General features: G+C 41.9%; 1 protein-coding gene across 1 annotated transcript; it reads left to right on the top strand.

Moving 5' to 3' along the window:
- Positions 1-56,842: 56,842 nt before the first annotated feature.
- Positions 56,843-96,561, top strand: Cand1 (cullin associated and neddylation dissociated 1). The gene is made up of 15 exons (XM_051170875.1): positions 56,843-57,039; positions 69,222-69,365; positions 75,180-75,334; positions 76,820-76,943; positions 77,953-78,209; positions 78,489-78,594; positions 79,902-80,047; positions 82,878-83,170; positions 85,174-85,315; positions 85,812-87,305; positions 88,171-88,266; positions 90,215-90,384; positions 90,469-90,633; positions 91,808-91,915; positions 95,086-96,561. Exons 1-15 carry the CDS (start codon positions 56,972-56,974, stop codon positions 95,308-95,310), a joined length of 3,693 nt encoding a protein of 1,230 aa, XP_051026832.1. The 5' UTR covers positions 56,843-56,971; the 3' UTR covers positions 95,311-96,561.
- The last annotated feature ends 47,618 nt before the right edge of the window (positions 96,562-144,179 follow it).

Below are 144,179 nucleotides of genomic sequence, written 5' to 3'. Positions count from 1 at the left end.
ACCTACAACACTGGGAAGCAAGGGAGCTCAGTGTTCATTTTCAGCTGTGTCTTAGTCCCTGGCATAGAACCTTCCAGATGGAGCAGCATGAAATGTCTGTCATGGTCTCAGTTCTCTGAAGCCACATGAGGAGAATTAATAGCAGATTCTCCTCTCAATGGTCAAATCCTTCAAGCAAGGACTTCTCGGCTCGTTCAGAGTCTCTTGGGCGCTTGGGAGTTTCAAGTGATGTATAGCCTAATTCAACTGGCTTCCAAACAAGGAAGGAAATGGATAGCGCGCGCGCGCACGCACACACACACACACACCAGAAGTTTCTAGCTCACCAGAATGAAAACAAGCTCATAGAATCATATTAGCTTCAACATGGACCAGCAGGATGTTTTCAGGACACTGCCTCAGTCTGTCTCTCAACGCTGTACATGCCATGTTGTGTTATCTCTTATACTCTCACAGCTGCAGGGTACCTATTGGCAGCTTCAAGTTTCATATACGTAAGCTCAGAGAGAGTGAGCACGTGGCTCATCTCGATGTGACAGCCAAACCTCGTTTTGGGGAGTGAAGGGCTGATGGGATGTTTGACTCCCAATTCTGCATACAATACTCCTCCATGGAGCTTTGTGCTGTTAGTGATGCTCGAAGCCATGCCAGCTTAACAGAAGAATGCATACTGGGTGGAGAGGGGAGTGGCACCCAACTACAATGTTAACATAAAAGATGCTTACCTCTTAGTGATGCATCCCACCATTGTCCCTGTCTTCTTCAGCTTCCAAGAATTCCTATCATGGTATTTGTAGGAAGAAAATACATATGGCTCCTAATATCCACTGGCAGATGTGGGACCATCACTCTCAGCTGTTTGGGGAGGATTATGAATAGTTAGACTTCTTCATGGAGGAGCTGTTCCCTGCTGAGGAATTTAATATAACTTTTAGTAGTTCATGCTCATGACAGCCCCTGGAAACATAAGGCATATTCTTATTTGTAGATAAAGAAACTTCAAAAATGTTAGATGTCTCACAGAGCGTCACATAGCATATCACCTCTGCATGGTGACTCGAACTCCCAGCCTTGATCTTTTTTTCCCCCAGCCTTGATCTTTAGCTTGTTCCATGATAACATAAGGGCTACGGGAAAAGGACATTATTTAACACTTTAACCCTGAAGTCTAAACATGACTAAAATGGAAAGCAAATCACAGTTCATGTGTTTACTTTCTTAGCAATAGGTAAAAACAGTGTCACATTCCATAATTTCTATCCCATGAAAGAAGGTGGTAGAGCCTGGTGTCTGGCCGGCACAGGGATGTCATGAAATAATGCAAGAATATCATCTCAACAAAAGCCTGGAGTGTGATAATTACAGAATGATTATTACTTGTTATGGTAGAGAGGGTGTTTTACAGACAGGTATATGTGACAGCGTGGCCTATAGGTTTGTTTGTTTGTTTTTTGTTTTTGTTTTTTTTGTGTTTTTTTGTTGTTGTTGTTTTTCCTAGGAGACAAAGGTTGCCTGCACTTCAGTGCTGCTTCTGGTCTATCAGCGCACAACGGCTTTCTCTATTCTCCCATTTCTGACTGCAAGAACATCTTCCTCAGTCCTATGTGACCAAAATCATCCACATTGGCCTTTCCTTCCTTTTAAGCACAAGGCAAAGTTGCAGGTGACCACTTTGTGTTACACAGACACTGCACACAGCGCATACTGGCCTTTCTCATTCTTCACAGTCAATTGATAAAAATGGTTTTTACAAATAGATCCACTCAACACCCTCAGCATTATCTCTTTATGACAAAAATGCATCACTGTGGGTAACATGACATCTTAAAGGTTTCAGAGTAGAAATTTATCTTTGCTTAGTGGTTTCCTCTATGAAGGAACCAAGTCGGCTTGAATTCAGATGTAGGCTTAAATTGGCACGCCATCAAACTAAGCCAGGTTTTATTGATTTCTGAGACAATTTTCTGTTTTCTTGTTCCTGTTTCAAAGCATAACTTTGAAAGGCACAGTATACTACAGAAGGCAAGGTATTCATGAAATGGCATTGTCTTTATTTCCAAGACATCCCAAAATATCTGTCTATAGATCTGAAATCAAAATAGGTGATATCTTCACTGGGTTTTATTACTGAAGATTCACAGCTCTTCACATTATTCTTCTATTCATCATCTTCCCCTCATCTTTCAGAATGTCTATAAAATGATCGGTTATTATTTCCGCCACTTCAGTTAGTGTTTATGCCAGCAGGAAGAAAATTATTTTATTATTTTTAGAAAATCGGAGCTATTTCTTGAACCAGGAAATTGAACCTGCTATTAAAAAAAAAATAAAGCAAAGACCTTGTTCTCATCAATCGCTACTCGATTTCCTCTGGAGTGCCTTCCCACTTCCTAAGACTATCCCTACTGCATAAAGACACACGCATATGCACCATAAACACACACAGAGAAGGCTTTTCATCACACACCATGGAAATCTCATGTGCGCCCTTATGTTACTCTGTGATGCCTGCCTCATGCCAAAGTGTGCGTGCACACACACACACACACACACACACACACACACACATACACACACACACACACACACACACACACACACACACACACACAAAGAGAGAAACCTCATGTGCATCCTGTGTTAACTCTGTGATGCCTGCCTCTCTTCCTATTGGACCAGGTGCTCTTTGGGGATAGGGAATGAGCCATTTTGCTGTTACATGGACATCGTCTACAGCACCAAATAGAAAAAGTATCTTATATATAAAAATGCTGCCTAACTTGGATGCGCTCCAAAGGCTCCTGGGAAAACTATGCATTCCATTTCATGATAACCCTTAGGCCCTGAGTGGGAAGGAGAATCACTGAAGTAGCTTTTAGTTCCTTGGAGCTGCACCTGCAAAGTTGCACACACCACTTTGGGTAATAATCTGCGCAAGACACTTAGGGGCACATATTTACTTAATACTAAGCTGGGCTAGAGGAGAAACCAATCTGAAATTGCTTCCTCAGCTGAAAGCTCTGTGCTAACAATACAGTTTAATTTCTGCAGCTGTAGTTCTCAAATCAATAGGCTGCAGAGTGGGTGGCAGAACTTCAGTTTTGGGTTTTGAATACTAAGCAGGTCAGAGGGTGCATTATTTAAGATTCAATTTACTGGGGTTTTTTTTAATGCTTTAGGAAAATCGGCCACATGGTTTATAATACTGTAATAATAATGTAAATCTTCAGAATAAAAAATAATGTCTGATTGTGGACCGTCATATTTATTACATGAATATCAGAGATTTTTGAAAATGTGTTACTTTGAAAGAAAGACTTACAAACCAAGTGTGGTGTTTCATGTCTGTTATCCCAGCACTAAGGAGGTAGAGGCAAGATGATCAGGAATTCAAAGTTACCCTCAGGTACTGATTTTGGGAAAACACAGATGGAGAGAGAAGGAATGAGAAAGAAAGGATGAATGCCTCAGAGAAGCAGACTTTTGTTTGAAGATGAATTTTATCATGAAAACTAATTTTAAGTTAAAAATTAGTTTAATTAATTGTTTCTAAGTTAGCCTCAGCTACATAATGAGTTCGAGGTCCCCATGGGCTATGTTAAATTCTGTCTCAAATAAATAAATAAGTAAAATTTATAAATGATATATATTAATATCCCTACAATAATTGGATTCTTCTATGTGACAGGGTATTGTTTTATGTTTTCTCTGCGTTTTGTTTTGAAAATAAAGCACTGTAGCAAGACCTGTGGGTAGTCAGAATAAATTACGCTAATGCTCAATGGTGTTTGTCCTTAGGCAAGTTTTTCAGGATTTATTATATATTCAATGTATATGTGTGATAAGCATTGCCCATGCTATAGCCATAAAAGCCTTTTTACATAAATGCTGTTTCTACATGGTGCCTTGCCTCATAACAACCACTCATGATGAAAGTATGTCGCTCAACACTGATAAATCATGAATGTTTTTTTATAAGCAAGAAGCTGATTTTGTCAAATAAGTTTAAGATGGAGGAAAAGGGAGTTATATTAAGTTTCTCAAGGCTCCCTATCCTGGATGGTGACAGGCTGAAAGAGAAAACTGTACCTACAAAGATGTCCCACAGTTGTGTTGTTTATGAGAGTATTTAGATAGTTGAAACAGCAGTCAAGCATTCTCAGCATTTCTGAGGGATGCTAAAATGAAGATGATTGCTATTTAGAAGGGAAATGTGGAGAAGACAACCGAGGGTCAAAAGTGCAAAAGGGGTCAGACCATGGACAGCTCCAGTGCCTGGGTCTCTCCGCTGTCTGCTCCTTTGCTAACTTAGGGCAGTGGGGAGCCATCTCAGCCACAAGCTTTCCTTCTTATCGAGTTCTGAAGTTTAAGAGGAATGGGCCTGGTGTTTTATGTTTCTTTCCTTTATTGAAGAGCAGGTAATGTGGAAATAATTTCACCTTTCATATTCATTATGCCCACACTAGAAGTTATGGATTTGGTTTACTGCAGCCTCAGTACTATGAAGAAAATATAGCGTGCGCTCAAGGTGGGGAGACTGAAGACCAGTGGTTCTCAGTCTTCCTAATGTTGTGATGCTTTAAGACAATTCTCCACGTTGTGGTGACTCCAAACCATAAAATTATTTTAGCTACTACTTCATAGCTGGAATTTTGCTACTGTTACAAATTGCAGTCTAAATGTGTGTTTTCCAATGGTCTTAGGAGACCTGTGTGAAAGGGTCGTTTGACCTCCAAGTGAGTCGTGATCCACAAGCTAAGAACCATCACGGTAGACCATCTTCATGCTTGTATTTTCCTGTCATGTATTTTCTCGACACAAAAGTAGAAACTGGTGCCTTTGTACCGAGTGCACCAAGAAAAGGCCGTCTCTAGTTCATTTTGTGGATGGTCCTGAAGCAATCCAACCAACCACTTATATTTCCTCTTCCACTGGCACAAAGTAAAACCTCAAGTTGTCTCTTTGTAATAATTTTGTGTAATTAAGCTCCGGGTTTTCAGATGCAATGAATACTAATAAATTTGTGGAATCTTCTAGGAGTAAGCCACAGCTGTTCAAGTCATGAATTTACTTTCCAGTATTTTAATACAATGCTCCTTTCAAAATTAAATTTATTCTGTAGATGGTCCAAATGAACTTCTGGATTTTATCTTCATATCTATCTATCTCTCTCTCTCTCTCTCTCTCTCTCTCTCTCTCTCTCTCTCTTTCTCTCTCTCTCTCTCAAAAATTCTTGTGAGCTTTAACCAGTTATGCTCCTTTTGCAGGTCACTTGTTCTCATGCCTGAATTACATATTCACCATATAATTTGATCTCCACATTCTGTGCTAAATCAGTGACGCTAATTGGTGTTTTAGTCAATTATATAAACTCCTGTCCTTTTCCTGAGTTTATTAATTAAGCTATAAGCTTGGCTCACAAAATAGTCAATAAGTTAATGTCTAGTTTGAAATAAGGCTGAAAACTGAGAAAAGGTCATTTAACATGAATCCCTAAAAACATTTCTTGCCCCTCACTCAATGAAATAGGCCATATTTACAGTAAGGTGATCAACTCAAAGTGGTTATACACTGTTCTCCTTTAAAATGTACCAAAATGACAATGGAGTAAGTTGAAATGTACTAATTTTTGCATTCTCACATTCCACTTTTTCTTTTCAAGACAGGGTTTCTCTGTGCAGCCTTGGCTGTCCTGGACTCACTTTGTAGACCGGGCTGGCCTCGAACTCACAGCGATCCTCTTGCCTCTGCCTCCCGAGTGCTGGGATTAAAGATGTCTGACATTCCATGTAAATGACTTTAAGCCATTTACTTTTTTCACCATCCAAGGTTAGTAACTAATACCAATTAATAAAATATTAATCTAGGCCACGCGTGGTGGCAGATTGCTGTGAGTTCAAGGCCAGCCTGGTCTACAAAGTGAGTCCAAGACAGCCAAGGCTACAGAGAAAAACCCTGTGTCGAAAAAAAAAATTTAATCTAAAGTTATCAATGTTGGGGCATGGTCTAATGTGTTTGGATGCTAATTACTGCTTGTGGTCTCTGTGACCCACCTTTTAATTAATAAAAAGCCATCCCACCTGGGCAAGCCAGAGGAAATAGAGGTGTGGCCAAGGGTCCAGAGAAGATAAGAAGGGAATCCTGGGAGGAAGAAAAGACCACCACGAGGAGGAAGGAGAAAGACCTGAGGATTAGGAGGCCGCCATGGGTTAGATGGAAGAGAAGCACATGGCCGGTGTGGATGGAGAATCCGGCCAAGATGAAGAACATTAGCGAGTATTTGGGATTATGGATGGGAGGTAGCTTGATAGAATTAATTGGAAGCTGATGGCATGGGATTGAGGCAGGGAGCCCATGCCTGCCCCACTATAGGAGGTAATTTAGAGGATTAATGTCTGCCCTGCCCTAAGTTAACTAAGGCTATTTTAAAATATGATGAGTGTCAGTGTCTTAATTGATTGCTACCCGGGTCTACTGAAAATACAGATAATTTTAAAACAATATACCAATCTGAAAAAAAGTAGAATAAATGAAAGAGAAATGAGAAAGTAAATATAGGTGGGTTTTCCAGGATGCTTCAAATCAAGGTCACCGCGCAGCTCTCGTCACAGTTGAGACAGCCGATGTGAGCTTTCCTTGCAAGCCCTATTCAGGACCACGCGCTTCCTTGTGCATTAACAAATCTGTCGCAACAAAGAGGCTCTGATAACATTAGCATCTTGCTTCATCACTCTCATTAAACCTCTTCCCTTCTGATGTGGCCACGTCGGTAGCTGAGTTCCTCTGAGCACGTCTGACAGGTACAACTCCAATAGTTCACCAGAAATGGAAGCACGTCCTCCCGTCAAGGTGTCGCTAGGCTTCTGAGGTCGTAGAGATGCTGTGTTAGCTCTTTCTGCTCTGCATTACTTCTTGTGCTACTCAGGTGACTTTCATTCAGGGAAATTCCAAATGAAAAATAATAATAATTATAATTGAATTGATTACCAGGAAAGAGAATGCCAAAAGAATAAACAGAACTGTTCATTCTTCAGACAAAAATGTCAGCACCAAAGTGTCTAGGGAAGGAAAAACTCCAGATAGACAAAGTCCATCCGTACCTCGTTAGCTCAAGAGATTAAAATAATTTCTAAAATCCTGTATCTCCCTACTCAGAAGGAATCTGGGTCATGAAACTTGTCTAAACCATCTGGGATCTTGCATAGCCTCTTTCTCCTACTTTCCCTCGTTTTCTTTTTGTGGGCAGCCTTCTTATTCCAAGGAGATTTAAATGACGGCATTACATCTCAGCCTTTGAGAGGAAATGAACAGGCAAACACTCCTAATTTTCACAGCCCACATCAGATGAATGATGTTTATTATTTGTTTAGAAGATATGTACCAGTTGCATTCTGCTATAGTAAGCAAGGTATTTAGATCTTGGCCTCGGGGCATTTATAATTTAAAACCATTAATAAAGATAAACACGCTGAACCACATGTCAACAAGTGAGCTGCCTAATAAATCCAGAGCTAGACGCTGGAGACGAGCATCTAAAGAAAGGCTTATCTATCATCTCAGAGTTAAGGAAAATGATGCCCTTCTCCTTTTTAGGAGGTTGGGGAGACGGGTTATAAGTACAGGGAGCCTTTTAAGGGATGCTTTTAAAGCACAGGCGTGAAGCTGCACGCTGTGGCTGCCTCTGCTTCTTATCTTCCCTCCATACTTTGTGGGGTCTTTTATCTGCTAATTCTTCAGACATCAGTTGACTTCCTCTCTCTCTCTCTCTCTCTCTCTCTCTCTCTCTCTCTCTCTCTCTCTCTCCCCCCCCCTTTTTTTCTATCCTAGTTGGATCAGGACAGCAATTTATATCTAGGGGTTCATTTTATTCATCCAAAAATTTCCCTTTAAAAACATATGTATCTTTTCATTTTCAGCTCTCCGGTAGCATGGAAGACCTCACTTGGCGCTCATTGACTGTTGAATGCCAGTAAATACACATGGGATGCAAACATGTCTGAGGAATAAATGCGTGCCTTCCCGGACCATGGAGACTGCGGCCCATAGACGTGCTTTTGCTTGTAAGGTCATTTTATTTGGTGAGGACTTTTCTCAATGTCTTATGAGTGTCTGAGTAAACATGACAGTGTGATATTACCAGTCATAATGGTGGTGACAGCAATAATAATTATCCTAATTGCTTAGAGAATCTGCAGGTTAAAAAAACAACAAACTCTGAAGTCTACTTTATTTCAGGAAAGTCACCAGTTAGAAGGAATTGGCTTTTATTAAACCTCTGATTCTTCCTATGCAGAATGGGAGCAGTAAAGCTTAGCACACAAGGGTTTGGAGGGACGAAGCTACTGACCTCTGTGAGCAGGGGAGCAGTGCTTCTCAGCCTTCCGAACACTGCCAGCCTTTAATACACCTCCTCATAGAACTGTATGAAACCGTATTGAATGTAGAACCATGTTGTGGTGACCCTCCCCCAACCATAAAATTCTTTCCGTAGCTACTTCATAACTGTAATTTTGCTACTGTTATGAATCATAATGTAAGTATCTGAGATTCAAGATATCTGGTAATGTGGCTCCCCACGAAAGAATTTCTCAATCTCAGAGAGGTTGTGACCCACAGGTTGAGAACCACTTCTGTAACTCGTCTTTCCCTGTTCTTATATGAAAAACAAGTTATAGAATCACTCTAGTCCTAATGTGACATACAAAATGAAAGCGACAGTGGCTATTGGGAGACAACCCATGCATATTACATGCCAATGGATTTGGACTACCTCAGACATGAAAGCCTGTAAAAAAAAAAGAAAGCTGTGTTTTGAAACATACCTTAAACACAAGGTCTCTGAGAAGAGAATTCACAAAAGCCCCTCAAAGCATCACAGATGCAGCACCCAGCTTCCAGACTGCCCTGTGGGTGCATATTCTACCAAGTTAGGTTTTCCTAGTTTCCAATAAAATCTTTTAACAATTTTTATCGTTAAGGTTTTCCACAATGATTACACAGAATGGGACCCGGACCTCTTTAATTCTTACCTATACACCTGTTTACAAAATAATTTACACCCTCATGTACTCCTTTGTGCAGTCATCACTCCCAGTTCCCTGTTGTGATGCCTGATCTGGGTTGTCAATTTGATTTGGTTCTGGGATCAGCTCAGAAGCGTGTTTCTGTTCTGGTCTGTGAGGGTGTTTCCAGGCAAGGTTAATGAAATGGGAAGACCACGCCCCGTGTAGACAGCACCTTTCTTTATGTGGCAGCCCAGATACAGAGAGGCTCCACTAAAAATCAGTGATGTTTTAGCTTGCTTGCCTTTGCATCTTGATGGTGAGTGCATCTGCTGATTGTTGTTGTTGCCGCCGCCGCCGCCACTGCCCTGAAATCTGTGACACCATCCTTCTTGGGCCTTCCAATGTAGAGTGAAGATCAGTGACTGCAGAAATTGTACAGGCCTTCACTGAGAATAGTGAGGCAATCAGCCTTCTAAACCTGGCAGCTACGATGTCCCCAGCCTGTGGACAGCTGTTAGTGGATTGCTCACCCCATATTGTAAGCCAATTTAATGATTTAATAGTTCTTTTTTGTTGTTAATGTATACTCATTCTGTTGGTTTTATTCCTCTAGAGTGCCTTGGCTAAGACATCTGCTGATCTCATGTAAATTGTAACTTGAAGGCTCAGCCACTACTTTAGATTTTTTTTCAATAGGTTTTTTTTTTTTTTTTTTTTTTTTTTTTTTTTTTGCTTTTTAAATTTTAAATATATTTTTAAATTAAAAATATAGTTCCAAGCCGGGTGTGGTGGTACATGCCTTTAATCCTGGCATTCAGGAGGCAGAGGCAGGTGGATTGCTGTGAGTTTGAAGCCAGCCCGGTCTACAAAGAAACCTAACCTAACACAGAGAGACCCTGTGTCAAAAAAAAATCATATATATATCCATAATTTCTTCACTTCCCTTGCTTCCTTCAAATCCTTTTTATGTCTTCTCTGTCCAGCCTTTCCCATGCTCTGTCTGCCTGTCTCTCTCAAGTAGAAAAATGTTAAGTGGAACAATTCTTTATGGACTAATAAGAAATTAAAAATAACTAAAGTAAATATCTCTCAAGAAAAAATTCTCCAGGTCTAGAAACATGCCATGTAGCTCAGCATCTTCTAACGGAAGCCTAGCGGCATTGGCATGCATTTGATGTGACAAGTTGCCTAGCAAGAGGCGCTCAGACTCAGGGTTTCCCACATACGAGAAAAGTGGAAGGTTTTCTGTTTGGTACACCCTGCTCTTGTGATGACTCTCTTTGGCGTTCTCGTTTTATTTCCATGGGTTACCAAATGAATGTGACACTGCACCCATAAGATCTGGAGCCATATCAGAAAGGCTAACTGAGATGTTGCCTTGACTGCTACCAGAACCCCAGTCAGTATTACCTGAAGGCGTTTGGTCATGAAGCAATTACCCATCTGTAATCTGCGTTTGGGTTTTCATGGTCTTGCTCTTCTGTTCCTAGCCTCTTACGTTATTGCGCATTTTCTCCTTGAATACTTAATACTGCAAATTCTTGGGAGAGATGCTAAGGGACAGAACACTCTATAAAAGTTAAATGAGGCATACAAGTGACGGAGAACACTAGCTGGAAACATTTATTTTGTGAATATTTGCTCTTTGTTGATTCCCATGGCTTATGACTGCTGTAAGGAAGAATTCAATCTCCCACTTCCCCCTACCTCCCCACCCCCTGCCCCAGCCATGGCTACCATAATTCCAGTGTTTCCACTGGCATTTGCAGTACTGTGCCTTTGGGTCACATTGAACTTTTTGGTCTATAAACCCTGGTACCTCCCACCCCATACATAGTGGTTAAATCAATTCTCCCACAGCCTCTATGCCTGTACTTTCATGCTATAGATTTCCCCAAATTCATTTGTCATAATACTTTGGGGGGGGGATTGGATTTCTTTGTTTGTTTGTTTGGTCTGTTGAGACAGGGTCTCTCTGTGTAGCCTTGGCTAGCCTGGGCTCGCTTTGTAGACCAGGCTAGCCTCAAACTCACGGCAATCTGCCTCCCAAGTGCTGGGATTAAAGGCAGGCGCTACCACGCCCAGCTTGTCATAATAGTTTTAAGCACTTTTCTCAGCTCACTTGTGCTTGATGGCTCCATGAGGCAGAACTGCTACCCATTGATTGAGTCCTCTTCAGAATATTTTACCTCAGGACATTGGCATCAGGCTAAATTAGGACATTTCTGAAGCCCCGGTGACACAAATATGCCTTAACTGCCTTGCAATCAATGCTTAGGAATGAGGTATGAAAAGGAAGAGAGATGAAGGATGAGAGCTAAGAATCCAGCCCCAGCAAAGGAGTGGTTTCTTAGCGCTAGAATCAAGAAATGCCTCATAAATATGGAAGACACAGCTGTAGCTGGCATCAGGAGTGACTCAGCCCTTCACCCCACCAGGCTTCTTACGCAGGCTCCTTACGCTGTCAGCGTAAATTGAATCTGAAAGCGTTGGGTTCTGATTCTCGTCTCGTCCCCGCCAGTAAGGAAAAATCAGCCTGGAGCAACCAGCGTGTTGATTTTGTTAATTCCCTCAAATGTGGCCCTAGTTTAAATCAACGCTGATTAAACATTCTTGACGTCTTTCCTTTCTCGAGGTGCCCTGACTCATCAGGTGACCACGGTGGGACCCAGAATGAAATCCGTCCCTTTAAAATGTTTACTGAAGAAAACAACAGCAAATACAAAACAAAACACCAGCAGCTATAATGGTGGATGTTTCTGGTGTAATGTGAGCTATTTCTAAACCTATTGGTGCTCTCCAAGCAATAATCTCAGCCATAAGAGAACATCGACAGGGGACCATCTGACGTCAAGCTTGACCTACCGCGAACCTGCGCATCTCTTGCCAAACAAGCATCACTCATATGGGTGGGTTGGGGTGGGGGTTGCTATTATACAAGGCCAGGTGGAGGCAGTCATTTGGGCTGTGATTATGGATTTTTTTTTCACTTAACTTTGTCAGAAATAATGTTTGTAGTCCCTCCCACACTTGATCCCTTGTTTTATTAACTGTATATATCATGTATGACCATGAAATCACTGTCGTCCACAAGGCACCTAGGCATGCACACTTGTGTTAACCAAAGCTCACTTTTGTATAGTGTATGTATGTGTGTGTGTATGTATGCATGTGTTTATATGTGTGTGAACATGTGTGTGCAGGTGCCTGTGGACATCAGCAAGTGTATATGTGAGTGCCAGAGATTGGTCCACGAGGTCTTCCTCAATCATTTTTCACTTTAGGTGTTGTTTGTTTGTTTTTCTTTTTTACACAAAATCTCACTGAATCTACAGTGCCCCAATTCTTCTACACTGCCTGGTCAGCAAGCCCCCAAGGAACCTCTGTCTCTGCCTCCTGCATAGCAGGATGACAAGTGTGTAACACTGTGACTGGCTTTTACATGGGTGTTAGGGAGCAAAGCCAGGTTCTTATGCTGAACAACTAATATTTTACCCTGGCCACCAACCCACCACCTGAAGTTCATTTGTTACTGTGCTGCTTTCAAAGCAATGAAACTTTGACACTCCTCTGTTCTACATGGGGCCTTAACAGGAAGAAAATATCAGTCACAGCAAATTGTTCACCTCCAGCAACCTGTCAACCCACCAAGCTCTGCCCACTGCAATGGGATGGGAAGTGGTCATATTATCTAGGAATATACAGAAGCAAGAAAGGCTTGCTGTGAATTGAACGACCTTAGAAAGGTCATAGGAGAGGATCTTGGGTTTTACACTTCATTCCATGTCTCTCCCTGTTCTATTAAGGATTATCTTCCAGGGACACATTACTGTGACTTTGAATGGGTTACTCAAAGCAGTCTAAGACAGTGATTTAATTCAGGCATCACTTGGAAAACTAATGTGAATAAAAATCAAGTAGCAAGTCATGTCTTTTTTTCATCTGCTAAGAATGATTCTCTCTTTAAGGGTTTGATTTTTGCTGACTACAGGGAAAAATACGTTTAACTAGGGCCGGAAGTGTAACTCTCTGGTGGAGAACTTGGCTGACGTGTGTAAGCATGGCTATGGGCTCAAATTCAACACTGTTAAAAATTAACAAAGACACCGGGCATGGTGCCACATGCCTTTAATCCCAGTACTCACGAAGCAGAGGCAGGCAGATCTCTGTGAGTTTGAAGGCAGCCTGGTCCACAAAATGAGTCCAGGATAGGCAGGGCTGTTACCCAGAGAAACCCTGTCTCCAAAAACCAAGCAAACAAACAAAAAACCTAAAACAACATACCAGTCTTTAAATAAACAAAAGACATTTTTATTTCTGTGTCTGTGTGTCTGTCTGACACATGTGTCTGTAGTTGACACTTGCCATAAGCTCTGGAAGCTGAGCAGCCAGTGTTCTTAACCTCTGAGCCATCTCGCCATGCCCACCCATCACCCCCAAGTCAGTCTTATGTATAGAGCTAGTATTCATTCTAGAATCATAATTAGAAAAGTCTAAGTGTTACAAGCTTCATGTCAGGTTTGCCACTGACTGCCTCCCTGTGTCAAGTCAGTCACAACTCCTTCCTAGGGATGGGGAAAGGAGGGAAGGAAGGAAGGAAGATGTGAGAGAGAGAGAGTATAAGAGAGAGAGAGAAGAGGGAAGGAAGCAGAGAGGGTGGGAAAGAAACAGAAGTATAGGAAGACATGGAGAACACTGGTGCATCTGATTTCTGTATGTACTTTGCTCTGGTTGCCCCTCTCAGTTTCCATTTTCTACTCATGCCCTCCTTCCCAGAAGCCTCCCTGTTTTCACTTTTATGCCACATGTATCCTATTTGAAGTTTGTTATCCCTCCATCCCTTCTGTAAGATCCTTTCCCTCTTCCATGGATGGATTTCCTAACTGCTTTCTATATGAGTTTTTACAAATATGTATCTTGGAATTAATCAGCTATTTAAGACTCAATAAATCAAAGCAAACACAAATAAAAGTCATCTGGGAAACAACACCCAAGAAAAGATATCAGAAACTGTTGTTTTTGAAAATAACTAATAATGAAAGTTGCTTTGCTATTGATAATGTAAATACCTCCCGATGTAGAGAACTCTAACATCAGCCATAGGTTTCCGTGGCAACAGCCACCACTATTACCAGTCTACTTGAAAGGATCCAAAAGTAAGGTAATAATTCTTTCTCCAGTCATGACTTCTGAAATGGCAAATATTTATTCTTCAGACTTTCTACTTTCTCCTCCTATTTCTCTTGTTGTTCTCCATGGAAGGACACTGTTTCTTTGCATTTCCCATCTTTAGAGCTACGTGGCTCGGTTGGTCCAACATGTAGGATCCTGCAATTCTTCTACCTTACCACACCTAAGAAAGAATACAAATGGGGCTAAGTCACTGGAAGTATTTTTGTTTTAGAGAATTAGAAGGGGTTCTCTTTTCCTTAAACAAAGGAAGCCCCGGGTAGACCCACAGATAAAATTTGGTTTTCTCATTTTAAGATAAAAAAGAAAGACTATGGACTCAGATCACATATTATGTCAATTTAGCACATTTATGTTTCTAATTATGCTATTTCTGTCGTTTTCTTTTGTCTCTCTAATAATTACTGGTGAGTTCCAAGTCAAAGCAGGGAGCCGCGCCAAAGACAAGCTCCTGTTTTTTTTTATTCAATATGTGCATAAAAATTGAAAATCACCCGGGTGGTGGTGGCGCATGCCTTTAATCTCAGCACTTGGGAGGTAGAGGCAGGCGGATCGCTGTGAGTTCAAGGCCAGCCTGGTCTACAAAGTGAGGCCAGGACAGCTAAAGCTATACAGAGAAACCCTGAAAAGAAGAAGAAGAAGAAGAAGAAGAAGAAGAAGAAGAAGAAGAAGAAGAAGAAACAAAGAATGAAAGAAAGAAAAGAACAAATATTCCAACAAACAAGGTGGCACCCCAAAACTTGCAAAACAAAGCAAAATCAGATAGAAGTATCTGACCTGCCAACCTATGAAGTCTGGGGTCAAGAAAACATCAACAGGAGCTTCCCACAGAGAAGAAGAAAATGAAAGCAAAGCAATTCCACCAGAGGCAATGCTTGGGGGTCTCGGTTGTGATTCCAAATGCCCATTCTAACTGTGTGGAAATTGGCTGAGGTGTGTAGACTTTAGGTCTGGTTAACTTTGGTGTGTGATGCTTTAAGTGCTTGCAAGTTTGTTTGATAATATGGTTTATAAAAATTTTAAAGACAGATGAAATGATAAAATCATACCAAAGAAAAAGTTCTCAGACCAAATGAATTCTACTAATAAATGTGCATTTAAAATCCATGTGTGGTTAGTGATATTGCAATAAAACTGTGATAAAGAGAGACCCCTCCAAACATAAGCTAAAATCAGATTGTAGACTTTTATCAGCAATAAACATATGCCTAAGGAAATAGACTCACACCTGCAAGGTTCTGAAGAGAGGACAAATATGCACTAGTCTCAGAGTCAGCCGTGCTGCAATTGTGAGTCACACATACACATCTAAGGGAAGGTCACAGGCCAGGAATGTAGGTCAGTGGGAGAAAGGTCACAGGCCAGGAATGTAGGTCAGTGGGAGAAAGGTTACAGGCCAGGAATGTAGGTCCAGTCATAGAGCACTTGCCTAACATGTGCCCAATCCTGGTTTCAGCCTTTAACACACACACACACAAATAAAATAAAATAAAATAAACAGGGGCAAACAACATTGGAAGAATTTTGAAAGTCCAGTTTTAGCTAAGTAATTTATCTAAGAACATTTCTTGTATAAAACTAAATAAGTTTAAAAAAAAAAAGTAAGGAGGCATAAACTTTAAAATTGAGCAAATACCCAAGAAACTTTTACGAAAAATGAAAATGGGGGGCTGGAGAGATGGCTCAGAGGTTAAGAGCACTGCCTGCTCTTCCAAAGGTCCTGAGTTCAATTCCCAGCAACTACATGGTGGCTTACAACCATCTGTAATGAGATCTGGTGCCCTCTTCTGTCCTGCGAGCATACATGCAGGCAGAGCACTGTAACCATGAAAGAAAGAAAGAAAGAAAGAAAGAAAGAAAGAAAGAAAGAAAGAAAGAAAGAAAGAAAATGTCATTTGTAAACAAAAACAAAATTATATGTTCATTCTTTTTTATTTTATTTTATTAATTTATTCTTATTACATCTCAATGGTTATCCCATCCCTTGTATCCTCCTATTCCTCCCTCCCTCCCGTTTTCCCCTTACTCCCCTCCCCTATGACTGTGACTGAGGAGGACCTCCTCCCCCTTTATATGCTCATAGGGTATCAAGTCTCTTCTTGGTAGCCTGCTATCCTTCCTCTGAGTGCCACCAGGTCTCCCCATCCATGGGACGGGGTCAAATATGAAGCACCAGAGCACGTGTGAAAGTCAGACCCGACTCTCCACTCAACTGTGGAGAATGTCCTGTCCATTGGCTAGATCTGGGTAGGGGTTTGAAGTTTACGGCCTGTATTGCCCTTGGCTGGTGCCGTAGTTTGAGCGGGACCCCTGGGAAACACCACCAAACCATATATGTTCATTCTTGATAACATGATAAATCTACAACTCTAGGCAAAAGGAAAAACCATGAAAATTGGGGAAATTTTTAAAGAAAGTTAAAGTCAATCAAATTACACTCTTTATCAGAAGGAAATAGAGAGATGCTGATTGATTTTAGACTGATGAGGGACTACACAAGTTTGCTGACCTGAGTTTGATCCTCAAGACCTTTATGGTAGAAAGAGAAAAGCCAGCCCTGGGAAGTTGTCCTCTGCCTTGCACGTCAGAGCACGCACAAACATACAGACACCCACACACAAATAAATAGATGAAATAAAAATTGAGACCCAAGAAAAATAAAAGTACATGTGACATGCAAGAGGAATTATTGAGCTGGGGCATCTTATTAAATCACTTCTATGTTATATGTGTCCTGTAGTTGAGAGTGTGTATGTTCCTTAGTTGGGAGTGAATGCAAAAACCGTGTTTCCCTTTAGGGATTATCTGAAGAAAGAAGTTAGTGTGTTATTTAAAGTCTAAGGTCTCGGATCAAATATGTGTTTTATGTGTAGTTGGTAACTAGGCCAGAGGCTAGTTTTCTCTTGATTGTCTGTCCTCCTTTATTAATCAAGGCATCCCACCTCTCGAGAATAAAGTTGAGCAGAAATTTCCTCTATAGCTTAACACAAAGCAGGAGAATGTTAATTTAATGCCATTCCCATAACCCCTCAGGAAGAGGAAACACAAGACCTTTTAACATCAAATGTGCTTCCCCAGTGCCCATTTCTTGTTGACAGACACAGTTTAATCTTTGAGAGGCAGATGCAAATGTCTTTTGGCTGCAAGCACAGACAGCAATTTTGTACCAAGAACATCAAGAGAGAAACTGGGAAGAGTCGCCACCCTCTTACTCGATTTGGAAATGCTTTTACAAGGCTGTACAAAAAAAATCTGGCCTCATGCCGGCTCTCCAGACTCTGCACACAGGGTGTAATCTCCTGAGAGGATCTTCATTATTGTCTTTACTGCTTAGATCAACACCAGTAGGCTGCATGAAAATAGCCCTTCAGATCCATTTTTAATCTTTCAAACAGGCAAATTAGTTGTGAATTATGTATCAAGAACATCCAGGTGGATGCTAATAGTTGAATCAGCTCTCTGGGTGTTTTTGCTTTTGTTTTTGTTTTCGTCTCTTGAAAAATACTGTCCTCATTCCTATTTCTTTTGTCAATTTTCGATTTGTTTTCTAAAAATAATCTGCAGTGCTACTAGAAAACTGAAATATGTTTGCTTTTTATCCTGCCCTGATATAATTAAGAAGAATTTACATGGTACCAGAGCCAACAAATGTTTAGGCTTTGGTGTTGGGAAAGGAAAATTTGAGGAAGAAATTTTTAAATATTAATAAATAAGATTATAATAAATCTTTTGCGCTAGGACTGTGGAGTACACAATGAACTAATTCTATTACACCAAAGAGTAGATTTGTTTGAAGGAAATAACATGCCAATTAAAATGCTTCGACTGGCAACATGGCGAAATTGATATGAATTTCCGCTGTCCATTGCTTACCTAAATTTGAGCCAACAGCATTGCTCTGCAGCACACGGATCCTGTGGGAATCCTGACTTCCATTTGGTCTTAGTGCACTAGCTAATGTATCAGATGCTTTATAGCTTGAAGGTCATAGAGTCCTGAACAAAACTGTAGAATTAAGCCAAGCTGAGGCATGTTTGAAAAAAAGCAAACAAGGAACACTCCAGTAACTGTGAGAGTAAAACTGTCACATTATCAATATTATGACCCTGCTAGGCCGTGTGTCTGCTGACACTTTATAATTGTACAGATGAAGGGGTACAATTTGATGCTTCAACTCTTATATACCTTCTTTAATAAATCAAAATAGTTACTATGCCTGATACAGCATGCATTCAACAATTCTTCAGGACATAAAACTTGTCCGAAAACCTCTTTTACAATTACTTTGAAATACAAAGTATGTTACTGTTAACTAAAGTCATGACTTGCAAGAGAACATCAGAACAATCTCTTTTTTCAGTTGTTGTTTGGTGTAGGATGGAATCTCACGTAGCCCAGGCTGGCCTCAGACTCCCTATGCAGCCAAGGGTGTCCTAGAACTTCTGCTTCTTGTGCCTGCACCTCTGGATTTCAGGGTTACACATGTGCCAGGGTTAATACCATACTAGACATTGGTCCCTGGGCCTTCCTGCCTGCTAGGCAAGTACACCTGGGACACAAGTTTGCTTCTATCCCAGCCCACCAGAACATGTCCCCAAACTAACTTTTAGTATGCACCCATATACTACAATTAATTCTTACAACTCAAAGGGCAGATCCAGTAGTGTCGTCGTCTTTTTCTTCTTCTTCTTCTTCTTCTTCTTCTTCTTCTTCTTCTTCTTCTTCTTCTTCTTCTTCTTCTTCTCCTCCTCCTCCTCCTCCTCCTCCTCCTCCTCCTCCTCCTCCTCCTCCTCCTCCTTCTTCTTCTTCCTCCTCCTTTTTGGCTTTTCACGACAGGGTTTCTCTGTGTTATCTTGGCTGTCCTGAACTCTTTTGTAAACCGAGCTGGCCTTGAACTCACAATGATACATCTGCCTCTGCCTCCCAAGTGCTGGGATTAAAGACATGCACCACCATGCCCCGTGTGTCTTCACTTTCTTTTTTTTTCTCTTTTAAAATATTTTTTATATTTTACATATACATTTATAATATTACACAGTCAGGAATTATATAAATGTTACATTCATAGTGTTTTAGCTATTTGAAGAAAATATCTTTCCTATCCTGGTGCACCTAAAATTCTGAATATAAATCAATATCATATCCCATCATTATCAACTAAAATATCCTCCAGTTAAGATAAAAAATATCTTAACCCCTAAACAACTAAGCTTAATTATAAAACTAAACTCTCTGGTCTTCAACACCATCAGAGACTTGAGAAGGAATAAAAGTAATTACCTGAATATACAGGGGTTGCAGGTTAGCAGCTTCACAAATGAGATGACAGCGACAGTTTGCTACCTGGACACTCACCCAAAACTCTCTATAACATTGGAGCATCATCTTCAACCCTCTGGCTCAATATACCTGACAGACATATTTGTGAGGCAAACACTATTGAGGACTTGCTTACCCTGTCTTGGCAGAGTTTGGCCGTCAACTCTGCCTGCATCCAAGCTTGCCCATTTTTCGGCAGAAAAGAACCAGACACTGACGCTGGATCAGACATGACAGGATGCATTCCCCTCAGCATGCTGGACACTGACATCCTGCATGTTCCAGCACCAAGTGCACCAGTTCATCAGAACAGGACAGCTCCTAGGACAGCTTAAGAGAAAGTTTCCAATCTTAATTGGTCCAGCATTTCAGACTGTCCTTCACAGGACTCTAATTAAGCCTGGAATCTCTCAACATTTAGAAACTGAACAACAAATGTTATTCCTAGCTTGTTTAACCATTTCCCCCAATTTTATTTGGGCCCCAGAAAGGTATTTGTCCCAAATCAGCTGGAAGAAACCTCAAGAGAATGATGCCCCATTTCTCTTAGGTGGGGTTGGGTAGTTTTGTTTTTGTTGCTTTCTTGGGTAATAGATGCTTATTTTCAGTAGGAGTTGGTAATATGTTATTATTGGTCTTATTTAGAGTGAAAACAAGTTTGGACTCAGGGATGCCTCTCTTTCCCTTTATCTTTCATTCTTAGGTTTGGAGATAGGGGATGTCTTCAATTCTTAATGAAGAAACTAAAGCAGAGAAAGAGAGGACACCTCCAAAGTAAGGGGAGCAGGGGGTGGATTTGTACAAAGGCACTCTGCTTCCATCTTAAGCCCATGACATTTGGCGTCTCTTTTATTCACTCTAGCTAGTATTACTAAAAATAGTCTTCTTAAGTGTTTCCATGACCCTTTGTCCAAATAATAAAATTGCTCTGAAAGTGCCTTGTACAAAATGTCAACAGAACGCTTGCATTCCTTTGCAACTCTGATGGACGTGGCAAACGTGCTGACTGCGCTCTCTGGCTGTTCCTTTCTGCTGCGTGTGTTTTCTGCTCAAACTGGTGTTAAGTAACATTACTTCATGTGGGGACAATGCCAAAAAGTTGAAGACGAGGAAGAACGGGGGGGGGGGGGGGGGAGATAAGAGAATTGCAAGGATATGAATAAGAAATGTTGTGCATTTTAATCAACTGGAGGAAAACTCCATTCATCTTTAAATAGCCAAAATAGACTGTGAGTGAGGAGGGAGTGGGAAGGGGAAAGGGGGAGCTTGGGACTTGTGGCATGCTGCATACTCTGCTGTGTTAGAAGTCTGTAGGGGACTTTGTACACCCAGTGTTGAGGCAGAGTCCAACCCCAGTTCCTCTCCGGTACGCTCATCCCTGTCTGCACCGCTCTGCAGCTGCGGATGCCACAGTACCCTTCAGTTCTGAAGTCAGCTCCGCATCCTCCACGTACAAACCACGACACCTCAGTGGACTCCCTACACAACCGGAAGCGAATTAGTTTCTTTGCAGCCTCGGCTCTTTTATTTGTAAGACAGATGATGACACAGAGAGGAAAATGGAGACTGACGGACTAATCCTTCTTTGCGTGCTGTAAAGGTTTGATAAAATGAGAGCAGAGAGTGTTGCTCCCTGATAATTGTTATAAATCCTTGCTCCAGTACGACCTGCAAACAAGGCAAAGCGGCCATTGTCACCCCTTTAGGGAATACAGAAAAAGGAAAAGAACCAGAATAGAAAGGAAGAAGTAAAATCGTTCTCAGATTCCAGCCATGGGTGTTGGAAAGCCTATGGAACAGGGAGAAAACCAGCCGGAAACAGCTGCTTACTTCGACGCACAAATTTGAGGACTGTTGAGATCTTCCGCATTTTGGCAAAGCCAACCGACTTTTCATCTTGTCACAGCAAACAGTTGATTTTAAGTGAGTAACAGAAGAAAATAAAAGATAGTTTGTGCTAATGGAGCAGATAATTTCTTTGATGGGAATAAAATCAAACGCTTTTTTTAAATCGTTGAGTGGAAAGAGCAAGATAGATGGCTCAGAGGTTAAGAGCACTGGCTGCTCTGGCAGAGAGTTGGTTGCCACCACCCACACCGTCGCCCTTAATGCAGTCCCTGAGGGAACCAACGCCATCTCCCGGCAGCCCAAGGCACTTCCATACACACAAGTGAAAAACTTTTAAAGAAGCTGACTAATTGGACCTCGTGAAAATTGAAAACTGATATTAGAAGGGACAGGATTCGGTCAAAAATAATACAAAAGTGGATAGCAAAAAAATTATATACAGCCGGGCAGTGGTGGCGCACACCTTTAATCCCAGCACTTGGGAGGCAGAGGCAGGCGGATCTCTGTGAGTTCAAGGCCAGCCTGGTCTAGAGAGAGAGTCCAGGAAAGCCACAGCTACACAGAGAAACCCTGTCTCGAAACCTCCCCCCCAAAAGAAAAAAATTATATACATGATTATTGAATTCAAGATGTTTCTGTAACCAGACTTTTTACTACTTTGTGGGTTCCTTACTCTTGTCTACTCTTCTCCACCCTTGTTCCAACTCTAAAAATGATATAATAATTAGTAATAATATAAATAATTTTATTGAAAAATATATTCTCACGCAATTAATTTTATATATTTTATTTTTATTCAAGTAATTTACTCAGATTATATCTCATTTGTTATCCCCTCACTTGTATCTTCTTGTTCCCCTCCCTTTTTCATCCTATTCCCCTCCCCTAGGTCTGTGACAGAAGGGGACCTTGTCCCCCACTATAAGATCACAGCCTATCAGGTCTCATCCTGATAGCCTGCTTACTCTTCCTCTGAGTGTCACCAGGCCTCCCCACCAAGGGGAAGTGGTTTAATAAGGGGCACCAGAGTTCATGTCTGAGTCAGGCCCTGCTCTCCGCACAACTGTGGAGAGTGTGCTGTCCATTGGATAGATCTGGATAGAGGGTCTAGGTTTACTGCATGCATTGTCGTTTGTTGGTATAGTAGTCATGCAATTAATTTTTAATTAAGAAAAAAATCAATAGCTGCCTAGGATGCATACAAGTGATCGCAGAGGGGGCAAGAGAGAAAATTTTAGGATGAGAGATGTTTATGATGGTTGAGGTTATTTGATTCCCTAGATATATGCATTTGTCAAAAATTATAACCAGTACATTTTAAAAGGGTATATTATATTATATGCAAATTATATGCAAATATATAGTCAAATCAATTAAAAAATAAAATACATGCTCAGCACTTTATCAATTCTGCCGTCATAGGTCTGGTAGATTTTAAGATGTTACAAGTATGTGTATAAATTAATTATAGAGTAGGTAACATCAATTATCAGAAAGGAAAAGATGATTTAACACAAATGTAATATATAATTGGTTGTCGATTTTAAAGAATATTAAAGTTTAGCCTGGACAATTCCACACACTCCAGAATAAATTCACAGAATAACAAAATGATATGTACATATATATCTTTTTAAAGCTTTAACGGTATATGAGGGACAGTGCATGTGTGCGTGTGTGTGTGTGTGTGTGTGTGTGTGTGTGTATGTGCACATGTGTGCTCATGATACATGAGGGTGCGTGTTCCAAGTGAAGGACAGAGGACAATGGTCAGCAATCAGTCTCTCGTTCCCTAGTGACCTTTGGAAATTGATCTCAGGTCATTAGGATTGCACAGCGAGTAGCTTTACCCACTGAGCCACCTCACTGGTCCCATAGTGTGGCATCACTTTGTGCTTGTTGTGTATGTTTTCAATATGTTTTTAAATAAAACAGAATGACATCAACCCCCCTCACTGTCCTCCTTCCGTTCTTTCTCAGCAATTGTTGATGGGGCATCTAACAAAACTTTCTACACAAATACAAAGTGTTGATGAATATTTCCTTTTTTTTTTTTTTTCTTTTTTCCGAGACAGGGTCCCTCTATGTAGCCTTAGCTGTCCTGGACTCGCTTTGTAGACCAAGCTGGCCTCGAACTCACGACGATCCACCTGCCTCTGCCTCCCAAGTGCTGGGATTAAAAGCATGCGCCACTACGCCTAGCGATGAATATTTTCTTAATCTTCTTCTGAATGTTGACTTTTAAGCTTGAAGTCAATGGAATAAGTCATAAACAAGAAGGTCGTAACATTTTCAGCTTAAAACTGAAATCTGTATTTTAAAAAGACCATAAATTAAGTTCGGGTTAAGTAATAAATTTGCAAAAGGATATCTAGTATGTGATCTATGTGCTTATTAATAACATAAAGAATTTAAACTGTAAACTATTCCTTGAAATAGATGAAACACAAAGATTCTTTTTGCATAAGTGAGCAAACAATATTAGCATGCAGAGCAAATAAATGTATTTTTAAAAGGTTGATTTCCTTGGCAAAACCAAACATGAACCGAAGCAAAGTTTTTTGTCCATTAAATTATCAAACACTTTAACTAGTATAATAACACTAGCAAAATTGTATGAAAATGTAAAATTGGCTAGGCATGGTGGCATATGCCTTTGTTTTTCTCTATTTAGTGCTGCTGTCCTGGAATTCAATACAGGCTGGCCTCAAATTCACAGAGATCCTCCTGACTCTGCTTCCTGGGGCATAGGCCACCTTTAATCTCTCAAAAATATAGGAGCAAACTCTACCCTGAAAACTTCAGGCAACTAAGGAATGCTGAGAGCAGAGGAACTGTGCTCCCGGAGAGAGCACTGCAGCTGGCCAGTCAATAACAACTGGGCAGATTATATGAACTGGGCAGGTAATAGTTAAGAATATGTATATATGTGTGTGGACATATTATATATCACATATTAGTATATGATATGACATATAATTTATTATATTATGTTATATGTATATTATACATATGGTGTGATTGTGTATTATGTATACATACTATATAATATATGCAGAAATATACGAGTGTAACAACAATTCATGAAAAATGAATTTGGACAAGAGTAAGGGGAGTATATGAGAGGGTTTGGAGTAAGAGCCAAGAAGGAGAACATGATATAATTGTGTCATAATTTCACAAATTAAATAAATAAATAAATAAAACGCTCTCTCTCTCTCTCTCTCTCTCTCTCTCTCTCTCTCTCTCTCTCTCTCTCTCACCACACACACACACACACACGTAGGAGCAATATAATCAGTTTACAGAGTTGTGTGTGGTGTGAGGTATCCACCAGAGAAGATCATGGGCTTAATCTAATAGAAAGTCTTTATTAGCTGGCTGGTGACTACACTGTGCAATCACAAGCCTTTCTCAGGGTGAGCTTTTTAAACACACACACACACACACACACACACACACACACACACACACACACCCTCGGTTGACATAATCAATTAACAAGAACAGTTACCCAGAAGTGGAACCACAGAAGCCACTAGTACACTCAGGAATTTTCCCACATTCGTGGACTTTGATGGATTGGGTCTTCCTTCTCCTTTCGCCAGGTGATGTTGCCAACATTCCGGGTTCCGAGTCCTGAATGGTACTTCCATCATGGCTTCGGGTGTGCTAAGGTCTTGGGGCCTGTTACATGCGGCAGGTGTTTTGAGAGTACAGAGAAAAAAAAATGCCTGTCTTGGAAGGTAGAAGGTGATTTCTATGAGTTCAAGGCCAGCCTGTCTTCAGATCAGATTCCAGGCCAGCCAGAGACAGGCAATGAGAGCTTGTCTTGAGTAAATGAATAGATAAACAAACAAATAAATAACACAAAACTTTATAGGCCACATGTAGTACAGTAAAATAATTTAGTACAAACTAAGGAATTGGCATGGCCAAACGTGCTATTGAAGAGATTAGTGCTGGGCATGGTGGCGCACACCTTTAATCCCAGCACTTGGAAGGCAGAGGCAGGCGAGTCTCTGAGTTCGAGACCAGCCTGGTCTACAAAGTGAGTCCAGGACAGCCAAGGTTCCCCTGTCTCGAAAAACGAGTGAGAGAGAGAGAGAGAGAGAGAGAGAGAGAGAGAGAGAGAGAGAGAGAGAGAGAGAGATTAGTTATCATGATAGTGGCTTAATCACATTAGAAAACATTATCTAGTCTTTCAAATAATTTATGCAAGTATTTCCTATTAAAGTAGAGTAGTGTGGAACAGAAGCATACAACAGTAAATGCATAAAATATTACCTATTCTAAGGAAACAGGGAAATGAGCAAAACAGGCTAGAAGAAATGTGCCAATACGTTAGAAAATATGGCGACCCCGGTAGGGAATCAGATAAGAGCATGGATTTTTTTTCCTTTTGTTTCATAATTTAAATTTACTCCAAATCCCTATTAAACGGATCCAGTTAAGTCAATAAAGATAGTTGCCACGCTGAGAGAGAAGTGCTACGCCACCTAGTGTCCAGAGGCTGCTACTGCTGCGTGCTTCTTGTATCTATAAGGCACAAGACAAGGAGGTAGGGTTGAGAATTCTTGAGACAGGCAATTTCTCTATGCGCTTTCGGATGCCCCCTCCACACACCAGTGTAAACTAACTGTATTGCGCCTAGTTTTTCAGATAAAATCCTGCCGTGTACTCCAGGCTACCTTTGTATCTGTGTCTCTCCCGCCTCTGCCTCCGTAGAGCTGGGGTTATAGGCTTGTGTTGTTACAGCAGCTTCGTTTTCTGTTTCTAAGATTGTCTAAGCTACAGGACTTGGAGCCAATTGAGAGTGATTCGCTGGGTGATGACTCGCTCGCGAGAGCAGCTGGTCTATCCTGTTGCTCCGCTGCCACGAATCTGCCTACTGCTTTCTAAGACCCTTCCACGGACTCACCGGAGGCTCGAGTTCTCTAAGATAAATAAGATGTCTTTTTATTTTCCCCAAATCTCATATAATTCCACTGTTGCCAAGAAGGCTGATGCTAAAGAAATAAAAAACATAAAACAAAACAAAACAAGAAAAACACGGGATTACTATAAACTGTGATAAATCTTTAAATTGAAATAAAGTCGGTGGGAATAAAAGAGCAATCTGGGGAGGCCACTTTAGTTTGAATGCCATGAACGATATTTCTAAACAGGTAAAGGATGAGAATGAATTATCTTTAAGACATTAGAGAGGAGTTTTCTAGCTCCAAGACAACCTAGTATTGTAGGTGAGTGGATTTACAGTAGCATTGATTAGCAATCTTTCAGCAACGTTTTGTAATCTGCAAAGCAACTTTTTAAAAATATTCCCCATTCAGACATTTTAATTTCGTTTACCAAACATGCGAGACTATAAAATTCTCAACACATCTTCCTCTTTTAAGTAATTACATTATGTATCTGTCATTTGTGCATATAAATTCATGACCAGTCAAGCATTGTTTGGCAGATCTATTAAATTGTATACACATGAGTTATGAATAAGTTTGTTTACAGGGTGTCCTCGGGGGTAAGAAATTCTAATGGAATCTCTGTTGCAAAATTGTTCTCTTGTGTGAAATTTCCCAAGAGGAAAGAAGGAATTATTTTAGCACCTGGGAGTATGCACTTGCTGCAGTGGCTACCAGTTCTAGAGAAGAAAACGGATGTAAGTAGCACTCACTTTCACAAATGTTTACTCTATTTGAATACTAAAAAATAAAAAGATATTCATGTAAAATGCTGACGTTACTTGGACAAATAATTGAAGAACTTGAAAAGGAGATAGAAACTAAGCCACAGCATGTCTCCATCTGCAATTAGTTACATGGAAATAAAACAATTTGGCATGGCCACCTGGCCTACATACCAGCTTCCTGGGGTATGTTCCAAATGTTTCTCAGTTTACCACTATGTCTAGAACACCCATCATAAGTAGAAGACGTCACATCAAATGCATTTAATACATCTAACCTATCAAGTATCATGGCTTGGCAACACACTGCACTGTAGCGTTTCTGTTTAATGCCATGATCACATGGTTCATCAAGAAGGTACAAGTAGCCAATTCTCTGTGTCCCGAGAGAGCATCTTCCAGGTTAACACAGCGTTAAGCAGGCAAAAGTTCTAGCTTAAAACCTGAAAGGTAGTTTGGGCTGTTGGTTGGTTGGTTGGTTGGTTGGTTTTTGAGACAGGGTTTCTCTGTGTAGCCCTGGCTGTCCTGCACTCACTTTGTAGACCAGACTGGCCTCAAACTCACAATGATCTGCCTGTCTCTGCCTCCCGAGTGCTGGGATTAAAGGTGTGCGCTACCACACCCAGCTGAAAGGTAGTTTTCATTAGATGAGCTGTGCTTTTGACAAATCGACATACTGTAAGTTAGGAACCATCTGTGGTGGGAAAGAGTTAAACTTGGTCATGATATATGCCCAAATTGCATATTATGAGAGAGAAGCTTAATGGGAAACCAGAAGTAAGTAATGAGCTTTCACTAGACATTACTTTCTGGTCCTGAATTCAAGATGAAGACAGGTCGATGAGCCATCTATTTGCATATTGCCTGTCGAACGCACACATTAAAAATTATTCAATTAACAGGAGCCAGCCCTATACAATCAGAATTTCAAAAGGACCTTAAACGCTTCATATCTTATTAAGATAAACTGAACTAATGCATGCAAAGTACTTGATGCATAGTGTAATACATTTCATGCTACCCTCAACAGAAGAGTCTACGTTGAGCAAAACAACCATAGCAGCCCTCATTGTCATGACCAGATCTTGTATTTTAGTGAATACAGAATGGAAGGAAGAGACGAGTAAGCTTTGCACCTTGCTTATGTCACTTCCTGAAACTAAGCAGTGTAGAACGGAGAAAGAAAATACATATACATCATTCTTTTTGTTTGTTTGGTTTGGTTTGGTATTTTTTGTTTGGTCAAGACAGGGTTTCTCTGTGTGTATCCCTGGCTGTCTTGGACTCTTTTTATAGAATAGGCTGGCCTCGAACTCACAGAGACCCGCTTGCCTCTGCCTTGCCAGGTGCTGGGATTAAAGGAGTGTGCCATCACGTCTGGCTCATGTACATCATTCTTGAAGGGCTTCCAGCTCAGTCACAGAGATAGATACTTAGGCAAATTATAATGTGATACAAAAAGGTTGGCACTAGAAATAGCATTGAGAAGGGAGTGATTAAAAATCTGACACAGCCCAAGAATTATTGTTCAAACCTATAATTTGCCAAATTTAGAATAAAGAGTACATCTTAGTTTCCCTACCTTTTCCAAAGTCCATGAACAGTAAATACAGAAAGAGAAGGGAGAGAGAGAGAGAGAGAGAGAGAGAGAGAGAGAGAGAGAGAGAGAGAGAGAGAGAGAGAGAGAGAGAGGAAGATTGGGAAATTCCTAAGAATTAATTGGACTTTTTTTGTTTTGATTTTTGTTTGTTTGTTTTTTCCCTGTTTTGGGTTTTTGAGACAGGGTTTCTCTGTGTAGCCCTAGCTGTCCTGGACCTTGATCTGTAGACCAGGCTGGCCTTGAATTTAGAGATCCACCTGCCTCTGACTCCCAAGTTATGGGATTAAAGGCATGCACCACCACTGCCCAGCTTCTAAAATTAATTTTTAATTAAGAATACTATGAATTAATATAAACTACTAAAAAGTGGCTTAATTATTTCTTCAGAATTTGATAATCATGAAAGGAAATCCTGACCCCAAGTGGAAACCCCTGCCTGTTGTTCTATTTAGCATTAAGCTTTAAAACTCAAGGTAGGAAATACACAACGTGCAACAATGATATCTGGCCAACTCTATTGTTATATTTAGCACCTCACTATAAACCAAGAAATTATTTTCTTTCAGTTCCACTTTGCTTCATACAAATTACTTTCTAAATATACACATTTTAAGGTACCTGTTTTAGGCAGGAAGACGAACCTTTAATCCAGACCTTTTGAGCTGGGACAACTCTGAAAGACACTGGTAAAGGGAATTCTTCACAGTGGGCCGAACTTCAGGCAGGACTCATGGTCATACATTTTGTTTGGAAGGAGAAGTGGCCAGATGTGTGACTGATCACTGATTCATGGGCTGTAGCCAATGGGTTGGCTGGATGGTCAGGGACTAAGAAAGAACATAATTGGAAAATCGGGGAGAAAGACATCTGAGGAAGAAGTGTGTGGATAGGTCTCTTCAAATGGTCAAAGGATATGAAGATACTTGTAAGCCCTGTGTAAATTCTCATCAAAATGTGATTTAGGCTGAGGAGGAGTTCAGTAATCAAGTGCATAGGATGACCCATTCTGTGGACAATCAGCCTCTTTCCCCAGTCACTCCTGGCATTGCTCAACTGGCCCATGAACAAAAAAGCCATGGTGGCTGAGTTGGGAGCTCAAGAACATCAACTGCTACTCACCAATGTTGACCTGGCTATAGCTGCTGCTGAGGGCCATATCTCCAAACAGTAGAGCCCAACACTGAGCCCCACATACGGCACCACTCTCGGGGTGACCATCCAGAGACCCAGTGACAGTTTAACTACATTGGACCACTTCCTCTATGGAAAGGACAACACTTTGTCCTGACTGAAAGAGATACTTATTCTAGTTATGGAATTTACCTTTCCTGTACATAATATTTCAGCCAAAGCCACTATCCACAGACTCATGTACCATCATGGTATTCTAGATAGTATTGCTTCTCACTAAGGAACTCACTTCACAGACAGAGAAGTGTGGCAGTGGGCCCACAGTTATATCCCCCACCATCCTGAGGCAACTGGCCTGATAAAAAAGATGAAATGACCTTTTGACAAAACAGTTACAGTGTCAATTAAGGGGCAGCAGCATAGAGGGCTGGGGCAGGGTATTCTAGAAGGCAGTATATGTTTTGAATCGGCATCCAATACATAGTATGGTTTCTCCCATGGGCAGGATGCATGGGTCCAGGGATCAAAGGTGGAAAAGGAAATTGTTCCACTCTCCATCACCCCTAGTGACCCACTAGGAAGTTTTTTACTTCCTCTTCCTGTGACCTTAAGTTTTGCTGACCTACGAGTTTTGGTTCCAGAGCCAGGAACACTCCTGTCAGGAGCCTCCGTAAACATTTCATTAAACTGAAAGCTGAGACTTCTCCCTGACCACTTTCTGCTTCGGATGCCCTTAAGTCAACAGGCTGAGAAATTAGTAGCAGTGTTAGGAGGGTGATTGGTGCAGATCACTATGGGGAAATTGGATTGCCTCTCCACAGTGGAGCTAAGAAAGATGGTACCTGCAGTGAAGGAGATCCTTTCATACTCCATGACCTGTGGTTAAGGTCAATGGGAAAGTACAACAGCCTAATCCACGCGGGGTGATAAAGGGCACAGACCCACCAAGAATGAAGGCATGGGACACTCTTCCAGGGAGTGAGCCAAGACTGGCTGAGATGCTTCCTGAGGGTAGAGGAAACATAGGATAGGTAATAAAGAAAGGTAGTTATAATTACCAGCTAGGGCCATTTAACTAGTTGTGGACATGAGGATTATAATTGACATGAGTTTTTCTGTCATATTTTGTTTTGTTTTGCTTTTGGGGGTTTTTTGTTTGTTTGTTTGGTTGGTTTTTGTTTGTTTTTTCTTGGTTTTTTGAGACAGGGTTTCTCTGTGTAGTCCTGGCTGTCCTGGGCTCACTTTGTAGACAAGGCTGGCCTCGAACTCACAGCGATCCACCTGCCTCTGCCTCCTAAATGCTAGGATTAAAGGCTTGTGCCACCTCAGCTGGCAATATTTTGTTAAGAATGCATTTGTGCAGATATTTGTTTTTTCTTCTCTGTTTCTTTATCTTATCATGTAACATTAAGAGAACATCAATGATTATGACATTTAAGTATAAGATGCTAATGACATTGCTATCTATTCTAAATTTATAATGTGTTTGTGATTGTACAAGGGACATGTATATCATGTTTAGGTGTTAGTATGACCTGGTTATTTATTCCACTTGGAAATTAATCACAACATAAGAAGGTATGATTGTGTGTCAAGTTGACAAGGAGGGGACTTGCGATGGCTATTCTTTGGTTGTCAACTTGACTGCTTCTGGATTAAGTAAAACCCAAAATTTGAGGACACACGTGTGAGGAAGTTTTACTTAATTTGAAGTAGGTAGATCTACTTCTAATCTGGAGGTAAAAAAAAAAAAAAAAAAAAAAAAGACACACCTTTTTAAAAAATTATTTTTATGTTTCTTTTTAACATATACATTTATATTATTACACACGAGTAAGATAAAGTACATACAGCAGGAAGAACCATGACACAATCATGAGTTTTATGACTGTTACATTCATAGTGATTTGGCTATTTGTATTTGTTAAGATTGAAATAAACATCTTTCCTACCTTGTTGGCTCTACATTTCTGAATGAAAGTCAATATCTGTCATATCTCATCTCTATTAACTTAAATCACCTATCTTGATCTAAAAAGATATTATCCCCTAACCAACTAAACTTGAGTGTAAAACTAAACTATCTGGTCTTCAACCCCATCAGAGACTTGAGAAGGAATAAAACTTAAGTGCCTGAGTGAACCGGAAGTGCAGGTTAGCAGCTTCCAAAACAAAAAAATGACTGAGACAGGTTACTGCCTGAACAGTCACCCAACACTCTCTATAACATTGGAGCATCAACTTCAGCCTTCTAGCCCAATATCTCTGCCAGGCATATTTGATAGGCAGGAACTATTGAGGACTTGCTTACCCTGTCTTGGCAGAGTTAGGATCAAGAAGACACACCTTTAACCTAGCTGTTTTGAGCTGGGACAACCCACCTCCACTCTAGGCTGCATCTTCTGCTGGAATCCTACATTAGGACTTGAAGACGGAAATGTTTGCCCTTTTCCTGCTCGCTTTCTCCTTGATGGCAAGTCCATCTCTTCACTGGCATTAGAGCCTCCTTCTTCAGGATCCCAGCACATACTTAACGCCAGCTGAGACATGCAGCTTCATCGACTGAACAACCTAACTACCGGATCCTTGGATTTTCTGTTCATGCCAAGTATCATTGGGTTCGCTTGACCACAGCCTGTAAGACATTCTAATAAATCTTTTCTATTTACTCAGAGAGGTGCATTCTATAAGTTTTGTTACCATAGAGAACCCTGACTAATACACACTTCCTTCAATAAGTATCATCTAAGACTCCAATAGGTCCAAGAGGAGTAAGATTCTTAAAGACAGGCGGGCATGGTGGCACACGCCTTTAATCCCAGGACTCGGGAGGCAGAGGCAGGTGGATCTCCGTGAGTTCAAGGCAAGCCTGGTCTACAAAGCTAGTCCAGGACAGTCAGGGCTAACACAGAGAAACCTTGTCTTGAAAAACAAGAAAGAAAGAAAGAAAGAAAGAAAGAAAGAAAGAAAGAAAGAGAGAAAGAAAGAAAGAAAAGAACTCCTAAAGACAGTGAATTTCCCACTATGGGAAGGTGCTTTTTAAGGAAAAAGCAAGCTGGGCAACCCTTGGACTGCAAGCCAGTAATCAGCAATCCTCCATGGTCTTTGCTTCAGCTTCTGCCTCCAGGGGCCTCCCCTGCTTGAATTCTGCTCTTGGCTCCCCTCAATGATGGACTGTAGACTGTAGGACTAAGTAGTCCTTTTTCCTTCCCAAGTAGCTTTTGGCTACAGTGTTTATCAAAACAATAGAGAGCAAATGAAGACACATAAAATAATAGTAAACAGAGGCAGGTATCTAGAATAAAGCATGGTCACATGGCATAGATTCACGGAAGGAAAACACGAGACTGGACAGAAAATACAGGGAACAGAGTAAAAATATCTAACACACATGGAATTGATGCCCTAGAAGAAATGAAGATAGAAAATGACACAAGAACATTGTGTAGAAAAAATTAGTTCAGTTTTTCCCAACCTTCCAAAATACATCAGCCTAAATGTTGTAAGAAGCCCAGTGAATCAACAAAAAAGTAATAAATTCAAACCTGATACATCACAGTGAGGCTCATGGTAGGAAAAATCTTAGAAGCAGTGGTGGAGAAAAGAATACAAATTACCTTCAAAGGGCTTCTGTTGTGTTGACGGTTGGTTTCCCAGCAGACATGATAGAGGTCAGGAGACAGTTAGACAGGATCATCAAAGGGATAAGAGAAGATGACTGATGAGCTAAAATTCCACACCAGGAAGCAACACCCTTCATGGGTGTAGATAACATCAAATTGCTTGAAGGCAAGTAAAAGCTGAGTAATCAGTCACCAATGTAGCTGCAGGAATAGAAATACAGTGGACGTTTTCCAGGCTACTGTTAAAGCCAAGCAACCAAGGAAGGGAACAGAACCCCAGAAGGTCAGGAGTATAGAAAAGTTAGAACCAGGAAAGTGAAAATTCATAGGAAAATAGAAATAACTATTGACTACATAAAAATAGTAATAATGAAGTCTTGGTATAAGAAATTAAAATACGCTGGGAGGTAGTGGCACACGCCTTTAATCCCAGCACTCGGGAGGCAGAGGCAGGTGGATCCCTATGAATTCGAGGCCAGCCTGGCCTACAATGCGAGTCCAGGATAGCCAAGGCTACACAGAGAAACCCTGTCTCGAAAAACTAAAAGAAGAAGAAGAAGAAGAAGAAGAAGAAGAAGAAGAAGAAGAAGAAGAAGAAGAAGAAGAAGAAGAAGAAGAAGAAGAAGAAGAAGAAGAAAAAGAAATTAAAATACTTAGCAACCATGTTAGAGGAAATTAAGTCCTGTGTCTTCCACAGGAAGGCAAAAGTATCGAGTTACATAAGGCAGAGATATGCATGTGCAATCCATATCACTGTAGGGTTCATCTGAGAATGCATCCTTATTAAGCTAATGAGTGGAGAAATGGGGCAACAAAAACTCCATGTGACAAGGGGCAAACTGAAAATAGAGTGAAATTGAGGATTGCGTTCTTTATGTATTCAGGAAAAGCAATCCACATAATATTTTGATGAGGAAGGTAGGGGACTCGAAGGATGATTCCGCGGTTAAGAGCACATTCACAGCTCTTTCAGAGGCCCTAGTTTCAATTCCCAGCACCGACAGAACTGCTCACAGCCATCTGTAATTCCGATTCCAAGGGATCTGATGCCCCCTTTGGCCTCCATGGGCACTGCCTGCATGTGATGCACTTGCAAATATCCAAGCAAGCATTCATACACATAAAATAAGCCCATCACTTTAAAGAAATGAATGTTTAAATATGTAACAACTAAATATCAGTAAAGTAAGTAAAACTATACAGCCTGTAGAAAAAGCTGATGAGTAGAGTACCCTCCTCTGCCCCTTGCAGTGAGATCAGTCATCCAAAGCTGAATGAGTCGGAAAGCTCTGGTTTGCCCTAGGGATGGTCTATGCTCTATGGTGTTTATCTCTGCATCCATTTTCTTTCTCCTTCCAGTAGTTTCTACAAATGAAGGGTTTTTTTTTTTTTTTTAGATTTATTTATTTGTTTTTCATACAGTATTCTGCCTGCATGTGTGCCAGCAGGCCAAAAGAGGACACCAGACCTCTATATATGGTTATGAGCCACCACATGGTTGCTAGAAATTAAACTCAGGAGCTTTGGGAGAGCAGCCAGTGCTCTTAACCTCTGAGACATCTCTCCAGCCCCTTCAGATAAAGTTTTACATTGTTCTGGCTATCAAGAAAGGAGTGGCCCAGTACCACAAAAAAAATTGCTGACCAAAGTTAAAAAAAAAAAAAATAGCCTCTTTTTTAAAAAAGTGTTGCCATTGAAGAGAGTTAGTGGAAATTTCTGGGTGATAAAGTTGTCTAAAGCCTCACCCATGCCCTTGTGAGTAACCCCAGCTAAACTCAGTGATTTACCAAGCCAGACTTGGATGGGCTCAGATCTTAGAGCAGCCATCTACACTGTCTCTGGGAATGAATCAGGTGCTATTTTTTTTTCATGTCTTCTCTGTACAGCAGGATGGGGTGTTTATATTTCACTTATATTTGTATTTTAGATATATAGAGTTTTACCAAAATATACGGTCTAAATTTGGCACTAAGCCTTGCATTTAGCAGTAACCCAATACTTTAGATATTGAGCTGGGCATGTGGAAAATTAAATGAGTTTGTTTTTTGGTTTTGTTGTTGTTGTTGTTGTTAAAGCACAGAAGTAGGACTTGCAAGCCCGGGTTTTCTTAATCTATGCTTCATTGGGCATAACACATCTGTCTCTGCATTTCTTCTGGGACAGACAGAAGCTCTCTGCAATTTTGGTCACCAAGAATATAACCAGCTAAATAAAAACCCTATTTCCAGTCACAGGCTGGAACTAGATTTCAAGTTAAAAAAAAAAAAAAAAAAAAAAAAAAAAAAAAAAAACCAACAACTATAAAGCTGTTTTTAAAATGTCTTGACGACAGTTTGTAGACAGTAGGACAAGGTGGGGCTTGGCTGCCTTTCACAGCTGTTGTATACTGACTTCATCAAGAGCTCAGTGAGATAGTGATCTGGAAGCTTAAAGTAAAAAATGCATTTCTATCTTTAAGTATTTTGAATTTCTTCCGTTCTTTCCTCTCCCACAGCATGTTTAACTAGCCAGTCAGAATGTCTCAGGGAAGTAATGATGTAAATATTATTTGAATGTTATTACCTGGGCCACGAGCCTACTCTCTGGACCCATTTGTCTACTTCGAGTGTGATAGGCCGGGTCTGGAATATGATCGAAATGCCCACATGTTAGTTAGCCTACAGGCTCAGCCCTTAGCTTTGTGCTAATTGGGAGGAGGTAGAAAGTTTAAGAGGTTGGGTCTGGAGCCGTGGTTCTCCATCTTCCTGTTGCTTGGACCCTTTAACACAGCTCCTCATGTTGTAGCGCCATCCAGACATTAAAAAGTATTTTGTTGCTACTTCGCAACTGTAGTGATGATACTGTTATAACGTGCAAATATCTGACATGCAGGATGTCTGACCCCCGTGAAAAGGTCGTTGGATCCAGAAAGAGGTCGCAGCCCACAGGTCTAGCGAGATATCTTCAAGTTATCAGAAACATGTACTGAAGGGGAGCATATCAGCTTGTTCTCATCTTTGGATTTCCAGGAATAAGGTGAAGGGTCTTGTTCCAGCATGCACTTCTACCATGATCACTAGGATATATTGCCTCATGCCTATGCTGAAAGCAACTGGCAGACCAGCCACAGACTGGTTCTTCCCAAACTGTGAGCCAAGATAAACCTCCTCCGCTTATCACTTATGACAGGCATCCGGCAGGTTCTGACAGACACATGGTGGTAACAAATGTCCATCTTCTCTTGATTCCTCATGAGCACACAGCATTTGAGCCTGTTGGTAACAGTGACAAACCCAATGGATGCTTAAAAAGAGAAGCAAGTCCTCCTATGCACTTTCCAGAGGAAAAGTTCCCAGACCTGAGGTCACACAATGCTGACCCATTGTCACCCTCTAGGAAAGCATGACATAAAATAAAAAGTGTGCATTGTCCATAAGTACTGTGCCACTGACTCACACGCACCCATGTGTATATACATATGACACAATGTGAGTGTATATATGTGAGGTGCATTGTAGAGTAATTTTATTATCTGGGACAGGGTAAAACATGTCAGAAAAATGCTGGTCTAGATGACTACTTTTAATATTCTGTAAGACTCACATTAACGCCCTGTGTTTGTGTGCTCTCTTTTGTGGTAATCTAAGCTGAAGGCAAATAAATTCTGCCATAACTGGAGTGACACTTGCCCCACCCCACACCCACCTGTATGGCTTAGTCCATCTGAGTCAGTAACTTAAGAGGGGTCCAGCACAAAAGGAGAGGCAGCTGACGAGCAGGTGCTGGCACACTGTGATGTCATTAGGCACAGAGTCAAGTGACAAATGCTCTACACTGGGCTTTTGATCTGCTCCAAAGGCCACAGGATGTGAAAGCCCATCATGCCTTTCATACCAGTTCTTAGTCATCACAACCCCTGTTGCCTTGATGTTTCATGTTTCTATAGCTCTGATAAGACAGAAGTAAGTTTAATTTCCTTTATGAAAGGGACTGTAAGGGTGCATCAATGCAGAGGGTTTCTCTTTAGGGTTTAATGACTTTTATAGACACCGAACTCTTGGGTGTATGGGAAAGAACTCTTTAGCAGTCTTAAAACAAATCAACCAAGAGGCCCCAGTCCACCCAGCAACAAATCTGCCCTCACAGATTGTATGGTAAACCGACTCTTCTACTCCACATGCACGCACAGGAGTACATTATGAAGGAAGCTCTGAGAAGTGCTAAGGCAGAGCTGGACAGGAATGAAGTGTCCCCTTGTGAATACAAATTGGCTAGGTACCTTTGTCATTTCACTAAGTCATGTCAGAACAAATGCATAGTCAAATAGCAGACCGAGGCACGTTGAAAGAAAAGCAGTGAAACAACAACAACAAAAAAAGGCCACGAATTTGAAGGAGGGTGGGTTGGGCTACAAGGGAGGTTTTGAAGCAAGAAATGCTCTGATTAAATTCTAGTCTCAAACAGAAGAACTTTAAAAAGTAACTTAAAGCTGGGCATGGTGGCACATGCCTTTAATCCCAGCACTCCGAAGGCAGAGGCAGGTAGACCGCTGTGAGCTCGAGGCCAGCCTGGTCTACAAAGTGAGTCCAGGACAGCCAAGGCTACACATAGAAACCCTGCCTCAAAAAAAAAAAAAAAAAAAGTACTTAAAGCAAGACAGTCTGTCTTAAACCCATGAAGTTCTGACATGTGGCTATTCACATCTGATATACATAGCTATTACTTGCAAGCTATGCAAAATACACACAAAATTTTAAGGTTCAAAATCTTATGGAGCACCTTATATTCTTGTGTCATCATACTTGTGGCCATTCTTGAAAAAAAAAATACTATTGGGCAGGGTGTAGTGGCACACACCTTTAATCTCAGCACTCGGGAAGCAGAGGCAGGCAAATTGCTGTGAGTTCAAGGCCAGCCTGGTCTACAAAGTGACTCCAGGACAGCCAAGGCTACCCAGAGAAACCCTGTCTCAAAAACCCTAACCAAAAAAAAAAAAAAAAAAAAAAAAAGAAAGAAAGAAAGAAAAGAAAAAATACTATTAAGTAATCTATTTAGGCTGTGTTTTGGATTGCTCTTCAAAAAACATAACTAGCAGGGACAGCATGATGGCTCAGTGTACAAAGCACTCAGCTTGCAAGTGTGAGTTGTATCCCAAGAAGTCACATAAAGCCGGTACAGTAGCATGCATGTAACCTCAATGTGCACTGGGAAACAGAGACAGAAAAATCCCAAGAAGAAACCAAGGGGATGTTAACTTGTCATATGCCATAGTGGACAACAGAAGACCTTGTCTCAAAGAATTTACAAGATGAAGACCAACAGCCAAAGTGGTCCTCTAAGCTTAACACATATGTGAACACTCACCCACACAACACACACATCTGCACATCCACACATGCTATAAAACCAAGTAACTTTAGGAATGAGTACTCGCAGTCCACTCCCAGCCATGCCATGACCAGTGACATTACAACCCCACGATCTACCTTCAAAGGTCCAAACACTTCTTTCTGAAAAAAAAAAAAAAAAATTGTCAGCTGGTGTCATGGAAACTACTACCAAGAACAAACATCATCAGCAGGTGCTGTGTGAGTACTGTGTGGGTGGGTGGGGCCATAAGCCCTTTCATCATCATCATTTTTGAGATTCTGTGTTCTTGAGCAGTAGGCTCACCACAGAGCTGACAGTGTTTATAGAAATTGGAAACCAGGCAGAAAATGAGTTTCCTTTGTACCCTGGGTTTCCAAGCACTTAGGGCTTTAAGATCTAATTTCTATACCATGGAAGTCCTATAGTCTTTCCTGATGGAAAGAACCCAAGAAATGGCATCAGTGTCCTTGGTGTTACACTTCCAAAGAAAACATCTGAGGACAGGATGGCAGAAAGCATCAAACGTTCCATTAGGCAAGATGACTGACTCTCCTGGGATTTATTGGTCACTCAGAAAAGTACTTCAAGTTAAACCAAAACTGATAGGTCCCCTCTCCCCAGTTGACTAGAACCCCCCGCCCCCCGTTTAATCACAGCGGTGTGACAGTGCTCCGTTTTCAGAGAGAGGAAGATGATGAGAATATGAAATCAACTTGAATATCTTATGAAACTGATCTCTAAGTGCGCTTTCTGGCAGTCAGGAGAGATGTTCGATCTCCTACTTTATTTACTGTACTTCTAGCAGCTGGAGGTTCAGCGTAGTGAACTCTGCTGGCTGCTCTGGTGCTTGTGCTATCTTTTGGATGTCTTTTATTACCACAAAATTCATGTGCAGGAAGCATGGTCTCCAGCGTGGTGAGGAGGAGATCAGGGCAAGCAGAGAGGTGGGACCCAGTGGGAGGTGCTGAGGTAATGTGGGCATCATTTTTACGAAGAATTGGCAGCAGTTTCCCATCACAGAAGCGCAAGCCAGATGCTGGTGACTGGCTGAGTTCTCTCCTGACCAGTGCTATGAAGCACTCCTGCATGGGGTCATTTTTCTTTCTGCTTCTCTATTCCCCAGAACCCTTACCGCATGTGGACACTGTGCCATTTGAACTTTATAGCCACCAGCATTGTGAATAAACTTAATTTCTTACCAGTTCCCAGGTTTTTTTTTTAATTATCTGTGCCTTTCCTGTATATGTCTGTCTGTCTCGTCTGTCTGTCTGTCTCGTCTGTCGCTCTCTCTCTCTCTCTCTCTCTCTCTCTCTCTCTCTCTCTCTCTCTCTCTGTGTGTGTGTGTGTGTGTGTGTGTGTGTGCAGGTGAATATGTTTGGGGGTGTATCTGCACATCTGTGCAGGGGTGTACCTACACATGTGTTCAGGTGCATGCAGAGGTCAAAGACACCTCCTTGGTAATGATCCACCTTGCTTTCTGACAGTGTCTGTTTCCAAGACCTGGAACTTGGTGAGCTGCTGTCTCTGCAACCATGACCAGATTGAGGCTGCCACAGATACAGCCTGTGGCCAGCACCATCAAGGCACACACACACACTTAGATTTTTCTCCGTGTCCTAACACTATCACCACACACCCCCAACCCTGTGACAGAATACCTTCCCCGAGCTTAGCCCACTGACCCCCTTTCCCCCAGTCCTTAAGCCCACAGTGCCTAACACTATCACCACGCCAAGAGCTATGTGGCCCTTAAGCAGCGGGCCACTAAAATTTAAAGTGGCTCACTGTCAGTCCTCCTCCCCTCCTCAGGGCAGTCACCCCCTCCTTCCCACCCTGGGACTGTGGAGACCAGGAAAGAAGATGGAGCTGCTCTGTCACTGCCTCAGCAGGAGCTGTCCATGGTGACTATTCGGTCGTCAGCCAACTGATCAAATAAAACTGGACACCTTCCTGCCTCAGAAAGCCTTTAGTGTCCACCATGGGAGCTGTCCACCATGGCGACAACCTTTCCTGCTTCAGCCCACTGCCATCACAGTGGACTCTTTGTAACTCTTTGACACATTGTAAACCTTTCTACCCCTCAAGGCAGGAAACTGGCCAGACCTCTGCCTGAGAAAGCTGGAGCTGCCCAGCTCCCTCACCCCCACCTCTGTAACTGCCATCTCTAGCCCCTCAGTAGGACTCTTCCCAGATTATGCTAATTTGGGATGAGAAATCCGGACAAAAACCCAGCAATCCCTGAGCTTCCCCCAGCTCAAGCTTGAAATCCCACCAATCCACACTCTGGAATCCCTGCCCCAGAAAGCTCCGCCCTTAGAAACCCATATAAAGGCTGCATCTGCCCAGGTCTCCGCAGCAGAGGCAGCCACTCCTGAATTCGTCCATCCTCTCCTGGATTTTTAAGAGATTTACTGCCTGCTGTGACTCTATCATCATCGTCAGAGGAGGAGGAGGAGGAGGAAGGGGGAGTGGGCTCAGGCTCCAAGGCTCCTCAGTTCCTCAGGGATTGGGGGCAGGCAACCCTTCCCTGGGAGCTACACTGTCTCTGTTGAGGAAGCCTCCTCTAAGAGCTGTGAGGTTCCTAGGCTCCCCTCACTCAAGGCACCCTTGAGACACTGTCCTATCTCAGGCCTGGAATACCTTCCCACCTCTCAGAGTTGTAGACAACCTTCCACCCAAGTACCAGAAGGCAGGGCACACCACCCACATAACACACACAACAGTACCCTCTTTACTGACTGAACTCTTCCCCCCAATTTTAAGTGTTCTGTTTTTTAATAGCAACACAAAAGTGACTAATACAGAATAGTAACCCCAGATCCATATAAAATTCCTTATCAGGATAAAAATAAGACAGTTTAGTGAACTATGTTTAATGAAGTCCACAACAACATCCAAAGTCTTTTTTTTTTTACATAAGCAAGTGCCAGTTTGAACAGTTTTTAGATTAATTAAATTTTATTTAGAAAAAAAAAAATCAAGCAAAGCATCCCCTTAGCAAGGGTTTCCTGTTATGAGGCTCCCCTCCTTTTTCTCTTCTGGAGCTACAGCAGGCAAAATAAATATTGTTACCCTCACTCATTATTTTTTCTATGAGATCCCAAATTACTCATACATGACAGCAGGGCTTCTACTTTGATTACAAGGCTGCTATTAATTATTTGCATTGTTAGCTTCAAGCTGATGAATCAAAACAGTTCAATGATGCCTTCTAGAACCAGGACTAAGAGACATGTTTTGTGTTTTTGTTTTTGTTTGTTTTTTGAGACAGGGTTTCTCTGTGTAGCATTGGCTGTCCTAGACTTATTTTGTAGGCCAGGCTGGCCTCGAACTCACAGCGATCCGCCTGCCTCTGCCTCCTTAGTGCTGGGATTAAAGACATGCACCACCACGCCCGGCTTATGTGGGTCATTTTTTTTTTTAAATATCTACAATGAGGAAGCAAACATAAAATTCCAAATTTGCTTCATATCTGTACCTGACCTCTGATAGGAGATCAAACAGTGTTGTGATGTTAAAACAGCACTGAGCTTGATCCCACTTTGGAAGTTCCCCTGACAGGGTGTTCAGAGTACAAGGTCTGGTGAGTACTGACACTCCTTGTGCAAATGTCAGGAACAAGGCAAGTTTCTGATAAATAGCCCTTGGTACTTGAGACCCATGGAATGAGAAAAGTCTGGCTCTGTTCCTGACCCGCTAGGAAGAAGAAAGAACTGGAATGCCACTCTTGATGTCAATTCAGACCAATGGCTTCAAATAGTATCGCTTACGTAGCCATATTGGTTCAGATAATTTAGCACATCTATTCATATATAGTAAATTTACTTACGTGGTAATTGCATATTTGTTATACTAAGAATGTGTAAGTGTATATAGAAAACAGAGTTTTCAAAATGAAAAAGCAAAGCTTCTTGCATTTTCTTGCTGAATATAAATGGATTTTCTTGAGCAGTCCCTGAAAGGTCCCATTGCACAGTTCAATTCACTGCCTGTCTAAGTCTGACAGGCGCAGGCTGAGATGCCTTTGCTTTTCAGTTCACAGGTCTCATGATGGGCAGTTGTCTTAGCATTGCATTAGTCTAATGAGACACAGAACATAAGCTGTTTATGAACTACAGAGGTAGTTGTTTAGCTAATGACTCTGGAAGTTCTGTCTAAGATTAAAAAAAAAAAAAAAAAAAAAAAACAACCTGGGCTTCTAATGAGGGCAGAAAATCATGGCAGGAACACATTCTGGAGGTAGTGGACATGTCTCATGTCAGACACTAAGACTAGGAGAGGGAAAGAGGGAGAGATGGAGGAAGGAAAAACAAGGAAACAAGAAAAGAGGAAAAGCCGGGTGTGGTGGCACATGCCTTTAATCCCAGCACTTGGGAGGCAGAAACAGGTGGATTGATGTGAGTTCAAGGCCAGCCTGGTCTACAAAGTGAATCCAGGACAGCCAAGACAACACAGAGAGAGACCCTGTCTTGAAAAACAAAACAAAACCCAAACCAAAAAAAAACCAAACAAACAAACAAAAAACAAACAAACAAACAAAAAAACCCAAAAAACAAAAAAAGAGGAAAAGAGAAATGGGGAGAGATGGAAGGCCTCCAGTGTCCCTGAAAAAACACATCCCCCAAAGACTCACTCGTAAAAGGTTCTAGCCCTTCCCAGTACTGCCTTTGAGGGGACCAAGGCTTCTCATGGTTTTCTGTAGAGAACCCTCTCCAAAGCAGGCAGCAAGTATCCTAACGTATTTCATTTTAGAAGCCAGATCAAGAAACACTTGAGAAACAATTGCTATGATTATTCTGCATCTGGAGACACTGTACTCAATTGTCAACAAGAATTCTCCAGGTATCTAAGCCATTTGTCAAACTGTAAAATGAAACTAAACACCAGTCTGAGAGAAAGCAATAAGACAGATTTAGGTTCTGTAATATAATTTTAAATGTATATTTAGCAAAACAAAAAAAAAAAAGTGAAATTGTATTACCCTTGTTAACTACAAAGAGCGATGGGTGAAAGTTGCATACACTCTGGACAATACTCCATCATTCCATTTCCACGGTGCATTCGCCTTCCCTTGGGCGTGTCACAAGACGGAAGCAGCAAAGGCACACTTATATACTAAGCCATAAGAACAGCAGCTGTGTTAACTGAATGTTTGAGGATAGACACTTCTAAATTTTACATGATTTTTTTTGTTTTGTTTTGTATTTTTGAGACAGGGTTTCTCCATGTAACCTTGGCTGTTCTAGACTCACTTTGTAGACCAGGCTGGCTTCAAACTCACAGTGATCTACCTGCCTCTGCCTCCCAAGTGCTGGGATTAAAGGTGTGTGCCACCATGCCCGGTTAATTTTATATGTTTTACTTAAAAATCATGTAGTGATTGTCTTAAATATTAATTAAAATTTATTCAGAAAAAAATCATCCAAAGTCTCTTCCATTTCCCTTGTTGGGGGATTTTTCTTTCCTTTCTGGGGGAGCTGGAGAGGTCTGAGTTTCTTCATTTTGTCTTCTCTAGACCCTGCCTAAGCTCCACCTTCTGTGGCTCCACACAGCTTTTAAAGTCCCCAGTCAACTCCATTTCTTTATCAAGGGTATTTAAGTAGGCCTTTAATCCCAGCACTTGGGAGGCAGAGGCAGGCAGATCTCTGTGAGTTCAAGACCAGCCTGGTCCACAAAGTGAGTCCAGGACAGTCAAGGCTAACACAGAGAAACCCTGTCTTGAAAAAGTACTCCTAAGTAATCCTAAGAACCAGTCCTTCCCACTAGCATTGGAGCATTTTATCACTCCATATAAAAATAATAATGTATAGTATTGAAGTCCCACACCCCTCTTCCATCCTAGAAATTATACTGAATAAGGTAGGGTCCCCGAAAGGCATAAACAGTCTCATAAGACTTAGCCCAGTATCAGTGAGAACTGGGTGACCCCAAATGTTTGAAAATGTGAATTTACGTATACAAAAGTTAGTCTAAATATGTTTGTGTGACTATACACTTCAACAGGTTACTTGTATTAGCTGTTAAAATTCACTGTGACCAGTCATAGGGGAGGGGAATAGGATGAAAGCAGGAGGAGGGAGGGAGGAATGGGAGGATACATAGGATGGGATAACAATTTAGATGTAATATGAATGAATTAATAAAAAAAATTATAATGCAAAAAAAAAAATAAAGAGATTTGAAGTTTTCAAAAAAAATTCACGGTGACATTTAAATACAATTTTGGGGTTTTTGTTTTGTTTTGTTTTTTGTTTTTGTTTGTTTGTTTGTTTTTCAAGACAGGGTTTCTCTATGTTATTTTGACTGTCCTGGGCTTGCTTTGCAGACCAGGATGGCCTTGAACTCACAGCGATCTGCCTGCCTCTGCTTCCTGAGTGCTGGGATTAAAGGTGTGCGCCACCACGCCTGGAGAGATTTTTGTTTTGTTTTCGATTTTGAGACATGGTTTCTCTGTGTAGCCCTGGCTATCCTGGAATTCTTTCTGTAGCCCAGGCTGACCTTGAACCCTGAGATCCACCTGCCTCTGCCTCCCTGGTGCTGGGATTAAAGGCATTTTTAGTTTGCAGTTTTGTAAGGAAGTGAATTTGGGAAGTATTACAAGGAGAAAATGAGTGAGCTGCAGTATTCTATTCCAATGGAAAACATAATAAGGCAAGAGGATGCCAGCAGCGGTAGCACACACCATTAATTCAAGCACTTGGAAGGCAGAAGCAAGTGGATCTCTGTGAGTTCAAGGCCAGCCTGGTCTTCAGAGCAAGCTCCAGGATATCCAGGGCTACACAGAGAAACGCTGTCTCAAAAAAAAAGAAAGAAAGAAAGAAAGAAAGGCAAGAGAATAACGCTGAAGTGAAAATATTCCTTGGAGGAAATGCAGGGCTGCTTCCGATGAAGCCTAAGATGCCAAAGCAAGCCACGGGACAGCCCGCTGGACCGCTGCCTTCTAGGAAAAGACTTCCCAATTCCACTATGCACAGGCTTGGGAAGGCTGCTGCAGGGAATGAGACACTCACAGGTGCTTCTGCTAACAGGGGAGCCAGTCACTTGGGGAGGATGACTTTGGCCTGGAGGCCAGCCTGGAAAAAAGAAGGGCCCTGAGACAGCAGGACTTACTGTGAGCTCTCCAGGGCAACTCTCTGGAACGTTCTACATCCCCTGTAGGAAGGCAACTCTGAAACTCACCCCGTTGTTTAAAATTATCTCAACGTTTCCTAAGGAAGGAAAAATAGTATTTTCCCTTCATTGATTATGGTATAGATTGTCTGTTTTCTCTCCTGTACAGGACTGTTAGTGACTGATAACCTGCACAGGAATTAAACCCAGCCAGCTGCTTTTATGAAGCCCCCTAGCCAAGAATGCCTTTATATTTTATTTACTTACTTCTTTCTTTATTTTTGGTTTTTTAGAGACAGGGTTTCTCTGTGTAGCCCTGGCTGTCCTGGACTCTCTTTGTAGACCAGGCTGGCCTCTAACTCACAGCAATCTACCTGCCTTTGCCTCCCGAGTGCTGGGATTAAAGGCATGGGCCACCTTTATATTTTAAATTTGGGATTTTTTTTCCCCCTTTGAGGCAAGGTTTCTCTGTGTAGCCTTGGCTGTAGCCACTCACTGTAGACCAGGCTTGTCACAGAACTCAGAGGTTTCCCTGCCTCTGCCTTGCAAGTACTGGAGTTGAAGGTGTGTGCCACCACCGCCCAGCAGTGATCTTTGTGGCTGTTTTTGTGCTGCCACAGGTGCCATCTTTAATACAGCTCCTCATGTGTCATAGCCGGCGATACTAAGAGCACACACTATATAAAAATATATAGTTTTGCTACTTCCTAACTGTGATTCTGCTACTGTTATGAATCATGAATATATGATATACAACTTCTGTGGGGGTCGCGACCCACAGATTGAGAATCGCTTAGCAACAAAGCCCTTACACCTTTCAATGCCTGAAATATTTACGCTGTTCGCAAAAAGCATTTGATCACCTTAAATCAGTAATGTCATGGAAGGCAGCATGAATAAGAAAGCCGTGGATATGAACCCATGGGGAATTCTCCATTGAGTTCGTATCTTAAGTCTTGGTGCGGGTGATGGGGGAAGGAGGGGAGGGATGCGGACGTGCAGGAAAATCTAAGTACTACTAACACTGATCATGGAAACACACCGGAAAGATAGGAAGGGACGATGTGAAGCTATGCTAGCCGGCGATACTAAGAGCACACACCTTGAGGAAAATGCCCACAGGAAGGAAAGGAGCTCAGGAGGGTGGATAGATGGCTCAGGGCTTAAGAGAGTCACTTGTTCTCACAGAGGCCCTGAGTTCACATCCCAGCACTCAAGTCTGGCAACTCACAACCACTGTAACCCAGTTCAAGGGCATTTGGAGCCCCCTTCTGGCCTTGGCAGGCACTACACACATTTGCACATACATTTCAAAATTTATTATTTTCTTTTTTTCCCCCCATTTTGGGAGTGGGGATGGGGTGGTGGGGTTTACAAGACAGGGTTTCTCTGTGTAACACTGGCTGCCCTGCACTCTTTGTAGATCAAGCTCAAACTCACAGAGATCTGACTACTTCTGCCTCCTGAGCTCTGGGATTAAAGGCATGGGCCACCATGCCCAACATCAATATTTTTTTTTTCATCTTTAAAACATTTGGGGGGGGGGGTGGTTCCGAGACAGAGTTTCTCTGTGTAGCACTGGATGTCCTGGACTCACTCTGTAGACCAGGCTGGCCTCGAACTCACATCGATCCTCCTGCCTCTGCCTTCGGAGTGCTGGGATTAAAGACCTGCACTACCACGCCCAGCTGTTAAAACATTTTTTTTAAAAAGCAACACTTTCATCTTGGGCAATAGTATTGGGAAGACTAGTATTGGACAGAAACAAGTAAATTGACTCACCTTTTTAAACTCAACCAGCTTTTTAAGCAAATCACTTCCATCTTTTCGGTGAAAGTTAATGGTCACTCAGAAAGAAGAAAATATCAAGAAAAAGAAATGAGAGATCAGGGACAAAAATAGTCAAGTATGTCCACTTCTGCCTCCCAAGGTCTGTATAAACAGTATCTCAAATACCAAAAGATGCCAGCTATTTGATCTATCAATAGATACTGGTTATGACTAATGGCTATTGATAATCTTTGAGAAACTGGAGAAAGCTGAAAAGATGCTTAAAATCTAAAGCTAGAAACATAAATCTTCCAGTTAGGAAAAAGCAAGGTGCTACCCACTGTAAGACTGAGAGCTCTGACATAATTTAAGATTCTAAGATGGGCTGGGCGTGGTGGTGCACACCTTTAATCCCAGCACTCAGGAGGCAGAGGCAGGCAGATTGATGTGAGTTCGAGACCAGCCTGGTCTACAAAGTGAGTCCAGGACAGCCAGGGCTACACAGAGAAACCCTGTCTCAAAAAAAATTAAACAACAACAACAAAGATTCTAGGATGAGCTGTTGAGATTACACTAAGCACAGAAGAGGGAAATGAAACCAGGAGGAAACAGAACACATTTACTAAAAAAAAAAAAAATCCTTCCCAATAAACCTAATTTTAGACAGGAGCACAATATATATCTTGATTTTAGAAAGTGCTCTGATGTGTCCTTTTTCTTTGTAGAAGATTTATGAGGGATGATGTTGCAGGCGAAGAAGCATCATCAAGTGCAATTATGTGGATTTGTAATTAGAGTGCTTGATTAATGACATTTCCCAATGTGTTGATTAATGAATTAACGATAAGGTATAGTGAATTCTCCAGGATGCCACCGTCTTATTCTGCTTTTTTAATAAATTAGGTAATGGTGTTGCTGACCTGATGCCTCAGTCTGGCACAAACACACTAGCTGCAAGAAGCTAGCACACTGGGTTAAACTGGATGTTCAGCAAGATCATCAGAAACAAAATTCTATTATTAGATGCAGAAAAGAGGTAATATAAGAACCCAAAGGGAAGCCAGGTGGTGGTGGCGCACGCCTTTAATCCCAGCACTCGGGAGGTAGAGGCAGGTGAATCTTTGTGAGTTTGAGGCCAGCCTGGTCTACAAAGTGAGTCCAGGACAGCCAAGGCTACACAGAGAAACCCTGTCTCGAAAAACCAAATAAATAAATAAAGAGCCCAAAGTGAGCACACAAATTAGCAAAAAGTAAGATTGCAATTCTCAGTGGCTGTTTTTTCTTTTCCCCTCATTACAAATACCTAAGGAGATTTCATCTCACTCTCAACTCACATATTAGAGAGCAAGCCCAGGGCTTTGTTCATGTCACACAAACACTCTGTCAACTGTGCTGTATATCCAGCCCCAAGCTTGTAGAGCCAACCTGAGCACGCATATTTCACTGCCCTTGAGGACCATCTAAATATGCACATTTTTAAATTATCCTGGAGTGTCCTGGCTTAAATGGAAATGGGATTTTGTAGGCTCATGTGTTCCAGGCTTGATTGACACATAGTAGGGCTTGAAGAAATGCTTGGGTCAATAGATGTCTGGATTTTTCAGTGGGTTGGTCCATTCAGGGATTTGCAGTTGAATGGGTTGTTTTTTGAATTGGTGCACTGTGGGGCACTTGGTCCATGCCATCAGGGCAGGACTGGCGAAGTGGAGCATGGTCAGACCACAGAAATCTCAAACTTGAGACTTAAAATCGCATCCTGAGGTAGCAGAAGTGGAACAAGCTCCCTCTCTCATTCACGCCTGCCTCTGAGCACAGAGACCTCCCCTCACCCCCAAGGTGGTCAGGTGGTGACATAGCTGGCACCTGGATGCACAACCAATGGAAGGTATGTACCCCAAAACTCCTCCACTTTCCAAGGTTTATTTAGTATTGGTACACACACACACACACACACACACACAGCGGAGCGTGAGCTGTTTCACTACATGTCGTCTAAGAGTCATTGATTTATGGTAAGAGAAAGTCTTCTCCCCCCGGGCTTTCAGTGCTGGATTGGAATCTTATAGACCCCCGTGGTTCTGCACTCTGCCTCATCCTTCTCAAGCTCGGTGATGTGCCAGGGAGAAGCCAAAAGTGGATATTGTGCTTGGTTTGGAATAAATAGGTCCCCAGGGAGACGTCTTTGAAGGGTCTCCTTCTATCTGGTGCATTTCTCCCTGCCTCCTACCAACCAAGGGGTGAGTGAGCAGCCTTCTCTGACTGGTGTGTCTGCCTTGCCACAGGTCCAGTGCTACAGGGATGGCAGACCATGACTGAACGCCTGGAAACTGTGAGCTAAAATAAACCCTTGCTTCCTTTAGCCGCTTTTCCCAGTGTTGTTTTAATTGAAAATCCCAGATTGTTCTTTTTTACCAAAAAAAAAAAAAAAAAAAAAAAAAAAAGACTCAGGAGCCAGATATTGTTTTGAAAAGCCTGATAGCTCAGAGAGACAGAGAAAGCACCAGCTGAACTTCCTACTCAGCTCACGTCCCAGTGGAGAAGGTCTCCAAGGCTCACTAAATCCGCTGACAGCCCAGGAAGAAAAGGCCAAAAAAACCCAGGGCCAAAGGCTTGCTGGCTCAAAGCTCAAAAATCTAAAGGCCAAGGAGCTGAGGAGCTCAAGAGCTAAGAGCCAAAGAGCTCAGCGCTAAAGTCGCAAGCACCAAAGACTGAAGATCTTGTCTACACACTGTCTTAAATACCTCTCAATTCAAAGTCCCTCCTACTCTTTAATCCCTGACATCTGGTTTCTTTTCTGCCTCTTGACCTAGGGCTAACTTTATTAAAACCTGTGCACAAATAGCTCTTGGATTAAAGGTGTGTGTAAGGCTGCCTGAACCACACCTTCATCGCCTTTTTACAATAAACAGAGACTTCTTGCATTAAAGGTGGTGACGCATGCCTTTAATCCCAGTACTTGAGAGGCAGAGGCAGGTGGATTGCTGTGAGTTCGAGGCCAGCCTGGTCTACAAAGTGAATCCAGGACAGCCGAGGCTACACAGAGAAACCCTGTCTCAAAAAACCAATAAATAAATAAAGTTTAAAAAAATTTAATAAAGGTGTGTTAGGGCTCACCCATGATAAACAAAAGACAGGTTTTTACAGTTCACAGTCTCAGGGAACACAATGGGATCAAATATCCTGCAACAAAACAGTACCAAAATAATGTTAAGTGGCCAGCCGGGTGTGGTGGCGCACGCCTTTAATCCCAGCACTGGGAGGCAGAGGCAGGTGGATCACTGTGGCTTGGAGGCCAGCCTGGTCTACAAAGCAAGTCCAGGACAGCCATGGTGACCCAGAGAAAGCCTGTCTCAAAAACAAGAACACAAATGCACATAATTAATTTTTTAAAAATGCACATAATTAAAAACACTGATAAATCTTAAAAATAATGTAGACAACAAAGGAAACATAAATCTTAAATGTTTCCCCAATAGTTCCTGATATTAAGATATTGGAATTTTCTTAGATCTATGAGTGACAGAAATCTGTGATAGCAGACAGGTAGATTTTCTTTTCTTTTTCTACGATTATTTCTTTCTTTCTTTCTTTCTTTAATGTATTTGAGTGCTTTATACCTGCAGGCCAGAAGAGGGCACCAGATCTCATTATAGATGGTTATAAGCCACCATGTGGTTGCTGGGAATTGAACCCAGGACCTTTGGAAGAGCAATCAGTGCTCTTAACCTCTGAGCCATCTCTCCAGCCCCCAGTTTGCTTTCCTATACACCCACAGAACCACCACTTAGGGGGTGACACCTCCCACAGTGGGCTGGGTCTTCCCATATCTGTCACTGATTAAGAAAATGTCCCACAAGCCTGACCACAGGATTCTATGATGGAGGAATTTTGAGATTTCTTCTCTGCAAATGACTCGTGCTTAAATCAAGTTGCCCATGAATCCACAGAAGTGGTTTGTTAGGATGCAGCTCTAGAAGAGACACTTTAGGCCACCCACGATTTCTGGGGCAGCCTGAGCACACATATTTCACTGCCCTTGTACCTACTATTACTTCATAATGCCTAATCCTGAGATAATTTATAAACTCTTCCTTTCATTATTTCTCTCCAGAAATAAGGTTTTATTTTGACTCACAGTTCAAAAATATGGTCCATCATGGTGGGCAAAGTCACGCAAACAGGAGCTTGAGGCAGCTGGGTCACTTAGTCAGAAAGAAGAGAGTGATGGATGCTCAGCTTCTTCATTATTTCTTTACATTTACTTTTATTACATTACTATTTTTCAGTCTGGTGGTGGTGGCGGCTCACACCTTTAATCCCAGCACTCGGGAGGCAGAGGCAGGCAGATCTTTGTGAGTCTGAGGCCAGCCTGGTCTACAAAGCAAGTCCAGGATAGCCAGGGCTACAAGTGAAACCCTGTCTTGAAAAACAAAAACAACAACAACAGCCTCATTTGCTTTAAAAAAAAAAAAAGAATATATACATATATATATATATTCTCTTAAATTCCTTATCTGCAGGTTCATGGCTTCTCTTTAAGTACCCCTTAATACTTTTTCTCAAAAATCCAAACTTGTATTTGGCAGTATGAAGGATAGTTTTAGACAGCAGGATAAAGCATCTATAGTTAAAGAAAACCCCTAACATTTGCATGATTTATAGCACTTTCTTCTGCTTCCTCATGCCCAAAGAAATAGCAATCATAATTGTATTTGCCCCAAAAGTCCTGGAAAATTTCTCCTAGCAATTCACATCAGAAATGTGCAGTGTTTCCTTTATTGTTCATACTGACATAAAAGTCGGACACAAAGATGGAATGACAGGCATTCCAACGGAGCACCCTGACAACATAAATAACCTTGGTGACTTTCACTAATATGCTGTAAATGTATTCCTAACTCTAAGAGAATAATTCCTTCACAGAATAGCAATTACATTTGATTTAGAGGCGCACTAAAAATTAACCAAGTGCTTCTAGCAGTTTTTTAGTAGAGAGTAGATCATAAGGGAAAACTAGCTGTTGAGTTGTTTCCTATCAGTTTGAAATAAAGCCTGAGATTTGTGTTACATGCAGTCACTTCCTTTGGCATCTAGCTGGAATCCAGTATTGATAAATGATCCATAACAGGAAGCATTTGTGTCTATTTGAGTGTGAAGCTGTCTGCACCCAAACACTAATCAAATTTGCCCTTTCCTCCTCTCTTAACATGTCTGCTTTGACAATCAAAGGGACACCCTCTTAGCTTGGAAATTAATAACTACTTCAATAAATAGAGCCCTCTTTTCTTTAACCCAATTCCCAACAAACGCAGGAGTTAATCATAGCCCAATTTACTTGGTAGAAGAGTAATTTTAAAATGTATTTAGAGTTCATTTTCTCCCAAGGATCTCCTATCCATCATAATTCAGCTTTCAATTTAGAGAAAAATATCAAGAGAGCCATGGCTTCCAAACTGAGTTACATGGCGTTCTCTGTCCTTGAGATAGTAAGTAGTTACAGCTTTATACTATGGGCTCAAATGTGTCCAGCATCTGGCGTCTGGGTATCCCTCATTTCTCTTTGGTACTCAGGATACATGCTTGTATATGAAATATTCTGAAACACTCCACAGATAAGAAAATAGGTTTCTAAGCTTTTTATTAGAAAGAGAGTAATGGGGGGGGGGCACTCATGAGTGTCACATATGCACATGAAGGTCAGAGGACAACTTACAAGAGCATGTTGTCACCTTCCACCACCTGGCTCACAGGGGTGGAAGCCACAGCCCAACTCCTTTACCCCTTTACCCACGGCGGCGCCATCTTGCTAGCCCAACTTTTTCATTTTTTTTTACCTACTGCTTTGCCACTGCCAACAGCATATGGTCCAAGATACAAATGTGGTTTTTGTTTTATTTTTCAGGACTTGGGTAATGAACCCAGGGCCAAGAGAATCTGTTTTATTTAACATTTTGTGAAAATTGTTCACTACAGTTCACAGTTTGGGAAATGAAGCACAGCCTCCTTGAAATAGAAGGAAGACAAGGGAGAAGCCTCAAAATGGCTGCTTTTCACTGGCTCCAGCCATCTTAGGGCTGCATTCATGAAACCTATGGGCTGTAATTAAATTTAATTTTATCTTACCTGCCCAGTCTCTAGCTGGCAAACAATCAAACAACTAATGGGGAAGATAAGCAAAGGAAATTATTTGGAAGCTGTACAATAGGCAGATAAGCAAATTCAGTTCTAGCATTTTTCTTAAAATCATTGGTATCAAATACCATATATATATATGTTGGTAAACACAGCTGCTTCCTTATTCTTTGGTTGACCACATCAGAGTATGTTTAAGGAAAGCAGAAGAGAAACGCAGAGTGGCAGGGTGGAGAGAGGCTGGTTGTAGGCAGCTCTGCATTCTCCCTATGACATGCAGCAAAACCCTATGGATTTACAGTGGGAGACAGGGGCACGTCCTCTGAAGCACATTGGGCTCCGAGGTTTCCCACCCAAGAGTGCTGTTGCCACCTGGAGGCCTGTAGATGTTCTCAGACCAAGTCCATCGTGAAAAATGTGCAGTGGGGTGACCTCTGAGACAAGGGGAAACAACTCACAGCCTCGGACCTCACAAGAACAGCGTTTGGGTGATTGTCACTGGGTGATTGTCAAAGGCAGCATTCGCGGCAAAGATAGAAGGCTAACACTTAACCAAGCATCTCTCTCGCTGTCGTCTCTTCTGCAGCCCACCCTCAGGCCTACAAGGTCTAGAAGCAGAAGGAAGCACCTGTATGAGCATTGCACTAAATCACTATTTCAGTTGGTTTTCTGCTGCTATAATACAGTTTTACACACTGGACCAATTACATGCCATAAATATCTACTTGGCCTGTGGTTATGGAAGGTAAGAATCTCTTAACTATGGCCTCAGCATCAGGTTGAGGCTTTGCATAATATGGTGGGAAAGCCAGTGAGGCTGTGTGTGTGTGTGTGTGTGTGAGAGAGAGAGAGAGAGAGAGAGGAAATCTGTGTGACCTCATCTCTTTAGTCAGGATCGCATGCCCAGAATAATGGCTCTAACACGTGCTTGTGCTCAGAAGACATGCTATCTAACTGGCGCAGAAAATATGTTATTTAACTATCTCTTAAAGATCTTACCACTTGGCTGCTGGGGGCAGTGGCAGTGCACGCCTTTAATCTCAGCAGTCAGGAGGCAGAGGCAGGCAGGATTAAAGGCGTGTATCACCACGCCCGGCTTCAAATTAAAATTTTAACTCTATGAAGCAATACTCTGAAGGTCATAATTTTCCTCAAGAAGAAACTGAGGCTTGGAAAGGTTGGAATGAATTGCCTAAGATACATAAGGGGCAGGAAACATCCACAGTGTTTGGCTGCAAATAATGTTGGGAAAATAGTTGCACATTCACAGACAGGACAGCCAAGGCTACACAGGGAAACCCTGTCTCCAAAAACCAAAAAAAAAAAAGCCATTTGGAATCAGTGAGCTATTTAAAGATTTAGTGGGGCCTGGATAGATGACTCAGCAATTAAGAGCATGGGCTGCTCTTCCAGAAAAAGGAATTCAATTCCTAGCACCCACACAGCTGCTCACAACTGTCTGTAACTCTAGTTCCAGTGGATCCGACACTCTCACCAAGACATTTGTGCAGGCAAAACACCAAAGCAAAACTTGAAAACGAAAAAAAAAAAAAAATCATTAGCTCAGCGTGGTGATGCAGCCTTTAATCCCAGCACTCTGGAGGCAGAGGCAGGAGGATCTCTGAGTTTGAGGCCAGCCTCCTGTACAGAATGAGTTCCAGGACAGCCAGAGCGACACAGAGAAACCCTGCCTCAAAAAGCAAAACAAAAAGACTGATCCTTCCAACTCTTCATTTGGGCTCTTTGTGGAAAAAAACAAAAACGACCCCCCCCAAAAAAACAAACAAAAAACCCCCCAAAACTCACATACTCAATACTTGGAGAGTAGAGAAACGGTTATTCATTTCACTTCTGATCTCTGATGCTTGTTTTGGTGTATCTGAGATGTTTCAGGACCAAGTGCACAAAAAGAAACCACTGAATGATGTAGGCCCAGTACAATCTGTAACGGTAAGTTCTTTTTTAAGGTAGGGTTGCACTACATAGCCCTGGGACTCGTTTTGGAGACCCACCAACCTCTCCTGCAACTGCCACTAGAGTTCAGGGAGCAGAGGCGTACACTCCCCACCACATTTGACTTTAGTAAGGTATTCTTACTAGGACCAAGCAGGCCCCTGCCAAAACACCAACAGATACAATGCGCTTGCCCTAAATATCACATGAGGATAAAAGGAAGGTATTTTCAGGGAAATGAACACTCAAGATAGAAACATAATGCGAGCTGATGGAAAGGTTTTAGTTAGCAAGTCCTCTGCCTACAAATCCCAGAAGTCTCTCTCCGACCACGGCAACCAATGAGGACGCTCCAAGTTCAAGTAGCCAATCCCGTCCTTCCGCCTAGCACCGATTGAACTGTGGGACTTGTGGTTTTCACGTGGCAACCACGCAGCGTGGTTGTTAGGAGACAGTTTCGGCCACGCGTACCGTTCGGAAGGAAAGCTTATTTTACAGGCCTCCTGTTGGCCTCCAGGTCAGCTGTCATCCACGTCACCTACAGGCCTCACGGGCTTTAAAACGCATAAATCCTCCTCTTTAGCGTCGTGTGGAAGGGCACGCAAGCCACCTCCGAAGAACTCTGGCCTTGGTACACTCACTGCCCGTCCTCTAACCGTTGCTCTAAGGTCTCGCGAGACAAGGCCCTTGAGGCGTTGTCATCCCTCCCGAAAGGCGGTGCGCGCTAAGACGGACGTCCCGCCCAACCAATGGGAGCGTCCCTTTGAGCGGCGCCTGCGCAGAGCCTGCAGGGGGGGGCAGCCCCGGTGAACTCCGACCCCGCCTCCCCGCAGCGCCCCGCGTCGGCCGGCCCCCCGCCCTCCCAGCGAAGGAGGCGGGCTTTGGCCTCTTGCCCTCAAGAGCGAGAGCGGAGGGAGTGGGAGCGAGACGGCCCGAGCGCAAGTGTCTGGCTTCCCGGCGAGGCCCAGCCGTCCGTCCCGCCGCCCATGAGCTCGCCGCCCCGCGAGCAGCGCCGTCGTTAGGCCGTCCCGTCACTCTCTCTCTCGCCCCCATCTCCTCCAACCCCAGGACAAGCACCCCCTCCCCACCCCACCCTGAGTCTGACCCGGGACCGGACATCGTATCGAAGCGCCTTCCCCAGTCCGTGTCGCGCTGCGACCCTGGAAGCGGGCGCCGCCGCCAACGAGAGGAGGAGCCCCGGCCGCGGGCCCCAGCAGCCACCGAGCCAGCAGGCGGGATCAAGCCGGGCAACATGGCGAGCGCCTCGTACCACATCTCCAACTTGCTGGAAAAAATGACATCCAGCGACAAGGACTTCAGGTGAGACGGAAAGCCGACCCCAGGCCCGCGAAGGGGAGGGAGGAGGTGGAGGAGCGACCGCAGCCCGGGGCCTCACGGCGGGCCGTGCCCCACCCCTCAGCCCGGCGGGTCTCCAGCCACCCCCCCCATCCCCCATCTTTAGTCTAGGCCGTTGTCCGCTGTGGCCACAGGGTCCCTTCTGCGTCCCAGCGCCCCTATCGCATCTTTTGTCCACCCCCAGGGACGCGATGCTAAGGTCTCAGGTAGCTCCAAGGGCAGGGCCGTAGGCATCCCCTCCGGTGGGGACGGAGCATTTCCCGGCCGAGAGGCAGGCGGGCGGCCGGGCCTACTCCCTCCGGCGCGGGGCCATCCTGGCGCTGGAGGGGGGGGGGGGGGACGACAAGCTGCTGCTCACCAGCCACGCACCAGCCGCCCGCTTTCCCGCGGATGGGAATGGGTGCAGCGAACAACTTTCCCGAGGCCTCCGCTGATTGGATTATATACTTTTTTTCCTTCGGATAATTCTTGCTCGCGGAGGTGGCAAGAAGCGGGAGGGGGAGCCCTGGTGGGGGAAACTTGGCCTGCAGGGTTTTCCCGCCAGCATCGCTGTCACTTTCTCAGGTCAGGTGAAACCCTCGCAGGATCTTCAGGCTCATATCCCTATGACAAGATCATGGCCAAAGGGCTGAGTTGCTGAGCCTTTTGCCAGGCAAACCAATCTTTTTGAAAAGAGCCGCTAGTGAACCGTGAAACTTAATTGTATAGTTGTGCTCTGGGAGACCTGGACTATTGATTCTATTTCCGGTGCCTATTGATGGTGGTATATTTTCACAGATTAGATTCGCCTTTTTTCTTTTTTTTTAATAACCATGTTACCCTGATTGTTAGTGACTTCTCTTTCTTTACAAGTAAATAAGCCCTCCGTCAAAACCAGAAAAACAAAGCTATTTCTTTCATACTTAAATTTTGCTCTATAATTTGGGAGATACAATGTTGTGTACATTAAAAAAGAACAAACAATCTTGGCTTAAAACTAGTCTAAGAGCTTGAGTTTTGCTGTGTGAATTGTTTTAACACCTGAAGATTCGTTCAAATCCTATCTGAAGCAGTTTTCTGATTTATGAAAGGAGTACTCTGGGGAAAACAATGCCTTTGTTCCTAAGTAAAGTCATTAGAGTGGTCAATGAAATACAGTGTAGTTTCTGTGACTCCAAACCACCAGTGACTTTCTTTTTTTTAAAACCCAGGGATCTTCTAAGTCATAGATTTTCATTAAAAGAGCTTCCCTTGAAGATTTCAGTGTTGTGACATGGGGAGAAGAGAGAAGAGGAAAGTTACATGTTTGTTTGGAGCTTTCTGAAGTTTTAGGTTTGTTTGGTGCGAAGATTGAAGGGCTTGTTCTTAGCTGTTGAGGATTAGGATGAGTTTGATTTCAGCTGGATCTTTGCTTGTTCACAGTTAAAGCCTGGGACTTTAAATAAATGAATGAGACAGCTCTCAGCTGTCTAAGGTGCGGTGTCATCCTTCCTCGAATGTCCGATGGGCTCTTCTGTAGAAGCTCTGGCTCCCTCTGGTTCATTTGGCCTTTGCTTGAAGGCAACACCTCAGCTAGCATGGTACAGCTCTGTTCATTTCCGCCTCATGGGTGATAGATAGGTTTTGAAAGACTACAATCATTCCATGTGGTGATACTGTACATGCAACTTTTATTGGTTGAAGTAAATTCCTGTAAAAGTGTGTACCTACCTGGGTTTTCCTTGTTTTTAAAACTGCTACGAGAGAAATCAGAATGCCTTGATGCCAAACTACAGTGATTTTTTTTTTTTTCCTACCTTCAGGTTGGAGTGGATCACACAAAACTATTGCCACAGTTCTAGAATTTGGTGAATGTTATCTTTAGTAACAGTAACTTCATTTAATCTAATAATTTTGTGTTAGCCCTTTTAAAGACTTAGTACATTTTAGTCACTGCTTAACAAATATTTGGGACCGAAGCACTCTACATTAAATACTAAACATTGAAAATTAATTAAAATAGTACATTTGAGCTCATCTTTTTCTATATTTTTATTACACTGACATAGTTTTTCAAAGTCATGCTTAGTTTTCAGAAGTGTAAGCTGGGCATGGTGGCATTCGCCTTTAATCCCAGACAGAAAGGTGATCTCTATGAGTTCGAGACCAGCCTAGTCTACAGAGTGAGTTCCAGGACAGCCAAGGTTACACAGAGAAACCCTGTCTTGGAAAAAAAAGAAAAAAGAAAAAAATTTGGTTGTTTTAATGTAAATACCAAGATTTGTGGCTCAATATTTTTAAATATTTAATTGCTAGAAGCTTTGGAGGCAGGCTACACAACATTGTGTGAGGTCTGATGTACATGGAACACTGAGCACCATTGGCTCCAGAACGGCTGTCCGTGTGGCCCACTACACAGTTGTGAGGCTAAGACAGTTTTCGATGTTCGTGGTTTTATAGATAACTGTTCTGCAGTTCTCTACAATGAACTTTGTGACAATGTCAAAAGGTTGGGCCCACTCATAAGGAAAGAAGACAGTGTTTCAGAAGAAAGAAGCACTCTGTTCTCATGGTGACACAAAAGATCCAGCTAGGTCTCGCTCTAGTCCTGTGTGAGTCTTTGCTGTAAAGTGTGAGGTCTTAAGAAATCTATTTAACTTGAGATTAAATTTTCCCTTTCATGAGGTTTGTATTATGTGTAGGTACAAATCTTGAGGATAAGTCTTAGGTAAGAATGAAGTTCACTAAGGCAGAAAAGGAAAACAACAGCATGAGCCTTAGGGTTGTAAACATTCAGGGTTTAAAAGATCTTTTTGTGGAATTTAAATTGTGGGCTCATCTTATTGAAGAAAATTTTAGTATTTTGATGGTGGCATTGATATTGTGAATAAGTGCGTTAAGGAGGTGAAATACAAACTTTGAAGTGAAAGAGAGGGAAGGGACGTTTGTGTGTCTCAATGATTTTAGGATGGATAGTTCTTGCCACCTACCAGCTTTTATTTGGGTAGAGATTATTTTTAAGATATAAATGCTGCCTGGCGTGGTGTCACATGACTTTAATCCCAGCACTGGGGAGGCAGGTGGATCCCTGTGAGTTTGAGGCCAGCCTGGTCTCCAATGCGAGTCCAAGATGGGAGGGAGGGAGGGAGAAGGGGGGGGGAGAGAATATAAATATATCAATGAATGCTAATTCAAGTAACCTTTTTAGAAGAAAAATGATCATTCATTGTCAGTGTATCTTAGAGCAGTTGTTCTAATCACTGTTGTCCCCCCACAAACACAAGTTCATTTAGACATCCTCCCCCAGAAAACCTTTATATCAGTATAAACTAGTTACTTAGGTCCGTAGACCTTTAGGGCTGTGTTCCAGAACTAAAGAGTACAAATGAACTGGTAAGTTAGCAACCAACTAATTCTGTAGATGATAAAGTGAAAGCTTTAGTGTGGATGAACTCTGAGTACTCCATTAGTGAGTAATATGGATGGGACTATTGGGTGAGTTGTGCTAACTTACTTTCATATACCTTATCACCGTAGGTGAATTAGACTATTGCCAGAGAATCAAAAGGTAAAGAAGATGGTCTTATTTTTATGCATAATAATATTTATGGTTTTTATGAGCTTTATCCACTTGATTTTATTTAGCCATGTCTCTGGTAAAGTGGATAATAATGACCTCAGTTTTGGAAACTGAGTTGGGTTACGGATTTGCAGTAAGTCAGGTAGCATAGAGGCGGGGTCTCTCTGCATGAGTGCCTGCTGACTGGCCTGTGCTACTTCTCAGTATTTTGACTTAGGGACAGTCTGAGTCAGGTCTTAAATTTCAGTTGCTTCTAAAATCAGGTTGATGGAATGTTTTGTTCTGAAAGACAGTTTAGCGCCTTAGGCAGAACTCTGAGGAATTTGGGTTCTACTGTTTATCCCTAGTCAATTTGCTTGTTGAGTGGTTAAAACCTTATTGTAGACTTAAATGGTCTTGGCAGTGTGTAAGTGTCTGGTAGTAAGTGACAGAAGATTAAAGCAAAGAGATTTCATGTCTGTGGAGAGATCTTAGTGAGGTCTTCTAGTAAAATTCTTGGGTGAGAAAAGTATGAAAACATGACACAAAATATGTGTGGGGGAAGGGGAGAAGATAATTTTGTCCTGTAGCTGGACAGTCATTGACTCCAGGAATCCTTAAGAACAACTACCTGGCTTTGTTTGTTTTTTCACTTTTTATTATTTTATTTTGTATGTATCAATGTTTTGCCCACATGTATGTATGTGCACCACGAGTGTCCCTGGTACCCTCAGGCCAAAAGAAGGCATTGGATCTCCCGGAACTGGAGGTGTGAATGTTTGTGACTCACTATGTAGGTGCTGAGGAACAAGTACTCCTTAACATGAGCAAGCCATCTCTTCAGCCCAGGGACTCCCGTCTTCCCTGAATAATCTTATTTATTTAGTTTATTGGTCAGCTGGCTTCTATGAGAGCTTGTAATGATTGAATTGCATTTTAGTTCCAAGGTTAAGAAAGGAAAAAGCATAGAAGAGTTTTGACAAAACTTCAAGAAACCATTGTAAAACCAATTTCATGCTGCTTGATGCAATCTTAAGATATGTTGTAATGGTTTGTTACAAAGTTTGTTTCGTTGTTTTGAGTATTAAAAGATGTTTGTTTCTCTTTAGAAACTTTAAGATTAGTTTAAAAAAAAAAAAAAAAAAGAATCTAGGCCTATAAAGAAATCACAGGTTCTTAATACTGGGAAGGGAACATGGAGAGTTTATTGCATAGCCGAAAGTGTGAGTTTTCACATTTAACAAAAAGAAATAGAAGTAAAGTTATAGCTGGGCGGGGGCGGTGGTAGTGCACGCCTTTAATCCCAGCATTTGGGAGGCAGAGGCAAGTGGATCGCTGTGAGTTCGAGGACAGCCTGGTCTACAAAGCAAGCCCAGGACAGCCAAGGCTACACAGAAAAGCCCTGTCTTGAAAAACCAAAAACAAACAAACAAAAAAAGTAAAATTGAGCTGGACCTGGTAGTGCATGCCTTTAATCCCAGCACTCAGGAGAGGCAGGCTGATCTCTGTAAGGCCAGCCAGGGCTCTATATAGCAGAGAAACCCTGTCTCAAAAAAGCAAAAACAAGACTAAAATTGTGTTTATGCATAGGGTAGAGGTGAAAGCTACTCATTGTACAACACAGCATGCCCTTTCTAGCACCCTTTCTGCTTCTCTGTGCTGAGCTTACCTGGGATGAGTAAATTATGCCCTCAAAGCTTTAAGCAACAGAGTGAGTCAGGTGTGTGGGATCCAGATTCTGACTGTGTGTGTATAACACACACACACCAGCCCAAATACTTACAGACTGCATGAGTAAGGTGTATTGCCTGCAGATTATGTTCACTTTATAGTTGACTGGAAGTTAACACTGAGTATTTTATCTTCTCCCTCCCATCTTAAATCTCCTTTATCCTCATTATGGCTTATTAATGTTTGCTGGAAATTGTAAGTTAGACCAGCACCTGGATGCAGCTTCCTTTTTTTTCCTCCAGCGTTCCCTTTAGTCCTTTGAGAACTATTTCTCAAATTAGTCTCCTGTCTTAGTGCTCTCTAGTCTTGTTCACTTTGTCCAATAGAATGTCCCCCTAAAAATCATAGCTGGTTCTTTTTTTTTACTCCCTTACTAATTCTGTGTGACTACAAGAAAAACTCCAAACTTCCTAGCTGATATGAATTTATTAAACCTCTCCCTAAAATCCCAGCTGTGTCCTCATGTAATGGATCTAATACATGTTTGAGTTTTTTTGTCTTTGGTTTTTCGAGACAGGGTCTCTCTACGTAGCCTTGGCTGTCCTGGACTGGCCTCGAACTCACAGCAGTCTGCCTGCCTCTGCCTCCTGAGTCCTGGGATTGAAGGTGTGCGCCACCACTCCTGGGCCCAATTTTCTTATGTCATTTACTTTCCCCAAAGCTGTGAGGTTTCTCAGAGGTTGCTGGAAGGAACATGTCTATTTGAGGAATTTTGGAAGGGCATGAGGAAGCAGTTTTGCTTTAAGTTGGATGTTATCAGAAAGTGAGGACAGTTTCATGATTGCATCTCAATAAGTCTTATGGGGAGAACATACCTGAACACTGGAACTCTGCAGGAGGGGGATGTAAAGAATGATAATTCAGAACATGGCTGCTCTGGCAAGAGGTCACATCCAAAGACCTTCTAGGTCTATGTGATCCTGCTGGAATACAAACACGCCTTTAATCTAGAACAGAGATAGCAGATCTAAATTCAAGGCGAGCCTGGTATAGAGCAAGTATCAGGTAAAGAAAAGCTTAGGTCCAGGCGTGGCGGTACACGCCTTTAATCCCAAACAGTGAAGGCAAAGTTAGTTTGTAAAAGGAAGCATCCATGTTTGAAGGTGATGTCTAATTGAGTTGTAGAATAAGAGAAAGATTTGACAGAATAGGATATGCCCAACTCTCACAAGAAAAGGGGGAAAGGGAAGCTACTTAAGAGGCACTATAGAGAGAGAGACGGTTTTTTGTTTGTTTGTTTTTTTTAACTGGGACAGTAATAGACTGATTTCAGAGAGAGCCATAGGAGAAGACCATAGGAACCGGAAGATTAGAAAAGATTTCTGGAGTTTGAGGCCAAGCAGAGCATTTCACAAACATCCACCTGCCTCTGCCTCTCCAGTCCTGGGATTAAAGACCTGTGCCACCACCGCCCGGCAATGCCATAGTTCTTATTGCCATAACCTTATCTGTGCTGTTCTCTGAGGTTGTTTAATATGCTTTAGGTGTAAGGATCAGGTCTTTATGGCACGGACCACTGTTTCTTAAAAATTTTAGCCCCTATTTCTGGCTAGTGAAAAAGTTGAGCTATAGGACATTAACTTGGGCTGTTCATGTCTTCGTGTTTGTTCACTGCTGTCTCTTAAGGTTAGAGGCCTATCCAGTCATTATGGCTAAACCAGTGTGACTCCTTTGTTGTGGTGGTATAAGATGAGTGCTTAAGCCCATCTGATGTTAACGTGGCAGTAAGACTCAGCCTCTCACTGATATGCCCCACAGCCTTTCTTTTCCCTCGCTGTAATAAGTAATAGACCTAGCCTGATATCAGGGGGTGCATGCATAATCAGCTGCTCATGGATGCAAGTCATAAGTACTTCTTTCTTGTAGTGCATCTTCCTTTACTCTCTATCCCTGCATGTAATTGATACTGAAGAACCATAAATTTTACCTCTTAAAAATCAAATTCAGTTCAGTATGATGTATTCTGGAAGATTCCCTCAAGTCTGAATCAGCTATTATCCTGCAACATTGCTTGTGAAGAGACTATGACATTTGGTTTCTGTGAGCCTCTGGTTCCTGCATTTTCATTAGTTGATATGTTAATTTTGCTTTATGTCTACCTAAGTTTAAGAACACTTTATTTAAAGGTTGATTAAATGTTGAGCTTGGTCAATAGCACTTTGTTGTTGTTGTTGTTTTGTTGTTTTTTGTTCTTGTTGTTGTTTTCGAGACAGGGTTTCTCTGTGTAGCCTTGGCTGTCCTGGACTCACTCTGTAGACCAGGCTGGCCTCGAACTCAAAGCAATCCGCCTGCCTCTCTGAGTGCTAGGATTAAAGGCATGCGCCACCACGCCCCAGCTGGTCAATAGCACTTTTAACGCATCCTGAATGAAGCTTATTTAACTTGCTCTTTTTCAGAAGGCAAATCACAGCCTTCTTTTGTATATAGAAATGTCACACAGTTTTTTCAGTTATGCATGGGGGACATATTAAACAGAAAAACCATCAAAGAAGCTCTAACTGAACCACCAGGCTCTAAATAACCTGGGAAGAGGGTTAGTTATCCGTGGTAAGAAAGTTGAAACCAGGAGGCAGAGCTCCACTGCAGTCAGGGTGTCTGATGGTTGACAGCTATCTGCAAGTGCTTACACAAAGTGTTTATGATGTAGGGCTTGCTAATCATTTCTAAAAAGTTAATTCACAGGTATAAGGATTGAGTGTGTTTACCCCTCCCCATTCTGCTAATCAGTCTACATTGTCTTCTTTTATGCTGCAATGGGCCTCCTAACTTGTGTCTAGTCCAGCTAACTGACTGGCTCTTTCCAAAGTGTTTGTTGTAATAGTTCTTCTAAATCATTTTTCATCCTAACTTTGTCCCATATGCCTTTGGGTAGCTTCCCATTGCTCTTAGTCTAAAGCCTGAACTGGTATGCTGTACAGATCTCTCTTGATTCCTGTCCCTTGCTTACCTGGCATCAGTTTTTCCCTTTTTCTAGAGTAATTCTGTCTTTCTAACATATCAGTTTTCCTGTTCCTGTTTGTTGGGCATTTTATTAGGACGTTGCACTTTCTTTTCAGTTTTTATTTTATTTTTGTGTGTGTGTCCGTGTATCTGTCTGTGTAAGTGGGTGTGCATTAAGGTGTGTCTGGGCATGGGGGTATTCTGCAGAGGCCAGAATAAGGAGTTAGATCCTTTAGGGCTAAAGTTAACAGTGAGTCACCCAGTGTGGGTGCTGGGAATGCAAACTCTGGTCTTCATGACTAAACAGTCTTGATCACTTGACTTTCTATCTACAGTTTTCTTGTTGATACATTGCTTTGCTTTGTAGTGTTTATCTCAGTTCATAACCTCGCAAGTGCTTATTCATATATGAAGCTTTACAAGTTAATATTCCCCTTGCTAGACTGTAATGTAAATCTAAAACAGCAGGGGCTTGCATCTGAGTTGGCTAACTGTGTAACCTCAGTTTGTAGAATGCCTGGTATGCTGATTGCTCAGTACATGATTACTGAATACCTAGGACCATTTCCAGCATTAGCCAGAGAACCCATTATCTCTGATTAAATTTCTCTCCACTTAGTTTCTATGCTCCAGACATACTGAACAACCCAAACAGCTAGGCAGTTCTTTGTTCTGAGAGGAGCTCTGCTGTTCTTTCCACTCTTCCAAAAGGACAACTTCCTCATGACACACCCATTCGAGCTCTGAGATCTCAGACATAAACCACCAGAGCGGTAGATGCTGTTTGATGTGATCGTCTCATTGTCTCAGTAACTTGTTTGTTAAGACAGAATCTCATGGTGGGTGTGGTGGCACACGGCTTTAATCCCAGCACTCCAGGAGACAGAGGCAGGCTGATCTCCGAGTTCAAGGCCAGCCTGGTCTACAAAAAGAGTCCAGGACAACCATAGCTGTTACACAGAGAAATCCTATCTGGAAAAAACAAAAACAACAACAACAACAACCAGAAAACAAAATCTCAAGTAGCTCTGCTCAGCCTCCAGTCTATGAGCCTGAGCCTGGTCCTTCTTCCCTCACTGCCCAAGCTCTGGAATTAGAGGTGTGCACTACTATCCTAGGATGCCTTTTGTTTTTAGTAAGATGAAAATACTTGAAACTTTAGATGAAACTAATACATTCTTGGAAAAAGAACTGTAAGGATAAGATGTGTCTATTTTAATCTACTACATTCTTGGGAAAAAACTGTAAGGATAAGATGTGTCTATTATGTCTGTCCCAATAGAGGAAAGAGAAAAGCAGACTGGGCGTGTACACCATCTCTACCTTAGCATGTAGAGCCATAGAGTGTGCTAAAGAGTCTTCTCCAGGTTAGCCTTTTAGCCTGCTCATGCACAGCCTTCAGACTGTCTGGAAACTCCCTTCTGAGAGCATCAATAGGGAGAGCAGAGGGTGATTGACCCTTTGCTTGTGTTTATCTCAGTCTTGGCATTCTAGCTTAATAGGCAGTGACTAAGTAGAAGATGAGTACAAGAATGTATCCATTCTTTCATCTAGCAGAACCCATCAGAATCATCAAACACTTATTTGAGATTGTCTACTTTTTAAAATAACATATTGATTATTGTTACTGAGCTGTACAACTGGTATTACTTAAATCCTGAGGAGGGTTGTGAACTACTATTAAGCACTTACTGTATTTAAGGAAAGCAGATTAAAATGTCTTCAAGTCTTTGGTGGTTTGAATAAGGATGGCCCCCATAGACTCATTTCAATGCTTGGTCACCAGGGAGAACTGCTTGGAAGGATCATAAGGATTAGGGGGCGTGGCCTTGTTGGAGCAATTGTGTCACCCTGGTTTGCTTTGAGGTTTCAAAAGCCCATGCCAGGTCCAGCCTCTCTTTCTGCCTGTAGATCAGGATGTGAAGTTCTCAGTTAGCGCTCTAGTGTTTGCTGCATGCACACATGCTGCCACGCTTCCTCCATGATGATGGACTCACAACACCCTGAAGTGAGCAAGCCCCCAGTTAAATGCTTTTTCTTGTAAGAGTTGCCTTATGCACTATGTCTCTTCACAGCAGTACAGCTGTGACTGAGACATTTATATACCCACATTGATGTCTTAGGCATTTTTTCCCATTTCCGAATATTAGTCAGAACTTTGGTTTTAATAGTTTTGTTGTTTTATTTTGTAATAGAAGGAGCTTCAGAAAAGTATCTGTCTTAATTTGTCTTCTATTGCCTCAGTGTGAACATACGTTTTTTTCTTTAGCAGTTTTATGGAACTTGATAAAAATTGGATTACATGCTATCATGTAGTTGAAAACTGACATTGTTACATGAATATTGATTACTCTTCAAATTGTTCTTAACATTACCTTTTCTTAATCACTTATTAAATCGCCTTGAAGCTATCACCACATAGCCTATAGCCCACATTGCCAGGTTATTGGTATAGTTATTCATAGCTATTATAGTTGTGCTTTTCAGTTTAAACAGAGACTTGGGGTTTTTTTGTTTTTCTTTTCAAGGATGTTAAGTTTTTGTTAACTTCAGTTGGATTGTTTTCATGGTTGAGAGCAAGGAATTAGGGGAGCCGTTCATTTTGGCTTTAAGCAGTTCTTAGAGTTTTATTTATATGTGATAACCCCTTATATAGGGAGCATTAATTTGAAATAATATTCTGTTAATCTGTACACAGGAAGGAAATCTAGCATGCTATATTTTACTTAATAGTAAACCCTTTTATTAAATCTGAAATCAAATGATAGATGACTTTTTTTAGTCTGGTTTTAAACCTTCATTTGTTTTTGGTTTTTATTTTTATAAAGTTTTTGTATTATTTTTTATGTGTATAAGTGTTTGCCTGCAGGCATGTCAGCACTATATGCGTGCCTGGTGCCCACAGAGTTCAGAAAGGGTGAGTTAAAAGTTGTGAGCTGCCATACAGGTTCCAGGAATTGAACCCAGGTCTTCTGGACGAGCAGTAAGTGCTGCTAATGGCTGAGCTATCTCTCCAGCCCCTGCCATTGGTCTCAAGGGAAAGAAGGTATATGTCAGGTGGAGCAACTTTCTAGAATCACTTCTTCACCATTTTGATACTATGCTGTGATAACTAGTAATTTGTATATGAAATTCAATACTTTGTAGTATATACTCCCCCAGTTCAACACTCATCATATACAAGGAATGTATTCTTAGTGTTTTTGGTTAAGATTATTGTAAATAAAAATGGAACTCCCTCCCATCCCTTGCAAAAACAGTAATACAATTAATGAGAATGGACAAGCATTCACTTAAGTCTTAGTAAATTTAAATTCAAGATTAATCTGGGGATAGTACTTTTGGTTTAGTGGCTGATGTAAGAGCATATTAGAACTTCAAAAGTGCCTATCTGAGGGGTGAAGAGGTATATCAGAAGTTGAGACTATGTGTTCTTGCAAAGGATCTGGTTTCCATTCCCTGTACCACATGACTCACAACTATGTATAACTCCAATTCCAGGGGACCCAATAGGCACACATGTAGGGCGCACACGTGAACTCAGGCAAACCATTCATATATAGGAAAGCATTAAAGTGCGTATTTGAAAGCTGGGCGTGGTGCTGCACGCCTGTAATCCCATCAGTTGGGAGGCAGAGGCAGGTGGATCTCTGAGTTTGATGCCAGCCTGGTCTACAAAGTGAGTCTAGGACAGCCAAGGTTACACAGAGAAACCTTGTCTCGAAAAACAATAAGTAAGTAAATAAATAAAAATTAAAGTGCCTATTTGAAAATACTGATTTTTAAAATATATTCTTTTTTCTCTTTGTAGCATTTAAATTTATGCTGCTTTAGGTAGTTTTTATAATATACTTTACTATGTTCCTTTTGTAAAATGAAACCACTAACTATGGGGGGGGGGAATCAGTGTTTTAATGCTTTAAATTCTTTTGATTAACAAGTTTTTAAATTTTAATAGGTTTATGGCTACAAATGATTTGATGACAGAACTACAGAAAGATTCCATCAAGTTGGATGATGATAGTGAAAGGAAAGTAGTGAAAATGATTTTGAAGTTGCTGGAAGATAAAAATGGCGAAGTGCAGAACTTAGCTGTCAAGTGGTAAGTTGTGCATGCTCGTGCTTTAAAATCCGATGTCTTAAGTCTGATGCTGTCTTCCTTTTCTAGAAAGTTTCTTCTGGAATTTTTAGGTTAAGTGCTAAGTGATTGCATGTGACTAATACAGGCTATTTCTTTTTTGTTTTTCCAGACAGGGTTTCCTCTGTGTAGTCATGGCTGTCCCAGACTTACTTTATAGATCAGATTGGCCTCGAACTCACAGCGATCCACCTGCTTCTGCCTTCCGAGTGCTGGGATTAAAGGCGTGCGCCACCACACCTGGCCCAGGCTATTTCTATTACAGAATCTAAGTTGTAGTGTAGCCTTTCATGAGATTATTTAACTATTTGGTAGTGTGTGTAGAGAAATCAAGAAACAGTGTGTTTTAAACTTGTGTGACATTGCCAGCCTGGCTTATTTGTTTGCTTCGTTTCATTTTTGGTCTGTTTGAAAGCTCTACTCTAGTTAAGGTGAATTTTTTGTTGTTGTTTTGTTTTGTTTTTTGAGACAGGGTTTCTCTGTGTAGCCTTGGCCATCCTGGACTCTGTAGACCAGGCTGGCCTCAAACTCACAGCGATCCGCCTGCCTCTGCCTCCTGAGTGCTGGGATTAAAGGCGTGCGCCACCACGCCCGGCTTAAGGTGACATTTAAGACCAGAGATTCAGTGAAAGACAAAACTTAAATCTTAAAAAATGATAGCAATAAAGACACGAGGCAGAAGCATTACACATTCAAGACTAGTAAGGGTTATTAAGGAGCTCCTTTCTCAAAGTGGGACATGAGAAAGAAAGAAGAGGAGGAGTAAACCGCAGATAACAGCTCATTTAGTGTGTATCTAGTGAGCACCTTTTACTACTTAGGATCTTGGCAGTTCTATTTATTACTCTTAGCATATAAACTTTGAGTTCTCGCTAAGTTCTTTTTGAACCAATTTAAGACCTGCATGTAATTCAGGTACTCAGGTTTAAGGAAGACGATCTCCAAACCCAAGACCTACCTAGGCAACTTAGCAAGACAGGGTTTCTCTGTATAACAGCTCTGGCTGTCCTGGGACGCCCTGTGTAGACTAGGTTGGCCTCGAACTCACAGATCTCCTCCTGCCCCTGCCTCCCAAGTGCTGGAATTAAAGGTATGTTCTGCTACTGCTGCCACCACCCAGCTGACAACTGAATTTTTATCTTGTACTTAGTTGTATTTGCTTCAACCATTCAAGTTTCCACTTGTTGTTTAGGTATACCATTAATTTATATTTAGGAGCTATTTCTCTTTTTGCCTATAAAAAAATGTTTATTTTCTACTATTGTCATAAGGCAGAGCATTTTGCAAGAATACAAATATATGTGTTAGAAGGAGCAGGAGAGATTGTTTCATCCTTAAGAGGAACACTGGCTCTTTTTCCTAAGGGTTCAGGTTTGATCCCCAGTGCACACGGTGGTGTACTTCTCTAGTTCCAGGGGATAGGGCACGTTCTTCTGACCTTACTTACATACATGCAGGCAGAACACCCATAAATATAAAAATAACTAAATCATGGGGCTGGAAAGAGATGGCTCAGCAGTTACGAGCACTGCCTGTTTTTCCAGAAGTCCTGACTTCAAATCCCGGCAAGCACATGGTAGCTCACAACAGTCCCTCTGCCTCCTGAGTTCTGGCATTAAAGGCATGCACCACCATGCCCAGCTTTGACTTCTTTTCTAGACAAAACACATAGAGGCATAAAATTCATATATTCTGGCAGGCCTGGAGCTCACAGACATCCAGCTTCCACTTTTTTTTTTTTCTTGTGGACTCTCCTAACATTTATTTGCAATCTTTTTTTTTTTATTACTTTTATTGAATGTCTGATTTACATGTGATACACCAAAGTCTCTCTCCTCCCCCACTTAAAATCAAACAGACACACAAAAAATCTTGTCACAAAAGCTGTAGTGTATCACACAGTATAGCTTTTTGTCCACATATGTGTACTTTCAAATGTTCATGGGTCTGGTTGGAGGCCTACACTATTGTTACCAGATCCTCACTAGGACTGCTGTCGGATACCCCATTGTTGTTGTGTGTTAAGGAGATTCTTAATCTTTGAACTTGCAGGTCTAGCCCCTTCATGTGTTCCAGCAGGTCATAAATGGGGTAGATGTTGGAGGGAGATCCACTCAGAGCCCTGGGTCCGGGCCTGCTTTCTTGTCCTCAGAGCAGGGCCCATTCCCCCCCTCCCGTGTCATCATGGCAGCCAGCTCTCCTGCTCCCCTGTCTTCAGGGCAGGGCCCACTCTCCTCAGGACAGGGCCAGCTGACCAGCTACTATGTACCCAGGGCTGGCTCACCTCCCACATCCTCAAGGCCAGCTCTCCTGTTCCCCTCTTCAGTTTGCCAGATTGTTGCTGGCCATCAAGGCCTAGATGGTCTCCTACTCCTGTGGGTTCTCCATCTTGAGGGCCATCAAGCAGGTGGCAGGTGGAGGCCCTTCAACCTCTTCCTTGAGTTGCTCGCAGAAACCAATGACGTTGGCCCAGCTTAGCTTCTTGTCCTGGGGAGCTTGTGGCTCTGTTGCTTCATGCCTTCCGAGTCTTTGGTTCCATCGCATGGTCCATCCCCCATGAGTCCCCACCTCGGTGCTGCCCCTAGTATCCACTACTGCACAATTCAGCTCTCTGCACTGAGCATGGCCCTGGCCTGTGAGAGGAGGTCCATGGGACATAGCAACCCCTCCTCCAACGTCATCTTGGCCCGTGGTGGGAGGACATGGATGATCCACATGACAGGATTTCCTTCAGAGGATCAGACACAGTGTGCAATCGACGCCATCTTGGATGATCTCGGCTTGGGTATTTCTAATACATTGCACTAAGTATTTCCTCAAAATCAGGCTGCTCTCGGGAGCGAACATTTCTGTGTAGCTCTGGAACACGATCATCTTCCTCAGAATGCATTGAGGACCTCATCTTTTGGACCCCACGGCCCCGTGCCACTGCACAGCCCAGTCCGACCTACTTTTTAAGCCAGAATACCTAACTATGCGACCTGGCAAATGAGCTCCAGAGATCGCAGACATTTGACAACCATGGCTAGCTTTAACAGTGGTGCAAGGGATCTGAACTTGAGTATTCATGCTGGCTCTTTAATAACATAGCCATCACCTAGCCCCTTCTTCATTTCTTTGATCCAGTAATTATTTAGAAGGAAATTTGGAAGTTGTCCTGTCCCAGGTGTGTGTATGTGTGAGGGGGGGTGTTTCTGTTAATGATTTTAATTTACTTCCACTGTAGTTAGAAACTATACTCTTTAAAAAGTGTGAGTCTTAGCCAGGCATGGTGGCGCATGCCTTTACTCTCAGCACTTGGGAGACAGAGGCAGGCAGATCTCTGAGTTTGAGGCCAGCCTGGTCTACAAAGTGAGTCCAGGACAGCCAAGGCTACACAGAGAAACCCTGTCTCCAAAAAAAAAAAAAAAAAAGTGTGAGTCTGCCATATGGTAGGTCTCGGTTGATTTACAAATGTATTTGAAAGGAAAGTTGGTCTTACTGGTTAAGTGTTCTCTAAGCATATGGAGACGGAGAGAGTTGCTGGTATTGTTTAGATTTGTATCTTCTCTGGTGTTTTGGTTTGAGTAATCTGTTGACTGAGAGAGATCTTAAGATTTCCAACTGTGGCCGGGCCTGGTGGTGCACACCTGTAATCCCAGCACTCAGGAGGCAGTGGCAGGCGGATTGCTGAGTTCGAGGCCAGCCTGGTCTACATAGCGAGTCCAAGACAGTCAAGGCTACACAGAGAAACCCTGTCTGAAAAACAACAACAACTACAAAAAACTGGATTTTGGGCCAGGCATGGTAGTGCACGCCTTTAATCCCAGCACTCAGGAGGCAAAGGCATGGGGATCACTGCGAGTTCAAGGCCAGCCTGGTCCACAAAGCTAGTCCAGGACAGCCAGGGCTACACAGAGAAACTCTGTCTTGAAAAACCAAACCAACCAAGCAAACAAAAAAGATTTCCAGCTGTGATTCTGGTTTGTCCTTTCTCTTTAGTATTATCAATTTTCGTTGCATGCATTTTTAAAGTGTATGCTATTAAAGATGAAATTACTAATATTTGTTTAAACAATGAGGAAGCCTTTATTCAGACTCAGCAGTCAGTTGTGATAAGTGTCAAGATGATTGCAGTAGGGGGAGAGATGGGATTCACCTATGAATAAAAGACCAAGTGGGGATTATAGCCAACACAAGAAGGAGGAAGTTAGGAGGTAGGAAATAACACAGGAGGAGGTGGGAGCGGGGGAATTCTTACTTATGCTTGGGTTTGCTTGCATGCCCAGCAAAATGGAAGCAAGGCCAAGGCTTTGCTGAAGAGGGTGCTGGGACCCTGAATTATATTTGGCTACTTCTGCCAGTGATTAGGTGTACACGTTTTGAGTTACAGCTTTCTGCTGTTTGGCTGTTAAATAGTACAGGAGTCTTTATTAATGTTTATCTTGAATATTTATCAAGTTGGATTTGGATAGTTGTTTTTCTTGTTTCTTGTGTTTGAGTCCCACCCACACTGCTCCTTTTGGTTACTTAAGCAGTGGTTCTTGAAGTGATGGGGGGAGGAGATGTCCTAAGACAGTCTATTACCTGAAAGGTTCAAGTTGCTACTGTGGACTGGGTTCTCATGTTTTTATAAGTATATAAGTAATTATCCAGAGGACACATAACATGTGTTCCAACAGCATACTGAATGTAAAGCTGCACAAAGAAATCTAAATTTTAATCTCAAAAAAGGAAAAACAATTAAATACAAAATAGTACTCTTCATTATCTTCAAGGATATAAATTGTTAATGCTCTTTATTGCTAACATGAAATGTTTTGCTGTTTTATTTTGTATTTGTATTATTTTGTATTTTGCAATGAGTATATGTGCATGCATCTAGCAAGCTGACCTGTCTCTCTGGCCTCATTTTCTGTCATTTATTTCAGTATACACTCTATTTATTTTAGTTTCTGGTCTTTCTCTCCATTAGACATGGTTGTCTTACTTGGGAGGCAGAGGCAGGCAAATCTCTGAGTCCAGGCCAGCCAAGGCTACAGAGAGAAACCCTGATTCGGGGAGAAAGCAAAACAACAACAAAAATCTGACTTATAATGGGTTAAGTCTGCCCCGATGAAGGAGAGTATTGAGTGAAAGTATTAGGAAGCTGTCAAATAGTGCCTTTTTATATTTCATAGTCAGGTGAGTTTTTTTTTTTTTAACCTCACCAGCTTTGATAGTAAGTTCTCTATTATTTATGGGCCATACCCTCTTCATCAGGAATCTGGAGTAATAGTGGTTTCTTGATGAATATTCATATAGTGATCATGCCTGCTATGTGCTGCAGTGTTTGGGCAGGACATACAGGAAGGGTTTTCATCCTCCTGGAAGGCTTCCCTAGCAAGAGTTACAGAATCGTAACAGTAGAAAGCTGAAGGTATGCAGTGTGCTTTGGGAACACATAATGTGACTAGAGATTTTTATTATGCTCCTAAAATCTAGACAAGAAATTAAAGGTAGACTTGTAAGGAGCAAATGCCTGTTAGAGCTGTTTATGTGTTTGAAGGGTTAGCATGCAGGATGGAAGTCATGGTCAGTTTCTTGTTATGGTGCTAGAAGTCAGTGGGGGAAAGAAAAACTAATGACAAGGAGTTGTACGAGCCAGTTCTCCTTTATCCTTATTTGTGTATCATTTATGATACAGGCTCCCATGGTTAAATTGACAGTTACTAGGCAACATTAATAGTGCTACTTACCTTTTCTGTTTATTTTTGCATTTATATAGATGCTAACAGAATTTCCTTCTTTCTGTTGCAGTCTTGGCCCTTTAGTAAGTAAAGTGAAAGAGTACCAAGTAGAGACAATTGTAGACACCCTCTGCACCAACATGCTTTCTGATAAGGAGCAGCTTCGAGATATTTCCAGTATTGGCCTTAAAACAGTAATTGGAGAACTTCCTCCAGCTTCCAGTGGTAAGCAAGAACATTTTTCTTATTTTCTTTCTGCATGGAGATGAGTCCTCCCTGTGTTGCAATGCATAGATGTTATTTGAAACCTTATTTTTTTTTGATACAAATATAACTTAAGCAAATGGAAGTTAAATGTACCAAGTGTCCTTTTTGAAAGCTGTGTTGCATGTTCCACAGCTGCAAGTGAGAGAGAGAATCACTAGCCGTGCAGCCTCTGCAGTGGGAGAAAGATAAAAGCCAATATCAAGTTCTGGTTACTTTGTAATTCCAGGTTTGATACAGGTTTTCATCAAAGCAATTTACTAGTAGCTTCAATTAAGCTTGAGCTCATTTCAGTTACTTGATAATTTAATAATTAATGAAGTTGGTGATTAGTTTCTGGCCTCTGCCAGAATTATCTAGGTAATGTAAATCTGGAATTGGTCTTGACTACAGTGCTTCTCTGAGTCTAAACATCATGCAGTTGAACTTTATAGAGATTAAGTTACCATCCACATCCTGTTTTAACGTATTGGTTGAATAAATATTCAAACACTATTGGAAGGTTCTGAATGTGACTTAGTGGCAGAGCATGCTTACTGTGCATGAGGCCCTGGGTTCCATCTCTAGACCCCAAGAACGAAAACAATTCTTTCCATCTCAAACTGGTGCTTTTTCTGCCAGAGCACACCAGTGCTGCTTTACTTTAAGAAGCCATAGTCTTGTCAGTTCTGAGGTCCCTTCCTTACAACTCTTACACGTTTACATAATGTTTTTTTTTGTTTTGTTTTTTTTTTTTTTTTTTTTTTTTTTTTTTTTCCTGTCATGGATGTTGGTTTTAACAAGATTTCTTTTTAACCACTGACGAACGTGTGTGCATGTGTGCGTCCGCGCGCACATACACTCCATCTCCATTTGGTGAAGTGATTGCGTTGGAGTTTATACTTTCTTTAAAAGAAAAAAATAAGGGCTGGAGAGATGGCTCAGAGCTTAAGAGCACTGTCTGTTCTTCCAAAGGTCCTGAGTTCAATTCCCAGCAACCACATGGTGCCTCACACCCATCTGTAATGAGATCTGGTGCCCTCTTCTGGTGTGCAGGCACATGCAGGTAGACTACTGTATAAATAATAAATAAATCTTAAAAAAAAGAAAGAAAGAAAAGAAAAAGAAGATATTTAAGCATTGAAGTACAAATGCACCAGAACTTAAAGGCTATAGAAAACTCAAGAACAGAAAACTTTGATGCTTTTCCATCTGGAGATTTGTTTGCCACACATATACTACATACAGGCCTCATAGCCAGCATTCAGTTAGTAGTTGCCAGGCAAAATCTGAATAGTGAGTTCACGACTATTACTTCTGATTCTTGGTTAGAGCTAGTATTTTTAACTGTCTTCTTAGCAAGGATCTTTTAAGGATCTTTAACAAGTTTGGCCCGTTGAATATTTGGTAACTAGTGTGGATATGACTTTAACACACTTTGATTCTTTTTTTTAACTCATCTTGCAGGGTCTGCATTAGCTGCTAATGTATGTAAAAAGATTACTGGACGCCTTACCAGTGCGATAGCGAAGCAAGAAGATGTTTCTGTTCAGCTAGAAGCCTTGGATATTATGGCTGACATGTTGAGCAGGTAACTATTCATTTATTTTGTATATTATATGTATTATAAATCTTATGTGCATTATTAATATTTTTCTTTGGTTAAGGAGATGTAAGGTATACTTATGTGTCACAGATGTTCTGTCATTCTTGTGTTCTGAGTTCAGTTACTCTGCTGAAGTAAGGAGGTGCGTTAGTGGAAGTCACAGGTCTGCAGTTAAACAATAATAACCTTTAGCATCTGCATCCTTGTTTACACTGCATGTTTGGGGTGGGTTGGATTTTATTTACTTGCTGCTTTCCTACTTTCTAAGGCAGGTAGGCTTAGGCAGTTTAGTCTATGCTTTTTCTAATAATAGGTCTTTGTTATTTGTGATTACTGTTCATAGTTAACTTGGTTTGGCTTAAAAATAGTTGAGAGTTCTGATATAGAAAATTATGTCCACTGTAAACACATGTAGCGAGGGCTGTTATCACCCTGACACACAGGACAGAATACATAAATGTTTACTCCAGGAGGTAAGGTTGGAAATGGCTGAAAGGCCAGAGAGAGTTAAGATTAAGTGGGACTGTATCCAACGAAGCTTTTTATGGAAATGGTGGAGTTTGAAGAACAGTGTGACTAGTGTGCTGACATGTAGAATGCATACATTCAAGAGTGGTGAAGGGGACGTGTGGAAAACCTCTTTCCAGAACACGGAAAGGTAGCAGGAAGTTCTTTGGTAGGTTGGAGTTCTGCTGAGGTGGGTGGAAATGTAGGTTTAATTGATGAACAGTGATAACCCAGACAGGTGTATTGTCCCACATGTGATTTGCTTACTGGCACTGGCATTGTAGATAGGGACAGTGAGAATTCAGCTTTTTTTTCATTACCAGTTCAGATTTATCTCAACCTAACTTGTACTCTAAATATATATAGTGAGTTCAGAGTCTGTCTGGCATGTTGAATTTATTTGTATTCTTCTGTTTCTTTTTTTCTTTCTCTCTTATCCTTCCCCCCCCCCCCTTCTTTTCTTTTCTTTTTTCTTTTTTTTTTTAAGGCAAGGAGGACTTCTTGTTAATTTCCACCCTTCAATTCTGACCTGTCTACTTCCCCAGCTGACCAGTCCTAGACTTGCAGTGAGGAAAAGAACCATCATTGCTCTCGGCCATCTGGTCATGAGCTGTGGAAATATAGTTTTTGTAGACCTCATTGAACACCTGTTGTCAGAGTTGTCCAAAAATGACTCCATGTCAACAACAAGGACCTACATACAATGCATTGCTGCTATTAGTAGGCAAGCTGGCCATAGAATAGGTAAGACATTTTTCAATGCTTCAAAGTTGTGCCGTTTTTTCAACAATATATGTGTCTTGTTTGTGCATGATGTCTGTGTGTATGTGTGACACAATGTGCGTGTGTAGGTCAAAGAGCAACTCTAGTCAGTTCTGTCTTGTACACGGGTTTGGGGGATAAAACTCAGGCCTGCAGGCTTGTGCTGCAGGTGCATGGACCATCTGAGCCCTCTGACTGGCCCCCTAAAACTTCTTAAAAATGTTTTAAGTGTGGTTTTAAGAAGCAGTGTGCTTTTCCTAGGTGAATACCTGGAGAAGATAATTCCTTTGGTGGTAAAATTTTGTAACGTAGATGATGATGAATTGAGAGAATACTGCATTCAAGCTTTTGAATCATTTGTGAGAAGGTAGGTTTTAGAGATCTTTTTAATTTTTTTCATTAGGAATAGAATAGTTACTGAGATTAGGTAAGCAAAGAGAAACAGCATATGGGATTTCAGATGTATTGTTTTTGTTTATTAAGTAGTACTTGATGGCTAATAAAATATTTGTAGCAAATGTCATCTTTTATTGTTACAAAGTCTGGTAGCCTCATTTACTTTGAAAATGTTAAGTAAGTCTTTCTTTTTTTTTTTTTTTTTTAAAGATTTATTTATATATTAAGTATACAGTGTTGGAGCTGGGCAGTGGTGGCGCACCCCTTTAATCCCAGCACTTGGGAGGCAGAGGCAGGCGGATTACTGTGTGTTCGAGGCCAGCCTGGTCTACAAAATGAGTCCAGAACAGCCAAGGCTACACAGAAACCCTGTCTCAACACCCCCTCCCCCCCCAAAAAAAAGAAAGTATACAGTGTTTTTCCTGTGTGTACACCTGCAAGCCAGAAGAGGGCATCAGATCTCACTATAGATGGTTGTGAGCCACAATGGGGTTGCTGGGAATTGAACTAAGGACCTTTGGGAGAGCAGGCAGTGTGCTCTTAACCTCTGAGCTGTCTCTTCAGCCCCTTCTAAGTCTTAATAAAATAAAAATTATGTGAAATCAATATTGGCTGAATGTTTGCCTTTGGCTAATATAATCTGTTTGGTGTCTTGACTCTAACTGGGTTTGGTCTGGGCTTTCCCCTTTTACCTAATGGTTTAGGGGAACATGGGTACAGTCATGCCACTGTAAAATTTAATGTATATTGGTGTTTGGACGGTGTGCATGTCTGTACCATGCATGTGCAAGAAGAAAGCATCAGGTGCCCTGGAACTGGAATTAATAGGCGGGGTGAGATTGAATCCAGGTTCTCTGCACGTGCTGAGTTTTGAAATTTGCAAATGTTGAGGTTCATTTCTGTCCAGTTTATGAAGAGTCCTGTAATCTTGATTCTGTGGGCATGTGTGCGTTTTTATAATTCTTAGCATACAGTGAGAGAAGACCGTGCTAAAGTGACTTTTTTCACTACTATTTTTACAATTGGTGGTAGCCTAGGAATCTGTGTACTGTTCTCACTTGAACCATACAGTTAATCTATGTATTATTACATGTGCGGGGATGTACATCCTACAGTTAAATTGTTTAAAAGACAAATCTTTTCAAACATGAAGTTCATGGGACAAAATTTTAAATGGTAAGAAACCACTTGCTATTATTGCTAGTAACTGAAGCAGGGAGAAAAGTACAGTTTGTGTGTGTGTGTGTGTTTTAAAGTAGCTCTTACCTTTATATTTAGGTGCCCTAAGGAAGTTTATCCTCATGTTTCTACCATTATAAACATTTGTCTAAAATATCTTACCTATGATCCAAATTATAATTATGATGATGAAGATGAAGATGAAAATGCTATGGATGCTGATGGAGGCGATGATGATGATCAAGGTACTTCAAATCACACGAGAGTAACCTATCTGTCGTGTTTCACAGAAGGAGCCGGTGTGAGGGTGGAAAGAGGGTTCTTAGCTAAAAGCTGTAGCACAGCCTGGTTCCTTAGGATCTGTCTTTTTCCTTTGTGGTGCTCAGCCCAGAGTGCTAGGCATGGGGGTGGGTAACCATTCTACTCTTTACATTCCCGGCCCAGTCTCTGGTTTTTGTTTTTTGTTTTTGTTTTTTTTTTTAATAAAGCAATTGTGCAAGATAAATTATTGTTACTAAAAAATGAATCTAAATATACACAAATTTAGAGTTGTTTGCTTGATACTGAAAAATCAAGTCCTAACTACTGTATGAGGCCCTGCTTAATGTTCATGAATAATGTAAACGTTTCTGTGACTTATGTGATTGAAGTCACACTGGTTTGTGGTAATGCTTCAAAGGCATAGCGAGTGGAAGAATTCTAGTAAGTATGTTTAAATGAGCAGATTACCAAGTATATGGTTTGGTGGGCTTCCTGATATTCTTATAGTGCTTTTTAGTTTGATTGTGTGGGCTTATAACTCTTAAAATAATTGGGACTTTTTCTGCTACCCGCCCCAGCTCCCAATTAATGGCACAGACCATTTTGGATTTATTTAATAAACTTTAAGCTCTATAACTGGGCAGATACTCATCTATTCTATCCCAGTTAGGTTAGTCCTGTTACTCGCCATCTCAGTCTTGCCTTAACCTTCTGCTGTAACTCTGCTCTCAGAGTGAACTTCTAGTGTCTGCCCCTTCCTCTCTCTTCCTTCTTCCTGGATCCCTAGACTGGGAACAGAAGCCCCACCTTCTTTTCCTCTCCCTCCTTATTGGCTAAGTCAGCTTCTTTATTAACCAATCAGATAATTGGGGAGCACTGTTTAAAAAATGTTGATATAGGAGATTTTTCATAGAAATGATAGTATCCATGTCAGGATTGCAACATATCTCAGGATCTGAATAGACAGTGTAGCAGACCATCAACAAAAAGATGACTTTCTTATAAACTCTGTAATTTAACTGATCTAAAAATCAAATACACACACAGAAGCCCAACTCCACCTACTCCTCCAGCAGGTCCTGTCCATTGTCTCTGTCTATTAAGTTCATTTCTTCCCCTTCTGTCTTGAATGCAGCCCAGTGACGAACAAGCTTTCAAATGTTTAAGTTTTACTTACTCTCTCATTTAGCACCAAGGGACCAGGACACACACTTGTGTGCCTTCTGTTCCGGTTCTTGCTAATATCCAACCACTAAATGTAGATGAGTCTGAATCCTTGTACTTATCTTAGATTTTTCTGTGCATCTCGCCTAGTCGTCTGAGTTTGTTATCAGTATTAATATAGCTCAACTATATACTTTTCCTGCAAATCTGGGTTCATACTTCTCGGTTTAGTTGATGTTACTGATTGCATAGCTAAAGCATCTGATCCTCGCCCTTTCTCTAGCCATTCAGAACCTGCTTCTTTAGTCATTTCTATCCTAGAATAACTCTTTCATCCCTCACACCCCAGAGTCGTCCCTCACTTGGCATAACCTTATACCCCTTTAGTTAGCATTTTTATTTTAACACGCTTAATCATTTCAGGCATTTTGTAATTGATTATCTTCCACCTGTTAGAATACAGTCTTCATGAAGACCAGAAAACATAACCTTGCTTTCAGTGTGGTGTCTAGGGTAATGCTTAACCCATTGCGGTCATGTGGGAAACATGTTATATTAGTGAAGAGAAATTTTAGGAGTGAAATGTATGTTTTAGCTTTTAAGTTGGTGTTTATTATACTAAATAACCCAAGGCACTCAGCTGCTTTAAAGTCAGATGGACTAAATATAATAATAGTATCTCTCAACATGGCATTGTAACTTAAGTGACTAGTTTTCTACTAAGCATGTATTTCTAGGGTGCAAGTTCCATGATGGTTGATGTGAGACAGAATTTGGTTTATTTTCTATTAAATAAATCTATCTTGGCAGTACCTTGTAATTTTTAAATAGGTATTGTTAAATTAGTTTGACACATATTTTATGAGCATTTGGTTAAATTTTCCTATTAATATAGTAAAAATAAATGTCATTAAATCATTTGGAGATTGGAAATTTTGTTTCCTAGAATTTTCTGAGGTCTAGCTGGCTGATACTATGCTAATTGAAATACAAACCATTAAAGTCCTATTGTCCCCCATTTACCTAGTCTAGCACTAAGGAGTTATTTCCCTGATTTATATTTTTCTTTTTCCCCTCTTGTGGCTCTGCCCACCTTGGCTGCTGTCCCATTAACTTAGTGGCCAGCCATCTGTGACTGGGCTGTTGCACTCCTGCTGTAGGTGTGGCAAGTGGCGGTAATCTGGTTTTAAATGGTGAGCATTTTATGTCCAATCTCTTCTGATAGACTGATAAAAAGTTGGGGGGGAAATGTCTTTGCTCCACACAAGAGGTTACGTGAGAACCTCTTGTACCTCTCTACATATAAAAACCAATGACAAGATTGTTCTCACATAAAATTAATCATAACTTTTCTTTTTAGTGCATCTATAACCAAATCGAGAAATTTGTGAGTTTGAACATTGAGTTTATTGATGAGAAGGTGGTGAACAAGCCGCACGTTCATCACCTTCATAACAAGACAGTGCTCAGCCAATTAAAACAGTCATGGTATCTGTTGTGCATTCCACTTTATAAAAAATACCTATTGCTGTAGTTGGTAGAGCTGGGTTAACTAATTGTCCTGGTTAAGGACGCCAGTCCACTTTCTGTGTTAAATCATGTGCTTTGTATACCATTAATAGCCTGTTCAACATTAAACCTTCCCTTTAGGGAGTGATGATGAATACAGTGATGATGATGACATGAGTTGGAAAGTGAGACGCGCAGCTGCTAAGTGCCTGGATGCCGTAGTTAGCACGAGGCACGAAATGCTTCCAGAATTCTACAAGACAGTCTCTCCTGCACTGATCTCCAGATTTAAAGAACGTGAAGAAAATGTAAAAGCAGACGTTTTTCATGCGTACCTCTCTCTTTTGAAGCAAACTCGTCCAGTGCAGAGTTGGCTGTGTGACCCTGATGCAATGGAACAGGGAGAAACACCCTTGACAATGCTTCAGAGTCAGGTCAGTGAGCGCGTATGCTGTGCTTTGAAAGCCACTGACAGTGCTGCTTTACAAACTGTTCTGAAGGAAAAGTGTGAGAGCTGCTATTATTTAGAGAAACACGAAGTTATGAGTGCTTGTATTTGTAAACCTTTGGTTGTAATTTCAGTATACTAAGATTCAGGAAATTATATAAATAGAGATTTCAGAGCTGAGGCATCATATAGCCAGCCTTCACTCATAATTTGTACAATCTTGGACAAGTTAGTAATTTTATTAAGCCTTGCCTTTAATCATTTGTAAGAGGATTTACTTAGAAGTAGCTGCCCAGGGCAGTACTTTAGTGTCTGGTTTACTGTGTATAAGTGCTTGACTGTGTTGTTATTATTAACACAGCATGTTTTGTTTGGCTTTTTATTCTCCCTAAGGCCCTGAACATTAAGTCATCATCACTCCCATTTGCTGACTATGTGTCGATACTGGGTATTTTCCTGTCTATATGTAATTCCTGTAGCAGCTGTAGGCAATTCCGTGTGTTTTTGCTTTGATTTTTTTTGAGATAGTCTTACACTATAGTCTAAGTTGACCTGCACTCTCAGCAGTCTTCTTGTCTTTACTCCCAGGCGCTAAGATATAAGGCATGATCTGCCAGGCCTGTGTTTCTGTCTATATTTTATGGGCCATAAAGCAGATATTGAAAGATTAAACTAGGAGAGAAGAAATACTATCATATATTTAGAGAGAGAGAGTTTGGGGGGGTGCGTTTCGAGACAGGGCTTCTCTGTGTAGCCTTGGCTGTCCTGGACTTGCTTTGTAGACCAGGCTGCCCTCGAACTCAGCGATCCGCCTGCCTCTGCCTCCCGAGTGCTGTGATTAAAGGCGTGCACCACCATGCCCGGCCATCTTCCCTATTTTTAAGTAATGCAAATATTTGAAACTGAGCTTATTAATAAAAGTAACATGTAGCTGGGTGTGGTGGCATGTGCCTTTAATCCCAACACTCCAGCAGGAGTTAGGCAGGCAGATCACTGTGAGTTCTAAGCCAGCCTGGTCTACAAATCAAGTCCAGGATAGCCGAAGCTACACAGAGAACCTTGTCTCAAAACAGCATCAAAGTAAACATGGATATTAATTATAAAAGAGGATGGTATAAAGGTAGACATGGATGGATGAATATGTAGATGATAGAAGATAGATAAATTATTGATAGGTAGAAATAGAGACAGACGGTGAGCATAGAGAAACTGTTTAGTAGAACCATGAGAAATTATGATAATTCTTTGTTGTCTACATTTCTCAGATCATTTTTAATTATGAGATTTGTCTGTGTTGGAGAGAGAGTTCTCTTTCTACTCTGTTATTTTGGTATTTAGAGTCTCTGTCAAGCCTTCTTACATCTATGAATTGTTAGTAAACACTGTACTTAAGTTTTCCTAAACATTAGAAGGTTTAAGTCAGTTGTCTGAATTTTACCCCTGCTGTTTGTACCTTTGAGGTGCAGTGTCTTTCATAAAGAACACTAGTTTGTTGGATATGTTTCTGTAATTTGCTCTCTGGTGTTTTTTTGTTTGTTTTTGTTGTTGTTTGTTTGTTTTTATTTTTCGAGACAGTTTTTCTGTGTAGCCTTGGCTGTCCTGGACTCACTTTGTAGACCAGGCTGGCCTCGAACTCACAGCGATCCGCCTGTCTCTGCCTCCCGAGTACTAGGATTAAAGGTGTGCGCCACCACGCCCGGCTCTCTGGTGTTATGTATAAATTGTATACTTAAATTTTTGGTTGGAAATGATTCTGATCAATGAGGATTTGCTTATTGTTAGGAAGTTTTTCTCTATAGTTTCTTGATACTATCAAGCAAATATTACAATAGAGTACGTACAGCATGTGATCAATTTAAACTTGGTTCCTGTATAATAGTGCCTGTTGGAGAGCTGCATTGAAAAGACGGACATTTCCCCTAAATCATTTTAAATATGTGAAGGAAGTTCCTTTAGGTCAACTAGCTAATGAGTATGTTACAATTGCAGGTTCCCAATATTGTTAAAGCTCTGCACAAACAGATGAAAGAGAAGAGTGTAAAGACCCGACAGTGTTGTTTTAACATGTTAACTGAACTGGTAAATGTATTACCGGGGGCACTGACACAACACATCCCTGTACTTGTACCAGGTATGTAAGGAACAATGCCTTTGGGTACTTTCTAAGCACTTTTTGTTTTGTTTTTGTTTGTTTGTTTGTTTTTGTTTGGTTGGTTTGGTTTGTTTTTTTGAGACCGCGTTTCTCTGTGTTACAGCTCTGGCTGTGTAGGCTGGCCTCGAACTCAGAGATCCACCTGCCTCTGCCTCCCAAGTGCTGGCATTGAAGGCATGTGCCACCACCGGCTGGCTCTAAGCACTTTTTTATTGTAGCACAGTTGAATAATTGTTTGACTTACAAGGGTAGTTTGTGACAATTTATACATAGAACTTTTTAATCTAGCCATTTGGAATGCATGAAGTTAGATCCTTGTAACTAAAGGGATTTAATATTTTCTATAGGTTGTAATACATCTCCCATTTTAGAAGTTATATTATGCAGAGGGAAATTTTAACAATCTTTGAGGGGTTGCTTTTAATTCTTGCTGAAAACTGCGTGGAAATGATTGGGTGTTCTATTGTCTTTTCAGGAATCATTTTCTCGCTGAATGATAAATCCAGCTCTTCGAATCTGAAGATTGACGCCTTGTCATGCCTATATGTAATCCTTTGTAACCACTCCCCTCAAGTTTTCCACCCCCATGTTCAGGCTCTGGTCCCTCCAGTGGTGGCTTGTGTGGGAGACCCATTTTATAAGATCACATCAGAAGCCCTGCTGGTCACTCAGCAGCTTGTCAAAGTGATCCGCCCTCTAGACCAGCCCTCCTCATTTGACGCAACTCCTTACATCAAAGACCTCTTCACCTGCACAGTTAAGCGGTTAAAAGCAGCTGACATCGATCAGGAAGTCAAGGAAAGGGCTATTTCCTGTATGGGACAGATTATTTGCAACCTTGGAGACAATTTGGGTCCTGACTTATCAAACACACTTCAGATTTTCTTGGAGAGACTCAAGAATGAAATTACCCGACTAACAACAGTGAAGGCATTGACCCTGATTGCTGGGTCCCCTCTGAAGATAGATCTGAGACCTGTCCTGGGAGAAGGAGTTCCTATCCTTGCTTCATTTCTCAGGAAAAACCAGAGAGCTTTGAAACTGGGTACCCTATCTGCCCTGGATATTCTAATTAAAAACTATAGTGACAGTCTGACAGCTGCCATGATTGATGCAGTTCTAGATGAGCTGCCTCCTCTTATCAGCGAAAGTGACATGCACGTGTCGCAGATGGCCATCAGCTTTCTTACTACTCTGGCAAAAGTGTATCCCTCCTCCCTTTCCAAGATAAGTGGGTCTATTCTCAATGAACTGATTGGACTTGTGCGATCACCTCTGCTGCAGGGAGGAGCGCTTAGTGCCATGCTAGACTTTTTCCAGGCTCTAGTTGTTACTGGAACAAACAATCTAGGATACATGGATTTGCTGCGCATGCTGACAGGTCCAGTTTACTCTCAGAGCACAGCTCTTACTCATAAGCAGTCTTACTACTCCATTGCCAAATGTGTAGCTGCCCTGACTCGAGCCTGCCCTAAAGAGGGACCTGCTGTAGTCGGTCAGTTTATTCAAGACGTCAAGAACTCAAGGTCTACAGACTCCATCCGTCTCTTAGCGCTCCTTTCTCTTGGAGAAGTTGGACATCATATTGACTTAAGTGGGCAGTTGGAATTAAAGTCTGTAATATTAGAGGCTTTCTCATCTCCTAGTGAAGAAGTTAAATCAGCTGCATCCTATGCACTAGGCAGCATTAGTGTAGGAAACCTTCCTGAGTATCTGCCCTTTGTACTACAAGAAATAACCAGTCAACCCAAAAGGCAGTACCTTCTGCTTCATTCCTTGAAGGAAATTATTAGCTCTGCATCCGTGGCAGGCCTTAAGCCCTATGTTGAGAGCATCTGGGCCTTGCTGCTGAAGCACTGTGAGTGTGCAGAGGAAGGCACCAGGAATGTTGTTGCTGAGTGTCTAGGGAAGCTCACTCTCATTGACCCTGAGACTCTCCTCCCACGGCTGAAAGGGTACTTGATAGCAGGTGGGTACCCAGCTTCTTACTGTAAGAACTTGGTGACAGCTAGTTGCCTTGAAAAATAACTAATGAGGAACTGCCATCTACTTTTTTTTTTTTTTTTTTTTTTTTTTAATGTTGAAAGCTACCTATGTGATGAAAATGCACTGGCATGCATTGTATGTAGAGTGATATTCAGACGTACTTTGTTGCTGAGAAGGGTAAAGTCTAGTTGCATAGTGATTAAATAAGTGCGATCTAGTTCTTTATGCTGACTACGTTTTGGTTTTTCAAGACAGGGTTTCTCTGCATAGCCTTGCTTGCCCTGGACTCGCTTTGTAGACCAGGCTGGCCTCGAACTCACAGAGATCTGCCTGTCTCTGCCTCCCGAGTGCTGGGATTAAAGGCATGCGCCACCACACCCAGCGCTGACTACACTTTAAAGTTGCTATTATGATTTAAAATGTAGAAAAGACAAGTCTTGAATTTAATATGAAGACATTGGTAGTACTTCTTACATTAAAATTGCAGAGACTATTGAGCTTAATGCAAAAAAATAGGAAATATTATCAGTGTTCACACACTTAGAATAAATGGATGATAATTCATAAGTAATTAAAATATTGTTTAGTTTAAAAATTCATAAATGTTCTCTGCTGCTGGTTCCCTGGATTGCCTCCTTCATAGAAGACAATTTTTCTTTTAAAATTTAGTAAGCTTTTTTTTTTTTTTTAAGGTAAAAAACTTGTTAATTTAGTATCCTAAGAGCTAGAAGATAGTCTTTTTGGACAATGAGGGTTGTTGATTGTTGAAGACATTGGTCTTTTTAAAATGTCATTGCTGGACATCAGTGACGAGCATACCAATAGACTTACAATTTGCTTTTGATTAGGGTCATCATATGCCCGAAGCTCAGTGGTTACAGCTGTGAAGTTTACTATTTCTGATCATCCTCAGCCTATTGATCCACTATTAAAGAACTGCATAGGTGAGTGGAAACAAAACTTACTGATAGGTGCTTTGGGAAGATGCAAAGTTTTGTCAAGGTTCTGTTAATTCCAGTAACTAAGACTAGCATCGTGGAGGTTTTTATTACTGGGGAAGTAATATGTATACAAAGCAATTATTTTATTACAGAGATGATTTATAATGTATTGTTTATAAGTTGAGCAAATTATATTTATATAGGCTTTATCAGTAAGTGCTAGCAGATGGTTTTGTTCATCGCTGAAGTAGGCAAATGTGTCAGCATGCCTTAATGAGGAAACAGAGATGCTAATCTGCCTGACCGCCAGGTGTTTTCTGCCAGAGTACATGACTCTTACTTAAGTTGTTAAGAGTCTCAAGGTTTGATGGCTGCCTGGAACGCTCTAGCTCTAAGTGGGTCCATAGAGAACTTCTCACAAAAGGTGGAACACCTAAGAACAAAAAGAAGGCAGCTGATAGCGTATAACTCTCACAAGTGTTGAGAGGAAATTATCATTTATTATTTCCTTTCTTTTATTTTGGTTTTTGGAGACAGAGTTTCTCTGTGTAGCCTTGGCTGTCCTGGACTCACTTTGTAGAGTAAGCTGGCCTCGAACTCACAGAGATCTACCTCCCTCTGCCTCCTGAGTGCTGGGATTAAAGGTGTGAGCCACCATGCCTGGCCTTTGTTGTATTCTCTCCTTTTGTTAACCCTAATGGTAATAGTAATCCAAATCCCTCAGGTATAATTTGGTGTTTTCGTAAGGACAGGTGTTGGTGGGACTAGGAAGGAGGAGATGTGGCCAAGTGGTAGATTCATGCTATTCTGAGTGTGCAGGGAAGGGGTTCAGAGGCTTGAACATTCTGAACTGCGTGATGTGGGTTACCAGTTCAGAGTTGGGTGGCACACACACATGGATGAGTTGTCTTACTAGGACTTAGAAGTAACCTATGTGAAAAGCTGTCTGCCTTCCCTTACTGCTTGCATAGTTACACCTATGAAAGACCTGCTAGAAGTTTCTAAAGTTTCAGCATTCAGTGTTCCAGCATGCAATACCTGAGGTCTGTGTTTCCCCTCATCTTATCCATCTGCTTCATTTCAAACTGAAATCCAGTTTTGTCACCTTCATTTTGTGCCTTCATTTCCCTATTATTTTGAAAGATTGTTGATGATAGAGTTGGGGTCTTATTATGAGGAATAATTAGTGCCTGGACAATCCCCTCTATGGTGGTGGACACTGTTCAACAACAGAAATTCTTTTCCTCTGCTCAGTGATCATGAAAGCATACTCTCCATACATTGATGAGAAACAAAGGCTCTTGACTAAAGTACCTGTCCAAAGCTTTGCAGTCACTGCAGGAAATGACTCATCATTGGTGTGCCCTAAAGGAATTTTACATTTTAATTTTTTTCCTGTACACTTTTAGGATAGCAGGCTTACAAATTTGTTTTTACAATGGCTGGATATTTGGCATTTGTCCTGTTGGGTAGTTCTTTCCTCATGTTATACTCCCATGCTCTTACTAATTCCAGCATTTCTCAGTGATGTCATTGTCTTTGGATCCTATCCCTGTCCAGTCTGTACTAAGCTTCGTTTCTGGACGCTTTTAGTGACTTGTGAGGTATTTGAAGGTGTTGGATCGGATGCCCTTTTCTGGCCTGCAGGGTTACATGAAGGCAGGATAACCTTTTTTTAAAGAAAAGCAGTGAAGGAGGAGCCCAAGGTGCTGCTCTATATATCCTCTGCGTTTTAGATGCCAAGAATGAGTGGCCAGTGAAATATGAACACACATTCAATAATAGCTTGTTTCTATACTGCTAAAGTAAACTTCACGGCTCACTTGACCTTTATCAGGTTTTTCTGTGACATTCACTTCAGGGAAGAAATAGCAGTGATACCACAAGTGAGTTTAGTGTGTAAATTGTGTTTTAAGTTTACTATGAATGTGTTGTTTCTCAAAATTTTCAGGTGATTTTCTAAAAACTTTGGAAGACCCAGATTTGAATGTAAGAAGAGTGGCTTTGGTGACATTCAATTCTGCAGCCCACAACAAGCCATCACTGATAAGGGATCTTCTCGATTCTGTTCTTCCCCATCTTTACAATGAGACAAAAGTTAGGAAGGAACTTATAAGAGAGGTGAGCGAGTTAGATCCCATCGGTTACTTACGCTTGTCTTTTAGTTGTTGTTACAAGCTTGTGTGTTCCTTCTTGTTTTAACAGGTAGAAATGGGTCCGTTTAAACATACGGTTGATGATGGTCTGGACATTAGAAAGGCAGCTTTTGAGTGTATGTATACACTTCTAGACAGCTGTCTTGATAGACTGGATATCTTTGAATTTCTAAATCATGTTGAAGATGGTTTGAAGGACCATTATGATATAAAGGTAAGATGTTGGGGATGTCTATAGAATGATTTAGTAGACTTTGATGTAGGAGCTTTTATGATTATAATTTACTTAAATGCATAGGTAAGAAAAATTGAGCCATCTACCAAGATTTTTTTAGCGTCTTATAAACAGTATGTGCAGAAGTAGTAGAAAGACATTGTGATTGTCAGTTAATACACAAGAAAAATCCAAACCTTTTTTTACTGAAGAAGATAGTGGATCCCAAATGTTTTTTAAAAATCCATTTCCAACCTCCTTAATGAATAGTCCCTACACATATTCTTTGCCTTAGAAGCAGACACATTTTACTGCTGAAAGTACAAGTCTGGCCTTTCAGGCCTGTCTTGATGAAAAGCTAGGCAGTGGCCTCCTTACTTTTCCTGTAGCTCCTGGTGATGTTTCTTAGGCTGTTTTAGCCGTGGGTACCTTTGTTTACTTTGCACTTCAGTACCAGATGTGCTGCGTTAATATCGGGCTGCGTTAGGGCCAGCCTGGGGCTCTGCTTTCAGACACTGCAGTACACAGAGGCTTTACAACAGCCAGAATGGCTTCTCAGGTTTAGAGCATGGACTTAGCTTCTGTCTTGCGTTCCTGTTTGTCCTGTGCTTCTGAGTCACTCACTTACAGACAAGTCCATGAATTCTATCCTTTTCATGATGCCTGGGGTCTAGCGGAGCAAAGGTGGCTTCTGAGAAGTGGCACTAAGGTGGCACTAAGACCCCAGCTATTCGGATGCAGTCCTACACACTTAGGTTACAGTACAAGGAGAAAGGGTTGTTTCCTGTAAAGGCTTGCTTCCATTCGATGAATTTTCCTAGAATTCAGTGAGTTTTAGTTACATTTCATGTGAGCTTTTTTGTAATATTGAAGTTTTCTGCCTTCTTCTGGCAGGTGAGTAACACTCTTGAGGATGGGGTTGTGCAATGCGTATTTTAAATGCATCCCACCCAGGTGATTCTGATGTGTGGTCAACGTTGGGGGTCCATATGGAAGCTGAAGTTTTCCTAGCATCCACCTCAGGCAATGGTTCTGTGACTCTGAGTGGCAGGTTAAGATGGTGGTCTATTTGGCATACTGATAATTTTTCTGTTGAAAAAAAAGTGTCAGAATGTGGGCTTTTTGTCATTAGAAAAATTGTTTTGTTTTGTTTTGTTTTTTTTATTCCTAATAGATGCTGACATTCTTAATGTTGGTGCGACTCTCCACCCTTTGTCCAAGCGCAGTGCTGCAAAGGCTGGACCGACTTGTTGAGCCACTGCGGGCTACCTGTACAACTAAGGTAACTGTTGCTGGGCCTCCATCTAGGCTACATTTGGCATGGGAATTATAGGGTGTGGAAAGAAACTCTGTTAATTCAGAAAAAACCTGTTAAAATTTTGTGACCACTGGCTTTTAAATTTTTTTATTAATATGTGCATTTTACATGTACTTTGAGGCAGAATCCTCCTCTACAGTTAGGCTGATTTTGAACTCTACCTTGTTTTAGCCTTACAAATGCTGAGATCACAAGTATATGCTGCCGTGCCTATTCTCTGGATTTTTTGTTACTGTTCTTACTTTGTTTCAAAAAATTAATTTAAAAATGAATGTGAAAAAGCTAACATAATGCCTTTAATCCCAGCTCTCTAGAGGCAGAGGCAGGTGGGTCGCTGAGTTCAAAACCAGCCTGCTCTACTTAGTGAATTCCAGGACAGAGAAACCCTGTCTCCAAAACCAAAGAACAGATAAAAACTTTTCTTCTTTTCTAGCACTTTATACCCTCTGCATTTTTCTAGTTGATTCTTTTTTTCTGACTTTTCGAATTTAATTTTGTTAGTACCTTCTCTTTCTGATTCATGGAACACTCTGAGCAACAAATTCAGAAATTACTCTTTTCAGTCCTGGGATGTCTTTCTTAGGAAATTCTTTATTACTGTTTCAATTCCACTGTTTGACTTTGCTTCCTAGTGCTGTGATGAAGACCATGGCCAAAAGCAACTTGGGAGAAAGCTTGTACAGCTTATAGACCACCATGAAGGGAATTTACAACAGGAACCTGAAGCAGGAGCTGATGCAGGGGCATGGAGGAATGTTGCTTACTGGCTTGCTTCTCCTGACTTGTTCAGTTTGCTTCTTAAATACTCCAGGACTCCTGCCCAGGCACAGTACCACCCACAGTGGGCTGGTCCCCCATATCGATCATCACTTAAGACAATGCCCTACAGCCTTACCTGTGGTTACTCTGTTGAGGGTCTATTCTCACAGCTCCAGCTTGTATCAGATGGACAAAAAGCTAGCTGCCATGGTGCTATACATCTCTCTGGTTCTGTTTTCTTAGAATCGTCCATTTATTTGGTGGATAATTTTTCACAATATTCCCTAATGGTATAGTAGTATCTACTGTAATATTTCTTATTATTCTATCTCAAATCTAAATAGCTTGGTTCCTCTTTCTCTGGAAAGAAAATGGTTTGTCAGTCTTTATCTTTTCAAAAGGCCAGCTTGGTTTCATTAGCCTCTTTGGATTTCTGCTTCACTGAGTACAGCTCTGGCCTTTCTTATTTACACTTTTTGCCTTTCAGGCTTTGCTTGTTACTGTCTTTCTAACTCTTTTGGCTATTTGAGGTAGAATCTCTCCAGTTATCATAGGGTGACCTGAAACTTGCTGTGTAGTCCAGGTTGGCCTGGACCTTTTTGATTATTGCAGTACATCATTAGCTTACTGCAGAGCTCTGATTTTCGTCTTTTTAAGATAGATACTCATAGCTATGAACTTATATCTTATTGCATGTATCCTAGTAAAGTGCTATTCTACAGAGGGATGGAGCCCTTAACTCAGAGCCGGTATCAGAACTAGATAAAGACAACAAAAATAAAACTATATTTATTTCTTTGTACATGAACTGGACAGGTACTTTTCAAATGAAGTCATACAAATGATCAGTAAGTAATGGAAGAACTGTATTGAGATTTCCATGTTACAGTCTACAGAAAGCAAAACAATCAAGAAACATGCTAGTAAAAATTCAAGGCAAAAGGAATTTTTGGGGGGTGGGGGTTCAAGACAGGGTAGCCTTGACTATCCTGGACTCGCCTTGTAGACCAGACTGGCCTTGAACTCACAGCGATCCACCTGCCTCTGCCTCCTGAGTGCTGGGATTAAAGGGCAAAAAGACTTCTAACAGTATTGATAGGCACAGAAATAAGATACTATGGAGATGAGTCTGACTTATTCTCAAAAACAGTAAAAGTAGAATGGACTACCATGACATAACCTGCTTCCAGCCTAACACTGTTCACAGTAGCTGACTATGGACTCAATCTAGGTGCTCATATGATACGAATGGATCTTTAAAGTGTGATATATAATATGTATATATGCACACAGGCACACATACAGAATGAAATCTAGCAGTAAGAAAAAAATGGAAGTTATTTCTAGGGAAATGAGTAGACCAGAGATAATTGTGGTAAGCAGAATAAGCCATATTCAGATAAATTTGTTTTTCTTCCTCTATGTGAATTTAGACAAAACAAAGAAAAATCCACAGAATAAGAACAAAAGATGAAAATAAAACCAACCGAAGTATATAATAATGTGGGATAAGATTTTTGAGCTTCAAAAATATGAAGCCTTTAATTCTTACTGGGGAGGGAAGCACAGCTGACTCATGAGAGAGGTGCTTAACATGAATCTTGGAGAATAAGGACTTTGAACATTGAAGATGGAACGTGTTTCGTTGTGTTTTAATCCAAGTGATTATAAAAATAAAGGAATGAGTGGAAATGTTTGGTGTTTGAAGAAAGTGAATATTGAGTGATTGGTGATTGGTTTCTTGGTGGGGCCAAAGTTCCGCTCTCTTTGTTTCAAGTAAGTAGGGCTAGATTTTCAGTCTTTTTTAGTTTTTCTTTTTTTTTCTTCTTCTTCTTTTTTTTTTTTTTTTTTTTTTTTTTTTTTTTTTTGTTTTTTTGTTTGTTTGTTTGTTTGTTTTGTTTTTCGAGACAGGGTTTCTCTGTGTGGCCTTGGCCATCCTGGACTCACTTTGTAGACCAAGCCTGCCTCTGCCTCCCGAGTGCTGGGATTAAAGGCGTGCGCCACCACGCCCGGCTCCCTTTTTAGTTTTTCAAGACAGGGTCTCTCTGTAGCCTTGGCCATCCTGGACTCGCTTTGTAGACCAGACTGGCCTTTAACTCGCAGCCTGCCTCTGCCTCCTGAGTGCTGGGATTAAAGGTGTGTGCTGCCACACCCACCTAGAGTTTCAGTCTTTTAGGAATAGGACGTGGGAAAAGACCATTCCTTACTAGGAGACAGCTAGTTAGTGCCTCGGAAAGAGGTTTGCTGTCTGCTGTACTTGTCGTAGTGCCGTCTGCACCCATGATGGAGTGCCTTTACATTACTCACCAGGAAACCTATCTATATATGTGTTGTTAACGTTGCAGCATGTAACCTGAACTTACTTTGTATTGCAGGTAAAGGCAAACTCCGTAAAGCAGGAGTTTGAAAAGCAGGATGAACTAAAGCGATCTGCCATGAGGGCAGTAGCAGCATTGCTGACCATTCCAGAGGCAGAGAAGAGCCCACTTATGAGTGAATTCCAGTCACAGATCAGCTCCAACCCGGAGCTGGCGGCCATCTTTGAAAGTATCCAAAAAGATTCTTCATCTGCTAATTTGGAATCAATGGACACTAGTTAGATGTGTGTTCCACGTGGGGACCATTACATTTGACCGCACAATGCACTGAATTGACAAGTTGACCATAGACACAGGAGAGAAGTGTCTAGAAGCTTCAGGATGTTCCACTATTGTTTTCCTTCGTGGAAAGTTTGTTCAGCTTTCTTCCATTGTTGTTTTTATAGCATTTACTTCAGAAATCTGTATTTCCATAATCCAGAGGTTGTAAAACCACTAATGTTTTTAGTGGTTAGGGCAACATTTGAAATGGAAACTAAAGTTAGGATTTATGGAATGTGGAAATAGGGTCCAGTATCTGTTTGCCCTGTAATGTGTAGGATTAAAATGTTAAAATTTTATGACCATGGATTTCTTTGTTTTATAAATTCTCTCATTTAAAATCAATTCTGCAGCACAAAAACCATGTTTCTTTTCTTGTATAACCTCTATTTTCAGTAACAAAATGATTTTTAACTGGCAGATAAGAATATCCATTTAAGAGATGTTATTTCAGAGAGATTGGCATCTTAGCAAAGATAATAAAGTATCACTCTTAAGTATAAGGCTTAACAATATCCCCTTGTGCACACTGATTTTGCATGAACAGGTTTACAAATATGTATTGTCTGTAACACAGCATGTGCAAATTATTCACAATACAAGTTAAAATAAGCATTAGTGAAATTTTCAGATACTTTTGCACAGAAAACATTATCTGGTGAGAGAGGAGTTAATATTGAAACTGGTTTTCTACCTGCCAGTGTGAATTTACGGATGTTTTCAGCAAATCAAGTCACAGCAATTTGCAACTTTTTACTATTATAAATTATCTATTTAAGGACTTAGTTTTTCTCAGTTCCACATTTTGTGTGCGTGTTTCCATCTAGCAGGTCTCAAAGCTAGACTGTTTATTCCTGTTGAGTATCTGTCTTAGTTACTAAAGGACAAAAACCTCACCTGTACTTTGAATTTTTGTTTTTAGGAAATTTATAAAGCCTTCTTCTAGTTGGCTTTAGCTAACAATGCCTCCCACCCATCCTCAGCCCATCTCTTGTTGAGCCAACTTCCATATTGTCTTTGATAAGTGTTAACTATTTGCTGGGGGAGCGAAGCTTTTGCAGTTATTTCTGTTGTAGTTGAAATTTTATCCAACATTCCATGAGCTCATTTCACACTGTCACCTCCTTCACATTTGTGGTGCTCCTGGTAACAGTCAGAGCTGCTCTAAGATGAGAACACTTTTAATTCTGTGCAGACTTAGTTTACATGCATCTAAGGGAGGTGGCTGTTAAATTGAGTCGTCAGTTTCAAGTAATCAGTTTGAAAATGCACCGTTAGGTGTAAAGCTGTGAATTTAAATACTTGTCCCATTATTACATCAAATACACAATTGTTTTAGGTAAGAACTGGCTATTAGGTGAACAGCTTGGCTTTGAATGTCTGATGCAGAACACATTGGTGGGTACTGGTTAAGGTTTTGATTATACATTGGCTTGGAACATTATATGAAGTTGGTGCCATGTCAAAATATGGCAGGTAATAATTTTATACCATAATTTGTGTGAAACTAATAGGAATTTATTTTAGTATATTATTATGCACTAGGCATTACTATGGGTAGAGTTAAGTTTTGGGTTATATGGTTTCACAGTGAGTTACAATACGGCCTCTAGGACTGAACAGAATTTTGGCATACATGTGTTCTGTGACTGTCTTAGTTAATTATCTATAGTTAAGCCCATATACTTTTTTCCCCTTTGGTTTCTTTTGAATTCAAGATACATGTTATGCTTTTGTTGTTGTTTGAGTCTTGCAAGTTGCCTCATTTTCCTGCATCACTTAAATTCTTGTGTAAAGAAAATGCTGCTTTAATGGTAAAAATGTCACACCAGCTATACATACAGAGCAGAGCACAGGCCATCAGAAGGAAGCTCAGGGTTTCGGTGCTGAGCCACACTGATGCAGTAGTGATGTGGTCCAGATCTGGGTGGGAAGTAGCAAGGAGTAGAGTCCGGCTACCCCCACTCATACTAGGAAGGTAGAGGATCTGCCTGGCGGTTCTCCACCCAGGAGGTTCAAGAAGTTAGTAGTATGAGAGCAAACTGTTGGCGATTTTATGAATACGTTGACGTTTAGACCTATATGTATGAAGTTTTTTAAGAAGAAAGCTCTATGCATTTGAGTTTTGCATTTAGACTGTCTTATAACATGAAGGAGTCTGACCTAAGGAGTTAATATAAAGTTAGTAGGATTAAATGCTACTATCTAATTGTATATTTTATTAGTGATAATAAAAGCTGCTTAATTGCTAGCAGTTAGAATTCTCAAAAGATTGGAATATGATGGCTTTTAAAAATGTATATTTACATAATTTAATGATAACTAAACAACCAAGTTAGTCCTTTTTAATCTACACATTCCTTGGGTAAACAATAAATAACATAGGGCATAAACAGGTAACTTATAGGATGTTTTGATATTTTTGTATCCAGCTCAGCCTCAGACATGAAGTCATGATTGACGTTCAGAATATTGAAGTATATGAAATCCTCAGCTGCTGAAGAATTTGCTTAATTTCACTTAATTTGTTCATATGTCTTCAGGGCCACATCAATTACATGATGAAGTATATGGTAATATTTTGTAATTGAAGTGATATTTTCTGCCCGCATTAAATTTGACTGAGGCTCCTTCAGGAGGCTGAGATAAGATCATGAGTTCAAAGCCAGCTTGGGCTGCATAACAAGACCCTTTCTCAAATGGCGTGCGTGTGAATCCAAGTTGTCAAAGTTAAGTTTTTAATATCTGAATGTAAAAGTTAAAGTTCTCAACAAGTAAAATTGGAATTGTAGCTTTTACTTAATTTCATTTTGACTTTTAAGTTACTGTCTTCTTTAACCTCCATAGAAGGGAGATTTTAACATTTGGTTGTAAAATGGAACACATTGGAAATGTGCCGGAAGCTATCCAAAGCTCACTAGATAAAGCTGTGAAATCCCTTTTCAGTACAAGAGGAGCTTGGTTTTCTAGTAACAACAGTGAAGAGTTTGTGAAGGCCTATGCCATGCTTTAGGACATCCAGCTTTTAATAACATGGTTTTGTTCTTTATATGTTGGAAAGCTAACATGGCATCTCAAAAAGGATTTGGTTTTCTTAGGGCATTTTAAAAACCAACTTTGGAAAGATGAAGACGTATTATGTTATTGTGCTGTTGGACCCACAGCATCAGTGGGTCAGATTCTGAAAGATTATTTAGTAGATTAACGTTCTATTTAGTAGATTAAAGCCATCCGACCTCTGGGGCGGCTCAGAATGTTTTGCTCAGGTCTTCAGAATTGAGAGACGAGAAAACACTTGAAACAGGATTCTTTGCAGATGAGGGAGTGTATGGATTAGCATAGGTAGCCACTTGGGAACAGTTGGTGCTCACTGAATGACTTGGGAATGCTCACACACACGGATGCAAAACTGTAGAGTTGTACTCTGTATGATACAATGGTGGCTCATGTACTAGTCTGTAATAAGCTATACTCTGGAAAGTTGCTTGCTTGTTTCATAGATTCTTCACATTTAAACAAAACTGCAACTGCTTGCTTAGGTGAGGGCAGCTAAATGTATGTACCTGTACTAGTGTGAGACGTGTACCTGCTTGCAATCATTGCCATATGTAAACTAAGCGAGGCTTTCCTAAGAGATGTGGAAATAAACTCCTGGTTCCTTATTCTAGAAATAAAATCCATGTTTTCCTTCAGAATGCATACTGCAGTAGACAAAAATGTTCCTTTAGGTAGGGATTTTGGATGCTGATACTGCTAAGAGTTTGCACTTGTTGAGTGTGAGTGTATTGTAAGATAGCAACGTCCTGGCCTCTACCTTCTGAGGGTCAGTAGTAGCACGCCTTCAGAGACATTGCGCCAAGGCCTCAGGAGGGGCAGACTGCAGTACCTCACTTGAGGTTTTTGTTTTGTTTTTTTGTTTTTTGGTTTTTTTTTTTTTTTAAGAATTTTATTTCTGGTCACTACATCCAGCAGCAGTTATTAGGTATGTCTTTGAGGGAGGTAAACAGATCTACTAAGAGTTTTTCTAGTGTGTCAGGTTTTCATCTGACTTAGTTGATCTTCAGTACTGTAATCTACCTTCCTCTGGCTACAAAGTGGCATATTTAATAGAAATGAGATTAGAAAGGGCCAGCAGTGCAACGTGGGGTCTGTACGCATTGGCAGCAGACTGCAGCATCTAAGTTTAAGAGCAGTGGCCAAAAAGAATCTAATGCACTTGAGTTCTTAGTAAGTTCCGAAGAAAGAGGTTTTCAAAAAAAAAAAAACGTTTTAACATTTTAACTTGCTCTCTTGAAGTATAGACTGGTGTCCCAGAAGTATGGGGAACTTAGTGCCAAATGGTAGCATATTTCATGCTTCTAAAGCAGAGTTTACAAGTTACTCAAGTTGACAGTATTTATTTTTTGTTATTTTTCTAGAATTAGCTCAGGATCAGAGACAAAGTGATTTAATGTGGATCTTGATTTCCCCTGATGGATTTTTGAAGACCAATGATGGTAGGCAAAATTGCACAGCTGCCACAAATTGTCTTTGAAACAAGACCATTGAATATGTACATTGTGAAACTCAGTATGCTTGGAGGAAACGGCAAAGGCAACTATGATAACATAAATGCCTTTTAGAGAATAATTTGCCTGTTGAATGGTGGTCGTGTTTGGTAACACCACACCACCACCCCCTCCCCCACCCTAAAACTCGCTTTGTAGACCAGGCTGGCCTTGAACTCACAGCTGTCCGCCTGCCTCTGCCTCCCAAGTGCTGGGATTAAAGGCGTGCGGCACCACGCCCGGCCGTGTTTGGTAACCTTGAACACTTTTCTTGCATAGAGGGCTTTGTTTTTAAATGTACATTTAGGGCTCCCAAGCCTGCTTACCTGAGTTTGATCCTTGGGATCTACATGGTGGAAAAAGAGAAATGATTCCTGCAAGTTGTCTTCTGACCTCCACACACAAATAGTCATGATGTGTGTGCATGGATATCCCCATAAATAAGTGCAATGTGAAAACTAAAGTGTACACTTAAAGGATATTTGCCACTTTGTTCCAGTGTCAGATCTCTACAAAATAACAACCTAGAAGCCCAGATGAGCAACACAAAATAGCATGGAGGTGGGGGAAAGAATTGTTTTAGTTTTTTATTTTTTGTTTGTTTTGTTTTTGGAGACAGGGTTTCTCTGTGTAGCCTTGGCTGTTCTGGACTCACTTTGTAGGCCAGGCTGGCCTGGAACTCACAGTAATACACCTGCCTCTGCCTCTCAAGTGCTGGGATTAAAGGCATGTGCCACCACACCCAGCAATGTGATTTTATTCTTTTACTTGAAATGACACTCCAATCTGACCATGTTTTGGTAGGTGAGCAAATCACCTAATAGCCAGTTCTCATAATTGGTGAGAACAGCTTGCAGTTGGCGCTGGGAGAGGAGTTAGCTATGTTGTGTACACCGCTACAGAGTGTCAGGTGCCTATTAAAAATCATTTTCAGTCACCCTGCTGCTAATCACACCATACTTGGCCTCATCTCCCTCCCTTTACCTGGCCATCACTGTTGCCTAAACCACCTTCCCTTCTAAGGTAACCTTAACAGTTTCCTGTTAAAAAAAAAAAAAAAAGTATTAACTTATTCGTATTACATCTCAATTGTTAGCCCATCCCTGTATCCTCCCTTCCTCCCATTGTCCCCCTACTCCCCTATGATTGTGACAGGGGGACCTCCTCCCCCTATACATGCTCATAGGGTATCAAGTCTCTTCTTGGTAGGCTGCTATCCTTCCTTTGTGTGCCACCAGGCCTCCCCATCAAGGGGATGTGGTCAGAAATGGGGCACCAGAGTTTGTGAGAAAGTCAGTCCCCACTCTCCACTCAACGGTGGAGAATGTCCTGTCCATTGGCTAGATCTGGGTAGGGGTTCGAAGGTTACTGCACGTACTGTCCGTGATTGGTGCCATAGTTTGAGCAGGACCCCTAGGCCCAGATCTACCCGTCATAATGTTCTTCTTTTAGGTTTCTAGGACCCTCTGGAACCAGTTTCTTTTACCAGTAGCACAAATGGAAATTATCTACATCAAATACTGTCTCTCTAGTGTTTCTAGTAAACATAATGATGGTCTCCCTGAGAGAACCAGCACAATAGATGTTTTCTACTGTGCTTAGGTACCTTCATTTTACATCAATCTTTATTTGTCCTAACTTTGTGAATACCATAAGTTGACAAAATAACATCTATAGTTTACAAAGCATATATATATCCCCCATGGGCTTTTGGGGATTTGGTCCCTAATTGATGGTACTCTTTAGGGAAGTTTAGGAGATTTGGCCTAACTGGAGAAACCATGCCAGTAGGGTCTGGCTTTGAGAAATAAAAACCTCGTGCAACTTCCAGCTTGCTCTCTGCTTCCTTCTGTAGTTGAAGATGTGAGCTTTCAACTTCCTACTCCAGCCTTCCTGCCTTCCTGCTGCCATGCTTGCCCCTCGTGACTCATCCTCTGAAACCATTAGCCCAAATAAGCGGCTCTGTTGTTGCCTTGGTGATTCATATCAACAATGGAGCAGTAACTAATGCACTCCTCTGTCCATTAACTCTGTCATAGCCTCCACCACTCTGAAACTCAAATGCCTGCAGTCCATTTGGTCTTGGTCCTGCCTAGCTCCTTCCTGACATTGTAAATAACTCATCTGTATAGTTCCTTGTTCTCACTGGATTACAGGTTTCTTCTCTGAAGTGTTACTGCTTAACCCTTGCCTCCATATTCAGTTGAAACCAGGAGCTTCACTTCACCAATGCAATTACTGCTTAATTCCCATTATTCTGGCATGTGAAGGAAGCCCTGATTGAGTAAAGAGCTGTTGAAGTCCTGAATGAGTGTGTATTATTAACAAGGACCCCAGTGCCTCTGACCCATGAGAATTGCCAAAGCCTCCCTGGAAGTCACGCTTAGGGAATTAGCAAAGCCTTCCTCTAGTTTGTGTGAGCACATGTTAACTGTGTATAATTGCAGCCTTTTCCTCCTGAATGACTAACTTCAGACTGTTCCCCTATAGAGACCTCTGGCCAACCCTTGCTAAATGCTTCCTGGTTCATTAGCTGTATATAATATATGTACTGCGTTTCCAATCATGGGTGTTTGGCACTGGTTCCTGCTTGAGAGTTGGCTAATGGGTCTAAATATGCAATGCTACTTCTTGTGCCAACAGCCAAATCTACCATAAGAAGACTAAAGGAATTGAAAGATGGGCGAAAGCACTGTGATCAAGCTATCCATCACTAGCCTACAACAGGCTTCACCTGTATAACAACATCAATGGCTTTCTGCTCAATGAAGATGGAAAAACAGCACCTTTCCTTGTCCACCACCATTAATAACATCGAATTCCATGCCACATTAAATAGCGGGCTCTCAATTTTTTTTTTTTTTAATTCACTACTTGAACCTAGAGAGATGGCTGATGGTTGAGAGTACTTGCTGTTTTTGTTTGTTTGTTTGCTTGTTTTGTTTTGTTTTTTCCAGAGGACCTATGTTTAGTTCCCAGTACCCGCATGATGGCTCATAGCCATTGGTAACTCTAGCCCTATCATCTGATGCCCTCTTCTGGCTTCCTTGGGCATGAGGCACACATGTGGTGTGCAGATACAGCAAAGTAAAATACCATACATGTAGTTTTAAATGAAAGTCCCAGATCATTCTATTTTACCAATAAAGACTCAGGAGGCAGGTCCTGGGGTGAAAACCTGCTAGCTCAGAGAAGCAGAGAAAGCACCCAGCTGACCTTCCTACTTAGCTCAGATCCCAATGGAGAAGGCCCCAAATGCTCACTAGCTCAGCTGACAGCCCAGGAGAAAAAAGGAAAAAACCCAAGGCCAAAGGCTTGCTAGCTCAAAGCCCAAAATCCAAAGGCCAAGGAGCTGAGGAGCTAAAAGCTAAAAGCCAAAGAGCTAAAGAGCCCTTCTACTTCTACACATTGTCATAAATACCCCTCAACTCAAAGTCCCTCCTACTCATTTAATCCATGTCAGCTGTTTTCTTGCTCCCCTCTTGACCTAGGGTTTACTTCATTAAGTCCTGTGTGCAGAAAACTCTTGGATTAAAGGTGTGTGTTAGGGCTGGCTGAACTATATCTTAATCACCTGTTTACAATAAACAATTCTTCAATTAAAGGTGTGTGTTAGTGCTCAACCATGCTAACCAAAAGACAGGTTTTTACAGTTCACAATCTCAGGGACCACAATGGGGTCCAATCTCTTGCAACATCTCCATGCCTTTGTTATGAAGCTAGCCATATTTTTGGAAGAAGAGTCCATCAGAATTGAAGAAAAAAGAAACTGTAAACATGTGAAAAATTTTTTCAAGAGGTTCATTTCTCTGTAATTTCTGAGAGAACAGTGAATCGAAAAAGCAAAGGAATAGGAAAAAGGGCTAAATTTTTATTAAAGAACAACATAGAGCAAAGAATGTGTTATGGCTCAATGAATTATCAAAAAGAGAATACATTCATGTGACCATCACCTGGTAAGAAAAGATCATTAATAAACATCCCTCTGGTTCTGGTCATCGTATTGTCCTGTTATTGTGTAAATACCACAACACAGGCTTTGGGTCCCATACTCCCTTTGTAGGCCAGTAAACTACTAATAATTTACATATTGTCTTTATATTTACAACTCTGAAATTAATGGGTATTTTCAATTGCCAACTTGACATCATCATCTCAACACTTACAGGGATCTCCAGTTTGAGGACACAGAATTGAATTTTTGACTCTCAACCCGTCCATGGGCTTCAAGTCATCCTCAGGTCCTCTTGTCCCCTCACATAACATGTACAGTTTATGAAGCATCATTTTTTTTCTAGGAATCACCCATCCTGATCTCTTCTTGGTATCTCTATTGACACCAGCCTAATTAGTTTTATGACCATATCTGGTCTGCTTGGGTTTTGGTAACTGCTTACCCACTCTCTTTAGTGCTCCTTTGCTTACTCACCAACAGTCTATGTTAATCGCACCAGGCAAGAATACGACCACAAATTCTGAGCAAAAATTGAAGCAAGCTTTATCAAATAGTGTCCAGGAAGGCAATGGATGCTGGCCCGTACCCGGGATTCCCAGAGAATGGTCACAAATACATTAGTCCAATGCTTACAAAGTCAAAACCCACAAGGCTATGTACCTCCCACCATTGTCTAATCAGGGGTAAGCATACTTCCCGATGTGCTTCCTGACTATGTGTGATTAAGCACATCCTGTGCAGTTGAGGCAACCAACCTTGTTTACAGAAATGAAAACATGTGGCTTATAATCTTTGTGTGTGTGTGTCTTATAATCTTACAGGAACAACAGTCCCAGCATTCCAGAAAGTTATCTGTCCTTGAGCAAGAGGGATTTATAGATTTATCTGTCCTTGGGCAAGTTTAAGCTTAGAAGTTAGATATAATAGTTGGGTGCCGATATAAGCAGACTGTCTCGACCAGCCAGCTTTCTAAGTTAAGACATGAAAACTTTTTACTGATTATGAAAGTTTGGCCTTACTTTAGTCTTGTTCCCAACTAGCTTTCAAAACTTAGCGTATTTATATTAACCTACATTCTGCCACATGGCTTATTACCTCTCCTCAAAACTGTATGTGCAACTTCCTCCTTGTCTTGCTGACGAATCTCCCACCTGAGATTCCTTCCCAGAGTTCCTATCTCTTCTGAAGTCCCACCTTTCCTCTTGTGCTTGGCCATTTGGCTCTTTATTAAACCAATCAGAAGGTGTTGGAGGGAATGTTTACAAAATATGATGTATCGGTGAGCATAGCAATATACCAGAGTTTGGCCTGTAATCAGATCTCTGCTGGTACAGAAATCCACATTTGAACAATACAGAGATCACCCCAATAGTTAGAGGCATTTTTTTTTTTTCAAGACAGGGTTTCTCTGTGACTCACTTTGTAGACTAGGCTGGCCTCGAACTCACAGTGATCCGCCTGCCTCTGCCTCCCGAATGCTGGAATTAAAGGCGTGCGCCACCACATCCGGCTTGTTAGAAGCGTGTTTGTTTGATAGATAGTAGTTTAATTTTAAAGCACAATTTTAGCTCTCACATCTTGTCTCTTCAGAAGAATTAGAGCTTCCTTCTAGAAAGTGAATCTGACTATACCATTCTATAATGGAGAGTGCTCCACTTTACTTAGAAAAGCAAGTCCTGCTGGGCGTGGTGGCACACACCTTTAATGCCAGGACTCAGGAGGCAGAGGCAGGCAGATTGTGAGTTCAAGGCCAGCCTGGTCTTCAAAGCAAGTCCAGGGCAGCCAAGGCTACACAGAGAAACCCTGTCTTGAAAAACCAAAAAAGAAAAAAAGAAAAAAAAAAAGAAAATATATGCCTTAGGCCACTCTCCATCACTCACTTGGTTGCATCCATCCTGGGCATGTGGTAACAACCTCAAGACATTTGCACTGGCTCTTCCTGTGGCTCTCTAATAGTCTTCCAAAAGTGCTGTTTCAGCCAGATAGCCACTTTGGTCATTCTGTCCAACTTGCATGTGTTTTCTCAAACTTAGTCCTTTCATTTTGAGCTCTTCTTAGTACCTTACTTATCACATTGAAGAGGCCTGGTTAAATAAGCCTAGCTGACTCCATGATGGGCTTCATTTTCTTGTCACCTTGGAGCAGGCCTGAGCCTCCATCCTTCAGAAATAAGCTCAGCAGTTACTGGGAATACCACAGACAACAGGCATCCAATCAGGGATGGCCTAGCCACCTGGCCTGAGGAAGATAAGGCTTCTCAAGTTTAGTTTACTGTGGGTCGAGAAATCTCTTGTCTTATGATTAACTCATGACTACTGACTAAGGTTGCCCACGCTTTCTCAGTTTGAATGCTCCAATAATATTAAAGATCACCAACCCTTCCCTTGGAAATCTCCTGAACACCTTTAAAAAGAGCCTGTGAGCTCACCTAGGGACCGCCAAATGGTGATCCCAGCATGTTGGACTTCTGCAGAAATAATGACCCTTTACTTTTGCATAAAGCTTCGGACTCCTGGAGGTCTTTGGGGATCTAACGATCTGGGCATAGCCACATAACAATCTTCATGACCTTATAATGCACGACATTAGCTATGATTGTATATTCCTTACTTTTGTCTTCCCCACAGAACAAAACTGACTTGTCCGGTAGAGCAGAAGGAAGAGAGAGGCTATCATTGTGGAGAGACGTGCAGACTCTCTGGGTTCCTTTATATGGAGAGAAAAGAACAACTTTGTTCTACAGTTTGGTGTATTTCAAGGGTGTCGGGGGAGTAGTTACTGCCACTGTCCAGTCTTTTCTAGAGCTTTAGAGGTCATAAGGGCTCAGCTCTGCCTTGTGAACATTCTTCCAAAATGGCACACAAAGGCATTTTTCCCTCAGGCTACTGGATTGCCTTGCAGTTTTCCCACAAAAACCTTTGACCTCCAAGGGGAAGACTAACTTAGTCACAGGTTGTCTTTGGATTTAGGTTTGTCCTTGAAAGCTTTACAAGCCATTTCTGTTGGAACACAAAATGTCCCAATGGGCAGAGAGTTTTATATACTTGAGTTTTTGTAGCATTAATGTATGAGGCATGCATGATAATATGCTCCACAAATGTTGAGTGAATGGATAGGTGAAAATGTGAACAAATAAACATGTGTGTGATTAGACATAGACATGTTAGTTTCCCAAGCATTGTGGCCACTCCACTGAGGGTTTTTGTTTGTTTGTTTGTTTTGTTTTCTTTTTTTCAAGACAGGGTTTCCTTATGTAGCCTTGACTGTCCTGAACTCACTTTGTAGACCAGGCTGGCCTCAAACTCAGAGATCCTCCTGCCTCTGCCTCCTGAGTGCTGGGATTAAAGGCGTGTGCCACCACACCCTACTGAGGTATTGGTTTGTTTGTTTGTTTGTTTTGTTTTGTTTTTTCAAGACAGGGTTTCTCTGTGTATCCTTGGCTATCCTGGAACTCACTCTGTAGACCAGGCTGGCCTCGAACTCATGGTGATCTGCCTGCATCTGCCTCCCAAGGGCTGGGATTAAAGGTGTGTGCCACCACACCCGCCTGAGGCTATTGTTTTTACATGGGAATTTTTTTAAGGAGTTGGGTAGTGATGGCTCATGCCTTTATTTATTTATTTTTATGTATATGAGCATTCTATATGCATGTACACCTGCAGGCCAGAAGAAGGCATCTGATCCCAGTATAGATGGGTGTGAGCTATCATGTGGTTGCTGGGAATTGACTCAGGACCTCTGATAGAGCAGACAGTGCTCTTAACTGCTGAGCCATCTCTCCATCCCTACAGGGGAAATTTTGTTTTGTTTTTGTTTTTGGAGGCAGGGTTTCTCTGTGTAGTCTTGGCTGTCCTGGACTCACTTTGTAGACCAGGCTAGCCTCAAACTCACATCAATCTGCCTGTCTCTGCCTCCTGAGTCCTGGGATTAAAGGTGCGCCACCACACCCTGATCATGGGCAATTTTTAAGTTTGAGAATTCACTGGGTTTTTTTGTTTGTTTGTTTGTTTGTTTGTTTGTTTTGAAATTGATAATCACTTCATAGCAGGAAGTTTGGAAAGTTAACTTTTAGGAAGGACATCTGAGAAAACAAGCCTCTGTTCTGGACCTATCTCTACTTTTCCATCTTCTTCCTAGGACATTGCTCTTGACTCTCTAGAATGTCATACCAAAAATTGCTTGCACATACACAAGTATATCTGTACATATCCTTTCTTTCTTTTCTTTTTTTTTTTTCCAAGACAGGGTTTCTCTGTGTAGCCTTGGCTGTCCTGGAGTCACATTGTAGACCAGGCTGGCCTTGAACTCACAGTGATCCACCTGTCTCTGCCTCCTGAGTGCTGGGATTAAAGGCATGCGCCACCACCGCCCAGTTTACATATCCTTTCTTACACCTAGAAAATTAAAGGCAATCTCCCTTCCTCGAGTCCTTTCATTTAATCACATTTGCAAGGACTCCTAAGCAACTTAAGCTTTATTGTAAGACAATACCTATCTAGTCTTCGACCCTGTCAGAGTCTTGAGAGGGTATAGATATTACCTGAGAACGCAGGAAGTGCAGGCTAGCAGTTTCCAATACTATAGGGCTGACAGATAGCTGGCTGCCTGCAAAGTCCCCAGAAGTTTTCTATTATGTTGGAGCATGATACCTGTGGTGGTTTTGAGCTAAGAAATGATAGAATATGCATTGTATTCTTTTTTCCTTTTTTTTTTTAATCTCTTTTTCTGATTCTCTACAGAGGAAGAGTTTGAAGCCAAAGACTCATTAAGAGTATGTTGGTTTGAATGAGAAATGTCCACCATGAGTGCCTCAGATTGTGGCATTGTTTGGGGTAGTTATGGAACCTTTAGGAGGTGGAGCCTTGGTGGAGGAAGTATAGCACTGAAGCGGGCTCTGTGTTTTCTGTTCTCTCCTCTCTCTGTTTCCCATGTGCTGTGCTGATGAAATAGGATCAGCCAGCTTCCTGTGCCTTCCCTCAGCCTTCCAGCATGTTGCAATGCCTTCCTTCCTCACAGTGATGGCTCCTTAAGTCTCCGAAACTGTCAGCCAGAGTAAACCCTTTCTTTACTAAATTAGTTATTTTGTTGTTTTGTTTGTTTGTTTGGGTTTTTGTTTGTTTTTTTGGTTTTTCCATTTTTTTATTTTATTAATGTATTCACATTACATCTCAATGGTTATTCTCTCCCTTGTATCCTCCCTTCCCTCCCTCCCTTGTTCGTTTTTTTGAGACAAGGTTTCTCTGTGTAGCCTTAGCTGTCCTGGACTCAATTTATAGACTAGGCTGGCCTTGAACTCCCAGCGATCCACTTGCCCCTGCCTCTTGAATGCTGGGATTAAAGGCATGTGCCACCATGCTTTGTGGGGTTTTTTTTGTTGTTGTTGTTTTTGTTTTTAAGATTTATTTATTTATTATGTATACAGTGCTCTGCCTGCATGACAGAAGAGGGCATTAGATCACATTACAGATGGTTGTGGGCCACCATGTGGTTGCTGGGAATTGAACTCAGGACCTCTGGAGGAGCAATCAGTGCTCGTAACCCCTGAGCCATCTCTCCAGCCTGCTAATCTGGTTTTTGTCAGTGTCTTTAGCACAGTAGAAGAACAAAAGCTTGTTTGGGACGTGGTTCTAAGAACTGGCATGTTTCAGTGACAAACAGGCTGTGTGACTTTCAGTCCTTTGTACTATTTTGCTGAGGAATGTTGAATGTTGATTAAGCCACTGAGTGCTGTGGGCAGAGCTTAAGGGGCCATTTTTGTGCAAGCTTAGAAGTCAGTGATATGGAGGGAAATGAGGACAGCAGATGCTCAACTCATGAGGTTTCAGAGGGAAGCCAGGACTCTATAGGGTCTAGCCTAGGAGACATGACTGTGATAACTTTGGCTGCTTTCTGCCCATGTCCTGAGAATTTGTGTGAGGCTGAGTTCAAAAGTAATAGACTAATTTCTTGCTGGGCAGTGGTGGCGCATGGCTTTAATCCTAGCGCTCAGGAGGCAGAGGCAGGCGGATCGCTGTGAATTTGAGGCCAGCCTGGTCTACAAAGTGAGTCCAGTATAGTCAAGGCTACATAGAGAAACCCTGTCTCAAAAAAAAAAAAAAAAAAAAGAAGACTAATTTCTTTAAAATCTCAAGACGGCATATTATTGAGTCTGTGGAATAATTGTTACCAATTACTTACAGTTGTATAATGAAAAAGAACAAATGGGGCTGAAAGAGAAAGATGTACAGTTTGCAGAAGAAGAGAGTACCATGAAGCCTAATATTCAGTTAGTCTGGCCCCACAGCCCTGTTGCCCCATCTTCTCCATCAGGGACCCGACCCCTCCGGAACTGCGAGTCTGACTTTCCCTGTAACTTGCTTTTTGTCAGTATTTTACTGCAGCTACAGACAGTGACTGATACAAGGAGCCTGTGGTGAGGAGTGAGGATGGTACTGGTAAGAGGTGTTGGTTCCCTGGACTACAACGGTTGGGATATGGGTGCTGACAAATGGTCGGGTTCTGCATCTTTGGTGAAGACTGGCTTGCTTATGGACGTGTGCAAAGTATGAAAAAACAACAAGGAACTCCTTACTCGCTCTTTCTCATTTGTGTTCTCATTGGCATTATTTCTCTTTCACACTTGTTTACAATTTTAAAAGTTTCAGTTCATCCCAGCACTCAGAAGGCAGAGGCAGGGGTATCTTTGTGAGTTCAAGGCCAGCTTGGCCTGTAGAGGGCTACACAGAGAAACCCTGTCTTGAAAAACCAAAACCTATCAGCCAAACAAGAAATTTCAGCATGACTCTGTCGCACATCATTGTTTTTCAGATGTGTTTAAATAGTACAGAGTGGAGAATCAGAGTTAAATTTTCATGCTTTTATTTTCAGTGTTTTGGAGCTAAGATTTTTTTTTTTTTCTTTTTATTTTTGGCTGTTTCGTTGCCTGAAGAGTTTTAAACATAGACATTGTTAGTTAAGCTTATAGTGGTAGGAAGGGAAGCAGATGTCTTCTGATGTCACCTATATTTTATAAATAAGTACAGTAATCACAAAGTGAGAGATTGATCCATATTTAGTCTAAGAAGGATCAAATGAGTACACACACACACACACACACACACACACACACACACACACACACACACACTTCAGACTATTGCCTGGCACATGAGCTCTACATAGCACTAACAATCATGGTTCTTGTATCTTAGAATTTGGAGTGGGTACTCCATATTGCATCCAAACTGATGACTTTGAGAAGCCAGGCAAGCAAGCAAGCAAGGCAAGAAAACAGCAAAGATAAAAACTTAAAGATAAAAACTGTACTGTGTCTGGCACAGATTGCTTCTGGAGCATCCAGGAGTCACGTCAAGGGGGAATACTGGGCTGGGGAGATGCTCAGGAGGTGAAGCAGTCACCATGCAAGTGTGAGGATTTGAGTTTGGATGCCCAGAGCCCATGCAAGGCTGCACACAGTAGTGGGATTTGTGATCCCTGTGGGCCTTTGGTGAGATGGGAAGTGGACACAGGAGCATCCCTGGAAGCTCACTGTAAGGCTTTCCTCTGATCTTCACATACACACTGTTGTATGGCATATGGCTACATTAAAACACATGAACATACACAGATTTTTTTTTTTATTTTTAAAAAGGAAGTATGACAATTCAGTGGAGTTCTTTTTTATTGTGATGAAACAAAATTATATGATCTCATCTAACTAATCAACATTTTTCTAGAGATCATTCATCATGCACATCTTTGTTTTTTTTTTTTAAAGATTTATTTATTAATTATTTATACAGTATTCTGCCTGCTAGTACACCTGCACACCAGAAGAGGGAACCAGATCACATTATAAATGGTTATGAGCCACCATGTGGTTGCTGGGAATTGAACTCAGGATTTCTGGAAGAGCAGACAGTGCTCTTAACCGCTGAGCCATCTCTCCAGCCCCAACATGTAGATCTTTGTACACGTGATTTGGGAGGCTTTCTGAGAATGGAAGGCTATACACATTAAGGCATAGTGCAGCAGAGTCCTGCACTCATGTTCAACACTCACGGGCTCTAGGGATTTATTTCTCATAAGCGCCCTGTCTTCTCTTCAGAATGACTCTTCAATATGCAAAACTCACGTTCTCTTGCTTAAAATTCTTTGCCAATTTGTCATTGCCTGCAGCTGTATTTCCAAGCTTATTTCTAGCTATAAAACCATCCCTTTCAAATTGCAGTCTGTACGGAAACCTGGTATGGAAGGCAGAAATAAGATTCTTGCTCCGGGTATAATGGGGAGTGCTGGTGGGACGCTGAGAGTCCTCCCTGCCCAAGTTCCATCCATCTCTCTTTTCCTATGCCCAGTGCTCAGTTGTCCAGGCTATCAGGATATCACGAGAGTCCCCAGGATGACTGCTTCTTATTCACATTGCTGCTGTTATGGGTCTAAGAGATTCACCAGTCTGATCTGACCATGGATATATTTTAACAAAGAAAAGGCTTATATTTGGATTCTGGCAACACTTGGGACTTGGGGTTCCCAAAATGTAGTATGCGGAGACACATTAGTTTGGGGTTTATAAAGGCAAAGACCCCATGAGGTTGTGTTCTGTTTATGTGCAGGCACACAACCTACAGTCAGAAGGTTGCATTCTATTTAGCAAACATGTGTTCCGGTTGTGTCCATTAAAGTTGCTGACAGTAAGAAAGCAACCCTGAGGATGAGATCTCATCTGTGAAGGATCTAACCTGTGAGAATACAAATTGCAAACGGGTGTGGCGATCCCAGCGTGCCGGGGGACAGAAGCAGGTGGCTGTCTGTGATTTGTAGGCCACTGTGTTCCACAGAGTTCCAAGGGACCAGGAAAGGAAGGTAATACCAGATAGAGACAAAGGACTCTGAGTCATTTCAGGAATGAATAGTTTCATTTTCCCACTGTAGTTTACATACTGTTTATCTAGCTACTAAAGATAGCATCGTAAGCCGAGCGTGGTGGCGCATGCCTTTAATCCCAGCACTCGGGAAGTAGAAGCAGGCGGATTGCTGTGAGTTCGAGGCCAGCCTGGTCTACAAAGTGAGTCCAGGACAGCCAAGGCTACACAGAGAAACCCTGTCTTGGAAAAAAAAAAGATAGCCCAGGATGGCCAAGGCTACACAGAGAAACCCTGTCTCGAAAAACAAAAACAACAACAACAAAAAAGATAGCATCGTAGGCAGAGTTAGAGCTAACAGTCTCTTTGGCCCTCTTATCTGAACTTTTCTTTTTTTCTGTTTTGCCCCCAAAGAACATTTCTATTTGGCCTTAGATCTTGTCTTGTCTCAGACCTACAGGTGTGTGTTGTCACATGCACCCCCCCCCCCCCCCCCCCAGCATATGAGCACAGCCTTCTGGCCACATCTGGGTCTGGAGTTCTGTTTGAGAAAGGAACTGCAGACCATCTAGACCCTGGTAACAAACTCTTTATTTTATTTTATTAATTTATTCATATTACATCTCAATGGGTATCCCCTCTCTTGTATCCTCCCATTCCTCCCTCCCTCCCATTTCCCCCTTACTCCCCTCCCCTATGACTGTGAAAGAAAGACTGCCATTAAAGACGACTTCTGCCGCTTCTCCCCCCCCCCCCCCAGCTCCAGCCTTCTCTTAATCCGTCAGCACAATGTGACAGCCATTCACTTTTGCTTTTATATGTGTGAAGGTCACAGAAGTGATGGAGGTCATGGAGGCTTGTGCTGAGATTTCAGAGGGCAGGTAGTGTTTGGCAAGATCAGAGTTCTTTCAAAAAGAAAAAAAATGAAAAAGTAACTTTTATTCTCCTGATTCAATTACTGTCTGGGAAGCTTTCTTCCTCCTTCTGCTAATGTAGGTAGCCTAGTCCTGGAAGCTTCTAGCGTCCATACAATCTAGCCTAGGCCTAGAATGTTTTCAGCCTCTGAGGCTTGCTGCTTAGTAAGCTCACCCTTACTTGTTTTTTCTGGGCTCTGGCTGGTTCAACTCAGCTGTTCTGGCTCAAGCTCTTCTCCCAGCTGACTTATTTAAACTGGCTTCTTCCTCTGTAAAATTACCTCTTAAGTAGCTTCCCTTTCCGTTTTCTTCTCCTGAGAGTTGGGTATATCCTATTGTGTCAAATCTTTCTTTGATTCATCACTTTGTCTGTTCCTCAATTAGACATCACTACCGAACATGGGTTCTTCCGTCTCCAAACTAACTTTACCTTTATTGTTGAGGATTAAAGGCCTGTACCATCATGCCTGGACCTAAGGTTTTCTTTACCTGATACTTGCTCTATACCAGGCTGGCCTTGAACTCAGATCTGCTTGCCTTTGTCTCCTGGACTAAAGGCATGTTTGTATTCCAGCCAGATCACACAGACCCAGAGAATCTTTGCAAATGATCTCTTGCCAGCCAGATCACATAGATCTAGAAGGTCTTTGGATGTGATCTCTTGCCAGAACAGCCATGTTCTGAATTAACATTCCTCTACAAAAAGACTCTGTGGAGGCACCTCATGAAGCTATGAAGGTGAAGCCTAAGTTGAAATGGAGAGCCAGGATACTGGATTATAAGGAACTAAACTAAAGCCATTTGAATAAAACTTCCATTTTGAATAGGGGTCAAATAAAGTTTAAGTTCCTGAGACCTCCCTAGGTAACGGACATCCTGGTTGGCAAGTTGGGCCATGAATGCAAGTCAACCTGTAAGGGCAAAATTAATGCCATATTCTATATGTAATTTATATTCTGCAATTAATGATGGTCTGTATGAGAACTTGTCCTCTAGGTGGCCCTTCTCTGTGCGTTCTGGGAATGACACCTGCCAGCAATCCCCAGAAACTCCACCAGAGCGATTATATACAATTAGCTCCCAATGTTCCTCCGAGATAAAAAGACTTCCCCTCCAGACTCAGCCTCCACCCAACCTGCCTAAAGATCAACATTCCTGGGACTTTCAACTTCCTTGAAGATCCAGCATCCACCCAACCTGCCTAAAGATTCATATTCCTGGAAGCCACTATCCCCGCTTTCCTTTATAAATTCATTGCCCTTGAAGTTCGGGGTCACTCTCCTATCTTGCTTTGTCAGGAAGGATTGTGAGCCAAAGCTCTGAGCCTGTGTCTGTTGCATTGGTATCAACTCCTGGTGGTCTTTTTGGGGGTCTTGCAATCTGGGTAATCTCAGGATTACACTGAGTGATCTTGGTATTACAAAGCCTCCACTGTTGAATAACCCAACCAATGGGAACAGGATAAGTGTACCACGAAGGCATGTTCTTTTTTGTTGTTGTTTTGTTTTTCTAGACAGGGTTTCTCTGTGTAGCCCTGGCTGTTCTGGCCTCACTTTGTAGACCAGGCTGGCCTTGAAGTCACAGTGATCCACTTGCCTCTGCTCCCCAAGTGCTGCGATTAAAGGCATGCGCCGCCACGCCCAGCCAAAGATTTTATTTATTTATTTGTTGTGTTCTGCCTGCATGCTGCCAGAAGAGGGCACCAAATCTCATTGTAGATGGTTGTGAGCCACCATGTGGTTGCTGGGAATTGAACTCAGGACCTCTGGAAGAGCAGCCAGTGCTCTTAACCTCTGAGCCATCTCTCCAGCTCTACAAGGTTTTCTACTTTCTTTTTCTCCTTCTTCTTTTAGTTTTTTCTTCTTCTTCTTCTTTTTTTTTTTTTTTTTAGGGTTTCTCTGTGTAACAGTCCTGGCTGTCCTGGACATGCTTTTATAGACCAGGCTGGCCTCGAACTCACAGAGTTACGCCTGTCTCTGTTTCCCACGTGCTGGGATTAAAGGTGCGCACTGCCACGCCCAGCCCAAAGACATGTTCTTAAGGAAGTTCCCTATGCCTAAATCTTGATTGGTGGGATAATGTGACACAGATGTTTATAGTTTTGGAGCTTACAAACTCTGTAACATCCTGGCTTAGTGTCAGTTCAGCTCCAGAGTCGGTTCTGTGGCTCTGATCAATCAGTAGCGGCCTGAGGACAATCGATTTTTGTCATCTGCTTACATACTTACTAAGATGAGCATTCAGTCCTGAGTTTTTGCTGCCTAACACAAATAAAGATCTTGCTTTGCTGGATACTTCGTGCCTGCTTGGGTTGTTTTGGGTTCTTGGACCCTAACAGGATCATGAGAGATCCACCATGGAAAGATGCAGGCCAGAGTGGGCCCAGTTCACAAGAGAGACTGAAGACAGTAGAACTGGAGGGGTGAGGCAACCAAGTCCTGTAGAGCCCAGGTGATTCAGGTTTGAGTCCTGGTCACCTGAACTGAATTGAACTGATACGGTGATTGCCTTGTTAGGTCTCAGTCTTGTTTTTACTTCTTAAACCCTGATTTCTTCCCATTAGAATTAAAATGTTTTTCTGTGTATGTTGAAAGTATGCAACTTTTTTGTTTTTGTTTTGGTTTTTTGAGACCAGGTTTCTCTATGATAGCCTTGGCTGTCCTGAACTTGCTTTATAGACCAGGCTGGCCTCAAACTCGCAGAGATCGGCCTGCCTCTGCCTCCTGAGTGCTGGGATTAAAGGCGTGAGCTACCACTGCCTGGCACAACTTTGTTTGTTTGTTTTTTTTTAAATATTCTTATTTATTATTTGAGATTTTCATGCGTATATACAATATGTTTTGATCATAGGAACCCTTTAACCCACCTCTCCCATAACTTGTCCTGGACCTTACCCCCAAGTCTGCCTTTCAAAATCTTATCCCCCACCCCTCTTTGGTTTTTCGAAACAGGGTTTCTCTGTGTAGGCCTGTCTGTCCTGAACTCACTCTGTAGACCAGGCTGGCCTTGAACCCACAGAGATCCACCTGCCTCTGCCTCCCAAGTGCTAGTATTAAAGGTGTGCACCACCACTGCCCAGCTCTTACCCTCTCTCTTAAAAATAAACAAATACCCCCCCCAAACCAACAGGTCCAATTAGTGCTAACCAAGTGAGCATGGTATAGGACCATTCACCACTAAGAGCTATACCTCATACAGAAAACCTAGCCGGGCAGCGGTGGTGCACGCCTTTAATCCCAGCACTTTGAAGGCAGAGGCAGGTGGACTGCTGTGAGTTTGAGGCCAGCCAGGTCTACAAAATGAGTCCAGGACAGCCAAGGCTACACAGAGAAACCCTGTCTCGAAAACCAAAACCAAAATGATTAGGTATCCCAAATAACATTAATACCACTCACTGCTGCACAAATCGGTGTATATTGACTGGCTTGTTGTTATTATAACTCACAGGGCTAACAGCTGGATTAGCCTGTTAATAGCTTTCCTCCTCCAGGAGCAGGTATGGCGTCTTCTAGCACTATGAAAGCTGGTAAAGAGAAAGCTTCAAGACTGGCACCAGAGCCGGGCATGGCGCACGCCTTTAATTCCAATACTCGGGAGGCAGAGGCAGGTGGATCGCTGTGAGTTCAAGGCCAGCCTGGTCTACAAAGTGAGTCCAGAAAAGCCAGGGCTACACAGAGAAGCCCTGTCTCAAAAACCAAACAACAACAACAACAACAAAAACACTGTCTCGAAAAACCAACCAACCAACCAAACAACCAAACAAAAGACTGGTACCAGTTTGGTTTCTCCACGTGTTGTGATCCAGGTGTGTGGTGTCTTCAGTAATAGTATCTTTATCGCAATTAAGTTCTGGTGTGTGATGGAAAACTTGTATTGTTTTGGGAGCTTACGAGAACCACTGACTAACGACTTGAAGGGAGATATTCTACACCTGGCCCTGGGCTTTTTGTTTGACTACTCTGGCATGTGGGAGAAGCATTATTTCCAATCCCCATTCCCCATATGGGATAAGTGAATCCGTGTGTGTATGTGTGTGTGTGTGCGCGCACGCGCATGTGTGCTGTCCTTACCTCTGCCTTCTGAGTGCTGGGATTAAAGCCATGTGCCACCATGCCTGGCTAAAACAAACTTTCCATAAGGCCTTTTCAAACATCTTTAGTGTTTGTTATCACTCTTTCATGTACACACAGAAACACACAAAACCCACAACACCCCAAAGGTACACATGACATCAGAACACATAAAGGCACTGGGTGAGCCCATATAGTTAGTGAGGTCCCAGAAGTCATATTGCCACCACTTACTAGGGCAGGGCCACTAGGGAACGTTGTGACAGACAGCAGGGGTCTTGGTGGCCACAGTTACAAGTTTGCCCGAGTCTCTGAAGATACTCTGTACTTACTATAAAACACTCCAGGAGTTTTGAAGTTGCGCTGAACACATTTTATGTTATAAGATGGCCATAAACACACAGAGAAAAGGGACAGAAGGTGTCCCTTTCTGTGTGTCAAATCAACAAACGGTGGCCTTAGCATGGGTTACACCCTCTTCTTTTCTTTCTTTCTTTCTTTTATTTCTTTTTTCTTTGGTTTCTTGATACAGGGTTTCTCTGTGTAGCCTTTGGTTGTCCTGGACTCACTCTGTAGACCAGGCTGGCCTGAACTCACAGGCAATCCGCCTGCCTCTGCCTCGCGAGTGCTGGGATTAAAGGCGTGCGCCACCATGCCAGGCTGAGATGTTTTCTACATTAGGCTGTCTGAGGCAGAATGATGCATGCTAAATGAGAGTGGCACCACCCCCTTGCCTGGGGTTCTGGACAGAAAGAAAAGAGCTAGCTGAGCACAAGCACTCTTCACTTTCTGCTCCCAGAGTACCGATGCCTTGTCTCTTCTTTTTCTTTGAATAAACAATGTGCTTTTGCATTTTTCCAATAGAGTTTCCGTAACATTCCCTGTCAGCCTCATAATTGGATTTTGTGGTTTATAAATTGGGAACTCTTGGTATTTTCACTTGAGTTTTCTCTGCAGATCTTATTTTTAATAAGAGTATTAACCTTTCTGTGAGTGGAGATTTAATTTGTGAGATCAGAGCCAAATCTGCTCTATGGAGGCCATTCTCAATTTTGCTTAAAATGGGTAAATATTTTAGCCCAGATATTTTCATTTCAATTCCAAGTACCTACTCTTGCATATAATTTCAACTTTTCTATTTGTGTGTGTGTGTGTGTGTGTGTGTATCTGTGTACATGGTTTTTTTTTTCTTCAATTTTTTTGGGGGTGTTTTTTGAGATAGGGTTTTTCTGTGCAGCCTTGGCTGTCCTGGACCCGCTTTGTAGACCAGGCTGGCCTCGAACTCACAGCGAGTGCTGGGATTATAGGCATGCGCCCACGCCCAGCTTGTGTACATGTTTTTGTGTGCGAGCCACGTGGGTGGGTATATGTAGGGGCCTGAGGTTAATGTCAAGAATCATCCTCCATCATTCTTCTACCTTACTTGCTAAGGCAAGGCCTCTCAATCAAACCCAGAGCTCACTGATAGCCTGGCCTCCTCACCAGCCAACTGGCTTTGGGATCTCTGTTCTTTTCCATCTAAGATAGGGATTACAGGCCATTCGCGGGGGTTCTGGGGATCCTAGCCGTAGTCTTTAAGCTTGCATACCAAGCACTTTAACCCTGAGCCATCTCGCCAGACCCTTCCTGCATATGATTCCATAAGACCAAAGTCATTTTTACCAAGTTGTCTTTATGATTGGAATGTTCCACTGAAGTGCAGGCATCTCAGGCCCGTTACATTCTATTCTGGAACAGAATGCCAGTTGTATCCAATTAAAAACAGGGGCTCCATCCAGAATGGTCCCCAAGTTAGTATATTTCAAAAGGTAACTATAGAACTTCAAACTTCAAACTTTGTGTACCTTTTTAAAAAAAATGTGCATTTTTTAAATCTTTATTGCTTCGTTTCTTTGCTTCCTTGTTTAGGAAGGGGTGCTCTTCCCTGCTTATTAGCTTGAGGTGTTTTGTTTCCAGTCGCTTTGGTTCCGTGAGGTTTGCAAGCTGATGTCCCTGAGTTCACTCACTGGCTGAATGCTTGATTAAAGATCCCAGTACTTACCAATGCTATGCAATGAAAATTTAGAGACATACTTTACACGCACAAAAAGGTCCACTGCTATTGTGGTCATTTATCTTGAGGAATGAAACATTTACAATGTAAGTGATAAGAAGCAGTAAATAGAAAAATCGTGTGGTTTTTCTATTTGGAATTTTTTTTTTTTTTTAAGATTTATTTATTTATTATTATGTATACAGTGCTCTGCCTGCATGTACACCTGCGGGCCAGAAGAGGGCATCAGATCCCATTATAGATGGCTGTGAGCCACCATGTGGTTGCTAGGAATTGAACTCAGGACCTCTGGAAGAGCAGGCAGTGCTCTTAACCTCTGAGCCCTCTCTCCAGCCCTGGAAATGGTTTTTAAATTCACTATCAACTTCATTAAAACAACCTTGCAATTCTCTTAGTCAACTTTGAATGGGTATATAAACATGTATCCATGTGTAACTATTTTAACAGGCAGATTCTAGAAGGTTACTTTCGAAATATTTATAGATTTTTTTTGTATGAATTACTTATTTGTGCTACCTGAGCTTATGTATTTAGTTATATATATATATACATATACACATATTTTTTTTTTTTTGTTTTTCGAGACAGGGTTTCTCTGTGTAGTCTTGACCATCCTGGACTCACTTTGTAGACCAGACAGCCTGTGAATTGACTCGGGTGTGACCGCTTGAGGTGTGGGAGTGAGCAGCCTGTGGACAGAGACACTTTCCACTCGGCAGTTTAAGGATCTCCCCCCACTCCCCCACCCCAGTCCACCCCACTCATCACATGAGAAGAATTTGCTTCAAGTGCTTAAGAAATATGACACCAGGTTCCATTTTGTTACATAAATCAAACCTTAAGAAACAAAGACAGAAACGGTACTGTGCATCATTCGGTTTTGTTTGTGCCCGAGGTATGAGTAACTGGAAGCTAGTCTGACAAGGAGGAATTAACTCAGGCAACTTCTTAGTCTTCTAACTGACGTTTTTTAAAGCTCCTTTGAACTCTTTCGCCAAATTCTGAGACTTAAAAATGCAAAGATAAGGCTGATGACTTGCAAGAGAGCCTGGAAATTAGTCTTTTACCGTCTCTCTGAATTTCTACCATGTTATTTCCCCTTGTGAGGTGTGGATCTCACTGTCTCTCCACTAACGAGAACTCAGAGCTCCTGAGATCACAGTTCCAAAGGCTCATTACTGAGGTTTGATGTTATCACCGGCTCTCCAATGTCTGACGCTGGCATGCTTCGCCTTTGCCTGGTAGCTTTCCTGTTTGCCTAAGATTACGCTAATTTACCTGGACTGGGATGGGTAGTCACTAGAGAATTATCTACTTTTCCTGAGAGTTTAGGGTAATTATCTTAATTTTAAACCTGGAATCCTACTCCCTGACCCCCCACCCCCACCCCGACCCCCACTTTGCATTCTCAGTTCTGTCTTCCAGCAGATGGCGATAGAATATCAGAAAATTCAAGGTAAGACCTGCAAGGCCTCATGCCCTCCCACCTTGGCGCCCCTGCTCAGGTTGGGCCACTCTACAAGGAAGCTCTTTCATTGCACCATTTGACAGTCATGTCCTGTGCCAAGAGAAAGGGATTTTGAGTTCAATTGTCTTCTCTTTTTTTTTTTTCTTCCCCACTTAGCTTCTCACAGGTGACATTGGCAAGGGGACATTGACTAGAATGGCCTGTGATTGCATGATGATGCATTTTACCAACTTGATTAAAGATGTGGAAGCATCATTGAATTTAGAATTATGAATTCTAATATAAACTACTATGTCAATTCTATGCGTTCAGGCATACTAAGGTACTACAGGCTCTTTTACATACGACTTTTACTTTCTTTCCTTTTTTCCCCCCTTTCTTTCTATTTTTTGGTTTTTCCAGACCAGGCTGGCCTTGAACTCACAGAGAGCCACCTGCCTCTGCCTCCAGAGTGCTGGGATTAAAGGCTTGTGCCACCATGCCTGGCTTTTACTTTTAATATTTATTTCTTTATAGACAGGGTCTCACCGTGTAGCCCAGGTTAGCCTATGACTCATGGTACCCTAGACTCTGCCTGCTGAATGCTGAGATTACAGCAATTTGCTACCATGCCCAGAATGTATTTTTATTATTAATTGACTTATGGTAATCGTAAGTGTTTCTGGGGTACGTGATGGTCTTGTATATGTGTGTACTCAATATGTTATACAGATAGGGTGAATGGCTCACTTCAGACACTGATCATTTCTTTGCATTCAAAACCCTTTCTCTTAGATGTTTTACAGTATCACCTTAATCTTTGCTGGCCCCAGTCACGCTCCTGTGCTACAGAAAGCTTGAAGATGTTTCCCCTCACCAACTGCTCCTCTGGATGCTTTGTTCATCTAGGGGCTAATTTCCAAAAGCTCTTGGTATGTAGTGCTCTGCCCAGTGTTTTTCACATTGCTGCTGGGCAGGTCTCCTCTCTTAGGGCAAGTTGGGGTGAAAGAATCAGGAGGGCCATGACGGGGAGACAATTTAACACACCTTGGTGGGTGTGGAACACTTGGACATCTGTGACGTTTGGACTTCTCGCTTGTTTTACCTAACAATTGATTTCCAGTCGGGAAGACAGGAAGTCATTGTAAGGTTCAGCACAGCTGCCTGTTTAGAATTAGCTGCCTTCCAGAACGACCTCATTAAAATGTCTGGTTTTTTTTTTAATTGCTTTGAAACTTTTATTATAATACACACCTTGTGATTTAATAAGAACAATTCCGGGCAAAAGTGGAATAGATATACAAATGGAAAATTTAGCATAAGAAGAAAACCCAGATATCTAACACACACGAGCACATGTTTTTAAAAAAAAAATCCCATTAATTCTATTTTACTAATAAGACTCAGGAGCCAGATGCTGGGGTGAAAACCTGCTAGCTCAGAGAGGCACAAGAGAACACTCAGCTGACTTTCCTACCCAGCTCACGTTCTAATGGAAAAGACCCAAAAGGCTTACTAGCTCAGCTGACAGCCCAGGAAGAAAAGGGAAGCAAACCCAAGGCCAAAGCCTTGTTAGCTCAAAGCCCAAAAGCCAAAGGCTTAGGAGCTGAGGAGCTCAAGACGTAAGAGCCCTTCTACTTCTACACGCTGTCTTAAATACCCCTCAACTCAAAGTCCCTCCTACTCTTTAATCCCTGTCAGCTCTGCTCCACCTAATGACCTACGGTGAACTTCATTAAATCCTGTGCGCAGAAAGCTCTTGAATTAAAACTGTGTGTTAGAGCTGGGTGGTGGTGGCACATGCTTTTAATCCCAGCACTTGGGAGGCAGAGGCAGGCGGATCTCTGAGTTCGAGGCCAGCCTGGTCTACAAAGCGAGTCCAGGACAGCCAGGGCTGTTACACAGAGAAACCCTGTCTTGAAAACAAAAACAAAACAAAACAAAACAAAGAAAACTGTGTGTTAGGGCTGGCTGAACCACACCTTCATCACCCATTTATAATAAACAGAAAGTTCTTGGATTAAAGGCGTGGGTTAGGGCTCAACCACAAGAAACAGGGATTTACAGTTCACAATCTCAGGGATCACAATGGGATCAAATATTCTGCAACAAGCATACACTTGCACACACTGAGCACAAACATAGCACACACAGGTGAGCACACACATACACACATGAACATGGATGCTCAAGTGTGAGATAAATTCCTACTATCTAATAAATGTGAATAAATTTATCTGAGTGGTTCACAGTCTGAGAAAATGGCTTCTGAAACATTGTGAATCAGGGATGAATTTTTAAAATCACTTTATTTCTAGCTCTGAGTTATAATGAATAACAGGAAAAATCCCCATAGACAAGCAGAGCAACCGGTGATTCCAGATGTGTAGCTGATTATAAAGACTCATGGCATTGATGTGAAAATCCTTTCTCCTGTACTGTGAAAGCAAGGTCAAAGGGTTTATGTGAGGGAAAACTTCCTCATGACTAATTATGTAGAAACCACATTATTCAGTAGGTAGATTATCTAAACTATTTGCTGTCTCCTTTGTTTTTATTTGTGCTTTTTCTTTCCTCCTCCATCCTTGGTCCGAGTTCGTGCTATGCACTGGACAATGGTGCTCTCTGCTAGTGTCTGTAAGGAAGATTGGCTTGCATTCCTTCTAAAATCTTGATAAAATGGAGGTAAGATGGATGAAAAATTTGACAAAAATCTAAGTCCAGGCACCCTATGTGGATTGTTTTTATGGAATCTGTCGTGTCCAATAATGTCTGTAAGTATCCATGACCACTATGCATGTTCTTAGTTCTTAGGTATTAAAATATTTCTTTGGTGGGGAATAATAGGGTGAAAGCGGGAGGGGGAGGGAGGAATGGGAGGATACAAGTGATGGGATAACCATTGAGATATAATCTGAATAAATTAATTAAACAATAAAAAAATGAAGAAAAAACATTTCTTTGGTGCACTTATTTCTTAGTTGAAAAACATCACAGATTTCCACCGTTAGAAGAGACTAAACGATTGGAATCATTTGCGTACTTCTGAGACACGCCCCTTTGATTTTGGCCCTTTGGAGTGACATTTCTCAGATTCAGAAGGCTGGTGCTAGGGTATACTAACACACTGCCTGAGGGCGGGGTCACTCTGAGAAACTCAGCATTAGGCCATCTCATCTTTGTGTGAACATTAGATGTTCTTAGACATGCATGTTGGGTCAAGGTCGTATACCCCACGAGGATGCCTAACCCAACCAAGATGTCACAGGGGCCCCTGAAATTAAGATATTTTTTTAAAAATTCTGTTTTGGGAAACAAGACCTTATTATGCAGGCAAAGCTGGCCTCAAACTGGTGTCCTCTTACCTGAGCCTCCCAAGTACTAGGATGATAGCTAGACCACCATGCTATGTTGCTTCATGCTAGCTTCTTCCTTCTTTCCTTCACTTCTTTCTTTTTCTTTTTCTTTTCTTTTCTTTTTGACAGGGGCACTTGAGAACAAACTCAGGGCTTTGCTTGGAAGACAATCACTTTACTGCCTATGCCATACCCATTTCACACTCATTTTATACGTTGTCCTTTTCAGTTCCAGCCTGGAGTGGTTTGAATGAAAATGGCCCCCATAGGCCCATAGGGAGTGGCACTATTAGGAGGTGTGGCCTTGTTGGAGGAGGTATGTGTCACTAGGGGGCGGGCTTTGAGGTTTCAGAATCTCAAGCCAAGCCCAGTGGCACATTGTCTCTTCCTACTGCCTGTCTATCCAAGTGTAGAGCTCTTGGCGCCTTCTCCAGGACTGTGTGTGCCAGTGTGCCACCATGCTTCCTGCCATAATAACAATGGACTACACCTCTGAACTGTAAGGCAGCCCCAATTAAATGTTTTCCTTTTAAGAGTTGCTTTGGCCTAGGTGTGGTAGTATACTCCTGTGATCCCAGCACTCTGGGAGGCAGAGGTAGGCGAATTTCTCAGCCTGGTCTACAAAGCAAGTCCAGGACAGCCAAGGCTACACAGAGAAACCCTATCTTGAAAAACCAAAAAAAAAAAAAAATATATATATATATATATAAAATAAATATATATGTGTGTGTATATATATACATATACATATATATAAATAAATAAATAAACAAAAATTGCTTTGGTTTTGGTTATAGTCATGGTGTTGCTTCACAGCAATAGAAACCCTAAGACAAAGCCCTTACAGGACAAATTATACTGGGAACAAAAACTACCTCTTCCAAAGCTTTCGCTGCTGGCAGGCTTTCAACAGGTGTTGCAAAACCAGAATTTCAACACAGCTCTCCTCTGGGCTTGGGCCTCCAGCCTGGGTGAATCTATGTACATGGATTTTTTGGCGTTTGCAACTGTAGCATTTCTGTGATGGTGCCTCCTGAGTGCTGGTTTTTTTTGTTTTTGTTTTTTTTTATAAAACAAAACAAAGCTGACTAGACTGGAGCTAACCACTGGTAGAGTGGAGCTAACAACTGACTAGTTTGACTGGGTACCAAGCCTCTCAGATCTTCTTTTTAATGCTTTCCAGCGATGGGGTTACAGACATGTGCTGCCACATACGCCTTTCCCTGGGGGTGCTGGGAATCCAAAGTCAGATTCTCATGCTGGGTTAAAGAGCAATTTACCCACATAGACATCTCTCCATGCTCCAGCCTGCTTCTTGTGGATTTATCACTACTGCTCTCCCTGCCGTGTGAATGGCAGATGATGTTCTTCAAGCACTACAGGTGAATGCATACTTGAGTGTGAAAATACAGAGAGGAGAATATGACTTTCTATGTATACTATCCAATTACCAAATTTTGTCCCATCTATAAATACGATATCATATGTATCACGTCTTTTCCTCCTGTTCATCCTAGGCAAGAATGTGCAGAAGGTTGTGCTAGGCTTTCCTACCCTAGGACCCCACAGTGTCTCTCAAGTTAGCCCTCAAATCATCAGCATCAAATATCACCCTCCCAGCCGGGCGGTGGTGTCACACATCTTTAATCCCAGCACTCGGGAGGAAGAGGCAGGTAGATCGCTGTGAGTTCGAGCCCAGCCTGGTCTACAAAGCGAGTCCAGGACGGCCAAGGCTACACAGAGAAACCCTGTCTTGAAAAACAAACAAACAAACAAACAAGAACAAAACAAATCACACATCCAGATTCCACATTTTCAACATTCTAGGTATATGTTAACCACAAAAAGTCTGCTGGTCTCACTCTTGGGTCATACTTGGACATTAATCTCTGAACCAAGTGAGCCAAAGAGAAAATACAGGTGGCTGCAAGTTTCTGCCTAGGAAGTATTCACCACAATGGAGTTTAGAGTTAATACAAATCTCATTATCTCCAAATACCTAGGATATTTAGAGTGTTCTTGGTTTGTTTCTCTTCTGCTTCTAGCTCTGGGAGTATGGATTGCCTGTAACCTTCTTCCTGTTAATGGGGGTCAGTGCTGGTGTAGAGGGCCCACAATTGCAATCTCATGACAGTGTGAGTCAGAAAGGGCTTGGTTGGATTCTGTAAATTTTATATTCACCACAATGGAGGGTTTAAGATTTGGATGTGTACGAGCTGGGCGTGGTGGCACACGCCTTTAATCCCAGCACTCGGGAGGCAGAGACAGGCAGATCGCTGTGAGTTCGAGGCCAGCCTGATCTACAAAGTGAGTCCAGGACAGCCAAGGCTACACAGAGAAACCCTGTCTCGAAAAACAAAACAAAACAAAACAAAACAAAAAAAAGATTTGGATGTGTACGAAGACAGCATTCTTATCCGAGCACACACAATAAGAGCTGTCTTCGACTATGAATCATAAAAAAGTATTCACAGTTAAGTCAAATTGCATCCAGTTCCAAAAAGTCTGCTTTTTCGTGCATCTTTATTTCAGAAACATAACAGCATCCTTCAGCAGCTCCCTACTAGACTTCAAATTCAACAATGCCAACAATTGGAAGAACAGAGTAAAAACCACTTTGAGTAAATTACTTTTGTGCCGATTTAGCTTCTTTCAGCCAGAATTTTATTTACTTTTTGAAAAATCTGTTTCACTGAGGTATAACTCATTTACAAAATAGCACCTGTCTTATGCTCAGATTTCTGGGAGTTGCTCGCAAATGCCAGAGCAAGCATCCCACAGGCAGGAGACAGAAAGTTCCCTTGAGTGTTCTGAGGAAACAGCATTGGCTCCAGCCTCAGAGGGCCCTTCCACGCAGCCCTCAGATGCTCAGCTGCTGCTTCCTCGAGTTATGCACAACACACTGGCACTTCTGCTTCTCTCCCTCCCTGTGCCTCCCTTGGGTGTTGCCATGCCATTCTAGTTTACCTGGAATTCACTATGGAGACCTTACTGTCCTCGAACTCACAGAGATCCACCTGCCTTTGCCTCCCAAGTGCTGAGATCAAGGGCGTGCGCTGCCACACCCAGCTTGTAACAGTCCTCTAGTTCCCCAGAGTTCCAAGGCTCCTTCAGAAATGCTCTGCTCAGTCCCTTCCTCCCTGGTGTCCTCTAAACGTCCCTGAGTGCAGAGGACCTGCCTTACCTTGGGGGACCTGATAGTCCTTTCCCAACCTATTCTCTGCTTGCTTTACTTTTCTGTGCCTCCTTGGAACCAGAGATTTCTTTCTTTCAAAACCCTCTTAGTGTTCTTTACAATATTTTGTTCAATCAGTGCTATGAATAGCCATCATTTGCAGTGTGTAAATGAGCATCACTTCTCAAGGCTCAGACTCACTCCAGCAACCTCTTCAGGACCCGCTCTGTGCTAAGAGCTCCAAGCACACACCCACCTTATGTAGGGACCCGCTAGTGCATTTACTCTTTCAACCCCATTTCTTAACTGGCCAGTGCAAGATCATCTCTCTTCGAGGCGTTGACCCAGAGCATTGGCTGCATCTGCTCGTTAGTGTGCTCCCCACTAAAATGGAAATTTAGTGCTAATAATGAACTAGAATAACATCTTTCTTGGATGGAAGCCATTTCATTCTCTCTTCTGGGCTAAAGTGTTCTTTGAAGAACTATCAGGACCATGAAAGTAGAGAGCAATTTCCATTAGCACAACATTTTAGGAGAGGTAGACATTCAAGGTTTGTGAAAATATTTTTTAAAAGATGTGACTATGCTGAAATGGCACTAATTAACCCCAATGATCATGCTGTTCAATTGCACTTTACCAACTTCTACTTGTAATTCAAGGAAGTCCTGATGGAATAAGCTTAGCCTGGTGTGTGTGTGTGTGTGTGTGTGTGTGTGTGTGTGTGTGTGTGTGTGTGTATGTGTGTGCATGTGTGTTTGTTCATGTGTGTGTATGTATGTATGTGTGTGTATATATATATATTGATGACACAAATAACTTTGTTTTTTTGGTTTTTCGAGACAGAGTTTCTCTGTGTAGCCTTGGCTGTCCTAGACTTGATTTTGTAGACCAGGCTGGCCTTGAACTCACAGCGATCGCCTGCTTCTGCCTCCCGAGTGCTGGGATTAAAGGCGTGCTCCACCATGCCCGGCTTGACACAAATAACTTTTACAAAGATTATTATGTATACAACATCCTGCCTGCATATACACCTGCAGGCCAAAAGAGGGCACCAGATCTCATTATAGGTGGTTATGAGCCACCATGTATGTGGTTGCTGGGAATTGAACTCAGGACCTCTGGAAGAGCAGCCCAGTGCTTTTAATCTTTGAGCCATCTCTCCATCCTACATAAATAACTTTTAAAATAAATTTCAAGGAAATCTACAGAAGTAAAATTTTAACAATTTTAAACCTAGTAGCCATAGTTTTCTTTCATAATATTCTATAGAAATATTTAATGCTTGGTAAACCACCACCTGTTTGCTTTGCTCTTGTGGCTGGGTAATTTTAATTTTTCAATGTTTTTTGTTTATTTATTTATTTATTTACTTGTTTTTGTCTTTGAGGGGAGGCCTTACTATGTAGCCTGACTGAACTGAGATGGAACACATAATTCTCCTGCCTCAAGTTCCTAGAGGTACAAAGATCCAAGATTACAAGCATGTACCCGTATATCTGGCCAGGCAGTAACCTTAAGCAAAGCTGAGAAACTGTAGAAATGAAAAAGGAGGTGGTAGTTCTTTAATCCTTGTCCAATATAATTAATTGGATCAAGAATTTGGTGGAGTGTGAGACATAAGTCAGGACAGGAATATTTATTGAGAACATACTAAGATACATTTCTATGCAAGCCTGTAATCCTAGGATCAGGAGTCCAAGGAAGGGAGGAACACATAGACACACAAACACATACACACACACTCACAGACACACACACAGACACAGACATATACACACAGACACAGACATACACACACACACATGGACACACACATATGGACATACACAGACACACACAGAGACACAGACATACACACACAGACATACACATAGACACACACAGACACAGACACACATACACATACTCACAGACACACATGGACACACACATACAGACACACACACAGACACAGACACACACATACACACATGAACACATAGAGACACACACAGACACACACTGACTATATATTAATGTCACAAAATTCTAGTGTCTACATACATATATTGTTACTCACCTTTCCCTGCTTCTTATTTAAAACACATGAGAATACAGCAGTCAGTGCAGAAATACACAGGGTCAGATATTTTGGATATTTCTAGTTTTGATTTTTTGACAAATTTAGATTACTTGAAAAAAATCTGATTCCCGTGGATTGTGAAATACATGGTCCTCCGAGAGTATGATTCTCTGCTGCCTTCACCAAGCAATGGCGGGGACTGACGCCTTCCAAATGAGGTCTTCTGTTGGCTATTGGAAAGCTTCCTCCTGGGGTAGGCGTCAAGATCCATACTGACAGTAATGGACTTTGTAAGTGGCAGAAACCCGATTCATAACAGGAAGGTACAAAAACAGCCTCTGAGATTTAGAAGTAGGCCCAGCGGTGATGACAAAGACAAATGTGGTTGGTTGACCCTGAGTCAGTTTTGTCCTGCACCCACAGCTTCCTTCCCACACTGCCAATGTGTCTGTCTTTTTCTTTTCTTTTTTTATTAAAAAGCAGAACTGTGTGAATTCATGCAAGAAGGAGCACATTCGGCCTGTGGTGGTGGTGGGAGCGGGGCATACAGACCTGCACACCTGGAATATGCATATGGCTGCTGGGGTTTCCTTAGTGAGATTGATTACTGAAGGAATTTCATCTGGTTTAGCCATTTAGCCCTGAGGTTGTAAACCTGAGATGAGATAAACATGGAATTGGGCCTGAGAAAGAGATGCTGCCTGTGTAATTGGTTGTTGCTCTTTAATAGTTGTAACAACAACAGCCATCACCACCACCACCATAACAACAACAATAATAATAGCTCAAGGGGCTGGAGAGATGGCTCAGTGGTTAAGAGCACTGTCTTCTCTTCTGAAGGGCCCGGGTTCAATTCCCAGCACCCACATGGCAGCTCACAACTGTCTGTAATTCCAATTCCAAGGGATCTGACACCCCACACCAATGCACATAAAATAAAATTAAATAAATTAAAAAAATAATAGCTCAAATTTGTGCATGCTTACTATGTTCAGGGCACTGGGTGTTGTATACACTATGTAATGATTATTCTATCATGACAGGCTGCTTAGCATCTGAAATACGGAGAGGGTCAGCAATGTCAAGGGAGCTGGCTAGGGGCAGGCTGTGGTTCGGAAAGCCATGCGCTCCAAGGCCATATCATGTGTAGGAGGAAGACCCTAGAACACGTGAGCTGATCAGCTTCCTGTCCTGGTTCATTGGTAGAAGCAGAAACAGAGTGCTGGTTTTAATTTGGGCCCTTTAAAGGCTATGGGATCAATTTGCTTCTTTATTTCAGAAAAATAGAAATTGAAATTAAACAGTAGAATTATTTTGGAAAATAGGACACACACACACACACACACACACACACACACACACACCAGGTCATGTCTAAGCTACCTATCCTTTTCTAACAGCAATACACTTCAGAGTGAAGGTGATTAGAGCCAGAGGATGGAGCATTCCTATGGTCTCTGTCCCTCTGGCATCCATCCCTATGGATGAGCACTCATTAGGACACCAAGACCAACTTAAGGGCAATACAAGGCCAAGCTGGCTTCAGGCTGCTCCCGCCTGCCTTGCTCGTCTTTCCCTGCCATGGAAGTCAGTTTGCACTCAAAGCTGCTCTAACTCCTTTCAGGGAAGGCAGTTGAAGCTGTCCGGAGCCAAACCGGGTCAAGGTCAGGCAGGCCTGGAGTATAGCTCAGCGGTTGAGATGTACTTGTTTGTAGCCCCAAGCTCAATCCCTACCATCCACACAGACTCATCCACACACACACACAGTTTATATTATTGCCAGATCAGCTCTTTTCAAATTGCACTTAGGAACTATTTTTGAGAGACATCAAAACAGTATTATTTTATCATCATGCTTGTTGAAAGCAGTTCCCTGTAGTGGAGGGAAATAAGCCGTAACAGCCTTAAACTCTACTCTAACTACTGGTTGGTACTTCTGACTGAATTTGTTCATTTCTTCTGCAAGATTTTGTAAAATGATCCTGTATCTATTCCTGAGATTTTTTTCCCCCAAAGCATTTGATGGTTTTCAACTTCAAAAACTGGGTCATTTCTAAAAGTGGATTTCTTTACCATAAAGGCTAGGCCTGATCTGGGACATACTTTCCTTGGATGGAATTTTAAACTTTATTTTTATAAAACTGATTGGCTTTATGTTAAAAGAACAGATAGTGAAATCTCTCAGTTAGTGATTTGCCTGTGTTCTAGGTGTAGTGTGCAGAACACAGAACGTTATTGGCCTGGAGGCTTAGGGTGGTCTTTCCTTATAGGAAGTGTGTGTGTGTGTGCGCGTGTGTGTGTGCGTGTGTGTGTGTGTGTGTGTGTGTGTGTGTGTGTGTGTGTTTTAGAGCCAATATGGACTTTGAGGGTTCATTTGGACACCCCAGTGAAGAAGAAAGAGAAAACAAGTAATTAAGTTCAAAGCTAGTTTTGTAAAAATAAAATAAAACAAAACAAACAACAATAACAACAACAACAACAACAACAACAGCAAAACCCCAAAACCCAAACAAGCAAAAATCCAAGGTGGGACAGAATGGAAAGCAACAAGCTAAATGCCCATTGGAGATCAGGGGACTTTTATTTTGGGAACCAAGATGTTTAGGATGACTGGGACGACCACTTCCATCACAGTTGAAAGCAGCGTCCTCCTAGTTCTGAGGTCTTTTCGGTAGGTGAGCAGTCTGCTTGGCTCTGCCTTGGATCTGCTAAGGCTGAAACCCAGGTCCAGGTGGAGCTGTGCCCTCCAGGGAGAGTCTGGACACCAAATGGGTCCCATCTGCCCACGCAGGCTGTCAGAGCATGTTGTTCTCAGCTCCAGGCCATGTAACCCAGGGTCACGTCCTCTTGGTTCACAGGTGGAGCCAGCCAGGACTGCTGAGGTTCTTGTCACCTGTTGTATGCTATAGACCCACTTTCCCTTTTCTTTCTTTCTTTTTTTGGTTTTTCAAGACAGGGTTTCTCTGTGTAGCCTTGGCTGCTCTGGACTTGCTTTGTAGACCAGGCTGGCCTTGAACTCACAGAGATCCGCCTGCCTCTGCCTCTTGAGTTCTGGGATTACAAACATGCGCCACCACCACTCAGCTTCCTTCCCACTTTCCATGTCTTCACCTTCTGCTGACCTCTCTGACTCCAGCCAGGCAATGCCTCAGCTTTACAGACGGAAGGGATTAGATGAAGTCCAGGTGGGAAAATCTGCAACCATCTTCCTATTTTAAGATCCTAGATCTGAATTCCATCTGCTGGATTCTTCCCTAGTGGGACAAACTTCCTTTCTGACTGAACAATCCGGAAGGAGCATCTTCCGACGACGGTCTGTCTAAGAAGAAATGACCAACTAGCTAAAGGGTGGATAATAAAGCTTTATTCTGAATTCTACATCATGGCTGCCTCTGCTATTAGTGAACTATGATAAGGCGACCACCATCTGGGCCACAAACTATGTGGCCAGCACACAGAAATAGACTCTAACCTTTGAGTTAGTGAAGCAGATCTTTACTGCTGATGTAACTCACTATCTTTGTCAGTGAGCTGGATGGCACTGTTGCTAAGCCTGTTGCTAAGCCTGGCTCAAGCCCTGGGGCCCAGAGCATAGAGGCAGAGAACGGACTCTTCCAGTTGTCCTCAGATTTGCTCACACACACAGGCATATACATACAAAATAAAATAAAATAAAACAGCATCCAAAATGTAACAATAAGAAAAGAATCAAGATACAAATGTTTTGTGTTCCGCCGTGTCAACTCGCGTGCCTGTATCCCAGCAGAATCGGCAGATAGTCGCTAAAGCTCTGGCCACAGTGAGGCAATGGCTCACCTGGGCAAGCGGGACTGGGGAAGTAATGGCTAGAGATGAGGCTTCCTGGCTAGCTGACATGTATCCTCAGGGAAGACTGGGGGCGGGGGCGGGCGGGGTAGGGCAGGTTGTGGGGAAAAGCTCCAGGTACTCGGAATTGGAAAATGCTTTTTGGCTTTACCAAGGAATAAAGAAGAGGGGGTTGTGATCAGTGAGAATCCATTCTAAAGGCCAACTCTTTCACACAGGATCCATTTTCTCGCCTCCACGTTTATTATCCTCACCCCTGAATCTACGATTTTCCAATCTCTCAAACTGCCAGAAGGTCACCAAGCTCGCACCATGGAAAATAGCACTTCATAAATGAACTTGACCTAACCTTTCCAAGAAAACCAAAAGCTCACATGGTTTTCGCTTGTGTGAGTTATCTCATGGGTTCTGGTTTAGGTAGACTAACATACGGAAATGAAGCTTTGTGTCCTGTTTGAGTCCACAGACTGACACAGTTGACTCACTGTGCTCTGGTAAACACCATTTCAGTTGCCCTACTCTGCATTACTGATGGCTTACAATGGGACGGATTGATCTGCCTGATAGAGACCTCCAGACACATCCCCTGACTTCTGAACTGTCAAAGATAAAAATATGCTTGGTTTGGGTGTTGGGAACCACAGACAATTTGTTTGTAAGCTGGTGTCTAGAGTCCGAGTCTTTCAAGAATACTTCTGACCAGGTGGTGGCGGCACATGCCTGTAATCCCAGCACTTGGGAGTCAGAGGCAGACAAATGCATGCAGACAAATTGAAGTATAAGTCAATCCCCCAGCAGCTAAAAAACATCACCTCAAAATGGATAAAAGGCAGCCAGGTGCGATGGCACACACCTGTAGTCCCAGGATTTGGGAATTCAAGACCAGCCTGGTCTACAAAAAGAGTCCAGGACAACAGCCAGGGCTACACAGAGAAACCTTGTCTTGAAAAGCCAAAAAAAAAGAAAAAAAAAAAAAAAAAGAAAGAAAGAAAAGAAAAAGAAAAAGAAAAAAGAAAAGAGTTGGATGTATCTAAAATATTAATTTAATCCAGGGAGTTGGAGAGAGGTGTCATTGGAGACCTGTTGAGGAAGTTAATGGGTGCAGGGCCATATGAGATGCTTATGTGCCACTTCTCCCCGTAAACTCAGCTGAAGGAGCTTTGGAAGCTAAAACTTCTTCCTATGGGTGGTTTTGGGGGCAAAAGGCTAATGAAAGCCATAGTCGCAAAGGATCACAGTGTCAGTTGCAAAGGACCTGGTTCCCTTAGAGGAATTCAGTAACAGTTACATAACAAGATAGGGGTAATTAAAAAAAATGTGCCCGTGTTTATAGAATTCGTTGCCATTTGACAAAATATTCAAAACACTTCTTCAGAACAGGCATGCGAAGGAAACACCCAGAAAGCAAAGAAACTCAGGCCTCTTTCAGGTTACATGGTGACTTGTCAGCATAGATGTACTAAAGAAAAACAACAAACAAACAAACAAACAAACAAAAACCCTTTAGAAACAGAAGCTTGCCAATTGACAGAGGCGATTGTAGCGGGAAATGAGAGTGAGGGGGACAGAGCGCAGAAACTGCTCACGAAAAATCCTCAGCGAGACTCCCCCACAGCCTCTATGGGTGGTTGCTTTGTAGGAAGACATCAGCCTAAAAGAAACGCCTTAGAATGTTCCACAGAGCAGACTGTATTCACACTTAATTTTAATTATCACTGAAAATACTTTGTTTTTGAAGACTGAAGTCTGTTTCAAACCGAAGCCTTCAGAATCGACACTGAAGCTTGTTTGACGATGGGTACCCTTTGGAAAGCTGCAGTAGCCCCGTGGAGACCCTGAGGTAGGTGCGGAAGTTCAGGCTCTGGAGGGCAACCCTTGGTGATGGCTGTTGGCTTAGAGGGCTGCAGCACCTCTTAAGAGTATGAACTGTGGTGAGTGTCTTAGTGTCTTTTCCCAGTCTTGTGATAAAATGCCCCGACAAAGGCACCTTGCCTGGGAAAAGGCGTATTTTCCTTCACTGTTCAAGGTGGGATCTATCATGCTGGGAAGTCAGAGCCACGGGACCTTGAGGAAGCTTTACCCTGCACCTGCATTTTAGACGAAGAGTGTGCTGATTACGTAGGTGCTTCTGCTCAGCTTGCTTTCTAGCCTTTATGCAGTCGGAGGTTCCTGCCTGTATGGTGTCACTTACAATTATGATGACTCGTCCTACATCCATCAATATAATCAACATAACCCCCTTGTCTTAGTTAGGGTTTTTTTGTTTGTTTGTTTTAAAGATTTATTTAAGAGGCAGGCAGATCACTATGAGTTCGAGGCTAGCCTGGTCTACAAAGGGAGTCCAGGATGGCCAAGGCTACACAGAGAAACCCTGTCTCGAAAAACCAAAAAAAAAAAAAAAAAAAAAAAAGATTTATTTATTTATTTATTTATTTATTTATTTATTTATTATGTATACAGTGCTCTGTCTGCATGTACACCTGCAGGCCAGAAGAGGGCATCGGATCACATTATAGATGGTTGTGAGCCACCATGTGGTTACTGGGAATTGAACTCATGACCTTTGGAGGAGCAGTCAGTCCTCTTAACCTCTGAGCCATCTCTCCAGCCCTAGTTAGGGTTTTAATGCTGTGAGAGGACAACCACAGCAACCTATAAAGGAAAACATCTACTTTGGGGTTGTCTTAAAGTTTCAGAGGTTTAGTGCATTATCGTCATGGCGGGAAGCATGGCAGACATGGTGCTGGAGAAGGAGCTGCGGGTTCTACATCGTGATCCACAGGCAGCAGGAAGAGACTGTGTGCCACACTGGGTGGAGCTTGAGCACAGGAGACCTCAACCCCCACCCTACAGTGACATGCTTCCTCCAACAAGGTCATGCCTACTCCAAAAGGCCAAACTTCCTGATAGTGCCACTCCCTATGGAACAAGCATTCATACACATGAGTCTATGGGGCAGTATACTATTCAGCCCCTCCCCCACCCTGGCATGCCCCAAGGCCTATCTCCTTGGTGGTTCTAGATTCTGTCAAGAAACTACTGTTAACACCAGTCCTCACAATAAGGGGGCCTCTCATGGGTCAGTGTTTACTTCTCTTCTTACAGTTCCTTAACTCTAATGTTTTCTTTCTTTCTTCTTTTTTTTTGGTTTTTCGAGACAGGGTTTCTCTGTGTAGCCTTGGCTGCTTGGCTGTCCTGGACTCACTTTGTAGACCAGGCTGGCCTTGAACTCACAGCGATCCACCTGCCTCTGCCTCCCTGAGTGCTGGGATTAAAGGCGTGCACCACCAGAGCCCGGCTCTAATGTTTTCTAGAACCAGGCATGGTGGTGCATGTTTTTAATCCCAGCACTTGGGAGGCAGAGGCAAGCAGATCTCTGTGAGTTCGAGGCCAGCCTGGTCTATAAAACGAGTCCAGGACACCCAGGCCTATGCAGAGAAACCCTGTCTCGAAAAACCGAAACAAACAAACAAAAAAACTTTAATGTTTTCTAGTTTTTCCAAAATAATTTGTTTTCCAGTTGATAGTATGAGTTAAATAGCAATGTCTAAGAGCAATAAAAAACAGACCAAAAAAAAAAACCCACAAAAACAACAACATCAACAAACCACTGTAAGTGGGAAGCAAGATCAAGGAGGTCTTTGGAGCAAGAAATTTGCACTCGAAACAAAAAGGCAATCTTTAGGTTGCTTTAATTATGACATCATGGTAGTTGCACACTCCACTATCGTCATTACAATTCAATGAGCACTTATTAAATGCTCTAACAGTAGCTTTAAGAAACAAATAAAAGTTACTCTGAAAAATCCCGTGTCTCAGATGGATCGCTGCGAGTTCGAGGCCAGCCAGGTCTACAAAGTGAGTCTAGGATAGCCAAGGCTACACAGAGAAACCCTGTCTCAAAAAAAACTAAACCAAAACAAAGAAATCCCATGCGTCAACCAAGAAGAAACTGAAGCCGTGCCACCACAGGCGGGCCTGACTCTCAGGGGAGTCTTAGAGCCCATAAACTTGACAAAGAATCTCAAAGCTAAGTCTATATATGTATATTTCTCAGCCCTCCCACCTCCTCTAACTTGAAATACTGTTACAGGACAAGATGGAAAAGCTGAGAGCTTTCCTCTTTGCAGTTCTGGCCCAAACTGTAAGCATAAAACCATTTTCTTTCAGGTTTTGTCTGCTGGATTTTGAGTGGAGGGGCAAGCAGTGGCCTGAAATTATGGCAACAGTGACAGAAACTGAATGCCTCATTTCCTTATCTGTCAGCACTGTGCTTCACTGCTTTGAGGTTAGGGGTTGAGAAAGTGCCAGCCACAGCCAGCCACACTTCAGAATCCACTAGCTTCCCCAGTCCCACTATAGACCAAGTGGCTCTGTGGGGAACTCAGATGTCAGACTCTGCCTGTAAACCAGATGCTGTTCCTTGTGTGGGCTCATACAGCGGCCTTCCAACCTTAGGTGACTTTTGCTTGACCTACACTTCCATCTGAGTCAGCAGAACAAACAGTATACATAAATGATACATTAACATAACCTGCTGCTTTAAAAAAAGCCTTCAACATAGAGTTGTTTGTTTGTTTGTTTGAGTCAGGGTTTCTCTATGCAGCTCTGGCTGCCCTGAAACTCACCATGTAGATCAGGCTAGTCTTAAACTCAGATATCCACCTGCCTCTGCCTCTTGAGTGCTGGGATTAAAGGCGTGCGCCACCATGCCCAGCCCAAACATAGAACTCATTACAACAAAGCTAAGTTCCTCCTGGCTCCATTTCTGCTCATTGCCACCAATACTAGAAGCAAACGGGCCTCACAGGGTTTTGTGCAGCATTCCAGGCTATTTTCTGTTACTTTAATGTGCAGGTAAATATGCATCTGTATCTATTTTCAACTGCAGATGGGATAATATTTGATATGATTTAATATTTGTATTTTAAGAGCTATACTGGCAAGTGAAACTCTTGCTGACATTGTGGCGGTGAAGGTACCTTCATTACTTTTTAATAATAATGTTGTTACTCATTGTCCTGATACTCAGCATTCTCTTCTTCAGGGGAAGTCCTCTGTGTGTCCCCAGTGAGACCTCAGGTGACCCTGGCTTTCAGAGACTTCCTTTATGAGCTCTTACCCCAAGTGTCCTTTTCTGTTCTTCCCATGTGTCCAATATTAGCCATGTTTAAAGGAACAGAGACGCTCTCTTTTCTTGGGAGGCCTTCTGGGCTTGTTCTGAACCCCTGAGATTGAGGCAGAAAGCAGGGAAATTTAAGGGGAGTTGGGAAGCGAAAGGACTTACCCAAATTCCCTGGGATTGGGGTTCACATTTCTCAGTTTCTGTACAGATGATGGACCTCAGTGAAGATGACAGCTAAAGACAACAGTGCCCTTCTGACAGGCATCTCAAGGACAGTATGCCAACTGCAGGCGCTCCACACTTATCAGTACTTCCTCCTCCCCACTACACCAGAACTTCAAATACTAGTTTGTGATTTAACTTAGGAGAAGGAGTTCTTTAAGATAAGTAAATAAGCCAGCCCACTCACATTAATAGACATTCTTATTACTTTTTAAACTTTAATTATTGAAGATTATTGCGTTTTGTGAACTGCTTGTTGTGAATTATATCCTACGAACAATGCAACTTCAAAGCCGTAAACTCACATGTACATTAATACTTGACATCTATGCCTAACTTACAGGCTGTGGTCCAGCTAATCCAACAATGGCTGCCTATAAACAGAAAGTTCAAGGATCCAGTTGTTGTTCAGCCCAAGGGGCTGGCTGTCTTAGCTGGTCTTTAGTATATACTAGAATCCCAAAGAAGTAGGGATAGCATATTTAATACCACTGGGGGAAAAAAATGGACTTGAAAGCAAGGCGAGGGCAAGCAAGTGAAGAGAGCAAGCTTCCTTCTGCCATGTCCACCAGCAGTGTGGCCCAGATTAAAGATGGCTCTTCCCACCTAAAAAGATCTGGATTAAACTTGGATCTTCCCACTTTGAATGACTGAATTAAGAAAACCACCCCTGACAGTTGTACCCAGCTGCTTGGGGGATGGGTAGGTGGGTTAGTTAATCCCAGATGTAATCAAGCTGCCGACCAAGAATGTGATGGCCATGCCAGTCGTATGACATAAAAGCCAGCGAAGTTTAGATGGCACCATGTTGAAGTAATGTAACTATGGAAAATATTATGAGTTATTCCTAAATCACTTATACATTTCATTTCACTAAATTATGTTTAGTGATCAGATGCCAGATTAGCATACCCACTTTGGTAAATCATCAGTGAGGTTGAAATGAGATTTATTGATATTACAAATGTTGACCTTTAAATGGCCAGGTTTTATCTGGTATGTTCCTTCAGGTAAACCTTCAATCAAGTGTGATATCATTTATGTCCTAGCTGTACCTTACTTACCCCTAAACTTCACTATGGTGATCTTGGTGAGGGCAATAGCAAGGATTTTAGCATTGGAATTCAAGATTTTAATAAGAGGGTGATAAATTGAGCTTTGGGAGGCTTTTGTTTGTGGTTAAAAATTTTTGAATTCATGTGATTAATTTTATTTTCCTAAAACATTTAAGATATTTTCCCACTTTATATTGCTTTGTTTAGAGTAAGTATATAATATATAAAAGTTTTCAGCAACCACTTATATTCTCTTCTACATTTGCCTATAATTAGAGACTCCTATATTAATTTCTTACATTTATTATGGGAAGCGCCCTTTGTAACCTGGTATTCCGTTACAGAAATAAATTAGTTGTTGATGAATAGAACCCTCACAACTAGGATGGTATAGAAACACATCATAAAAATTTCTCCTTAGCACATTTTAAAAGCATTAAGATAAATGGCAAAGAACTCACTAGAAGTTTATGACTTTGGTGTATGCGTGGACTAATGGGACGAAGGGCTAAGCCATCAATAGCCCTGACTGCATTTAATTAGCCTGCATCCCTTTTATGATCCTAGGAGTAACTCATTTCTTTCTTTCTTCCCCTCGGACAAAGGGACAACACCAGGAAGCAGCTACCTTAAGAGCAGGGTTGGTACAAAGTGAGAGAAAACAGAGCTCATTGTAGAAGGTGAGTTAGAAGTTCTTGCCTCTGCACATCAGTCTGTGGGCTCTTGACCCCTGTGGTTTGGGCATGGACCTGCTTCTTCCTTGTGTCATTGCTGCCCTAACTCTCTCTGTGCCTTTGCCTGAAAGATGTCCTGAGCTCAGTAGCTGTTATAGAGCCATGACCAGGAGGCAAGACTCAGAGGTCCATGTCCTTCTTTAGAGAGAACAGCTCTACTTGTATTTCTGAACTACAGTCTTATAGTTTTAAAGCACCTTGCAATCATCACTACTTGTTTCTGTTTTAAGTTTGACTGCTCAGATAAGGCTGATTGCAGACTTTACAGAACGCTGTGAATTTTTAACAAGAGCAGCTCCAGGAAGGAAGAGATGTTTGTCGGTACCGTATCAACTTATGCAATTAAAAAGTGACCTGTGTCGTAGGCAGTGAAAGGAAGAGCTGAATCGATCTTTGCCAGTCCTAGTTTCTTTCCAGTGTTCTGTTCCAGAAGAGACTAAGGCCTTGGCTGGAAGCAGACACAGGTTCGATGGATAGTTAGGGATTCTATTGCTGTGATGAAACATTGTGACCAAAAAGCAAGCTGGGGAGGAAAGAGTTTATTCAGTTCACACTTCCACATCTCTGTTCATCACTGAAGGAAGTCAGGACAGGAACTCAAGCAGGGCAGCATGCTGGAGGCAGGAGCTGATGCAGAGGCCATGGAGGGAGCTTCTTACTGGCTTGTTCCCCATGTCTTGTTCAGCCTGCTTTCTTATAGAACCCAGGACCACCAGGCCAGGGATGGCCCCACCCACAATAGGCTGGGCCCTCTCCCTTTGGTCCTTAATTGAGAAAATGCCTTATAACTGGATCTCATGGAGACATTTGCTCAACCAAGGCTCCTTTCTCGCTGATGACTCCAGCATGTGCCAAGTTAACCTAAAACCAGCCAGTACATATGGTAGGATTACAACAGTTGACCATATCCAATTGTCTCCTGGAATCGTCTCTTAAATATAACACTACTGGCTATGGGCTGGGCTGGATGCTACAGGCTTGTAATGCTAACCTCCCATGAGGCCCAAGATGTAAAGGATCTGAAGTTCATAGGCATCCCAAGCATCTTAATAAGAACCTCTTTCAAGCCAGGCATGGCGGCGCATGCCTTTAATCCCAGTACTCGGGAGGCAGAAGCATGCCGATTGCTGTGAGTTCGAGGCCAGCCTGGTCTACAAAAGCTAGTCTAGGACAGCCAAGGCTACACAGAGAAGCCCTGTCTCGAAAAACCAAAACCAAAACAAACAAACAAACAAAAAAAAAAAGAACCTCTTTCAAAATAAAAAGTAAAAAGGGGGCTGAGGATAGAGTCCAATGGCAGAGAACTTGGTTAGTAGGCACAAACCCCTCTCCCTAAAAAAAAAAAAACAAAACAACAAAACCCAAGACTCATACTGGGGTGAAAAAAAGAAGGAAAAAAGCCCAAAGAGATTCTTTAACTTTAGTGGATTTCAATCTACACCCGACTTCGGGAATGGAGTATTAAAATGGCACTTGATTCGTTGATCAGGAAGGCAGAGTGAAGACCTTCCAAGCAAAGTGCCTTCCATCCACTCTCCAGCCAGAAGCCTTCATAGAGAGGGACAGAGGCAGTGAATCTTGCCTCTCTGGTTGGGTGGTCAGACACATTACTGAGACTTTCAATGCCTGTGCCTCTCTCATTGTCACCCCTCGCCCTCACTGTCTGGACATCTGTGTCCAGGCTCTTCTTTTGGTTAGCGTCTGCCCGGGTCAACACCCTGTTCCTTTAGGCACTACATGGGCTGGATGGCTAACACAGAACATGCAGTGTGTACATGCTAAACTACTAACACATGCTCGTAGGTCGTGTCCCAGAGTGCGGACTAAAAAGTCCTACGTGTCCACTTTCAATGACAGTATGTCCTGTTTGATGCTCCAGGAGCTCTTGGGCTGAGGTCAACGTAAGCCCCCCGAGTAAGTGGGTGTTGAATGCTTCCTCATGGATGAGGGAGTCTGCTCCTGCTTGCTTTATTGTGCTGCCCTATCTCTCCTTCTGCTCCTCCTCCTCTCCTTTTTATGGGTGACAGAGGTTTTTTTTTTTTTTTTTTTTTTTTTAATTAGAATAGAAAAGGCTGGCAAAATTCCTCCTAAGATGATATCTAGGTTTCTATTCAATCTTTTAATTTTACTTAGAAGCCACAGAAAGAATCTTCAGCATGGAAAAAAAAATGAGTGTGACTAAAAACAAGTATCTTGAGAAGAACACGGTAATTCCTGGCCACAGATACCCTGAAGTTCTAGCCATGGCTGGCTGTGGTTAATGGCATGTCCAGAAGATGCGGGGAAAGTAATTTTTAAAAATATCTTTTCCAGCCAGGCATGGTGGCATTCATCTTTAATCCCAGGACTTGAGAGGCAGAGGCAGGTGGATCTCTGTGAGTTCAAGGCCAGCCTGGTCTACAAAGTGAGTCCAGGACAGCTGGGGTTGTTACACAGAGAAACCCTGTTTTGTAAAACAAACAAACAAAAATCTTTTCCCTATTCTTTGACAATTTCATGCATGTGAACAATGCGTCTTATGGTAGGCATCTGAGGAAGCACTTTGATAATAAAATGGTCATTCTCTTGGCTAATGGCTGAGGCTGGCACTTATCACGGACAATGAAACCGAGTAGGTGACACTTGAAGTGACCTCCGTTGAGTTTGATACATAGAAATAGTTACAGTGCCCGTCTTGAATTAACTTCGTCACCTGATTTTGTTGGGAACTTCAGATTTTCCCCGTCATGGTTGTCAAACACTGCTTTCTTAGATTGATTTGTTGTTGTTGTTGTTGTTGTTTTGAGACAAGTTCTCACTATGTAATCCAGACTAACCTTGAACTTGCAACCTTCCGAGTCTTGAATGTTGGGATTGAGAGAGTACACCTGTCTTTTTTTTTTTTTTTTTTTTTTTTTGAGAGTACCTCTAGTCTTAGTCTACTTAAAGCTTCTTAAAAATTTCAAATTAATTTTTAAAAGAACCTCAATATTTATAAAAATGCTGAGGGTGAAGAGAGAGAGAGAGAGAGAGAGAGAGAGAGAGAGAGAGAGAGAGAGAGAGAGAGAGAGAGAGATGAAGACTTAGCAAAAGGAAAGTTACAATATACCCAAAACACAAAGAACTGCTGTTCCCTTTACTAAGTGTGTGTGTAAAGATTACCTGAAATTGGCACAAGGTAATGGAACCCAGTTTGCGATGCCATGGTCCCCATATTAACAGTGAGAATCAGAGCAAGGGGAGGGGAGGGAGTCTACATCCCTTTGGCTTCTTGTCATTGCACTGTTTCTCTGGTGCAACGTCCATGTGAATTTATTTCTCTTGTTTCTACGGGGGACGACAAGGTGGCCTGTGTTTTCATCAGCTCACAGACCCTGTGGGCTCACTCTCCAATAATGAACCTTGTGCTTTAAAACCATTAGTATGTTACTCTAAGAAGTCAGCTCCCAGGCAGAGGAGGAAATG

This window comes from Acomys russatus, chromosome 28 (genome assembly GCF_903995435.1).
Source record: "Acomys russatus chromosome 28, mAcoRus1.1, whole genome shotgun sequence".
NCBI lineage: Eukaryota > Metazoa > Chordata > Mammalia > Rodentia > Muridae > Acomys > Acomys russatus.
This window is presented reverse-complemented; position numbering and strand designations above follow the sequence as displayed.

Coding starts and splice junctions, on each gene's coding strand:
- Cand1 (XM_051170875.1), top strand. CDS start 56,972: ATGGCGAGCGCCTCGTACCACATCTCCAACTTGCTGGAAAAAATGACA. Junction 57,040..69,221: donor TCCAGCGACAAGGACTTCAG/GTGAGACGGAAA, acceptor AAATTTTAATAG/GTTTATGGCTACAAATGATT. Junction 88,267..90,214: donor ACTATTAAAGAACTGCATAG/GTGAGTGGAAAC, acceptor CAAAATTTTCAG/GTGATTTTCTAAAAACTTTG.